This window comes from Notechis scutatus, chromosome 7, assembly GCF_049901735.1.
Source record: "Notechis scutatus isolate UNSWTSFEM ecotype Mainland chromosome 7, rNotScu1.2, whole genome shotgun sequence".
In the NCBI taxonomy this organism is placed as follows: Eukaryota; Metazoa; Chordata; class Lepidosauria; order Squamata; family Elapidae; genus Notechis; species Notechis scutatus.
The window spans coordinates 14,113,601-14,257,779 of NC_142015.1; the positions used below are offsets into that span (position 1 = coordinate 14,113,601).

The 144,179-nt window shown below is 41.2% G+C and overlaps 3 protein-coding genes across 8 annotated transcripts; 1 reads left to right on the top strand and 2 right to left on the bottom strand.

Annotated features, from left to right (window-relative positions):
• Positions 1 to 6,333: 6,333 nt before the first annotated feature.
• On the bottom strand, positions 6,334 to 18,209 carry LOC113414465 (interleukin-36 receptor antagonist protein-like). The gene is made up of 6 exons (XM_087969669.1): positions 17,571 to 18,209; positions 16,571 to 16,666; positions 15,401 to 15,606; positions 11,400 to 11,573; positions 9,274 to 9,407; positions 6,334 to 6,889 (listed from the first exon to the last, which is right to left on the bottom strand). The coding sequence occupies exons 3-6, from the start codon at positions 15,483 to 15,485 to the stop codon at positions 6,635 to 6,637; spliced, it is 648 nt and encodes a 215-aa protein (XP_087825795.1). The 5' UTR covers positions 15,486 to 15,606; positions 16,571 to 16,666; positions 17,571 to 18,209; the 3' UTR covers positions 6,334 to 6,634.
• A 1,511-nt stretch (positions 18,210 to 19,720) lies between these two features.
• On the bottom strand, positions 19,721 to 56,048 carry LOC113414467 (interleukin-36 receptor antagonist protein-like). Of its 2 annotated transcripts, none has more exons than XM_026671369.2 (5): positions 55,919 to 56,048; positions 26,656 to 26,831; positions 25,276 to 25,389; positions 22,596 to 22,729; positions 19,721 to 20,284 (listed from the first exon to the last, which is right to left on the bottom strand). In XM_026671369.2, exons 2-5 carry the CDS (start codon positions 26,714 to 26,716, stop codon positions 20,057 to 20,059), a joined length of 537 nt encoding a protein of 178 aa, XP_026527154.1. In that variant the 5' UTR covers positions 26,717 to 26,831; positions 55,919 to 56,048; the 3' UTR covers positions 19,721 to 20,056. The 2 variants fall into 2 exon arrangements, with proteins under 2 accessions (XP_026527154.1, XP_026527152.1); XM_026671367.2 differs by lacking the exon at positions 55,919 to 56,048 and adding an exon at positions 35,286 to 35,414.
• A 205-nt stretch (positions 56,049 to 56,253) lies between these two features.
• Positions 56,254 to 109,790, top strand: OGDH (oxoglutarate dehydrogenase). Of its 5 annotated transcripts, none has more exons than XM_087969671.1 (24): positions 56,254 to 56,328; positions 63,833 to 64,091; positions 72,645 to 72,833; positions 75,941 to 76,031; positions 80,270 to 80,314; positions 82,800 to 82,915; positions 85,499 to 85,653; positions 86,545 to 86,691; positions 87,005 to 87,095; positions 87,950 to 88,129; positions 88,309 to 88,437; positions 90,413 to 90,592; positions 91,898 to 92,050; positions 92,605 to 92,707; positions 93,105 to 93,233; positions 93,820 to 93,970; positions 96,560 to 96,687; positions 96,804 to 96,982; positions 98,953 to 99,024; positions 99,552 to 99,674; positions 101,866 to 101,938; positions 102,623 to 102,786; positions 103,458 to 103,612; positions 108,526 to 109,790. In XM_087969671.1, exons 2-24 carry the CDS (start codon positions 63,861 to 63,863, stop codon positions 108,644 to 108,646), a joined length of 3,105 nt encoding a protein of 1,034 aa, XP_087825797.1. In that variant the 5' UTR covers positions 56,254 to 56,328; positions 63,833 to 63,860; the 3' UTR covers positions 108,647 to 109,790. The 5 variants fall into 5 exon arrangements, with proteins under 5 accessions (XP_087825797.1, XP_087825796.1, XP_087825801.1 ...); XM_087969670.1 differs by lacking the exon at positions 75,941 to 76,031 and adding an exon at positions 76,161 to 76,263; XM_087969675.1 differs by lacking the exon at positions 80,270 to 80,314.
• Positions 109,791 to 144,179: the final 34,389 nt, after the last annotated feature.

A 144,179-nucleotide genomic window follows, 5' to 3' on the forward strand; every position in this document is an offset into this window, starting at 1 on the left:
AGTAGTATTCAGTCAGTAGGTGGCAGTGTTTACAAGTTTGGATCTATTACACACACACACACACACACACACACACACACACACACAGAGAGAGAGAGAGAGAGAGAGAGAGAGAGAGAGAGAGAGAGAGAGAGTGCTCCTTTGTTCTAAGTAGTTTCCTGTTACAGTTGAACAGTTGAGCATGGTGACTGCTGTATGTACCCTTTGATTACTCTGTGGTGCTATACATAAACAAATCATCTAACAACAAGGATAATTTTCCAAAAGAAACTGTCCTCCTCCCCAATTGAGGCATAAGTGTAATATTCACCATTAACTGGAGCTGGACTTGGCCCTCCTCAGTCTCCACACAGTTTATTACAGTATTTGGTTGGATACCCATAAAGATGGCTTGCTTTCTTACTTCTAGAGCATTATTAGGAAGCACAGCAATCAACTGCTCTGGAAAAGGATCACAGGAAGAAACAGTATAAGAAGACAACAAAAAATGCCATTTTTTTTCCTATTAGTTGGGAAGTTTTGGAGGAGAAGTCATTGATGTTAGGTTAACAATAAGATTTACCAAAACAAGAAAAAATAGAAGAATTACAAATCCTCAACTTGAGATAAGGCCTTTGTAGACATATCTCTCACTCTAGATATTGTGGGAGAACTGTATTAATCAATGGTAACAAAGAATCAGTTTACTAGTACCTTCCTAATGAACAATTTTATTAAAAGGCATAGCAGTTCACTTTATCAGATGCAGAAATGAACAGAAATACATCAGTTTAGCTACTTTATGTACCTGAGTTCATGAAAGCTTATGTGTTTTCATAAGATGTATTAGTTGGAAAAGGTATTCCCAGACTCCTTCTGATTTCTGGTAGGAATATCTGAATCTGAGAGAAATTTGGGACTGGGAGAAATACTATGGTTCTTTTCATGGCAGCATTTCAATGCCAAAAATTTAGTGTAGTGTGTATTTCCATTTTTGACATCGATAAGAATTCAGAATGGCAAGATTACTTTCCAGCACCAATCCCTTGCAGATTTCTCTAGTTATTTAATTATCTGAATTCCAACATCTAAAGTATCTATGGGTACACATGTAAAATGTTGGGGACCCAGATTTAGAGTATGAAACATTCCACAGGAAATCTTTGAACCTAGAATTCAGAATAGCTTTACCAAACTAGTTACCAGTAGACAGTCATTTCTGACATCTCCATTGTCAATTCTGCACATCAGAGATATTTCATTAATCATTTTGGCCAAAGACTGTTCCAGTTGGCTTGTTTGTTTTAAAAAAAAGAGCTCTCCTTTTTTTTAACCTGTTGAATTTGAATCATTTGGACTTGCTACCATGTTTCTCATATAATAAGGCTGGGTCTTATTTTTTTTTGAGCCCCGAAAAAATGGCTAGGCCGTCTTTTCGGGGGTGACTTAATTCCCCCCCCCTTGCATCTTCGGGTGGGCGGCGACGGCTTGGATGTTGACCTCGGAGTCAACGCAGGCAGCACCATATCCGGGTGTGCAACAAAAGTACTTCCTAACGGCAAGCCCCCCCCACCATTCCCCCCATTTCGCATGTTTTAATATAGGCCTTAATTTGGGGGGAGGGGCTTAATTTCATTTCATGCCTATAAAACATGCTGGGACTTCCTATTGGGGGAGGCCATATTGTTGGAGAAACAGGGTACTAGCATGTCATCACCCATCAGGCTGAAAATCTTCTGGCTGATATCCCAAAATCTGAACAAACGTGGCCTTAGTTCACTAGCAATACACATGTCACCGGGTTTAAGTTCTGAGAAGAAAATTTCTGCACTCATATAATGCAAGCAAAAAAATCCATGTTTGGGCAAATAAATGATTAAATCTACAGTGTTCCAGTAAGCTTAAAAGGTGTATCTACCACAGAAGGATACATCTAATACAACATGTGGAAGAGAAGCTTCTTGGTGAGATTCTTGGAGAAGAAACTTTTTACCATGTGGCAAAATCTTATCTCTTCCATTGTACTTTTAATTGTTCTTAGGACTGATTTTAACACCGATTATAATTCTGATCTTACTTGTACAGGTAGTCCTTGACTTATGATCACAATTGAGCCCAAAATTTCTGTTGCTAAGTGAAATATTTGTTTTGACTTTGTCCCATTTTATGATCTTTCTTGCTGCAGTTGTTAAGGGAATCACTGTAGTTATTAAATTAGTCAAAATGTTGTTAAGTGAATCTGGCTTTCCCATTGAGATTGCTCATCAGAGGATCTCGAAAGAGGGTTACGTGACCCCAGGACTTTGCCACCGTCATAAACATGAGTCAATTGTCAAGCGTCTGAATTTTGATCATGTGATCGTGGGGATGCTACAGTCCTAACTGTGAAAATTGTCATAAGTTACTTTTTTCAGTGCAGTTGTAACTTTGAATGGTCACTAAATGATCTGTTGTAAGTCAAGGACTACCCGTATTGGAGATTTTCTTTCAATGTTTTATCATTTGTAATTTTCATTCCTATGAGCTGCTTTGACTATTCTACAATATGGACTGAAAGATGGGATGCCATTTGAATAAAAAATAAAAATTCAGAACAAGAATGCATTAGTTGCAGCTAAATGCTATTTTATGGTTAAAATCCACAATTTGCTGTACTGTAAAAGAAACTTAACTTCATTTTAACTAAGTGTGGTTGATTGGACCAAGATAAACTTTAGTCATGTTCAAATTAATTCTCCTTTTAGCCATTCCTTCCTTCTCTTTGCTTGACCCTCCCTTGCCAACAACAGTTAGTTAATTGATTTGTAGGCCGTTCCAATCTGTTACAACTTTTGGCAGCTTATACAACACAACAATAAAAAGATAATTAAAAACAAAAAAATAATTAAACATCAAGAAAGATGCCAACCATCATTTACAATCAGAATACCAGAGATCCATCACTTACTACCTGGGCATTTATACCTTTAATACTTCTCTTCCTGAAAAGCAACAGGAGTTAAAAGTTACAAGAAGGCAGCATTAGCTAGATTGAGTTTAGAGCTGAGTTTATACCCCTCTTCCTAAGGAAATATAGTGTCTCAAACTACTTTCTTACAAAAATTAGATGAGAAAGCAGAAAATTGTAATAATATATAAACAGGCAGTTGTTTAAAATCTGACCCAAAATTAAACTTTAGTCAGTTATACTTAATGGTAGTAGAATATTGATGACTGTGCATGTATATTTGTCATTTGTAAAGAATAAGAAAAACAATTTTTATTTCTACATTGTCTAAGTTATTTAGAAGATAGACATGCTTTAGAATCTCCAGAGCAATGAAGGACAAAAAAGAGGTGCTTTTTTTAAACCTGGCTCTAATTGTTTGAATAAACTTCTCATTTCTTCATCCCATATCTTCTTTTCAGCTTTTCCTGCCATTTCTGTGACATTTCCCAAATTTTCAGATATTTCTAGAATCCTTAGCAAGAGTTAGTTGGGTGTTTTGCAAAGGCTGTAAAACTTTAAATTTTTATTAATTATTTTTAATGCATAGCATCTTCATTTGAGAAAAAGACTGGGGTAATGATAGAGAGAGAGAGAGATGGTTTGCAATAAATTCATTAACCCAATCAGAACTAGAACTATAATAAATGAAACAGTAATGGAATTTAACTACCTTCTCCAAAAAAAGTCCCTTAGTTTTGTAAATTATTTTCAATACATAGGATCTTTATTTTGGGAATTTTTAATAATGAAATTGCAGAATTAAGGAGGGAGAGAGAGAGAGTGAAAGCAGAAAGAGAGCTTGCAATCAAACTCTTCAAACTAACCAGAATAGACTAAATACTGGATTTTTTGTGTTGATTTTTTAAGAAGTTTGTGAAACAAGGTGCCTGGATCAATGTTGCCAACAGAAATCTCAGGTAAACATATCTGTAGAAGGCCATATCCTCACTAGTTGACATTTAGCATCTTTTTTGCAGAAAGTATAATGCCTTGTGAAACTATGAATATCAGCAAGTCCCAGTTGCCTGGAGAATGACTGCCTTCCCAGAAAGGAAGTGTTTATTCTATAATGAATTCATGTATTCTCTGAAAACAAAAGCAAGGTACAGGTAGTCTTCATCTTATGACCAAAATTGGGACCAGAATTTCTGTTGTTAAGCCTTATGGTCATAAAGCAAGATGTCATGTGACTGTATCACTTAATGACCGCAATCCTGACAGTCTGGGTTACCATCATGAACTGAGAATTGTGATTAATTAATTGTCATTAAGTGAGTACCCACCCACCCCAATCCAAGCCATTCTAAGCTTGATCCCTCCCAGTCTTGAACCTCAATTACATAAGGGATTGCCTCCAACTCCTCCAGTTTACCTATCTACCCCCCCCCCCGATCCCTGCCATTTGGCCAATCTGCCACCCTACTTTGTGAAATTTATTTGATTTGCCAATTGTTTACAAGATAATAAGTATAAATGTATACATAGTTGTGAATACATGAAATGGTTACATATAAGAAAAATAAAAGAATAGGAGAAACAATAGGACAGGGACGGTAGGCACGTTGGTGCGCTTATGCACGCCCCCTACAGACCTCTTAGGAAAGGGGTGAGGTCAATAGTAGACAGTCTAAGGTTAAAGTTTTTGGGGTTTGGGGAAGAAACTACAGAGTCGGGTAGAGTATTCCAGACATTGACCACTCTATTGCTGAAGTCGTATTTCCTGCAATCAAGTTTGGTGCGGTTTATTTGAGCAAACAACCACATGGCTGTGAGACTGCTTGCCATCAGGAAACAAGATCTGCTCCAGCCCAGTTTCAGCAGTGATCCTTCTCACCACCCAGCACTCCCAAGGCTCCTGCCATGGCGCACCAAACCTGTGCCTGATTTTCCCTTTTTCCCCCCACAGCCGAAGCTTTTTTGCAAAAGGGTTTCTGGCATGTTGGAACTCTCTCTCTCTCTCTCTCTCTCTCTCCCTCCCTCCCTCCCTCCCTCTCCCCCCTCTCTCTTTTCTTTTTACAGCTGAAGGCTACTTAAGCCCAGCCCAGCAGCCAGACTGAGCATACCTCATAAGCAGCCGGAGCAACAACAAGCCATTCGGATGGCAAAAGGTATTTCCTCATTACTGATATATTGACACTGTAATGCTTCAATGTTCCTGGAAGGAAATAGCTCAAACAAAGAGATCTGGGGAAATGGGGAAATCCCAGATCTCTTCCCTTACATCTTGTTTAGCTCATGAAGCAGAGGATACAGCACCCAAAGTTCTAAGCAGAGAAATGAGAAATGAATACCTGTGCAAATGTGGAGACTTTGTGAGCCTTGATGGATATCTCTCTTTCTGTGATGTTCTCTGGGCCTGGTGTTACCTGTTATAATAAGGGGGTGTGATTTACATGCCCCCAGATAATATGACTAATACTTGTGTTTTAATGAGCATTGACTGGGCCTTGTGTTTTCAGGGAAATATATCATTGGTTGGTTCAGTGAAAGAAACAACTGCTTTTTTCTTCTCATATCCTGCCCACCAATGCTTTCAACGTGACCAAGAAGCTGCTGGAGATATTGCCCAACCTTTAAGATGGCCAAAATTTTTTTTGGGGGGGGGGGAGGGATGACTCTGCCAAACCTGTTTTTCAAAATTCAGCATTCATTTAAATGCAAAAACACACTCAACCATTGACCTCTTGAGACAAAATACGATCACAGGTTGTTTTTCTTCTGAACATAAGACACTGGAGGTGTTCTCTTTCTCTCTTTCTTCCTTTTAGCTCGGGACTTCAAAATCCAAAATGTCCACTAAAGAGCAAAGAAGGAAAGGTAGGCAGAATGGATTTGGAAGATCTACCTTGGATTTATTTTTTTGAGGACTGAAACTTTAAAATATTTGAGAAAATACAAAGTGGAAAGAAGACACGCTAGGGAGAAAATGTATAAAGATAGCCCTCAATTTATAGCAGTTCACTTAATGACCATTGAAAGTTACATTGGCACTGAAAAAAGTGACAATTTTTCACACTTACAACCATTGTAGCATCCCTGTGATCATGTAATCAAAATTTGGATGCTTGACAGTTTGTTCATATTTCTGATGGTTGCAGTGGGGGGCCATGTGATCAACTTTTGCAACCTTCTAACAAGCAAAGTCGACAGGGAAGCCAGATTCATTTAATAACAGTGTCACCAATTTAACAACTGCAGTGATTCACTTACGAACTTTGGCAAGAAAGATCATAAAATTGGGCAAAATTCACTTAACAAATGTTTCACTTAACAACAGAAATGTTGGGTTCAATTGTGGCTGTAAGTTGAGGACTACCTGTATATGTCATTATTGCAACTCCCTCTTTCTTTCTTTCCTTTCTTCTTCCCTTCGTTCTTCCTTTCATACACACACATACACACACACACAAATTGTTGGGGTGCCCTCAAAGGGGGTTTCTTAACAAATAATAAACATAACCACAGGATATCATTCTATTTTTATTATTTAGCAAAGAATAATGTTGACGATAAATGAAAAAGTAGGCATTACTTAAATGTCTTATGACCTGAGAAATTCCAACATTTTTGCTCAATCTGCTAAAAGCATCCTCAATTGTATAAAACTGAAACTTTTACTTACTAACAAACCTACATTTCCCACAAAACCTGAAGTAGGCATTTGTCTTAAATAATTCTCGTAATGACAAGTTCCACTTTTTCCTTCCTCTCACTTGTTTCAAAATAAAAAAGGGTAATGCCTGTGCCTCCTTTTTGACCGAGATTGATAGGTTTGTTAGGTTCAGAAGAAGTACTTATGAACCAACCAGGGAACTGGGCAGATTCAAAAGAGCATGTTTCTGAGCTGCCATCCATCTTGCTGTAAAAACTGAAGTCCAAAAACTTTTGGTTTTGATTGTATAGCTCCATAATGTTTCTCTCCTAAGAAAACATGAAAAAAGTGTTAAAAGCAATATTAATAAAGGAGAATATTTGTAGCTCGGGGTTAAAATTAAGGGTCCTTGCTGCTCTCTGAGCTTGTTTTCTCGCAGATGTTTCATTACCCAAACTAGGTAACATCATCAGTGCAGTTTGAGTAATGAAACATCTGCAAAATAACAACCCAGCTCAAAGAGCATCAAGGACCCCTCAGAAGTAATATTGCAACAATAGATTGGCTGGAGTTGACTGCAGGGCTTGAGGTCCTGGGGAAAAAAGCCTGAAAGCAGGTCCTTTGCCTATCAACATGTTCTACTTCCTCCTCGTTCCTCTTAGGATGACAAAAGTCCAAGCTAACCTGGCCAATTCAGCAATTGTTTTTCATGTTCCAATGAAAAGCTAAATTAAACCTTATGAGTAATTAGAAGGATGGCCAGATCCAGACTCACAGCAAGGGGAAGACCAGGTGGTCTTCAGATTGTGCATAGCTCATCTTGTCACAAAGAATCGGGCAAAGAGGAAGGAACTAAAATAAAGAACCAGAGTAAGCATCATCTGAAAATCCTACTAGAGGGAACCTTCCCAAGATTACCACAGATTCTTGACCTCAAGAACAAAATAAGTTAGCTTGTGAATGGCCTTTCAGAACCAGCTCTTCACCAATGGAGATTAAATGAGAAGGGAAACGTTCTTCAAGGAAAAACAAAGTTTGAAAAACAGCACCTTTGGGAGAACTAACAACTGTGACCTCTCAAAATGAGAAGCAGGTGTATTCAGGAACTGTTCATAACAAATATCTCAACAAAAGTAATTGAAATTGCACTTTTAAGAATAACGAACATGTAATTAGTGACCTAGTAGCCCATAAACCAGGTTTTATGTTTTAATGTTGGATAACTTAATGCTGTAAGTGGATCCTATTAAAAACAAATCAAAAGCATGGAAGGACAATATAAAGAACATAGTGTGGTTACTATGCAATCAGATATCTCCCATTGTGACATTTCCAGAGCTCTACTTTGCTCTGGAGACCAGCTACAATGTATAACAAACATTTATACCAGGGGTGGGATTCAAAAATCCCAGCAACCAGTTTGTTGCCTGGTTGCTGGGTGGGCGTGGCCATGGTAGGCATGGTCTATCAGAACTTCCTGTTTCCGGCTTCTGGTGGGCCTCCAGAACCTGGGGGAGGCCTCCCTCGAGCCTCTGGGAGGGCGAAAATGGCCTCCCCTGGGCTCTGGAGGCCCACCAGAATCCAGAAACAGGCCCATTTTGTGCCTTCTGGTTTTTCCAAGAGAGCCATTTTTTGCCTTCCCAAGGGTCCGGAGGCCTCCCCTGGGCCTCTGGGGGTGCGAAAACAGCTTTCCCTGAGCTCTGGAGGCCCTCCGGAAGCCGAAAACAGGACTGTTTCCAGACTTCCAGAAGGTCCATTTTTCCGCCTCCCAAAGCCTCCGCGTGGACCCTGCACTTACTTCCATCGAAAATGGGCCACGTGGAGACTCCTTGGGGGTGGGGGGGCCAGCTGGTCAGTTGAAATACCGGTTCGGCAAACCAGATGTAACTTTAATAAAAGCAGAGTGTATAAGCCAGGGTGGGATTCTACCAGTTCGGATGAACCAACATCTGGTTCATCCAAACTGGTAGAATCCCACCCTGGCTTATACACTCTGCTTTTTGGGGGTCTTTTCAATTTAAAGAAAGCCAAATCCACATTTAAGACTCTACAGTTAGCCCTCAAACCTCAATGAACCATTCTGTAAGCATATTTTTTCAAAAATTAAAATCAAAGAAAGCTTTCTCCCTACCCTGGCAAGCTTTAGAAGAGCAAAAGTTTATCCAATTTCAAAATGTAGCAATCAATATTGTGAAAGGGAAGAACAATGTTCCCAAGAAACTCTCAGGTTTGCTATCTTCTCCGTGTCTTGGAATTCAGCATTTCCACTTAGCAGCTTCACTTGGGTGAAGACTCTAGTAGTTGTTTTTGTGCAAGATTTAGAGGAATTAGATTTTGTTGATTTAAGGTTAGATTTTGTTATTGTGTTTGGCAGGGGAAGGACTTAATATGCCAAGTAAGCCCAGCACATTTGATAAGAGTTGTGGTGGCGTGGTGACTGGAATGCAGTATTTGAGACTAATTCTGTCAACTGCCAGCAGTTTAATTATCATTGGCTCAAGGTTGACTCAGCCTTCTATCCTTCCGAGGTTAGTAAAACGAGGACCCAGATTGTTGGAGGCAATATGCTGACTTTGTAAACCTCTATAAAATGGTATATAAATCTAAATGCTATTGCTAGGTGCATGGCTCATTATACTTAGGGAGAACCCTAAAAATGAATTAATAAGCAAATTGTGTATGTTGTATAAAGGCTGCCATTGTTACAACTCACCACTAAGTGTAGCTGAGGTTGACCCTCACTAGACGATGTGCAAGACAGAGTATGCGATCCATCTGTGAGGCTCATAAAGATGGGTTGCTTTCTTGGATCTAAGGCATTATTGGGGAGCACAGCCATCCACACTTCTGGTGAAGAATGGTAGACAAAAGCCAAGATTAACGTCACACACTTCTTTCCCTGGTTCAGAAAATTTGGATTAAAAATCCACTGACATAAGGCTAATTATAGAACAATAATATAGGCTTCAGCTTATGACCACAATTGACCACAAAATTTCTGAAACTGAGACATTTTCTAAGTGAGTTTTCCCCCATTTTATGACCCCTCTGTGTTGTTAAGTGAATCATTGCAGTTATTAAGTTAGTAACATAGTTGTGAAGTGAATCTGGATGCTCATTGACTTTGCTTGTCAGAAAGTCGCAAAAGGGGATCACAAGGCCCCAGGACACTGGAACAGTCATAAATATGAGCCAGTTGCCAAGTGTCTGAATTTTGACCACGTGACCATGGGGATGCTGCAAAGTGTGAAAAACCGTCATAAGTCACTTTTTTCAGTGCCGTTATAACTTTGGTCACTAAATGATATGTTGTAAGTCGAGGATTACCTGTAAACTCGTTAGCATCCAATAGGAACGTATCTGAGACCTCTTTAGAATTGCAGGGGGTAGGTGAATTGAGCATATAGCTAGTTTCATTCTCAGTATGTAGTCCACGACTTACAACAATTCATTTAGTGACAATTCAAAGTTACAACAGCACTGAAAAAAGTGACATGTTTTCACAGCATCCTCTGGTCACATGATGAAAATTCAGAGCTTTGATAACTCAACTTTATGACGGTTGCAGTGTCCTGGGGTCATGTGATCACCTTTTGTGACCTGACAAGCAAGATTCACTTAACAACTGGGTTGCTGACTGAATAATTGCAGTGATTCACTTAATAGCTGTGGCAAGAAAGATCATAAAAAGGGGCAAAATTCACTTGATATGTCTCACTTAGTATCAGAAAATTTTGGCTCTATTGCAGTCATAAGTTAAGGACCACGTATAGTAAGATAATACAGCAGTAACTACACAAAAGTTCCATTACCCACAATTTTAAAATGTGTCCTCTGACCAACGATGCTTGCCATGCTTGTTACTATCCCATCATGTAGCCACCCAGAAACCCAAACAGACATTAAATGAGAAGCAGAAACTGAGACCAGGAACTATTTTCATTTCTGCTGGAAGATTTCCTCATAGGAGAAGGACAAGAATGCTGCTGAGCTGGCACAGGTGTAGCCTTTAAAAAGGGACTTGTGGAAAGACAGGGAGGCTTTTAGAAGGCAAGGTGTAGTGAGCACTGATAATGCTGCCCTATTTTGGGTAATGAAACATCTGCAGCCAAGGTCAGAGAGCACCAGGGATCACACATTTCAACCCTGAGCTACAAATATTTTCCTTTATTGGAAGCGTAATGGCTGGCAACCAAAGCTATGACAGCATTGGAAGACTTTTAGCAAGGAGGAAATGTTCTAAATTGGACTGAGCAGTGACACACTATTGAGAAGTGGGTACTCTCCAGTGGGACAAAACTCTCAGAAGCAGAACAAACATGATAAGATGAGTGCTGGAGGGAGAGATGAAAATTATGTTTTCCAATGAGAGGGAGAAAGAAAGAGAGAGGGAATGTTTTAGACCTTATCTTAATTCCAAATAAGAGTATGTAGAGTCTGTTGAAATAGATGAGTTTACATGCATGTCAAATCAATATTAAAGAGTTCATAAATGAGCAATTAGAGAACATTTAAGGTGCATAATGTTCAATAGAATTCTTTCTACAATTTAATTTTAAAGCCATGCCTTTATTCCTTCCCTTCTGATTATCAGTAAAAAGAAGCAACAGAAGACAGGATAATTCAGACTTGACTCATCTAACTCTAAATAACTTGCTAGCTCTTGCTAATGGATCAAAAGTAAATAATCATCATCATCCTTATCATCCTTATCATCATCATCATCACAGTAGATGTTTTGCACTGTCTCCCATCAAATCCTCAGAACGAATAAACAGCCCAAAATGTTCCATCAATCATACTGGGAGAAGATAATATCTATCTATCAGAGTTTGTTACCTGGTGAATTGAAATCCAGGGGGTTTGCTATCAGCATGCTGTTGACCATGAAGAGGAATTTCTGACTAATATCCCAAATTCGGAACAAGCGGGGTTCCCTTAATCTTAGAGGCTCAAGCACATGAGGTGTTTTAGAGGGTTTCAGATGTGACATGTTCAGATCTGGATAGTATGCTATGGAAAAGATACACATAAGTTTACACATATTCATTCTGCTTGAATCCATGCAAGCAAAGGAAAAGTACGGTCAGTTAGTTTGGTTCAGCACTCCATTCAGCAAATGTATCATTTGTCAACTGCCCCATTTATTTTGGGGGTTGCAGCTCAATGATGAGGGTCAGTAAGGCCCTGGACATTACTGTTTTACATGGTCAAAATATGCAATGGGGAATGACTGATTGGAATGATCTGTTTGTCATATTTATGTGTGCATTATGTATGAATGTATTTTGTTCATTGAAACCTCCTCTTGAAATTCTACTTAAGGTTTATTCTTATTTTGTGCCAAAGAAACCCACCTTCCTTTCAAGAGATGATCAAGAGCCAAAGGAATGCTAGATTTCACAACACTTAATATGGAACTCATGTGTATATTACAAAAACTTAATTGGGTAGTGATATTGCAATATTTATTTTTACTTTTTGCTAACATTTTGGATAGTGGTTAAGGCACCAGCCCAGAAAGCTAGAGACCATGAGTTCTAGCCCTGCCTTAGGCATGAAAGTTGGCTGGGTGATTTTGGGCCAGTCACTCTCTCTCAACCCAACTCATCTTGCAGTGGTGGTGTTGTGTGGATAATAGGAGAAGAAAAGTGTGTTGAATATGTTTGCCACCTTGAGTTATTTGTAAAAATAATAAAGCAGGATGCAAATAAATAAAAAGTATAGTATGGTATAGATTGTATAGTTTAGATGAAAAGCAGGAATTAAAGAGCTATGTCTTTGTCCACATTAATATCGATGTGGCACCTGAAAGATTTCTAATTCTAAATCTGATCCTGAAAGTTGAAACTGTCCCCAACTTTGCTGTCTCCCAGAGTCTTATTTGCTCTCCATTTGCTCGCTCTCTCCCTCTCTCTGTCTCTGTCTCCCTCTCTGTCTCCCCCTCTCCCTCTCTCTCCCTCTCTGCCTCCCCCCCTCTCCTCCTCCCTCCCTCAGACACACTTTCATCCTCTTCTTTTCTTCTGCTTTTTGCTTCCCACAATTTCCTGGCTTTCCCTTGGTAGGGAACCTGGCAAGGCCGAACCACTCCTGAGCTCTATTGCTATTGTATTTGTTTGTTTCAATCAAATTGACCCAGTTTGCAAAACTGGCTTTTCTAGCAGCCATAGTAGGAGGTCACTTCTCTCATTGCCTGCCCTGTAGGGTAAGAGCATCTGTTTTACTTAATAATCCTGCTGATGCATACAGATAAAAATTTGCTTGAGTCAAGCTTGATCCCTGGTGATTTAAGGGCATATTCTTGTAGTTTACTTGGCAATAGTATGGAATTGTTGAAAGAAGAATGGTTCAGTTCCAAGCCGGGAGGAAGACACTGGTACAGATAACAGAAAACAGATAATCAGAGTTGGAAGGGACCTTGTAGGTTATCTAGTCCAACCCTCCACCCAAGCAGGAGACCCTACACCATTTCTGACAAATGGCAGTCCAATCTCTTCTTGAAAGTCTCAAGGGATGGCGCTCCCACAACTTCCTAGGGCAAGCTGTTCCATTGGTTGATTGTTCTCACTGTCAGAAAGTTTCTCCTTATTTCCAGGTTGAATCTCTCCTTGGTCAGTTTTCATCCATTATTCCTTGTCTGACCTACAGGTGCTTTAGAAAATAGCTTGACCCCTTCCTCTCTGTGGCAGCCCCTCAAATATTGGGAGACTGCTATCATGTCTCCTCTGGTCTTCTCTTCACTAGACTAGCCATGCCCAGTTCCTGTAACATGAAGAGTAACTGGAAAGATGGTTTAAAAGATGGTTTAAGCAGAAACATATTGATGGTCTTCGGCAGTTGACCACATGGAGTTGGGAGAGGGGGCGTTTATGCGTTTACTTGAGCTTTGACTTCCGGGAAGGCCATTTTTCACCTTCCCAAGGGTCCAGAGGCTTACCTTGGGCTTCTGGGAGGGTGAAAATGGCCTCCCCCGGGCTCTGGAGGCCCATTTCCAAACTTCTGGTACTTCCAGAAGGCCCATTTTTCCCCCTCCCAGAGCCTCTGCGTGGACCTTGAACTTACTTGCATAAAAAATGGGCTGCCTGGAGACTCCTGGGAGGGGTAGGTGGGGCCAGCTGGTTGGTTCAAATACCAATTTGGCAAACCAGATGCAAATTTAACATCTGGTTCACTTGAACCAGTCCAAACTGGTAGAATCCCACCCCTGGTCATAGCTAAGGTTGTCTGAGCTCCCTGGTTTGGTTGAAGCTTGGCTGATGTAATGTGCTTAGGAGATTGTGCCATGTGGTGAGCTCTGCTGCAAGATGGGTTAATCCTATTATATTGTGTCCTGGAGGGCCATGTCACCCTGGAGCTGGAGGTCTTTTGTCTTGTACAAGGATCTGCCACCTTAAACACTCAAAGAGCCATTTGGACCCATTTCCCACAGAAAACACCAGGAGCCACAAAACCTAGTTTGGCATGGCTAACTCGATGTCACTCCCACCCAGTCACATGACACACACCCCAGCCATGCCTACCAAAGTTTTGTGGCTCCCAGTATTTTCTTTTCTTTAGGAAACAGGTATCTCTCTCTCTCTCTCTCTCTGTGTATCTCTGTTTCTCATCTCTTTCTGTCTCTTTCTCTCTCTCTCATCTCTCTCTTTCTCCCTCTCTCTCTTTCTTTCTCCCTCTCTCTTTCTCTCCCTCTTTCAGAACATTTCCTCCTTACTAAAAGTGTGTGATCACTCTAAGTCAGGGGTGGGCAAACTTTTTGCTCGGGGCCGCATTGACTTTTAAAATTTGACAGACGGGCCGGGTCAGCACAAGATTTTTGGGAATCGCCCCCTTCCTCCCCTCTTCTCCTCTTCCCCTCCCCTCGGAGGCCCCCTAAGTCAGGAGTTGTTACCGCCGGCGCGGCTCGCATGCTCCAGTCCCGCGTTGCCTCGGGAAGAGAAAGGCAAAAAGGAAGAGTGCTTTTGCAACGGAGCAGCGGCACCGGAGGCTCAAGCTCAGCGGCTCCTGGTTTTGCCTTTTCCTTCCCAAGGCAACGCGGGACTGGAGCCGCGGAGCTGCGCCGCAGTAGCAACTCCTGACAGCCCCAGCCGGACACCTGAGCGGAGCCGGGTGGAACTGCCTGTTGCTGCTGCCGGAGCACCGCCGGTCGCCTCCTCCAAGCAGCCCGCCCGCCCGCCGGTCTTCCCCTCTGCCGCGCGGCTCGGGCCAGGCGCGAGTGCCCGCGAGTTAAAAGGAACTGGGAAGTTGCTCGAGTGCTGGGAGCAGGCTTTTAAAGCCGCCCGACAAAGTTTAAGCAGCCCGCCCGCCTGGGCGGAACCTTCCCTCCTTGGCGGGAAGACGCCCAGCCTGCAAACTTTGCCTTTGCAAAGTTTAAGCCTCGAAGCCCGGAAAAAAAGGGGATCGGCGGGGACTCACCTTCGGAGAGGTCGCACTCGAAGGTGATTTCGAACTCCCAGCCAAGCCCTTTGCAAAGTTCTTTTCTTTTCACTCCCGAGAGAGTGCTCGCACTGTTTTGCAGCTTTGGGGCCACGCAGCACAGGGCAATATGCCACGCCCAGCAATTTTTTCAGGGGCGGGCGGATTGGACAGACCCACGTGGCGTGGATGTGGCCCACGGCCGTAGTTTGCCCACCCCTGCTCTAAGTTGTTAAAGCTCAAGATCAGTACATCTACTCTCTTAATCTTATGGTGATGGGTAGATTTTAGATTCATAAATTCATTCTCTTTTAGTTTTTAGTTTATGGATCATAATTCCCTAAGTATTTTATGATAAATATATTTTACATTATTAAATTGGGAATATCTTTAAAAAAACAAGGAGAAAAATAATAAATAATTTGCACCCTGCTGTTGTCTCAACTGTTGGAATAATTCCTTCATTTCCTCATCCCAGCTCTTCTTATAGCGTTTATTCTTCTGGATCTCCATTTCTATTTGTCCCAGTTATTCCAGGTTGGTTGTTGCTTCAGGTTTTGGAGAAATTTTCAACACTTAATATTACTGTCCTAAGAGAATGTGTTAAAAGGAGTTGGCATCATAAAGTGTGATTCTAGAGAGAAAGAGAATAGAGATACCACTCAGCATATTCCGAACACTCACCAAATGGAAATGTCTATGGGGATTTTCAATCAGCCAGGACATGGTTATCCCAAAGGTGCTTTTTCAAAAGGCAACTGGATTTTCTTTGTTTTTCTGGAAGACATTTCGCTTCTCATCCAAGAAGCTTCTTCAGTTCTGGAGCTTTTTGGATGTGAAGGGAAACATCTTCAAGGAAAAACAAAGAAAGCCCAGTTGTTTCTTGAGAAAAGCACCTTTGGGACACCAAATGGAGAGATTTCTTCTGCTGGAAAGAGATCTGTTGGTGTTTCTGGACACTAATTTTTTTTTTTTTTTTGACATTTGTGTATCATGGATTTTTCCCACTTCCCATAAAATCTCTGCTGCTGAGTATCATGAAAACCTTGGCTTCCTTCATATCATCTTTACTCTTTTTGAATCTCTTAAACATATTTTTTTCTATCCTTATCATTCATATTATAGTACTTCTAAATCTTCTATTATCTATTCTATTATAGATTATACTCTCCACAGATTCATCCCCATCTCATCTCATGTTTCTTCCTAATGCTTAAATAACAGCTCCTTTCCTGATGAAATGTATTATTTTACTAAACAAATGTATTGTTTAACAAATGTATTTCTCTCAGAGAACCTTATTTAATTAATCTATAAATATATTTGATTCATTTGTTAGAAGGATTTGTTAGATAAAAATTTGGATGCCTTATTTCCTACTTGTCACACCCTGAATTACCTATACCAGTATCTCTGTTATGTTCTAAAATAGGGAAAACTTTAAAGGTGGATTCAAGAGCCACTGTTAGGTGAAGCAACAATGCAGAATGATTGAGTTAGTATCATGCACCATCAGTTGGTGGGATCTCCAACCAAAGGCGGTGGGGGGCAGGAAGTCATTTTGGAATTTAGTTATTTAAACATGACAAATCTCTTACACAGCTTTTAATGTTGCTTCTGGATTTTTCCTGCTTCCAAGGAAGATAAAGTTCAGCAACATAGAGAGATGCACCCTATATCGAGTTAGGCTTGTTCTAAAAAGGAATTGAAGATCAAAAACTAGCTAAGAAAGCAAATGGTAAAAAGCAAAGTAGAGTAAAGTTGTATTACTCAATTCTTGAAAAGGTAAAACATCTGAGGTTGCAGTCTTATTTTGTTCAGAGGGAGAGAAAATATTTAACTCTTTCAAGTCTAAATGCAATCAACGTCTTCTCCTCCTCTTCCTCCTTTTCCTTCCCTCTTTCTATTTCCCCTTCTCCTTCCTTCTCCTTCTCCTTCTTCTTCTTCATTCAGGAGATGTATAAGAATTTCCATATCATTTCCAAAGCCAGTTTGGTCTAGTGCTGAAGGCACCAGGCTAGAAACTGTGAGACTGTGAGTTCAAATCCCACCTTAGGCTGATGACTTTGGGAGAGTGTAAAGACTTTATATTGCAAAAAGGGTTTAGTCCATTTCTCCCAAATCTTCCTATCACCCATTCAAGGTTTACATGTCTATTTTCTAATGAAAGATTGGAAAAGTGAAAATTATTTACAGAATAAAACAACAAATAGTCCTGTAGCATATCATGGCATCAGGGTTTGTCAAATCTACTTAATAAATTGATTAGTTTTCTCTGCAAAGAACAGAGAGACAGAGAAACCTACACACAAAGAGGTTTAATAGCAAATTCAGCAATAGCACCCTCAAGATCAAACTGATTAAAATCAAACAGCAGGGTGATGATTTCTTAAAAAGAGAAGACAATAGCAATTCATAAAAGTCACAGGAACCCGGTTATTAAAAACTCCAGAAAATTAATTCATATTCTAATCTGGTCCTCAGATGACCACAACAATAGATGGAAAAATTGGCCAAGAAAGAATTTAACACTATGGAATTTTTTAGCCCTGGAAACAGACATGGACAGAACATCGAAAAGTATAATTAAGATTGTACCTGTCGTGGTGTAACAATCTTTCTTTGGCCTTCTGTGTCCACCTCTGAAATTTTACACCCTTTATAGTCACTCAACGACACTGGTGGGTGTGCCTTCTAAGTGAAATTGTCCCATAAATGGTTTGGTATTAAGCTTTTTCTTCTTTAAGGAATTATCTAGACAATGCAAAACATTTGTTTTGCAAAAATTTCCTCAAGTGAAAACATTAAAGAATACTTAGTTCAATTTCCCCCTTCCGCAGGGGGAAATATTGTTTTGGAGAAGAATTCTCATTAGAAGCATTTCAAGCAAAAAATGACTGTGTTTGTGTGTGTGTGCATGCATTTAAACTATGTGGACTCCTAGTTGAGGAGGAACCGGTCTTACAATGGTCAGATTTCACAAATTGTGTGGTTTCTGATATACAGGTGAAACTCAAAAAATTAGAATATTGTGCAAAAGTTCATTTATTTCAGTAATGCACCTTAAAAGGTGAAACTACTATATGAGATAGACTCATTACATATAAAGCAAGATAGTTCAAGCCGTGATTTGTCATAATTGTGATGATTATGGCTTACAGCTCATGAAAACCCGAAATCCACAATCTCAGAAAATTAGAATATTACATGCAATCAATAAAACAAGGATTGTACATAGAACAATATCGGACCTCTGAAAAATAGAAGCATGCATATGTACTCAGTACTTGCTTTGGGCCTCTTTTGCAGCAATTACTGCCTCAATGCAGTGTGGTATATAAGCTATCAGCCTGTGGCACTGCTGAGGTGTTATGGAAGACCAGGATGCTTCAATAGCGGCCTTCAGCTCTATGGGGTTCAGGTCAGGCGAGTTTGCTGGCCAATCAAGCACAGTAATCCCACGGTCATTGAACCAGGTTTTGGTGCTTTTGGCAGTGTGGGCAGGTGCCAAGTCCTGCTGGAAAATGAAGTCAGCATCCCCATAAAGCTCATCTGTGGAAGGAAGCATGAAGTGCTCCAAAATCTCCTGGTAGACGGCTGCGTTGATCCTGGACTTAATGAAGCACAGTGGACCAACACCAGCAGATGACATGGCTCCCCAAATCAACACAGACTGTGGAAACTTCACGCTGCACTTCAAGCATCTTGCAGTGTGTGCCTCTCCATTCTTCCTCCAGACTCTGGGTCCTTGGTTTCCAAATGAGATACAAAAGTTGCTCTCATCAGAAAAGAGGACTTTGGACCACTGAGCAACAGACCAGTTCTGTTTTTCTTTGGCCCAGGTAAGACACTTCTGATGTTGTTTGTTGTTCAGGAGCGGCTTGACAAGAGGAATATGACATTTGAAGCCCATGTCCAGGATCCGTCTCTGTGTGGTGGCTCTTGATGCACTGACTCCAGCCTCAGTCCACTCCTTGTGAAAGTCCCCAACACTTTTGAATGGCCTTTTCCTGACAATCGTCTCCAGGCTGCGGTCATCCCTGCTGCTTGTGCACCTTTTTCTTCAACACTTTCCCCTTCCACATAACTTTCTATTAATGTACTTTGATACAGCACTTTGGGAACATCCAACTTCTTTTGCAATTACCTTTTGAGGCTTTCCCTCCTTATGGAGGGTGTCAATGATGGTTTTCTGCACAACTGTCAGGTCAGCAGTCTTTCCCATGATTGTGATTCCTACTGAACCTGACTGAGAGACCATTTAAAGGCTCAGGAACCCCTTGCAGGTGTTATGGCTTAATTAGCTGATTAGAATTAGATACTTTGAGCCTAGCATATTGAACCTTTTCACAATATTCTAATTTTCTGAGATTGTGGATTTGGGGTTTTCATGAGCTGTAAGCCATAATCATCTCAATTATGACAAATCATGGCTTGAACTATCTTGCTTTGCATGTAATGAGTCTATCTCATATATTAGTTTCACCTTTTAAGTTGCATTACTGAAATAAATGAATTTTTGCACGATATTCTAATTTTTCGAGTTTCACAAGGGTATTCCATACCTTATTGTCTTGCTCAAAACATTTCCTTCCTACCAGGTGCCAATTAACTATGAGGAGAACAGCCTCCATGCAGCCTTCTGCTCCTTACACGTTCTCTACCTGAATCTAAAAGAAGACCTAAGGATAGATCCCAACCCCTGGAGTTTCCTCCAAGTGACATTATTGAAACTTTGCAACAAAATGTTGGTTTTTCTTTCAGGTTTTTATTTTTGTTTCTGTTTTTATTGAATCAAAACTAAATGTATTCAGGTTGTGTTACAGACAAGAAATCAACTTCAGCTTCACCTCTTGCATCAGCAATGCCATGTTACATCTTCCATGCTCCTTGGAAGCCAGAAATAAAACAACACTAAGAGGGCAATCCTGAATTTACTCACAATTAGATATTTCATTTTTAATCAAATCATTATTATTGCTTATTTTATCATGACTAAAAGCTTCATTCTACTACAAACAAAATATGCTGGCAACATAGCCCTGCGTTTCTGCTTTCCTCTGTATTCCTTTTTCTTCAAAATTTTACTTTGGAGTGGAAGCAACTTTTTCAAAATGAAATAACATGATGTCAGTACCTCCTCCTTTACAAAGACCAACAGGCATGTTTGGGTGAATCGAGGTACTTATGAACCAACCAGGGAATGCTGCAGATTCAAACCAGCAATTTGATTTGTTGGGTGCAGTGACAACATAGAAAGAAAAATCCTTCAATTCCTCAGTGTCTCTATAAAAATCCATGATGTTTTTTTCCTGAAAAAAATACAAGGTTTGGTTTGGAGAGCTGCAGGATTAACTACTTCTGTTTTAATCCATACATTACTTGTTAAAAATAACACCAATAAACAAAGAAATAACAACAAAGGAAAAATTTAAGGCATGATAAAATAAGCAAACAAAAGACAGCTACATTTTACTTTTAAAACAGCACTGTAAAAAAGAACAGGTACAGTTTTAGTGATATATCCCACCTATTCTTATTATTATGATAATTGATTGCACGGTCAGCCAGAAGTTTAGATTGGATTTATCTTTTTTGTCCACCTATCAAGTCTTTCCTAAGGTCTTGGGATAAGCAGATGCTGTTCTTTAATGATGTCAAAGGTATCATCACAGGATGTAAGTTGTTCCAAGTAAAATTGCTTTTTGTAATTGACTGATGGTTATTTTATCAATTCCGATGGTGTTCAGGCTATTGCTCTAATTGTTTTGGGATTGCGCCCAAGATACCCCTTACTATTGGTACTGCCTTCGCTTTATTTTTCCACAGTCACTCTACTTCTATTTGCAGGTCTTTGCTTGCTTGTTTGTTTAATTTATATGCCACCCATCTTATCAATAAGGAAGGCAATGAATACAATTCCACTTGTATTACAACTGCTGAGCACAGTTTACATAGTTGAACTTGGCATCAAACATTAGTAGTTGTTGTTAGTTTCTATTTGAGTCTCAATGCCAGATGTCTAATTCTGCTTTGCTGTGTGATATAGTATATTTAAGGGAGTCATTCTTACTTCAATTTAAGTTCAAGTTAAAATTCTATCCTGAAAATTTCCCAGTGATATCTTCACCACAAACCATTTTTTCATCAGTAAAATAAGGCTACAATTTCATTTTAGAGTAGAGTAGAGTAGGAATAGAGTAGAGTAGGGTAGGAATAGAATAGAATAGAATGGAATGGAATGGAATGGAATGGAATAGATTAGATTAGAATAGAATAGAATAGAATAGAATAGAATAGAATAGAATAGAATAGAATAGAATAGAATAGAATAGAATAGAATAGAATAGAATAGAATAGAATAGAATAGCTTTATTGCCCAAAGTGTGATTGGACACACAAGGAATTTTTCTTTGTGATCTTATTGTCTTTGTGATCTTATTGTGATAAAGTATATCACCATAAACAAGGGGGGGGAGGCATTGATTTGACAATTACAGTGTCTGTGTTTTCTCTAGAAAATCAATCAGAATAGAATAGAGCTGGAAGGGACCTTCAAAATCTTCTAGTCCAACCATCTGCTCAAGCAGGAGATTGGGATTCAACTGGTGATTGGGATTCAGATGGGTAGGATTCAACTGGTGTAACAACCAGTTCGGTGTGCATGCACAAATGAGGTGCGGCAATTTGCTGTGCTGCGCAAATCAGCTGAGCTGCAAAACATGGAAATAAAGGACAGGCTAGGGCAGGGGTCTCCAACCTTGGCAACTTTAAGACTTGTGAACTTGTGAATTCTGGGAGTTGACGCCCACAAGTCTTAAAGTTGCCAAGGTTGGAGATCCCTGGACTAGGGCAGGGGCAGGTGGGTGGGGGTCAAATGATTGCCGGAACTACTGGTTTGCCCAAACCAGTCTGAACTGATAGAATCCCACACCTGAGGAGACCCTATACAATTTGAGAGAAGTGGCTGTCCAGTCTCTTTTTAAAAACCTCCAGTGATGAAGCACCCACAAATTCTGAAGGCAAGCTGTTCTAATGGTTAATTGTTCTCACTGTTAGGAAGTTTCTCCTTAATTCCAACTTGTTTCTCTCCTTGATTAGTTTCTATCCATTGTTGCCTTCTGATGCTTTGGAAAATAAGTTGACCCTTCCCCCCTTTCTTCTTTGTGGTTGTTCCTCAAATACTGGGAAACTGCTATCACTTCAGTCCTTCTTTTCTTCAGACTGGCCATACCCAGTTCCTGCAACCATTCTTCATATATTTTAGTCTCCAGGCCTTTAATCATCTTACTTGCTCTTCTCTGCACTTTTTCCAAAGTCTCAATATTTTTTTTGTGATGAGGATGCTGTATTCCAGGTGTGGTCTTACTAAGATTTTATAAAGCAATACTAATATTTCACGTGATTTTGAATCTATGCCTCTATTTATACAACCAAGGATTGTATTCACTTTTTTGACTCTATTAGCTTTTTTGGCTGATTGGAATGGGCTTATTCTTCCAATGAAGGGGGTTTCTGAAGGCACCATATACTGTGGTAGTTTTTAATGCAGTATGTAAGTAATGCTAATTACAATAGGAGAGAATATATGCAAATCTTCAGGAATTAAAATATGAAACTCACCAATATCACTAGCTGAGGCTCACCAGTAACTGACTTCAGACAACACAAGGCCTTGGTTTTACCAGTGAGTCCCATAAAGATGGGTCGGTTTCTAAAATCTAAGTTGTCATTGGGGACCACAGCCATCAACTGCTCTGCAGAACAAGAACAATATAGCTGAGTCAACAAAAATAGAGAAAAGCATCTTTATTTGGAAGTGGAGTTTTGAATGAGAAGCTGTTGGTGGAAAAATGTCAATAAAACTTTTTAAGCTATCAAATAAATCATAAAGCAAGTATTAGTTTTAAGATATTCATTAGATCCTAAATTATTCTATGTCCACACTGATAAATTTTCAGATCATATGATACTTACAGCTTGCACCCATTGCCACATCTACATTACTAATAACATGTAAATAACAAGATCTTTATTGATCATAAGAAGAATTGATCCTTCTGCACTGGGATCTTTCTCTTTTGATCATCCATCTGGACTATATAATTCCTCTCCCACAAGAAATGTGGGTTATAGTGACAAGGAAGATGAAGTAACATGTTTCAACCCACCAGTCATTTGGTGTAATGGCTATTTCCCTAGACAATCAATCAAGAGGTTCTGGGGGGGTTTTGTTTTGTTTTGTTTGTTTTTTTGCACACACAAAAAAGCAAGACTATTTGGATTAAATTTAAAAATCTAATCTCTAATGTTGGAATACTTGTCTGTATTTTAATTGCAAGATTGCTCCCTATAGTTCTGGACTCAGAATTTCCTGCAATATATACCAGAAATATTATTTTAGACTTTGGTTAGTTAGCTGACTATTTCGGCAATAAGTCTTCCATAAAACCAGGAAGATAAATCTTAAGTTCTTTATGTTATCCCCTGGGTTTGGAAAAAGTCACTGGAAAACAATTTGAAATATCACCCTTCTTGTCCACTGTTGTATTAGCCCTTAGCATTTAGCAATAGTGATGTAGGAGATGCATCATGTCATGAGTCCCTGCACACCCAAAAGAGATCTACCCTGTTTCTCCAACAATATGGCCTCCCCCAATAGGAAGTCCCAGCATGTTTTATAGGCATGAATGAAATTAAGCCCCTCCCCCAAATTAAGGCCTATATTAAAACATGCGAAATGGGGGTGGGGGGGCTTGCTGTTAGGAAGTACTTTTGTTGCACACCCAGATATGATGCTGCCTGCGTTGACCCCGATATGAAGTGCCCCATCAACGCCGAGGTCAACATCCAAGCTGTTGCTGCCCACCCACCCGAAGATGCAGGGGGGATTAAGTCACCCTGAAAAGACGACCTAGCCATTTTTTCGGGCTCAAAAAAATAAGACCCGGCCTTATTATATGAGAAACACGGTAAGTCCAGCCCACCTTGAATGCTTTCTTACACTCATTTATTTCCCTTGACCATTACCTGTAGTAGATCAGATTCTTGTAGAGAGCTTAAGCTTTCAATAAATCTTTATACTCATTTGAACTGGCTGAATTCCCTGGCACTTGATAAGCAATAGCATTTAGGCTTATATACCCACCCACAGTGCTTTACAGCAGTGATCCCCAACCTTTTTGACGCCGCGCCCGGTACCGGCATCAGCTGGGCACCGCGCCCGGTACCGGCATCAACTGGGCGCCGCCATCTTTTTGACGAAAAGATGGCGCCAGCGCTCCGGTGAGCTTTTTCGGTAGAAATGGCTTTACCTGGAAAAGCTCACCGAAGCTGGCGCCGCCATCTTTTGATGAAAACGTGCTTCCGGTGAGCTTTCTACCCGGAAAAGCTCACCGAAGCACTTTTTTACCAAAAAGATGGCGGCGCCCAGCAAGCCAGCGGCCCGGTAAGACTTGTTCCGCAGGACGGTGCCGTCCGCGGACCGGCGGTTGGGGACCCCTGCTTTACAGCACTCTCTGGGTAGTTTACAAGGTAGAAACATTATCTGCATATTGCTCCCAATGCTCTGAGTCCTCAATTTATCAACCTTGGAAGGATGAAAGACAGAGTCAGCCTTGAGACCCATCAAGATCAAACTCTATGCTGTGGGCAATTTGCCTGCAATACTGCACTTTAACCACTGTGCCACTAGGGCTCTTTTCAAGCCTTATCAAAATTTCAAGTTGATTTACATTTATTTGGCTTATCATGCCAACACCATACCAACACTTCCATTTCCCCCATTTTTTCCTTGTTGGGGAATGCATGGACCCAAACAACTTCTAAAGCTGATGCAACTTTATATGGCAATGTTAGGAGAGGAATAAACAGAAGCATCTAGATGACAAATCTGGGCAAATCTCCTTCTGAGACAAGAATGTGATGCAGAAGCAACTGAAAGAATCACCAGCTCCATGGTTCTTCATAACAAGAGCAAGTCATAAGCCCTTGGTTATGCAACTCCAGAATTTACATGTCTATAGAGGTTCTTAATCATCCAGGTCATGGTGGTCCCAAAAGTGCTTTTCCAAAAGGTAGCTGGACCATCCTGTTTTTCCTTTGAAACTGAACTGAAGAAGCTTCTTGATTGAGAAGCAAAAATGTTTTTCAAAGGAAAAAAACTAAGGAAGATCAGTTGGAAAAAGGGACTTTTGGAATATCCAGAAATTATTATTTGATCAGATTTGGCCGATTATCTTTTTGCCAACAGCATAAAGAAAAGTCTGAGGATTACTAAAGTACTAATGTTCCTCCTTAATACCTGGTAACATAGAATACAGCGGGGCTGCTATCAGAACATTGTTGTCAAAGAAGAAATATTTCTGATCGAAATCCCACATTCTGAAACTCCAGGGGTCATTCATAGCTTCTTTATCTGGAAGACATGGCTATGAGTGAATAGAAATATTTAAAATGGTGAAAATACATTAGCATAGAAAGCAGGTGTCAGTAGAAGAAAATGCAAGTAGTCCTTGACATATAACAGTTCATTTTGGTGACTGCTTGAAGTTACAACAGCACAGAAAAAAGTGGCTTATGATCGCTTTTCACACTTATGACCATTGCAGTATCCCTACCTTCATCTGATCAAAGTATTAAACGCTTAGCAACTGACTCATATTTATGACAGTTGCTGTGTCCTGGAGTCATGTGATCACCTTTTGTGACCTTCTGACAAGCAAAGTCAATGGGGAAGCCCCATTCATTTAACAACCGTGTTACTAATTCAACAGCTGCAGCAATTCACTTAACAACCGTGGCAAGAAAAGTCATAAAATGGAGCAAAACTCACTTAAAACTGTCTCACTTAGCAACATAAATTTTGGACTCAATTGTGGTCATAAGTTGAGGTCTACCTGTGTATAATGTAATAAGTTTTCCCCTTTCTGCTTCTGCATGTTGACCACTCTACTGTTGTATAAAAGAGCCAGGAAAACCTGCTCTTCATCCAGGCCTTTGATGAGAAGAGAGACTCCGCATGTCATCATGCTTGCCATCCTTTATCTTTATTTTTTATGTTTTATTGAAGTGAACGTACAGTAATGGATTGGATTGTTGTGAGCCACCCAGTCATTGGGATGCAAGCCTGCAAGTTTAATAAATTATGGTTGATCACACAGTCAACCAGATGTTTAGGCTGGATTTGGCATTGTTTACCTGTCAAGTTCTTTCCAAGGACCATTATTATTATTATGGTCAGTCGCATAGTCAGTCAGATGTTTAGACTGGGTTTGGCATTTTTATCTACCTGTCAAGTCCCTCCCAAGGACCTGGGATAAACAGATGTTATTGTCTGATGGTGTTAAAGATATTGTTGCAGGATATATCCTGTTCCAAGAAAAGCTTTCTTTTGCAATTGACTGGTGGTGATTTTGTCAATTCTGATGGCTATTATTATGTACCACCTTGCAAACATTTTTCACATTCATGGCTCAAATCAAGGTTGCAAATTGCAAAGACACTGAATATAATTACAAACATGCATATCGCTATTTCCCTTGACCCATTTCGTTCAATTCTTGAGATGAGTCTAAATGCCTCCATTGTTAAGAAACTGCAATGTAACAATTTATCAAGTTCCCAGTTCTAATATACACAGCCAAAGAAAGTTTTAGATTGCAACCCTAAAGTTGCTATTTACCTTTAAATTCATGGAATAAATCTTTTAATTCCTCATCAACAGTTCTCTTCTGCAGTTCCATTTCAGTAGTTACTGAGTAACTTATGATAGCAATTACTGCTGTCTGTCTCTTTGATTACCTTTCAGGCGATTAGATGCCTCTTTTGAAGTTATAGTTACAATTCTAGAAGAAGCAACTGAAAGAGATTTGCATTACATTTAGGATGAGAAGAGAATTAAAGTCAATAATTATTCTAAGCAAAAAATGAAAAGAGATCAAGAGCTTTGTTACATATGGATAGAAACCAGAGCCAAGAAAACTGGTTTTTAACAAGAGAATGAAGGCAATGCACTGTTTTTTAAAAAATAGTTTTTATTGCAGTTTTCAAAAATACAAATCTCAATCATAGTCTTAATGTTTTGGCATCGACAAATACATATATCCTATATACATTTATTTATAATCATATTGATAATCGACTAAGGTCTCCTGCTTTATTTGCCATAATCCTTCTTCCTAATCTTAGTATCTGTTTTTTAACCACTCATACCATTTATCCCTTATTGCGTAATATTCCGAATCCTCCTTGTCTTTCAATGTGAGCTTATCCATTTGGCACATTGCAGTACCTTTTGTATGATCAAGTCTTCTGAGGAGGTATTGGCTCCTTTCCATAATTGTGGGAAAGTTATTCTGGCTGCCATCAAAATATGTAATATAATATACTTAATCTTTTTACTATATTGGCCTGTAATTATTCCAATAAAAAGAATTCCAGTTTGAGTTCAGTTTGGTGTTTGGTAATCTCTTGTAGCCAGTTTTTTATTTTAACCCAATATTTCCTGGTCTCGGGACATAGCCACCATATGTGATAGAAGGTACCATACTTTTGTCAACATTTCCAACATTTTGGACTTATGTTGGGGTACATCTTAGCCAATCTCGCTGGGGCCAAGTGCCAACAATAGAACATTTTTTACAAATTTTCTTTGTAAGTTGTGGAGGTTGTTAATTTATCATTTCTAGTCCATGGTTTCTCCCATTCATCTAATTCAATACTGTATCCAAAGTTCTGTGCCCATGCTATCATTGAACCTTTTGCAATTTCTTCTTCCATATTGAATTCCAATAAATAGTTATACACTTTAGTTATAAATTTTTCCTCTGCTCCAACTAAAATTTTATCTAATTGTTGTTGTTCTTTGTCAAATCCAAATTCCTCTAAATCCTTTTTATATCTATCCTGTAGTTGTAAATATGGCCACCAGTCAATTATAATTCCTTGTTCTCTCAGCTCTTGGTTCATTTTAAGATTCCCTTGATTATCTAATAAACCGTTATAGCTTACCATTTCTTTTAATATCCAATGTATTTTGGTAGATCGTGGCCTCCATAGTTGACAGCCAGCAGGGTATCTTGATGTAATGTTTCTTTTTAATTTTCATCCAAATCTGAATAAGTGAGCCTCTTATTTGATGTCTATAGAAGTAAGAGTGTACCTTACTCCTTTTTCCCCATAAAAATGCATGCCAGCCTATCTGGAGGACATAACCTTCTAATGTTAAAATTATTTTATTTTTTAAATTTACCCAATCCTTTATCCAGGTTAGTGTCATGGCCTGATAATAGAGTTCCCACTCTGGTACTCCAAAACCACCTCTGCTCCTTCTATCCTGTAGCATTTTCAATTTAATGCACAGTTTCTTGCCTAACCAGATGAACTTCATTGTTGTTTTGTTTAGCTCTTCAAAAAAAAAATTATCTAGTTTTATAGGAATTGTTTGAAATAGGTATAATAGTTGGGACAAAAATGCACTGCTTTATTGTTGTCATAGGATTGCTTAGGTTTGTATTTCTTACTATGGCTTTGCAGCATTTTTGCTGAAATAGGACTAGGGAAATAAAATGCTTTAGATAAAGAAGGAAAGGGAAAAGCAAAAGGAAAGAGAAAGGGAAGAGAAAAGGAAAGGAAGGAAGGGAGGGGGGAAAAGGAGGAAAAAGGAGGGAAGGGGAAAAGAGAGGGAAAGCTTTAAAAAACTACAGGACAAAAAAGCAGCTTAGTATCTAAATTTGTGGACATGCCCACAGTCAACTGAAATCGTCTTGCATTTTGTAAAACTAGAAAAACTAATTTCTGGCCTATCTAAATTACTTTTGACCTTCATATTTCCAAGAGAAGGATTCATGCTTGAAAATGATTCTGCTAACTTAAGTTCCCCTTTTACATAACATGAATAGATTTGTCTTCTTGGCTATATAGGCAAACAATGGTTCTATTCTGGAATTTCTCTCCAAACAAATCTGCCTACTATCATCTTGAACCCTGTTAAATCCATCGTCGGAAAGGAGACTCGGGAGCCAGTGACCAGTTTCAGCTCTTTATTAGGTCCCGAGATCGGCTCGGGCTACAGAAGAAAAGCGGCGGCTTTTATTCTCTGGCCACGGCGGCCGCGGCCAATGGCACCGCTTTGAATCTCCCGCGATTAGTTTCCACCAATCAGTGCGGCTCGCTCAGCCAATCAGGTTGCTGTGTGTTCTGACCAATCACAGCGCGGCGCTTGCAAGTATGTTAATGGATCATACAGAACACCCCTCCCCTCTTGGTATGGTCCTACGTAACGTAGTCCCGTAAGTAGGCAGGGCTCCGTACTTGCCTACTTGACCTGCGCAGGTTAGTTGCTGGTTGGCCTTCGGCCGGTTCGGTCGGGTTCTGTGTCGCTCTCTGCCTCGTCGATGGAACCGCCTGGAAGTGTGAGCCGGGCCTTTCGTTGCAGCTCCCTCCCGGTCTACCCGGCTGGTCGAGCTGCTGTTGTCGCTGCTCCCGCCGGTCTTTCCAGGCTGGTTGAGCTGGCCTGGCTGCTTCTCCCTGGTGAGGCTTCGAGCTGGGTGTCTGTTTCTGTCTCGGTTGGTAAGTATTCCTGGTTTCTTTCTGGTTGGGGTTGGTTCCCGGGGCCTTCCCTCCCCTCTTGGTTTGTGCTGGGGAGGTTCCCTTCTCTTTCTGGGTGTCTGTCTGTGCTTGTTTGCGTGTCGGTTGTGTTTCCCGTGGTTGTTCTTGATCTTATTTGATCGATGTGTCGCTTTCCATTCTCGTCCATCGGTTGTTTGTAGCCGGTACGAGCGGGACCTGTTGCTTGGGTTATCGTCGCCGGTATCCAGAGGGGGTCCCCTCTCAGGTTTTTTGCGTATACCGCATCGCCTGGTGTAAATGTTCGGTACCTGCTTGATGAATCGGTGGGTTTTTCGGAGCTGTATGTGGGGTGCAGCCTATCCAGGGGGGACCTTAGTTTCCTCCCCATTAGGAGTTCTGCGGGGCTTTTGTTGGTCGTTGTATTTGGTGTTATGTGTTGGATAAAAAGTAGTTTATTTAATTTTTCCTGCATGTTCCCCGTCTCGGTTTTTTGAATTGTTTTCTTTGTGAATTGGACCATCCGTTCCGCCCTACCGTTCGCCGCCGGATGAGCCGGCGCTGTCAGGGCGTGCCGTATTCCCCGTTCCGCTAGGAATTTTTCAAATTCCAGTGCGGTGAACTGTGGTCCGTTATTCTGACACAATTACATCCGGGAGGCCGTGGGTCGAGAACAGTCTGTTGAGTTCTCAGATGACGGCTTCGGTGGTGGTAGTTTTCATGTCGCTTACCTCCAGCCAATTGGAATAAGCGTCTACCGTTATGAGGAATGTATGTCCTTTTGTGGGTCTGGCGAACTCTATGTGTATCCTGGACCATGGTCCCCTGGGGGTTTCCCACTCCCGGATTGGGGCGGCGGGTGGGCATGGTCTGGATTCCTGGCATTGCTTACAGCTAGCCACCCAGGCTTCAATTTGCTTGTCCATCCCTGGCCACCAAGCATAGCTTCTTGCCAAGGCTTTTGACCTGACGATTCCCGGGTGCCCCTCATGTAACAAGTCCAAGAACCGTTTTTGTAATTTTTCTGGGATTACCACCCTGTCCCCCCATAATATACAAACCTTCTGCGTGGAAAGTTCCAATTGTTTGTTTTTAAAAGTCCTGAATGTCTAGTCGACGTCCTTTTCCGGCCAGCCCTTCTCCGCCCATTGTAATACCCGCGCCAGACGTTTGTCTTTATTGGTTTCGTGGGCAATGTCTGATGCGGTTAGGGGGAGGTTGGGTATGGCCTCAATGCTCAAGGTGGATGTTGTGGGTGCTGGGTCGGCGTCCAGGTCGGGTAACGGTGTGTGGCTCAAGGCGTCTGCGTGCGTGATCGTTTTGCCGGGTCGGTGGATCAGCCGGTAATTGTAGGCGGCGAGGAACTCAGACCACCTTGTCATTCTTGGGGATAGAATGTTCCCTGCCAGGATGCCCAACAACGGCTTGTGGTCCATGATGATGGTGAATGTCCTGCCGTAGAGGTACTCGTGGAACCTTTTGACGGCGGCGATGATTGCCAGGGCTTCCTTGTCGAGTTGGCTATAGTTCCTTTCTGGCTTCAACAAGGTTCTTGAGTAAAAGGCGATGGGTGCTTCGTTTCCGTTTGGGAGTGTGTGGCTGAGGATCGCCCCGATCCCGAACGGTGATGCGTCGCACGTGACTGTCAGCGGGAGGGTCTCGTTGTATTGGATGAGGACGGCATCCGATGTGAGTAGGTCCTTGGTTTGGTTGAAAGCAGTTTCCTCTCATTTCCCCCAGGTCCAGGTGGCTGTTTTATCGAGCAGCCTATGCAATGGTTCCGCCGTGGTCGCCTTTTGGGGTAGGAAAACATTGTAGAAATTAATCAGCCCAAGAAATGCCTGCAGTTCTGTTTTGTTCCTTGGTCTGGGGGCTTCTTTGATGGCTCTGATTTTTTTCTCGGTTGGGTGAATGCCGTGCCGGTCTAGGAGATATCCTAGGAACTCGACCCTCTCTGTATGCAGCTGGCATTTTTCTTTTTTGACTTTAAGCCCGGCCTCTTTGAATTTTGTTAGTACCTCCCTCAGGCGACCCTCCAGTTCTCTTTGGTTGGCTGCTGACACCAGTACATCGTTGAAGTAGGGCACCACTCCCTTGATTCCTTGTAGGAGTCTTTCCATGAGGCTCTGGAAAATTCCTGGGGCTACGCTGACTCCAAACTGGAGTCTCTTACAGCGAAAGGCCCCCCGGTGGGTTACTATGGTCTGCGCCTCGGCGGTTTCTGCGTCGACCGGTAACTGTTGGTAAGCTTGTGCCAGGTCGAGCTTCACAAAAACCTTGCCTCCCCCGTGAGTGTAGGAGGTGCTGCACTACTGAGACGGGGTAGGCGCTTTGTTGTAAGGCGCAATTTAGGGTGGCCTTATAGTCCCCACAGATTCTCACCGACCCGTCGGGCTTGACTGGGGTGACTATGGGGGTCTCCCACCGGGCGTGATCAGTTGGCTCTAGGACCCCCTGTTTGATGAGCTTGTCTATCTGCTCATCGATCTTCGGCCGGAGTGTGAAAGGTACCCGCCGTGGTTTTAAACGTATCGGGGGAACGCTGGGGTCTAGACTGAAGGAAATAGGGGGCCCTCGGTACTTGCCTAGGGTGCCGTCGAACACTTCCTGGAAGTCCCTTGCGAGTTGCTCTTCCCAGTCTGCCTCTGTGATGTGGTCGATGCCGGTTACTTCGATCCCGAGCGGCGCGAACCACTGTAGTCCCAAAAGGCTGGGTCTGTCTCTATCCACGACCGTCAAGGGAAGCCTTGCTGTGCGCCCTTTGAAGGTTACTTCGAAGAGTCCTGTTCCGACTACGGGGATGCGGTTCCCTTGGTAGTCTTTAAGGACTAACTTCTGGCTTTCCAGCCCCCTCTTGTGGATTGTGGGCACCAGGAGCTTGATTTCCCGCCATGCAACCATGGAGAGGTAGGACCCGGAGTCCACCTCCATTTTGCATGGCTTGCCCTCGATGCCCACTTTCACGATACCTTCCGGGCGTCTGAGCTCGATGAATGGCCGATGACGACCGTCTGGTGGGTTTCCTCTCTCTGCCGGTTCTCGCCGTTCCGTCGGCCCTGTCTGTCCCGGTTCCAGCGGCTCTCAGCTTGGCGGTCCCTGGGCCTGGGGGGGGTGCCGTCTCGTCTCCGGTCGCTGTTGTCTCGTCGACGGGGGCTGTAGGCTTTCTTGAGTTGGCAGACTCGGGCGATGTGGCCTCTCTTGTCGCAATGCCGGCAGATCGCGTCGAAAAACCGGCACTCTGATCGAGGGTGGTCGCCTCCGCACCCGGCACAGTGGGGTCCCGACTTACGACTTCGCCGATCACGCCGGTCCCGTTCTGTTTGGAGTTGATGGATGTCCTCCTCGTCGTCCGTGGTGTTGGAGGCGGAATCGAGGTCACCATGGTGGGTGGTGGTGGTTGCTCGGCGGCTTGCTCCTGGGTGCGCCTCAGTCGTCGTGGCCGCCTCGGAGGTTGTGGCTCAATCCCCGGTATCAGACCTCCGCATTCGGGCCGCTGATTTCCGGGTTGCTTCGGCTGCTGTGGCCTCGGCAAGGGCATCTGCGAGGGAGATATCACCCTTGGCCATCAGTCTGCTTTGTAGGACTGGGTCCCTGAGCCCGAGGATGACGCGGTCTCGTAGCGCCTCATCCATATCCGTGAAACCGCACATGCCTCCTAGGTTTCGCAGATCAGCCATGAAATCACTGATGCTCTCACCCGGCTTCTGGTCCCGCCGGTAGAAATCGTGCCGTCTGATGAGGGTCGGCACGGCGGGAGCATAGTGGCCTCGGAGCAGTGGCTCGAGGTCGGTCCAGTCCATCGCCTTCATGTCCTCAGGCTTCGCAAGGGCTTTTGCCATCTTAAACACTGCGGGCCCGCAGTACGTCAGGAAAACAGCCCTTTTCTTCTGCCCGTTTGCGTCCTTGAGGTTGCTACTCTCCAGGAACATCAGGAACCGATCAATGTACGATTCCCAGTCCTCAGTAGCTTGGTTAAAGGGTGCGGGCGGTGCGAGGCTGGCCATCTCGTCGATCTCGTTCCCTCGGGACCACGTGCTCGGTGGGTATCAGTTTTGGGATCCCACCTTCGTCGCCAGTGTTAAATCCGTCATCGGAAAGGAGACTCAGGAGCCAGTGACCAGTTTCAGCTCTTTATTAGGTCCCGAGATCGGCTCGGGCTACAGAAGAAAAGCGGTGGCTTTTATTCTCTGGCCGCGGCGGCCGCGGCCAATGGCACCGCTTTGAATCTCCCGCGATTAGTTTCCACCAATCGCGGGGGATTCGCGGCGGGCCAATCAGTGCAGCTCGCTCAGCCAATCAGGTTGCTGTGCGTTCTGACCAATCACAGCACGGGGCTTGCAAGTATGTTAATGGATCGTACAGAACAAACCCAACATTGCCTGTAGCAAAAGTGAGAAATTAGAACTGTGCATCTTGAAACTGAACAGCAAATATCAAAATTTGGCAGGCATTTGAGGGTTTTTTTCTTTTTACTGAAAAAAGAAACAAAATGGGCAAACCCAATCTTAATGTCCTTGATTGTTTTGTTTAAAAAAATCCATTTAAACATTCCTCAAACTAAGAGGTCAAACAAAATTGCTATTTTTCCTGGGGGGTTTAGAAGCTGTGGGGATGGGAACATTTGCCTGGTTTACAACTGAATCTCTTGTAATACTCAGAATCAAGAAGTTAACTTTTCTAGTATCTCCTCTTGAATTTTTTCTTCATCTTTTAAAAGAAAGATGAAGCATTAGGCTACATTTGGTGGCCTTATGCTTATGCATAGTTTTGCGGGGGACCCCAGAAAAAGTTACTCTTTAGTGGCATTTTTTTTTTTAGTAGAGTTCTGAAACTCTTAACAAAAGTCTCTAAAACCTTACACCTTCTGCTTAATCAGAAGTGACTATGTAAATATCTAACAAAATACAATGAGATCACTGTATCTTCATTGCTATCAGTGTGAAGTTATGAAGCTATGAAGATGTTGTACATTCCTAACGGGGATCATCCTTTATTAAGAAATCCATTCCCACAACCTTATTGGTTCCAGAATAAAAATCCAAAGACATCTTCAAATAAGGAACTGCATAGATAGTCAAGCTTCCATTTTGCCTTTCAAATGTTTCCCAATCTTTACAAAATATAGTTCACCCAATTTGTCCCGCATGAGATGCTTTGGAGCATCAAGGTGAGCCGGAGAGAGATTGATTGGAAAGTGGTGCCTGTCAGGAGGGAGAGTTAGAAAGTTCTTGCTGTTCTTTTTCTTTCTTTTTCTTTTTCAGTTCTATGACATCCTTTTAAAAGAGAGCCAGGGGTTAAGGCATTAGATTAGAAACCAGGAGACCATGACTTCATGTCCCGCTTTAGGCACAGAAGTTAAATTGGGTGACCAGTCTCACTTTCTCATAGCCTTAGGAAGAAGGCAGTTGCAAACCCCTTCTGAAATCTTGTCTAGAAAATTCCAAGGGCTTGTCCAAGAGTTACCAGGAGTGTAAATTGATTCAAAAGCACACTCACAGCATCCTTTAACGTTGCTTGAGATATTTGCTCCATAGGACAGGGTGATGAATCCTCTCTCAGACCTTCCATCTAAAACCCTCTGCATTTGCTATTAAAGTAGAGATTTAGACTGGGGGAAAATTAGAGGATTCTTGATTTTCTGTCTCACAACCAAAATGATTGCATAAATGGAAGAGAAAGATCATTCTGAACATTTAAAAAAAGAAAGAAAATAAAGAAAGATAATAGGAACTAAAAAAATAGTACCTGAAATGATTGAATAAGTCCTGTTCCACTCTGTGCTTTCTTTCACTCTGGGTTTTGCCATGGTTTTGCATAAAGTTTTAACAACTTCCCAGTAGTTAAACTTCATTAATGATTTGCAGTTTCAAGATTAGGCACAGTATAAACTTAGCAGGAAGTTGCCTTCCTATAAAACAAGAAGTTCATTGTACTTTCGGCAAACTTTTACTGTAACTTACCAGGGCTTTATATAAACAAATGTATATAGATAGGGCTATTTACCATGGTGTGCTTGTAAACCTTGCCTGAGGTTCCCCAATGGATATATGCCTCAAGTTATAATGTATAGAACATGAAACTTCACACAATGACTACATTCTTGTAAAATGGCTATGACGCACCAAATAAATTAAACTTGTTTATTCATCTACACTCATGTACCATTACAAAAAGATGAAAACAATGCTATGAAATTCCTGGCCAATTACACATTGATTGACTGATTGATCTCCAACTTTATTTGGAGTTAGCTTCAAACAAAACTCTTCAGTATAGTAAGCTAGTAGTAGTGGTAGGCGATAGGGATATCAAGAGTATTAACAGAATAACAGAGTTGGAAGGGACCTTGGAGGTCTTCTAGTCCAACCCCCAGCTTAGGGAGGAAACTCTGTAGCATTTCAGACAAATGGCTGTCCAGTCTCTTCTTAAAAGCCTCCAGTGTTGGAGCAGTCAAAACTTCCAGAGACAAGTTGTTCCACTGAGTAATTGTTCTGTCAGGAAACTTCTCCTATGTTACTTCTCTCCTCGATTGGTTTCCATTGATTGCCTCTTGTCTTTCCTTCAGGTGCTTTGGTGATTGGTTGACACCCTCTTCTTTGTAGGATCCATAGTAGGCTGTGATCCCAATGAACTCTCCCCAACAACCCTTTCAGGTTCTACTGGTATGAAATAAATAAAATGATGTAGGAGATGACCAGGCTGAACCTGAGGGGAAAGGGTCGAGCGCGTTACCAATCTTGAGTCTCTTCATGCTCATAAGAGATCTAAGTCCAGGCCATCTTGAATTCTGTTGACACTTATGTGCCGCCAATTTGCTTTGACAGTTAGTAGTTCAGATTCTTGTAGAGAGCATTAGCATACAATATAGGTAATCCCCTGGGTTAAGAGTGTTCATTTAGTGCCCATTCGAAGTTACGAAATAAGTGTCCCCAAGTGTTTACGAGCAAGTTCTGAAATCACAAATGTTGCAGCACCATGGCAGTTGTTCTCTCTTATGAACAATTGTAGAGGTCTGCAAAATTTACCCTATTTCCCCGTCTCCACTCCCCACAATTCTTTCCCCCTCTCATCTTGGATTTGTGGTGCATTTCTCCTGCTCCCCCATTTCCAACTCTTTTCTACTGGAACACTTTTCACCCAGAAAAGTGAAAAGCCATCTGCTCCATTTTTAAGCACCCCTTTTGCAAGGTAATGAAGCTTCTAGCCCATGTCAGTTCTCTGTTCGAGTGAAAAGTGTTTGGGCGCCCATGGGATGCTTAGAAACGGATCCATCTAGAAACAGGAGAAAGGCACCACAAACACTTTTCCCACCCAGAATGAAAGTTTCTGGGGTCCATGATCTCATGAGAGTTCAGGCACCCAGTCTCTGCAAAAGAGGATAATTGCCTGAATTCGTACAATATTGCGGCACCCAGGTGCTTCCATCGACTCTTCCTCTCCCTCAAAGGTACAGAAACACAGAGGTGACAGATCTTGTAAGGTGAGTCCAGCGCACAGAAAGGGAGGTAGAAGCATGAGGTATCTTAGTGGGTTGGGTGGCCTTGGGGAGTCTGTTCTATCATTAGACCCCCCCATGGCCTTCTCCACCCTGAAATATCTCATTTCCACTTAACAAACTAAGCATTTGATTAGTGAATGTGTGGGCAGAAAGCAGGGACCGATCTCGTTCAAGGTACGAGATTCACTCCTACGAATTCTTGAGGTACAAATGGAATGGGCAGGCTCCATTATATTTGTAACTTGAGGACTACCTGTAAGCCTATATTTGTTTGAACTGCCTGGACTCCTGATTTCCCATACTGACAAGTTCATCTTAATAATGACCTTCGCTGTTTTCTTTTTTAGTCAGAGGTCTACTTGAAACTAAAGACAGAACACCAGATACTTCTCCAGAAGAGGTTTTTTTAAAAAAAGAAAATATTTTTTTTATTGAAAAGTTTAACAATACTAAAATAATATAAACTAAATGTCATGGTTCTGAGTAATGCTCCCAATCAATTCAAGATTCAGGCCTTGGCTTCCTCAAAAATCCTGTTTATTGGGAACATCATATCAGCACGGTCAGAGATGAAACCAACAATCAATAATTCCCATATTTTTTGTATAATTAAAGAATATATACTGTCCAGCCCGCTTGTGTCATAGGTCAGGTTAGCCATCCAAGCAGGCGATGGACTTCTCAGCACTCCCTCGTGCCATTGCTAGGGCACATTGATTCAGCCTTGGTTCTCAGGAGCCTTATTATTGTTATGTCTGGCACATTGGAGGAAAATTCACAACCAGATCAGATTAACAGAGTTGGATGGGACCTTGTAGATCATCTAGTCCAACCCCCTGCCCAAGCAGGAGACCCTACCATTTCTGACAAATGGCAGTCCAATCTCTTCTTGAAAGCCTCCAGTGATGAAGCTCCCACAACTTCCGAAGGAAGCTGTTCCATTGGTTGATTGTTCTCACTGTCAGAAAATTTCTCCTTATTTCCAGGTTGAACATCTCCTTGTTCGGCTTGCATCCATTATTCATTGTCCAACCTACAGATGCTTTAGAAAATAGCTTGACCCCCTCCTCTCTGTAGCATCCCCTCAAATATTGGAAGGCTGCTATCATGTCTCCCCTGGTCCTTCTCTTCAGTAGACTAGCCATGCCCAGTTCCTGCAATCGTTCATTGTATGGTCATATGTTCATCATATCTTCTCCGCACATTTTTTTTTGAATCTCAACATCTTTTTTATGGTGTGGTGACCAAAACTGGATGTAGGTGTGGTCTTACTGTGAAGAGTTGCACCATCTGTGCCACGATGAATAAACAACTAGGAACCACCACCCCCGGACTTATACAGACAGTAGCAGAACCAACATGGCCATGGGAGGAGATTGCAATGGATTTCATAGTGGAGTTGCCAAAAAGTGGAGGAAACATGGTGATCTGGACTGTAATAGACTTATTTTCCAAACAGGCGTAATTCATACCATGCAGTGGACTACTGTCAGCCCACCAGTTAGCCAAGCTGTTTTTGAAACACATCTACCACCTGCATGGAGTGCCATGGAGAATTATCTCAGACAGAGGAGTCCAGTTTACGGCCAAATTTTGGAGGGAGTTCCTGCAGATTATTGGGTCCTCCCAGGGACTTAGCTCAGCTTTTAATCCAAGTACCAACGGGTGGCAGAGAGATTGAACACCATGATAGAGCAGTACCTGAGGTGCTATGTGAATTATCAGCAATCCAATTGGGTGGACCTCCTGCCTTTTGCGGAGGTTGCGTACAATAATGCTGTTCACAGTAGCATGAGACTAACTCCCTTCAAAGTGTAGCAGCAAATCATATATCGAAGACAGGACTCAAGACCACGAAAAAGGTGGAGGAAATCAGGTTTATTGCACAATACGTTCAGAGTATTAGCATGACAAATTCTGAACACCCAGCTGCATCTGGGGTGGTTTCTTTATACCCAGAATGACCTCATCATATGTCTGGGCGTTTACCTTTAACACTTTCACAAATTACGGTCAACTGATTATACACGCATCTTAGGACAGATAAATGCAATATCCTGTGTTACGGCAGGAACACAAAAGAGGATATGATAATTTTGTTTTCTTGCTTATTCTATTATCTTACACCAACAGTAATTTTCCATTCCCATCCTTAGTTGCAAGAGAAGCATAGCTTTACTTCCTTAAAATATAAGTTCCTTAATTTCGCAACAAACAAAATACAGAAGTAAATGTGACCTGTAAGTTAGTTCTAACCTATGACCTAGTTTACTATAATGTCCATATTTTATATGCCTTAATTGGTCCTGCTTCATTCCCCCCTTTGAAACTACACCCACATCAAGAGATTTAGTGTGCAGTTTCATATTCATCCAAATTTTGAGTAGTGGGATAAAGAGGAAGAAGTTCTTCATATGTTCCCGAGGGGTCGTGGGCCCATAAGGCCATTACCTTTTCAGTTGTTTTCTTTTCGACAAGAAGTGAGAGGCTGCTGGAAATGGTACGCACGAAGATAGGAAGAATACAAGGCAAGATTACACATCCAGCAGCAATCATCCCAACCAGTGCCACAATGGCCTGTAGGCCAGGTAACTTAGGGAACCAAGAACCAAAAACTTCACCAAAATCAAAACCCTTCCATTTTTGAACAGGGACATGAGCAAGAGTCATAATGCGTTTAGCGCGCTGTTCAATGATTTCTCCTATATCATCAAATTCCAAACAGCAGTTGGTAAAATTGAATTTCCCACAGACCCCACCTTCAGCAGCCAAAAGATAGTCTAAGGCCAAGCGATTCTGATAGATAGCATCCCTGAACTTTCTTTGTTGCTCCGCCAAGGTAACCAGAGACTGCGCAGTTTCATTAGCTATTAACTCAAGCACCGCCTGGAGCCTAATAATGCGGTTGAGCATATAGATAGGGGTACGGTATCCCCAAGACCCGTCTGCTGCCCACATACTTGGGTTGTAATACTGGACAATTCTCTCTAGGGGCCAGTCTCCGTCACTCCAGTCCCCAATTTTGTAAGGCCTATCAGCTTGCAATTTTCTGCCCTGCCATAGATTAGCATTCAATGCCTGGGGTATGTTTAGTGGCATCATAAAGAAAGAAGGATTAATAATTCCTAAGGTGCAAGTCCCTCTCCAGTCAGTGGGTAGAGAGCTATAGGCCACATCCCCGCATATCCAATGTACACCCGGAGGGGCTTCAGAAGCGTTTTCAAAGGAATACTTATCTGCCCAGTAGGTGTTGGTCCTGTTAGGCCAATAATGCCAGACCTTTGTGGACAAATAGAGTACCAGGTTCCATTGAAACAACAGGGGGTGGGAGTCAATGTGCAGGTGTAGTGGGTATGGTATATCAAGGTAGTGCGAATCTCCCTTCCCCGTAATACTGTTTTGAGGCATGCAGTGCAATTGTTGGGACATAAGGGGTCCCGACCACTGAGGGCCTGATCTAATGTAGGAGGGATCTTGTTAGCCTCGTTTTCACCCTGGGGCTTAGGAAATTTGGGCTTTTGTGCGGGGGTGTGGTATCTAGGATTTCTCCAATAAGGAGTGGGTACGATTCCACTTTCCCTATAACACACAAGTCCCTGGTTTCCCATACATCGCTTTAAAGGGGCTTCCACTCGGAAGATGCCTGTGCATTTTTTTCCGTTACAACCTGTAGGGGGGCTCCAGGTATCATAGATGCATTGGGGTAGACTAAAGTCTGTGCAGGTTGCCGGTGTTCCTATAGTATATCTGAGGCCACCCCTTCCATCCTTACATTCAGGGTGCATCTCACATTTCTGCCCCTCAGAGAGAGCGGTGGAGCTATCCCTAGGGGCCGCTGTGTAGCACTTCTCCCCATAATTTCCAGCACATCTTAACACTAATGTGTTCTGCATCTGGCCGTTTTCCATGGGCAACATATAAAAACAATTGGAGGTAATGTTGAAAATTGTGCAAGTAGGCGGAGTCCCAACATACGCTGTCAATATCCCCTGTTTATCAACACAGCCATCACACGCCGGGTCATGTTTGTACGATGCTAACTGATAAGCAGAATTACGGGGTAGTCGGGTATGTTTCACCGAGACCCATGGGGATCGTAGATAGTAGCACCGTATCGTGTTATTTTTCATACATTGCCAATACTTAGTCCCTTGATATTCGCACTGGGGAAGATTTGTAATACGACAGTTAGGGGGTCTATATTCAGTATAAGTGAAATGTTTACCTGTAGGTCTTACCAAGTAGCAATCCAGACATGTTTCAATTTCCCTAGCATTAACCATTGGTGGGGGTTCATCCTCGAAAGGATCTGGTGAGTACCACTCCTCCATTATGTCATCGTCTAGGAGCAACGGCTCCTCTGACACCACCTTTTTCTGCTTCAGTGTTGAATATAGGTATAGTGAATTGATTGCAACACTTAGCACTAGCAGAATGGTCACAATCCAGACAGACGGCATGAGCCCTCTGCGGATGCACGCGGTTTCCCTTAACCTCTGACTAGCTTCCATTTCCCTTTATTCCCCCCTTTTTCCACAGCCTAGAACTAGGTACGGGAAACTCTAGACCTCAGGCGCCAAGGGAGACCCGTGCGGTGGGCGTCAGCTTCCGGAGTAACGCCAGCAGGGGTGCGACGGTCTTCGCCTCCCGTAGGTAGAGGGACAGCTTCCGGTGTGTCACCACTAGGGGAGAGCAAATCCTCTTCGTCTCCCGTAGGTAGAGGGACAGCTTCCCATACTTCATCTAGAGTGACCACAGCATACCCTGCCTTTCTAATCCCCTCGTGCAAGTAACTAGTCCCATCTGTGAATAAGGTGTAGTCAGGAGCAGGGAGGGGCACATCCTTCATGTCAGGGCGACTAGCATAGGTTTCCTCAATTGTGTGGATGCAGTCATGAACTAATTCTGTGTCAGGCTCGGGTAAAAGTGTGGCAGGGTTCAAGGAGGTGGATTGGGTAATGGTGACCATGGGGTTATGAGTGAGGAGCGCTTGGTACTTGAGCATGCGGGGGTTGGTCAACCACAAGTGTCCCTTCATTTCCAAAACAGACCTAAGGGCATGGGGGGTTCGAATATCCAATCGCTGACCAAAGGTCAATTTACTGGCCTCTTGGGTCAGTAGGGCTGTCCCAGCCACAGCCTTAAGACAAGTGGGCCACCCCTTGGCAACATTGTCAAGTTGTTTAGACAGGTATGCCACAGGGCGGTGCCAAGTGCCAATGACCTGGGTGAGGAAGCCTACTGCAACATTCCGTTTAGTGTCCACAAATAGCTGGAATGGCTTTTCTAAATCTGGGAGGCCTAAACTAGGAGCTTGCAATAGGGCCTGTTTGAGTGAGAGGAAGCTGGCTTCCTCCTCACCGGCCCACTGGAGTGGGTCTTTATTGGCCCCTTTTGTGGCCTCATAGAGAGATTGTGCAATGAGGCTAAAGTTGGGAATCCATATACGACAGAACCCTGCCTCTCCCAGAAATCCCCTCAAGTCTTTTCTGCTAGTTGGCCTAGGAAGTTGACAAATAGCCTCCTTGCGCTCATGGCCTAGTGTTCTCTTCCCTTGTTCAATATCATAACCCAAATACCTGACCTTCTGTAAAACTAATTGTGCTTTGTTCCTAGAGGCTTTATATCCTAAACTCTGCAAGAGGGAAAGTAAGTCTCTGGTATTGTCCCAGCAGAGTTCCTCATTGAGTCCTGTCACCAGGAGATCATCTACATATTGCAACACCACGTCAGGGGCTGGTGTGTGCAACGCTTCTAGATCCTTGGCCAGAGCTGCCCCAAAGAGAGTTGGTGAATTTTTAAACCCCTGAGGCAGCCTTGTCCAAGTGTACTGCTGTTTCCGTCCTGTGACGGGGTTCTCCCATTCAAAAGCAAACAAGTATTGGCTATGTTCATGGATGGGTATGGTGAAAAAGGCATCCTTCAAATCTATGACCGAGAACCACTGAGCGGCCTGAGGAATTAGGCCTAGTATCACATATGGGTTGGGGACCACCGGATGGATGGTCACTGTGGCCAAATTAACAGACCTGAGATCCTGTACCGGCCTAAAGCGGCCATCCCCCTTCGGGATGGGCAATATTGGGGTATTCCAAGGAGACTCAGTTGGCACTAGAATATTATGTTCCAAGTATATATCAATAATGTCCTGAATAGCCTGCATAATGTGGCGTGGATATGCCCTCTGGCGAATCCTCACGGGGGTTTTCATCGGCACTTCCTCTACCAGGATGGGTGGATGATGAGCTGCAAAGCCGGGGGGGTTATCTTCTGCCCACAAATGAGGAACCTGGAACTGTCTCCATGTTTCCTCTTTCCTGTTGCTGAGATCTCTAGCGACCATAAGCCGCCAGGATTCCTCTAGGGGTACAGACAAATTCAACTTGCCATAACCCAGGTGCATGGAGCCGTCTTCTTTGAAGGATATTTGTGCTCGTAATTTACAAAGTAAGTCTCTTCCTAATAATGGGATAGGGCAATCGGGCATGTAGACAAACTGATGAGTAATAGCTTGGCCCTTTACTGTACACTCAAGGGGTTCTAAGAAGGGGCGTTGGGATGTACTCCCCGTTTCCCCTTGGATATTAATAGTCTGCCGAGAGGCTTGGGCCAAAGGCTGAGTTAGGACGGATCGGGTAGCTCCAGTATCTACCAAAAATGTGACAGGCTTGCCTCCCACTTTCAGGCTGACCATGGGTTCTGGGAGGCTCTCTGAACCCGGTCGGTTTCATTCCCAATCCTCAACCTGGGCCAAGCCCACAAGGGGAGGTCTTCCTAAACCCCTTCTCCCCTCCTGTCTTCCCCGGCCTCTCTCCACTGGCCTCCTATGGCCATCTTCCACCACAAAGGAGAGATTCCGTGGGGGGCCCATTCTGTCTCCAGGCCTGTCCCTATTATTCTTTTCAGGGCACTCCCCTTTCCAGTGGCCTTGCCTTTTACAGAAGGCACACTGATTAGGGCCTATTTCCCATCTTCCCCCCCTTTGCAGACTGTTGCCCCTAGCCTGTAGGCCTGGCCCTGCACCTCGTGGGACATGGGCCTTCCCTCTTGTAGGGCCTGCAATGGCTGCCGCGAGTAACTCGGCCTTCCGTTGCAATTTTTGGTCTTTCTTTTGTCTTCCTCCATGTCCCTATTGGCAAATACCTTGCGGGCCACTTCCATCAGCTCGCTCATGGGCTTTCCCAGGGCACCCTCAAGACATTGCAATTTACGTCGTATGTCCAGGGCACTCTGGGAAATGAATGCCATAGTCATCATACGTGCGTTCTCAGGGGCTGAGGGGTCTATAGGGGTGTACATATGGTATGCCTCTACCAGCCGGGTGTAAAATGCTTCTGGGCTCTCGGTGGGTTCCTGCAATATTAAAGCAGGCTTTGACATATTAATCACATATTAATCCTGCAAGGCGAATGGCTCGGACTACAAGGGACTGGTAATCCCTCAATCGTGTTTTCCCTTCATCAGTGTAAAGATCCCAGTCTGGGTTACTAGATGGGTATTTCTCATCCATGAGGTCAATTAAAGAATGATTCAGTGTAACATCAGGTTTTAATATTTCACTGATTGCATTCCTAATTTTCTCCCTTTCCTCGGGGCTGAACAATGTCCCCATGAGTTGTTGGACATCTAGCCAATTGGGATTATGGGCATCCATTATTGTCTTCACTAAGTCTGCCACTTCCATGGGTTTTTCGCTGAATGGGCCGTAATGTAACTTCCAATTTAACAGGTCTGAGGAAGTGAAAGGTACATGCTGGAATAATGAGAGTGTGACTGACTCAGAGGGGTTCCTAAGGTTAATGGCCAGTTGATCTACCTGCCTCAGAGGAGCTGTTAGAGACTGAAATTGCATTCCATAAATGTTTTCAAAGATAGTAACTAGATGACTGAAGTTTCTGCCACGTAAAATTCTAACTGGAGAGTATGATTACTATAAGCATGTGTACTCTTGGCTATGGATGTATCCCATTGGAGACTATGAATTACAATACACCCAGTGGTTGGGGGAAAACCAGGGTCAAGGGGGACAATACATGGTGTGTCTCAGAGTCGGCTACACCCAGGCAATGGCGGACCTTTTAACTCCCAATAAATCCTTTTGAAGTTTTTTGAAGTTTGGCTCGAGACTCATGATTTAAATGGGGTTAAGTGCCGGAATCCTGATACTTGGTTTTCAAACAATTTGTCTGACAGATCCAGATGGTATCAGATTCGGAAAGCTATCTTAGGACATTCTAAAAAATAGGCTTTAAAGAATCTTGACATGTAAAAGAACATAAGGTCACAGAACTAAGCAAATGAGCTATCTTCTCATTCCTAACCTAGGCAGACTTGGGGTAAGCCAGGAATCGTTTTGAAATAAAAGCACAAAGCCTGATGCCAACTAAAATCTCTCTTGGTTTTCATATTATGAAGAAATAGTGTTCTTTAAACTATTTGGAATGGGGAAGTTGAGTCATTGTGATTTGTGAACAGATTGTTATCCTTCAACTGTTTAAAAAGGCCTAAAGAATTTCCTCTTTCTATATTGGAACACACCTATTATTACCAGAAAGACTAGGGGGAAGTTTATTTAGAGATTTTGACTGCACAGCAGTGATGGGATTCAATTTTTTTTACTACTGGTTCTGTGAGTGTGGCTTGGTAGGCGTGGCAGGGAAAGGATACTGTAAAATCTCCACTCAGACATCTCGTATTTGCCGATTCTCCGAACTACTCAAAATTTCTGCTACCGGTTCTCCAGAACTGGTCAGAACCTGCTGAATACCACCTCTGCTGCACAGAGTATGTTTAATCTTTTTCCTACTGGTAAAAGTAGCGATTTAAAGGTTAATATTTCAACTGCAAATATACGTAATACATATATTTACATAGCCGATATCTCTAAGAATATCCGTACACAAGAGCCGTTAAATTTTCACGAGTTCTTTCCGTTTCTTGGAAATTAAGTCAAATAAATAAGTGCCCAATGCTGAGCCAAATTCGGCTATGCTTAGTCCCGGTGCATCTCTAGCGCCGCCTAAGACGGAAAAGCGGCTCGCTCTGCAATGTGGAACCAGGGCCCCTAACCTGGCGCACAGCCTTGGAGCAAACAAGACCAGGCTAGGCTTGCCAAGGGAGCGGACAGGCATTTTTTACTCCGAAACCGGACGACCCTTCTGGGCAAAGACTTCGATCGCCGTTGCCCTGGGCAAGGCAAGTGAGGAAACGCCAAGCCCTGCAAACTGGCTGGAGGGAGCCCCTGAGCTCTGGGCTTCTTCTCCGAAGTCTGCAGAATTTAGCTTGGCCAAGCCTGGTTGGTTTGTGGCTTCTGAAGCGTCACCTGCCCTGCAAACTGTGGAGCCACCCCGGTTGGTTTATTGCAGTAATAAATCAGCTTCGGTACATACCAGGCCTAAAGGCCTCAAGGCCTCACGTAGGCTGAAAGCGTACCAGGAACAGAGAACATCAATCAACAAAACGTCATCATGGGCTAATAACTGGACTGCAAACGCTGATTTGCTACTTTGTACCTTTCAAACTGACCATGTAACTGTGATTGGATGTTACTATGTGTGCACTAATATTTCTACTCATTTAACATAATGATTGGATAGAATTCACCGCTTGTGACGTATCACTATGTGTTTTTAATAAAAGAGCTTCCCGAACTTGTGATCGGGGCAGCTCACCCAAGATAGAACCTGCGTTGGTGCCTTTCTTGATGCATTCGACCACCCAGTGAGAAGCCTTCCTAATGCGGAGCAAAGCCGCATTTGGTGACCCCGACGTGATCCGTTAAAATAAACGGGTGCGTCTGTCTTCGACTGTTTATCTCACTCGGTCGGACGAGCCAGTTGCAACCCAGGGACGCCGTTTCGTGTCACGGATCCCTCCCCAGGAATCTTCTGCAAAGAAGACATCCTCCCTTCAGGTGAGTATGGGCGGAAAGTTCTCCAAAGCGCAGATAGCACATTTGCAGGAATTAGGAGAATTAACGAAGAGCTCAATTCTTATTCTTAGGAATCAGGGCAAAACGCTCCCGGTTCCAACTAAGAAGGACCTTATTACCCTTTTGACTTACATTTACACACAATGCCCGGCTTATCCGGAGAAAGGGTCCTTGAAAGTCTCCACATGGCAACGTTTGGGTGACTGTTTTCATGATAACCCCAGGGCTCCGCCAAAGATTCTGACCACATGGAGAATAGTCATGGAATGTTTAAAAATCCATGGTTTAGCACTGACCAAAGCCCCCTCCCCTAAGGAGGGTCCTCCTCCCTATACAGCTGAAACCAAAACAAAGGACGCTCTCCCGTTAGAAGCTTCCTCCCCCACTGCTCCTAAACCCATAAATCCTCCTAACTCAAACTCAGCGGAGGATCAAACACCCATGGGAGCGATCGCACAAGCCATGGCGCAGGGACGCAGGGAGGGCTCTCTTACCCTGGAGGAGCTCTCTCTCTGTCCTGTTGAACATATAGGGGATGGAACCGGAAATACGGTGCCTAGACTTGAACCTTTACCCATGAAATTAATCAGAGATTTAAAACAAGCCGTGGCCATGTACGGCATCCAGGCACCATATGTCAGAGGCTTCATTAACACCATCAGCACCTCCTTTTTCATGTTACCCCAAGATTGGAAAGATCTTTTCCGTATGATACTGACGGGACCGCAGTATGTTGTTTGGGAGTCAGACTTTCGCGCCAAAGCTGAAAGATTTGCCCGCGATCGTGGCACGGCCGTGAGAGCGGATCAAATCTTCGGTGCGGGGCGATATATGGACTTAGCAGCTCAGATGGCACTCCCACAACGTATTCTTGCCTTTATCAGTATCATAGCGGTCAAAGCCCTTGACAAAGTCGATGATCCTACCTCTGGCATCGTAGGATCCTTTTCAAAAATCACTCAAGGCTCACATCAGCCTTATGCTGAGTTTGTAGAGGAACTTCAGAAAGCCATTCAGAGACAAATCTCAAATGAAGAAGCCCGTAAAGAGCTTCTGTTAAAACTGGCTGTTGAAAATGCAAATGAGGATTGCAAGAGGATTCTGCAGCCTCTATCTGCCCGAGGGGGGGCTTCCCTCTCGGACTATCTAAAGGCTTGCAGAATCGTGGGAACTGTCTCTTACAATATGGAGCATCTGGCCATGGCCTTGCAGCAAGCAAATTCTCAAAACAGGCCAGCCGGAAATTGCTTCAATTGTGGGAAGCCAGGCCATTTCAAAGCACAATGCAGAGCCAGAGACAATACACAAAACAACACCAAGCCTAAAACAATATGCCCAAGGTGCAAGAAAGGGTACCACTGGGCAAATCAGTGTCGCAGCAGCACTCCTCAGCCACAGGGAAACTAGAGGGGGGGCGATCAGCCAGCCCCGTTCCAAAGGCTGACTCCATATCTTTCCAACTAATTGCCTCAGAAGATATGGAGATTGACATTCCAGGCACTGTTTACTTTCTCCCCACATGCCTGAAAACGATCCCTCCTGCCATGACGCCCCTCATAATTTATCCCATCCGAGACCTCATGGCAAGGGGAATCATTGCTTCTCCGTTTCTGAGAGATTCTGATGACTTTTCATCAGTGGCCATGGCAGTAATTGGAAATACTCCCACAAAATTTAGCAAGGGAGAATTAGTAGCAACCGCTGTTCCGGTGCCTGTTAAAACGGCTGATGCGTGGGCATTTACTGTCCATCAAACAGTGGAACAAGCCAGGCCTGTGTTACAATTCACAATCTGTAACAAAGTCTTTTCGGGTCTCTTAGATACTGGAGCTGACGTAAGTGTCATCCGAACGGCTGAGTGGCTGGACGATTGGCCTTTGGAAACTGCCCCAGCCGTTCGGGGGAGTGGGAGGAGTTCAGCACGCCCACCGTAGCAAACACTGGCTACCGGTGAGTTCCTCTGATATTTCTCACACTGCCTACCTCCAACCCTTGGTTCTTCCATTACATACTAACCTGTGGGGCCGTGATCTTATGTCTCAACTTAACACAAAACTCATTATTGATTAATGGAATCTTTTGCTAGAACTCCACTGCGGCTACAATTAAAAACCACAGAACCTGTTTGGGTAGACCAATGGCCCCTCACAATAGACAAACTAGAGGCCCTGCAATCACTTGTCCAGGACCAAATTGTCAAAGGGCACGTTGAACCATCTGTCAGCCCATATAACACCCCCATTTTTGTCATAAAGAAAAAGTCAGGAAAATGGAGGCTCTTACAGGATCTAAGAGCCATGAACACAATAATAAAACCAATGGGGGCACTACAATGTGGTCTTCCAAATCCCAACATCATCCCTGAGAAATTTGATCTCATGGTCATTGATTTAAAGGACTGCTTTTTTTCTATCCCCTTGCATGAACAAGATCGTGCCTTATTCGCTTTTACACTGCCTCGCTTAAACAACTCCTCTCCCTCCTCCCGCTTTCAGTGGAAAGTATTACCTCAAGGTATGCTCAATAGCCCCACCATGTGTCAACACTATGTCAATAATGTCTTGCTACCCTATCGTTCTGCCTTTCCAAACTTTCTGGTATATCACTACATGGATGATATCCTTGTTGCCGCTCCCGGGCCACCGGGTACAGTGTTCACTTCATTTTCCTTCCTGAAAGCCGTTCTTGCAAAAGGAGGTTTGCATATAGCACCTGAAAAAGTACAAGTACTAACTCCGTACGCATATCTGGGCTATAAAATGCTTTCAACTACTGCCTATCCTTCACTTCCCTCTCTGTCTCTACCTTCTCAACCCACTCTGGTTCAACTTCAGCAATATCTGGGTACCGTAAACTGGGCCCGACCTTTCCTGTCTTTAACCACTGATATTCTTTCTCCATTGTTTGAAGCCCTTACTTGGGGGAAAAAGCCTGCTGACATAATATCCTTGCAGCAACCTCAGCTTCAAGCAATAAATCAAATAGAAGAAAATATTCGAAAAATATGGGTAGATAGAGCTGCTGCCAATACTCCTCTAGATGTGGTCATTTTAGCCACCCCAAGGCTTATGACCGCAGCGGTAACTCAAAAAGACCAAAAACTCCACATCATAGAGTGGATCCATCTTTCCCATACGCCACGATGCTCCATCACTTCCAAATCAGCTCAATTGGCTCAATTGATCATAAAAGGCAGGAGCCGTGCAAAATTACTTATGGGAATAGATGTCTCCACACTTTTTATCCCTTTTTCGCTACAAATATGGGAATCTCTATTCCAAAACTCCCAGGAAATTCAGTTTGCCTTAGCCGACTGGCCTGGACTAGTTTCCTGCCACCCGCCCGCTGATCCACGTTTTCAAATCATTCGGACAATACCCATCTCTTTCTCCTCTCCCATCAGCAAAGGACCTTTGGTCAATGCCTTGACTATATTTGCTGATGGCAGTAGAGAACGAGGGGCATGCGCTTGGCAAAGGAATGGGGTGTGGCACACTAAAACCACCCCTGTGCAGACATCACCACAAAGGGCTGAACTTGCTGCAACCATATTAGTCCTCCAGAATTTTAACAAACCCCTCAATTTAATCTTAGACAGCCTATATGTTACCCAAATAGTCTCTACTATTCACGACTCTTACCTCTCTCCCGCTATTGATAAAAATCTTCTCTCTCTTTTTGTTACATTGCAACACCTTGTTGCACAGCGCCAGCACCCACTCTTTGTAGCACACATTCGCAGCCACCAACCCTTCCCAGGAATCCTCCAGGAAGGAAATGATGTGGCTGATCAAGCAGCTGCAGGTATCATGACCTCACACACATTAACTCCTTGGGAGAGCCATTCATACTTCCATCAAAATACTAAAGCTCTCATGAAACATTTCAACCTCACTATGGCCGAAGCCTCAGCCATTAGACAGCAGTGCCACACCTGCAGTCAACAAGCCCATTCCATTCCCTTGGGGTAAATCCCCGCGGGTTGAAAGCCTGTGAAATATGGCAGATGGACATTACTCAGTTTCCTCCGTTTGCCCCCTGGAAGTATCTGCATGTCACAATTGATACTTATTCAGGGTTCATAATGGCGACCCCGCAAAGAGGAGAAGCCTCCAAACATGTCATCAATCATTGCATTCGCACTTTTGCATCATTGGGACGCCCAAATGAAATAAAAACAGATAATGGTCCTGCATACACTAGCACAGCTATGTCAGAATTTTGTGCTGTGGCAAATTACCCACAAATTTGGGATTCCTTATAATAGTCAAGGACAAGCCCTGGTAGAGAGAACTAACCTAACGCTAAAAACAGCGTTAGAACGACATTTATCAAAGGGGAAAAAAACCTTGGCCTCCCGGCGATGCGAGACACCCTTAATCTCTGTCTTTATACCCTCAACTTCCTCAATCTCTCCGGCACCCCTGCTGTGACGGCAACGGAGCGACATTTTTCCTCCCCCCTTCCCCTGATTCTCCCAAACCACAGGTATACTACCGCCAACTGCCAGACCCTACTTGGAAGGGCTCTGCTGGTCTCCTCACCTGGGGTCATGGCTACGCAGCTATCCAGCTTCTAGATCGTGTCCTGTGGGTTCCTGGACGACACGTCAGACCATACCACCCCAAGGTAGAAAAATCACCACCCGCAGACATACCAACATGATTCATCTCGTTGCCTTGCTGACCCTCTTCCTCCTTCTTGCTGCACATGCCTCCAAGGTATCCATTCCATCTCGAGTGACGTACTTTACGCCAGGTACTCCCCTTCTGCTGACCTGCACCGCATCTGGGGACATTTTTCCCCCCTATCTCAGATGGTCGACACTCCCTCAACCATGGCTCCGTTAGAGATCGCAGAATCCCACCAGCGTGTCAGATGGCTGCGCCCCCTGCCTGATCAAAACCACACAAGCAGGCTTCATTCAACTAACTCTCATCTACCATACCCAACAACCGCAGAAGTGCCTTCCTACCAGAAAAACTTGCCAAAACAACGGAACCATGTACCATCTATGTAAGATGAACTCAAAAACCATTTGCTACGATCCCAAGACGGCTGTACGTCTCAACATTACCTTATGGGCGGGACTTCCAAGAGCCTCTGGCAGATCTGATCCTGAGGGGGAGGGAAAACTTTATTACCTAAACCACACCACCGTGCTCAAGGATGGTACTAACCCAATTGTTTTAACCCTTGATGTTTGTGTTGCTTGTTCTAAACCAGGGGGGTATTCATGCGGGTCGGATGACTGGAAAACAACATACGCTCACAATCATAAATATTTGTGTCCTACACCCACTAATTGGGCCATAGGGAACCCCAATCAATGGATCCCTTGTGGAGGTTCCGTCGAGTGCTTAGGTTGGTCTTGTGTCTGTGATTATACCAGGGGAGGGTACTCAGGCTGCAATCATCTGTCACATTTCAAACGAATATCAGGGTCTACCACAGACAATAAGGTAGAAATCACCGTCTCCAGACAACACCCTGCTTTGGATACTTATGGTATAGGGACTGATGGCACCGGATCGGATCCAAACACTTACATTACCATAACAACCGAAATAATTTATGAAGGTAAGGAAACATCATTAGGTTGGTCGGTATACTATAATTTGAGGAAATTAGATAAAGCCCCTGATACCAGTGTTATTGCAAAAAACTTGTTAATGGATATAGCAGAAAAAATTGCAAAAGGTACATGGGATAACTCCTACCAGACTTGGACAGCACCTGACAATGCTACCACCACACCTGCCAAATTCAACACCTCCCTCCTCCCTTATCTCAATGACACAACATCTTCCCAAATTTGGACAGCCCCAAATAACATGTATTGGATTTGTGGTAACCTAACCTATCCGTCCCTTCCTGCAGATTGGCAAGGGTCATGTGCATTGGGGTGGATAAGACCTTCCTTTTTCCTCCTCCCGATCTCTATTAAGCAAGAGCTAGGCATCCCTGTGTATGATACATTATCCCGCAGGAAAAGAAACACCGATAATGCCTTTGCAGGCTTCCCCTGTCAATCAGAATATACAGGGGATACCTGGAGCTCAGAAAGAATCGTCTGCACCTACGACATGGCTACTTGGGCCCAAGACGGGTCCTATGGGTATAGAACCCCCATATATATGATTAATAGAATTATTCGTTTACAAGCTGTTTTAGATTTAGCTGGCCAACGAATAGACAAGGCTCTAAACACTCTAGCAACTGCTACAGACAAATTATGCACAGCTGTCTACCAAAATCGTTTAGCTTTAGATTACATGAGATGCAACAATTAACCTATAATCCTAATCAAGTATGGCAAGGTATTGATTTTAAAAATATTTTTAGTTCCTGGTTTCCAAAACTACCAGGATTACAAGCTATAGTAGCTCTCATAGGTATGATTGCTGCAGGATGCGTTATTCTTCCATGTGTATTGCCAATTTTTATTCGCACTATCTCCAATAGTCTATCCTTGTTAGCTGAAAAGCGCGCCATTGCACAGGTTAATGCCCTCTGGGAAAAGGAACCTCTGTACAAAGTCATACCCTCAGAAGACCCTGATGCGTACGCTCGCACAGATTTTTGCATGGGCAATGACGAAGATCCAGAAGAATTTTCTCCATATAAAACTAAAACAGAGGAGATGCAGTAATAAATCAGCTTCGGTACATACCAGGCCTCAAGGCCTCAAGGCCTCACATAGGCTGAAAGCGTACCAGGAACAGAGAACATCAATCGACAAAACGTCATCATGGGCTAATAACGACTGCAAACGCTGATTTGCTACTTTGTACCTTTCAAACTGACCATGTAACTGTGATTGGATGTTACTATGTGTGCACTAATATTTCTACTCATGTAACATAATGATTGGATAGAATTCACCGCTTGTGACGTATCACTATGTGTTTTTAATAAAAGAGCTTCCCGAACTTGTGATCGGGGCAGCTCACCCAAGATAGAACCTGCGTTGGTGTCTTTCTTGATGCATTCGACCACCCAGTGAGAAGCCTTCCTAATGCGGAGCAAAGCCGCAGTTTATGATTCAGCGTGCGGGGTAAACCGAGATAATGGCTGCGTTGGATTGAATCCAAAGGCTGAATTTCACCGCTTTTTGTGTTTGCACGAAACAATAAGCCATAAAATAAGGGCGTGAGTTCACCCTTATTGTACACCAAACCACCACCACCCCAAAATAATCAAAATTAGATCTACCGAAGCACTGCAATGGGTGCCCGCAGCCACTAGGTTTCTAAATGACCCGATTAAGGTATTGTGTGAACTCAGCTCCCAGGGTAAGTCGATGCACCATCTGTTGCATCGTACTATAAGCATGTGTGCTCTGTTGTAATGTACAGCGTATTTCAGCCTTTCCCAATTGGATTCCAGAGTTCCCATTCATAAATTGGGGATTGTGATAGTTGGAAGTCCAGTCATCCGGATTTGGGACCCCAACATCCACTATAAACCCCTGAATTCATGAAAGCACCCAGTTCCCCTACTGGCCTACTCAAATGCCCCCACTTTAGGGAGATCCATATGCTACCTGTTTTAAACTCCAGCCATCACTTGCCCCTGCGAGAAAAATTAAGACGCACAATATATGCAAATATCTCTCCACTTGTTTTACTGAGGCCTACCTCGATAAACCTGACCTACCTCGAAGGGACATTGTTGGGATTATAAAATGCTCCTTGCGTTGCACACAGAAGTGGAGTAAAACCTGCCAGGAATATATTTTCAGAGGAGTTTGCTCACTGATGTGCAGTGGGACTTCCTGGATAAGTCAACATAAACATGGTTTTCCTCTGTGAATTAGAGAAAAGATTTGTTCTTTCAAACTGCCTCCACCTCTACAGCTGTGGAATTTAGCAAAGCTGGAAACTGCAAGTGTATTTTTCCCCCTCCCCACGTGAGAGAGAGAGGGGGAGACAGATTGATTTCTATACATTATTGATTTCTATACATTATGGAATATAATTCTGACTGTGAGAAGCCCTCTAGAAGAATGAAGTGTGTTGGGAAACATTAAAAAAGGCAGGATATAATATTTCCCCTAAATAAGAAATGGGAAAAATCTTAAGGGGGGCAGGAACCAGTTTCCTTGCCCTAGGCAGAAACTAAAGAGGCCAGCTTTTAGAAATGCAGATTTGGTAATCCATTCAGAAAGACTGGGTCAAGACAGAAACTGAAATAAGCAACCAACAAAAGGTTGACAAAATTAGCTCAAACACCTAGGATTTGCATTTCCCCTTTTGTCTATAGAGCCAGCCATGACCTCTACATAGCCCCATAGGAATCCAGAAAGTATAAAAACCCACCCACCCTCAACTCTGTTTTGGCATCTGTCCCAGAATCACATGCAGTTGGTGGTTCTCCTTCAATAAACGGACCCTCTTTCCAATCAGCCTCCATTTTATTTCCAGCGCCTTTCTCCAGCTTAGAACTGGACCTGGAATTTTTCTTCCAACATGACAATGCAGGTTTTCATATGATCTCTCATCCATATCAGAGGTGGTATTCAGCAGGTTCTGACCTGGCTGAGGAATTCTGGGAGTTGAAGTCCACAAGTCTTAAAGTTGCCAATGTTGGAGACCCCCGGTTTGGAGAACCAGCAAATACCACCTCTGACTGGCCCCGTCCCCATCTATTCTCTGCCTCCCGAGTCCCAATTGATTGGCTGGGTCTTCTTTGGTTGCCCTGAATAGAGAACGGAGCTGGGATGCAGGTTAGTGGGGTGGGGAGGGAATGGGATTTTGCAATAACCTTCCCCCTGGAGTGGGGAGGGAATTTGAATCCTACCACTGATCCATATACTGTGGAAGAGCATTGAATTGCTTACCTTACCACATCTCTGCAAAAAAAAAGAAGCCAGGAGTCTGGCAGCACCTTTCCCAGCTCATCAATTTTATTAAAAGGTATGTTTTCATGAGCAATAGTTGACTTTACCTGATGCACAAAGGTGAGCTACAGCTTACAAAAGCTGATAACTAATAAATTTGACCATCACTTTGGGGATTTCCTATCGGTGTCCTATCCACGTCCAACCGATTCTGACTTCCCTTTGTGAAAATCTTCCAGCTGAGTTGAGCTCCAGATGCCTTCGTGGAGACGCCTCTTCAGCCACAGCGCAGCTGCCCGGAAAAGTTTCTTCTGACTTTTCGGGCGACCCTCCCTCGCCAAGGTTGTCTCCCTCCACCCACCCTTGCAAGATCAGGCGAGGAGGCCTCTCCCTCCCTTTCTAACTCTAGGGTTGGCCTGCGTGCGTGATGACGTACAGCGGCAGAGGCGGGGTCTGCTGTTGGCGCTGTCAAGCGAGCGTGCGGGGGCGGCATAGAACACCGAAGAGGCGTTGGCAGGTAACGGGCCGTGAGGGGGGTGCTGGGGGCTGAGGCGCTAAGCGGGTCCCCCGAAAGCTACCGGCACAGAGGAACTATCGGGGCGGGGACGGCCGACACCGCCCTTCCCGGAGGCCGGGGCGGTCCTACAGGCCGGCGTGTCCTTGAGGCGACGTCGCTCGGGATGGAACAGCGGATGGGCGGGCGGGCGGGCGAGCGGACAGCAGACCCCGCGCGCCTTCTCGCTTTCCCGCGCATGCGCTGCTTCTCCCCCCCTCCTCTCTCTCTCTTTCTCTCTCTCTCACCTCCCCACCATCCTCCTCCCTCCCTCGCCTCTTATTTGGGTGTAATGCCGGCTGGTTGGCTGAGTCGGCTTCTTCCGTCTTTGCCAGAACCGGGCCGGCCTTCTTTCTCCGAGGCCTCAGGTGGGCCAGTTTCCGGGCGGCGGACTCGCTTAGCCCCCCCCCAATCCTTCTTTTCCTTTCTTATGAATGAAAGTCACAATGAAGGAAGGAAGCGGCCAAGCCAGTAATTAGACCTCTTTGAAGTCCCACTTTGATGAAACAGCAATACTGACAGTGATTTTTGATAGATAGAGAAAAGCTGTGTGGACTGCAAAATGTGTAGCAGACACCATGAGTGGCGTTTCTCAAACTTAGCAACTTTTAAAGAGTAGACTTCAATTCCCAGAATTCCCCAGCTGGAAGTTGAAAGCCCACACTTCTTAGAGTTGCCAGGTTTGAGAAGTGCTGAGCTACATGAAGGTCTTGTTTAACACTTTGCTGCAGAGATCCGAATATATGCAGTATAAATCTAGGTATTCCTATGTATTTTTAAGCGCAAACCATAGGAGCCATCTATGTTTGTGATTAGTCCTTGATGTGAACTGGATTGACAGGCCTGGTCTTTGATTTAGGATGTTGTGGTGATACAGCAAACTGATTTACTCAATAAATTGTGGCTAGGTGAATCAAAGTGTAAATCAAACCCACACTTCAAAGCCTAATGGATTGAGATAGGTCTGAAATATTGTAAAATAAAATATTTGTCCTTCTCGTAAGGACACTGTCTCCCCCTTCCTCCTTATTTTTAATGTACATATTGGTCAGACAAGTGGAGAAACATAAAATGAAGACTTTTTGAGGGACAATAACAATGAAATACCATAAATAGTTGTTTTAAAAGTTTTGCTTGGCACCCAAAGACCAGTAAAATTGGCACCACATATAACTTCCTATGAAAAATATTCTACAATGAATAGCAACATATACAGGGTGAGGCTCTCTTCTCTTTAATTAATTTCAATTTTGAAGAGCTTTTTTAAAAAAAGGTACCAGCCAAGGTTTTAATTTAGGCAAACAATTAGGAGAGGATATACCACCATACATGTTTGGGTCTCAAACTTTTAAATGTGAAGAGCAGCATGTTGACTAGGTTAGCAAGAATCAGTGAATTCTTTAAACAAAATAAGTTAATTAGAGCCTAGCCAAATATTACTACTGATGATTACTGATGGATATAAGAGAATCACATTGGTGTAAGGGTAAAAGCACCAGAACGGGAAATTGTGTGTGACTTTGGGCCAGCCACTTTCTTTCAGGTCTAGGAAGGAGGTAATAGTAAGCCTCTTCTGAAAATCTTTGCCAAGAAAACTGCAGGAAGTCACCAAGTGCCAGCATTGACTCGAAGGCACTCTACAATATGACTGTAAATTGACTCTCCTCTGTTTGTGTTGGAACTTCACCACTGTACCATATAGAATTTATCATTTTGTGCATAGCACATTGTGCTCAACTAAAATTAAGTTGGCAGAACCTGTACTTCAGCCTCTTGTGGGAATTTATCCATTGTCTTTGCCTGTTGTGTGAATCAGGCCATCGCATTAAAACTATAATATGGCTTGTGATATTATGTTAAATGAAAATAGCAATTGTGTTTCATAAACTTAGTTTTACAGTGTTTCATGAACTCAGTCAAAGTGTTGTAAGGGGCCCTCTAACATAAGAAATGAGTTAAAGACAATAAAAGTATTATTTTGCTTGCTGAGGTAATAGAACATATACTATTAATGTTTTCAGGAACTTAGGCACTTACTATTTGGTACGTGTTGCAGGAGGAAGATAAAAAGGTAATCACTGGACATTTGATTCAGTTACAAGGAGAAATGACAGAAATAGCCAGTGTGGTTACTATACCTCATGGAAAAACAAAGCTACCACCATATACAGTATTCTTCTCCAAGGTGACTGTGTTCAGTTGAGATGCCCTTCCTTACGTAGTTACAAGGAAGGAAATCTCAACTAATGAGATTTTCTCTCACTTAAAACGTAGGTCTGTGTACGATAAATTGTAAGTGTCTGTTGTTCCTGGGTATAAGATCCTAGTTATTAAACCAGCATAGATTCTTATCAGGCTGGATGAAGTCTTGTAAATTGTATTTCTTGTTTTATATCCAGAGCTACTTTAAAATGTTGCTGCTTCTCTTGTCCTTGTGTTGTTAGGTGATCTCTTTACAACAATGATGAAGCTTGCAGTGCCTTTTTATGAGAAGTTGGTTCTGGAACCACCAAACCATATGACTGGCTGAGCTGCATATTTCTTGTGTAGTTTTTTAAAAAATAGTCCTATGTAAATTGTACTGTATGCTTTGTGCTGAGGTAGTTTTTCCAAGTCTTACCATTCTTCCTTTTGTGTATACCTGGCAAATACATGATTGTCTACCATTGAGCCAGATCATTTTATTAGTAAAATAATTCAGATTATTCTGGATTATATCTGAATTCAGATTATTCAGGGATGTATCCTGTTCACTTTATCAGTTGAATATAATGAGATATTGAATATCACAGAGGCAGTACAGTATGCTATATCTTTAACTTTATTCATGACATTTAAACCAGGGCAAAATGAATATTGATGTTTGTGTATTATAACTAAGTAGATATCTTTGATACAAGAGGCTTAAGGAAGTATTGTTTGTGTCTTCCAAACATATATTTTAATACTAAAATAACATACTACTGCATAAATTGTCTTATCTTAGGATTCTCTGTAGTATATAGTATTCAACAGAAAGGACTGTGATTCCCACTCAACCACAAAAATTCTGAATGGGATGGAAGTCAGCAGAATGTTCCCTTTCTTTGTAAAGGGTCAACTGAGTTGGTGAATGAAAGTTGGTTCCCTGCACCCAGCTTTCTGTCACATGTGTAAGAGTAACATCAAGATCTTCAAGAGTATATTATTGTCTATTGAAGACCTCCATCCCAATCGGTATCTTATTACCTATACTGTGTTTGTATTTCCTCCATGGAATTAGAAAGATTCATTTTCTTCAGACAAATTATAGAGCAAAATAGTGGTATCAGGATAGAGCAGATATGCAAAAATAGCAATCGTGTTTTGTATGAATTGCATCCATTCAGATAAATTAGTCAACAAAATTGTCTCATTAATGGGTTATGGCAGGGTAAATTAATTTGACAATTTAATTTGCCAAGAAACCCTCTTTTTTTCTTTTTGAAATAGTGCTTTTTTTTTTAAACAAATTTTATTAATTTTAAAGACAAACAAACCATCATTAACCATTAAATATATAAACCTCTTTCCATTACAAATTTTACAAGTCAAATAAAACACTATTTTATACAACATAATTCCACCTTAGACCATTTCCATATGAACATATTCAATTTCACTATTATTATTTTTCTCTATATTTATCCAATTTATAATTATCATCTATTTCTCTCTGACTTGGTTACCATCACTCTCATCCTATATTCCTGCAAGGTTTTATTAATTCTCCCACATACATAAACACACAAAACACAAAAATATAAGAGATCTTTTAGGAAAGTAACTTGGCCCCAGATACCTCTCTCTACATGGACCTCAATTATGTTCATGCTCATCTTACATGCCACTACCCAACTTATTTACCATTCTATATCTTTTACACTAGCTTCTCCACACATTTCACTCCTCTTGATTCTATCTTATTTAATTCATTTTAATTTAAGTCATTATATTTGTATCTTTTGTCCATTCTTTATTATCCATTTGTCTCATTCCCCATAGTAAAAAGGAAAAAGAATTTCTCCTGAAATCACTAATCAGAGTATGATGCCTTTCTATCATCCCCCTAAATTAACATTTAAAATAACACCTAATACCCAATCTGATTCTGCTTGGTACATTCTATCTACTAATTTTTAAAAAGAAAAATAATAAATCCAAAATGATTAAATACATAGTTAAATAATAAATCTAAATATTGAATCTTATAACATTCCAATTATCTTTTCCAAAAACAAATGCTACAATAATAAGTTTATAATAGCATCAACACCATAGTCAGTTAGACTCTTTAATTAAAACTCAATATTCTAAACATTCCCTTTAATATTTTATTAGGTTTTAAAATCAATCATTACTAAACATTTCAATATTTTAATCTCTTATTAATTCTTATAACATTCTAATTTTCTATTTCTAATACAAATGCTACAGTACCATCTTATGTACCTTGCAGAATCTTTTTTAAAGAAATTATACATTACCCTTTGTCCCTTAAAAAAAATTCCTCTTTTCCCATCTTGTTTCAAAGCTTTGTGGCTTTTTTCCACCTTTTCCCTTCCTTTCTTCTCCCACCAGGCCTTCTTACCGCCCCCCCTCTCCTAGCCTCTGCCTTGTTAGCTTCCCTTCTCTGTTGTATTCCTTTTTTCTTTTGTTTTCTAACATTATATTGATTTTGCATCTTATTTTTCTCTTTCTTGGGTGTTTTTTTAAGTCTTAAGTCCTTCATTTTCCTTCCTCTCTTTCTCCTTTCTTTCTTAATTAGATTTTGAGATTCATTAAATATGGCTTCTTCTTCTTCTGCTGCTGCTGCCTCCATCTGTTGTTGTGTTTGTTGATAGATAGCAAGCGCCATTTCTAAAAAGAGAAAAGCTTCTTTCACAGCGTCCTTGCCTTCTTTTTTTATTTGTTCATATTCTTTTCTCAGTTCATCAACAGATAAAGCCATTATAAATCTTTTCTTTTCTTTTTTTCCTCTTTCTTCTTAAAACAACCAAGATGTTTCAAAAGTTAGAACAGTCCCAAAGTCATCAATCAGTCCAAGCCAAAACAAAGTTCTCACTTTCTCTTCCTGGGGTAATATCAATTAAGAAAAAAAGAAAGACCCAATCTGTATTTTAAAGCCTTATTGCAATAAATTTCAGTCTTCAAATCCTTAAGGCATCTCCTCCAACAAGATCTTATATATATATATATATATATATATATATATATATATATATATTATATATATATATATATATATTTAGTCCTCTCCCTTCCCACTTATCACAAAAAGCAAGTTTTTACCTTCTATAAAAAGACAGGTTTCTCAATATCCATTTGTTGATTCCATAGGGAAGGAGAGTAAACTTTCCTTTTCAGCACCTCAAAATTGCCGCTTATAATTCTCTTCTGGAAAGTATCATTCAAAAAGCCATAGTTTTCAGGATGTTAAATGTATCTTAAAGTCCTGGGTCAGCCAAGAAAAACTTTCACTTCAAAAACTTTCTCCTCTTCCTCCTGCACATTCTTACCCAGCTGCCGGCTTCTTTGTGGTGGCCATTACGGACCGCCGCTGCACCGTCTTGAGAAAAGGGGGTTTTGCCGGCCGGGAAGGGGGTCTGCAACACCCCCAAACCCCTCTCTGGATCCCCCCTATCTTCAGCCGCCCCTGCAGGGCAGCCTTAGCCTCCAAACCCATCCGGATCGGAGGCACCCAAAACGGCTAGCGCCGCAGGGATCGCGCAATATCGCAAATCCCTGCCGCTAGCGAAGCCGACAAACCGGAAATCGAAATAGTGCTTTAAATAAAGGTTCCATTTGCTAATTTCCAGAACAATCATGCTTGCTTTTGGTTGCAAAACTAGCAAAATTAGGATTCCATATAATTATTAAAATAGGCATATGATCTAAAACTTGATAATCATGAGCCCAGAACAGTAGCTTACCTATTAAGAAGTAAGATAATTGGAAAGCAACTTGTATTGTTTGGATATAGCTGTAATTATCAATGGAATTTAAGGAAGTTAAATATTTAAAATAAATGTAAAACCATTATCTCAAGGGAAGCTAAAGCATTGCAGTATTCTATAGTTTAATAATTTAAATAGCAGACCTAATTAGTTTAATATTCATGAGATACTTAACAAATAGATGATTAAGAAATAGATTTTAAAATTGATTTAGCTAAAGCAACGATAATGATATTTCAAATAATAAAAATATTTTTATAATGAACTTCATTTTAAACTTTTAAAAGTCGTTAAAATCTTTCATAAACTATGAACTATTTTAAGTCTAATAAATACTGTATAGTAACTACTTTTTTGGTAGTTGTATGTTTATTAGTAGTGACCAGAGTTTTGAATTCAGTTTCAAAATGAGTTCTTTGGAGAATGCAGGAGCACAAATATAATACCTATCTGTAGCTCTTTAAAATAGTTGCAACTTTTTCCAGCATAATGTAGAACTTCAAAATTATTCAAGTGTTTTAAATATTTTTAAACAGGTACTATGTTCATAGACCTAGATGCACTGAAGCATCATTTTTTGATTAAATCCACATTACTGAAATCAGGATGTTGTAATTACTGACCCTCCTTCCTAGCATAATCAGTACAAGGCTGAATGAATAATATATAATAACTGATATTTCCTCTAATGAAATGGACTTTGAGCCATTAAAATATAGACAATAATAAACTGAGTTATCATTATGGAGTCTTAAGACTGTTACTGCTTTAGATGAAGAACTGTCAACACTACTATTCCTTTGGACATAATTTCATGTTGGAATTCTTCAAGCTGCCTTGTATTGTGTGACAGCCATCTCTTAGGATATTTAGAGACTAGTACAAAGGCATTTTTAAGGAAATTCATTTTAAACCTAATTGTAAGCAACTGCTTTTTAAAGTATTGTACTAGTGAAAATTCAGGTGTTCAAATTGTCACATTCTCATGACTTTGTTGATGTGCAAAATCTATGTATGAAGGAAAAGTTAGCATTGAAACATTTATTTAGCATATGGCAGCATTGAAACAGTGAATGGTTTCATAGAGAGTTCATGGGGAAAACTTGGACAAGTATGAATAAATGGTAGATAGTGACTGCTATCTGGAAAATATTGTTCATGTTCTGCAAGTGGAAGCTTTTGGGATAAGAGCTTGCATCATCAGCTAAATTATAAGCTAGATGGAAGGTAATTGTGCCATTAAGAGTAGACAGTACAAGCTATATAATTCACTACCACATATTTTTTAGTTCTTTGGTTTCTAAATCTGTAAGGGAAACAGCATGAACTAGAGGGATTCTTAATCAGATCCACCATATCTCTTTTATTCTCCATATGAGTAGTGAAAGACTCTAAATATAAATCGCCATAGTCTGTGTTGACTGCTTGATTAATTTAATAGTCTATGTACTTTTGTTTAATTGCTGACTCTGTTTTTATTTTTCTCCCAACAGGAACCTGTCTGTTGCTGCAGGACAAAAAATGTTTCACTTAAGGACTTGTGCTAGTAAACTAAGGCCATTGACTACCTCACAGACTGTTAAGACAGTTTCTCAAAACAAACCAGCAGCAGCAGCAGCACTAAGGACGTTTCAACAGATCAGGTGTTACAGTGCACCTGTTGCTGCTGAGCCATTTTTGAGTGGAACTAGTTCAAATTATGTGGAGGAAATGTACTATGCTTGGTTGGAAAATCCAAAAAGTGTACATAAGGTAAGGAGTAGCCTCCCTAGAATAAAGCTTTTTCTTCTGCACTTTTGGTACTCATGGTTTAAAGCTAAACATTTTCAGGTAAGTATAGCTGGTCATAGTAGAAGTTCCATCTTGAAGATGATGCTGGAACCTTTCAATTCATTCCAATTCTACAGAAACGTGGTCAACACAGCACAACACTGATGAGAAAGGCAACATTGGAACAAATTTATGAAATTTGTGATCATCTTCCTCTGAAGAATTATTCTTCTGATTTTGCCAAGAACACAAAAAATATTGATTTCCCTTGATTATTATGAGGAATCACAAAACATCTGTGGATCTTTGCTTTTGAAGTAATAGAGATGGATCATGGATTGGAGAAAAGCACTTGTACTGTTTATATGTTTATATTCTAAACTGTTTGTACTGTTGTATAATGGCTATTTTATTATTTCAAATTGAAATCAAATTCAAGAACTAGTGCAAGGTACAGTTTTCAAGGGCTGAGATTATTTAGCTGTAGTTTGTACTAACATTATTTCTAGATGTCGCAACATACCAGAAGATAAAATTATATTATGAGATGTATAGCTGGTCCTATTTTTCTGTTGCTCTGTTTGAAAACTATATACTATATTGAAAACTATATAATAGAGGACTCATTAATGCTGGTTACTGCTTTGAGAAAGAAATCCTTTGAATTGGACAGCTAAATGTAGCCATGAGAAAGAATTGGGCTGGAACAGGATATGAAGTCCATAATGCTCAATTAGATTTAATTGGTGATCATTACATATTTGAACTTTGAGTTTCTGTTCACAGCTTAAGGTAGTTGCAACACCAATAGATTTTTTAATCTTTTCTTAGAGAAAGTAGTCCCTGCCTCGTGAGATAAGACTAAATAAAAACCTGGTGACTTGTTTGAAGGTCAGATTTATGGCATAGTAATAAGGTTTATTGACCTATTGTAAAACTGGCTAATTCAGCATGTAATTTCCAAGGTAATGACAGAGCAAAAGGGAGATAGAGATAGAATTCATTTTAGGGATAGTTCATGGATAAGCACTATACTAACTTAAATACCATAGACCAGGGGTGGGCAAACTACGGCCCACGGGCCACATCCGGCCCGTTGGTCTGTCCAGTCCGGCCCACCCCTGAAAAAAAATCGCTGGGCGTGGTGTATTGCCCTGCGCCACGTGGCCCCCAAAGCTGCAAAACAGTGCGGAGCGCTCTCGGAGTAGGAAAGAAAAGAAGAACTTTGCAAAGGCCTCAGCTGGGAGTTCGAAATCACCTTCGAGTGCGACCTCTCCGAAGGTGAGTCCCCGCTGATCCCCCTTTTTTTTTCCGGGGCTTCCAGGCTTAAACTTTGCAAAGGCAAAGTTTGCAGGCGGGAGCGTCTTCCGTCCGAGGAGCGGGAAGGGTTCCGCCCAGTGGGCGGGCGGGCTGCTTGGAGCGGGCTGCTTGGAGCCACCTAAAGCTAGGCCGCTGCTGGTGGAGCCTTGCCCTGCCTTGGTGCCCCGTTTCCCGGCTCGGCGGTCCTGCTCGGCACTTTAAAAGCCTGCTCCCAGCACCCGAGCAACTTCCCAGCAACTTGCGGCTTCCTTTTTCCTCGCAGGCGTTCGCGCCTGGCCCCGAGCCGCGTGGCGGAGGGGAAACCCGGAGCACCGCCGGGTCGCCTCCTCCAAGCAGCCCGCCCACCCACCCACCGGGCAGAACCCTTCCGCTCTCGGCGGGAAGATGCTCCGCCTGCAAACTTTGCCTGTGCAAAGTTTAAGCCTGAAGCCCAAAAGTTTAACCCTGGAAGCCTCGGAAACCCGAGCAACTTCCCAGCAACTTTCGGCTTCCTTTTAACTCGCGGGCGCTTGCACCTGGCCCCGAGCCGCGCGACGGAGGGGAAGCCCGGAGCGCCACCGGGTCGCCTCCTCCAAGCAGCCTGCCCGCCCGCCCGCCGGGCTTCCCCTCAGTCACACGGCTCGGGGCCAGGCGCGAGCGCCCGCGAGTTAAAAGGAAGCCGAAAGTTGCTGGGAAATTGCTCGGGTGCTGGGAGCAGGCTTTTAAAGTGCCGTCCGAGCAGGACCACCGAGCTGGGAAACGGGGCACCAAGGCAGGGCAAGGCTCCACCAGCAGCGGCCTAGCTTTAGGTGGCTCTAAGCAGCCCGCTCCAAGCAGCCCGCCCACCCGCAGGGCGGAACCCTTCCTGCTCCTTGGCGGGAAGACGCTCCCGCCTGCAAACTTTGCCTGTGCAAAGTTTAAGCCTGGAAGCCCCGGAAACCCGAGCAACTTCCCAGCAACTTTCGGCTTCCTTTTAACTCTGCGTTCATGCCTGGCCCCGAGCCGCACGGCGGAGGGGAAGCCCGGCGGGCGGGCGGGCGGGCTGCTTGGAGGAGGCGACCCGGTGGTGCTCCGGCAGCAGCAACAGGCAGTTCCGCCCGGGCTCCGCTCAGGTGTCCGGCTGGGGCTGTTAGGAGTTTCCCAAAAAATCTTGTGCTGACCCAGCCCGTCTGTCAAATTTTAAAAGTCAATGCGGCCCCCGAGCCAAAAAGTTTGCCCACCCCTGCCATAGACAATGAAGCACTTAAATACCATAGACAATTTAGGAGAACTGCGGAACAACACAAACTTAGTTGACTGATTGCATTGATGATATTGGTCTATTGAAATATATTTTTTCACTGATTCCATACTTCACCAACTGCCACTGAAAAATGAAGCACTGTAAAGCAATATTGCTACTTACTGGGCATCATAATTTGTATTGCTTTTTTTCAGAATATAGACCATTTATGACAAAACATACACCGATAAAGTGCTGTAGAAATTAAGATCTCTATTTGGTAGGGAAATATTCTAAAAGTACAACTTGGTTTCTCTATTTTTTGGAGTTTCATATTTAAATATAAAAGTGCAGGTCCAAATATTCTCTTTTGGACTCTTATTTTCTGTACAGTGAAAAATTCTTTTAAAATGGGGTGGTTTGTAAATAAACTCTGATATACACATTTCTATGCTATCTAAATTATAGTTTCTAGATTACTTAAAATCAAACCAGGATAAAAAGTGCCACTGTGCAATGCTATCCACTCAACTAACTATGGTTCTCATCAAAGAACAGACCAACTTCCCTTCCCCCCATATGTGGATGCTTTAAATCAGAATTGGGAAACTTATTGCAATAAGACATGACTGAGTATGATTGATTCAGTATGCCTCAAGCAGCATGACCAATAGTGAGGAATGCTGGGATACTTTAAAAAAAATTATTCTGTAACTCCTTTCTAAATGTTCCCTCTCACTTTTTTCCAGTAATTGAATTTACTCCATAATTTCCATTGAATCTTTCCTCCAATATCTCTTTTACAATAAAATATTCTTTTATATTTTACCCCTTCCCATCCTCCTGTTACTCTTTTGAAAACATTTCCATCTACTTACTTTCTATGCTGTATATAATGTATTCCTTGTTCAGTATTATATTTGGATAATCATTTTGTTCAGTATAGTATCCATTTTATATCTATACATTCCTGTAATTATCCTTCCTATCTGGATTTTTCTTTTATTTTTTTTTAGATCTTTTCCATCTTTACATTTCCCTATTACAGTCTCTAAAATTATTAGTGAAAAATATTGTCTCTTTCTGTCAGCCCCACTAGGTAGACCAGACCACTATTCAATACCACAGGCAGACTAAAGCTATTTTTATTGCGATTGGCCATAATAAAAAAATCTTGCAAGTCTGATTATTCTATTCCACCTCATCCTTGTAGTTCAGCAAATTAAGGGCCTGTCTGCCTAAACTGCTTCCAAATGTTACCTTGTTCTGAACTTTACAAATTGTTCACCTTTTGTTTAGGCAACAGATCCTGCATACATTCATTAAAATCACCTTCCTTCCTTCTATTCTTCCCTACTCAACTTAATGATCTCTAGGTAAGGAGATGGAAATTTATTCCTAGGAAAGACCTTGAACCCATTGCAGAATCCCAATCAGCTGCTGCAATTGATAGAATCAAAGGGCAGTGGTTGTAATATTTCAGACTTGGGTAGGCAGATAGTTACATGTAGCTTCCCCTGCTCTCTTCTTTTACATAAGATTCTGCTTACATCATTCAGGCCATGTGATACTGCTCTTCAAAATCTTTAACAAGCTCTCCAACTCAAATGAAATGCCAGTCTATGTTCTGCTCTGTGTTTTCACTTACAGAAGTTCTCCCTACTCTCAAGATAGTTTGGCCAATTTTCATTACCATCTAAGGGATTTAATACAGGCTATCCCCCATTCTGTGTCACCTAACTCAAAACCCATGTTTTCTTTGTAACATTTGCAAATGCTTTGTTTCCTATCCTTAAAAATGGGTAAAACGAAAACTAGAATGGCTGAAGAATTTCAACAAATCTTAAGAGTACTGTTTGCTATAAAACAGCAGGTTTACTAATGCTGTTTCCCCACCCCTTAAGGACAGAGGGAAGCTGTTAGAGAGTTGCTCTGATTGTTTAAATGTGAATATTTGGATTCTTAGCAAAAAATTTGCTGAAGATCCACGTAATAGTTTTTTTAGCCTTGCCCTAGCCCACCGCATGTCTGTTTTTGAGGGAGAGGCCAGATATTCTAATCTCAGAACAGTTGTTTGCAGAGATCAAGGGGAGGATGGTGTTGAGGAAATAAGACCTACTTTATCATTGAAAGGGAACTTTCCTACTATCCTCTCAATCTTTGAATTGAACTATGTAATTGCACCCTTACCTAAAGTAAAAAAAAATAATGTAACATCTACATGGGGAGGAATCATATCACTTGACCACTGGTTTAACTAATCACTCCTTTGCTAAGCTTGTCAACAGCAAAATGTGACCCAATGCTAATTCCTGAAATTGCTTTATAATTGGTGTTCCACAGATTTCTAGAGTTATCATCATTGAATATTATAGGAGGATGCAAAAACTAGCCTGACCAGGGAAATGACTTAGTAGTCCTAAAGAGTTTTATAATTCAGCTGCAATTGTGGGTTTTTTGTAGGTTTAATTTGTTTCAAATGGCCAGGAAATGTCTATAGAAACAGTTTATTATTCTCTGTTCGGTTTCTATTAATAGTTGCACTATGCTGCTATCCTCCACAGAATGAGAGGCAAGTGGGATGGTGCTGTTGAACAAATGCAAAATATATATATTTTTGTGTTCGACTAAAGCAGTCACAAGATTAACAGTAAAAATCTAGTATAGTTTGAATGGCTTGAGATGTACTTTGGAATAGTGATCAGGTAATCATTGTCTGAACTATGAATTATACATTATATTGTAGGTTTTGTGTTGTTTTCATTTCCTCTACTCTATTAATATGCACAAGTGTGGCATTTAGAATCAACAGTATTCCTACAATCACCTCATTTAACAATTTAGAACTGTTTGAGCTATTGAAGAGAAATAAAGAATTTAGTATGTTCCTTTATAGAAAAAAAACTGTATCTGTGCTTGCAACTTATACATTTTTTCCTCCTAAATATTTCATGTTAATTTTCCCTCATATTTTGAATACTTAATAGCAACATCAGGTATTCAAGGCTCAAAAAAGATTTTGGTTTTCTTTAATCTGTGATGCTGAACATTATGGATTTCATCATGTCATATCTTGCATCATTTTAGGTACCAACAGTTGAAGCATTTACATGTTGCAATGTAAACATGGTTTATAGTAGCTGAATATTAATAATATATTAAAAAAATATAATTAAGCATTTTGTGCGCTTCTCTCCTTTCCCCTGTTTATACCCACTAGTCTTAGTATTGTAAGAATAATTATAAGCTTTCATATTGCTTCATTTTATCTGTTTCCTAAAGCTTTTCTTTTAAATTAAATTGTTAATAAAGTAGTGATGAAATAGAGACCATATTGGAGAGGCTATGAAGAAATAGTATTTTTTGTCCTAACCAATGTTTCTTATCATATGTTGTCACATTTTATGATGGCCAATTGAGTAATTTATTGCAATAGAGGTCAAAGTTTTACATCAGGACTTGTGAGTTCATTTAACCCTTGAATGCTTTGAATCTGGCAAAGCAATAAGATACAACCTTATAAAAAAAAAGTACTGAGACCTGTTTTGTCTGGGGTTTTGAAAAGAGAATTATTTTATGTCGTGACAAAGCATGGACCAATTATTTATTAGTTTTTTTTTAATCTCGCTTTATAATTTTAATAAAATTGGCAAACATATCTAATATTACTCCTTTTTCCTATTTTTCCCACAACAATAATGCTGGGAGGTAAATTGGGCTGAGAGCTTGACTGGTCCAAAATCACCTATTAACTTTCTTGCCTAAGGCAGGACTAGAACTCACAGTCTCCTGGTTTCTATATAACAGATACAGACAATCAGAGTTGGAAGGGACCTTGTAGGTCATCTAGTCCAACCCGCCCGCACAAGCGGGAGACCCTACACCATTTCTGACAAATGGCAGTCCAATCTCTTTTTGAAAGTCTCAAGTGAGCCTGGAACCTTAACCACTATACCAAACAAATCGTCAAGAAATACATCAACTGCGTCCAAAGCTATGCAGCCCTTTGGAAATCATTTGGAAGAGAAGTTTGATTCCAATAAAAATTGTAGTTGCTTTAACCAGTGCTTCCCAAACCTTGGTAAATTACACAAAATTGGATAGAGGTGGGTTTTGGGGGGGGTAAAAACAGACAAACTGACAGTGGTTTAGCAGAGTAGATGATCCAAACTAGGGCAAACAGTCAGCACAAAATGTTATTTGAAAAAAAGGACTATTCAGAGTTCTTTTTGTTAACAGTTCACAATTTATATCCTGTGGTGTGGTAGCTAAGGAGATCCTATGTACTTATCCTGATGCATTTTGAAGCATCTACATGCATGAAATAGAGCTTTCCACTCTTACCTTCATAAAGGCCATAAAATGAAACTTTGCTGAATCCTGAAAATGTTTTTGGTAATGAAGGAAAGGTTTGGGAAGCATTCCTTTAAAAATTGCAGATTGTTGCCACCTTTGTATTTGTGAATCAAATCTGAAGCATTATTTTGCACAGTCATAGCCGGAGTCTGTTTTTTCCTCAAGATCCATGTTCTGATTTTGTCTTGTTGGGTGATACACAGTTTACATTAAAAATGAAGCTGAAAATAGCGTCAGTAGGAGATGGTGGGGACTGATACTACTGCACTATGAAATTAGCAGGAGTTCATGAGATGCTTTTTTCTCTTGACATCCAAGGAACCTTTTTTAACAATAGTGTATATGTCTATGGAGTTTCTCAATCATCCAGGTCATGGTTGTCATGAAGGTGTTTTTTTCAAAGGTGCTGAAGAAGCTTCTTGGATGAGAAGCGAAATGTTTTCAAAGAAAAACCAGAAAGTCCACTTGCCTCTTGAAAAAAGCACTTTTGGGACAATAGTGTGTATGATTATCAGATTCCTGTATTTATTTATTTCCTATTTTACATGGATATGTCCTTGTAATAGCCAAAGGTAAAAGTTTAATAGAACTTGGCAATATTTAAATTTGAGAAGCAAAATAAACTTTTTGATTACCTAAATTCCATTTGAGAATCTATGAATAAACTATATTTCTTAATATAAAGAAGTGAGATTATTAAAATAATCTGTCTATAAGTTGTTACCATTGTTTCTTAACCATCACTAATCAGGGCAAAGTCATATATCATAGAATGAAAAATATATTTCTTATATGTACATAATTAGCAACGTTTGGTAACTGCTTTGTGTTTGGTTATTTGTTGATTTCCAAGAACATAATGCTAAGCATTGCTTTTTCATTTAACTTTTACTGAAAGGACCAATTGTTATTTTACATTTTGATCAGTGCAACAATGCTAGAGGTGCGTTGAACTGTTTTGGTGAATTGTGGTAAACTCCTGCCCTTCAAATTGGACTAAACAGAGAATGTGCTGTAACTCTTCTGATTTTGATCTTTGTCTATTTCAATCTGTTTATTTTTATTTTCCAGGTATCTTTTTTTTTCTTCTACAGGTGGTCCTGGACTTAACAACCACTATTAGGACCAGAATTTCTGTGGCAAGGCGGTTGTTAAGAAACTTGGACCTGATTTTATGACCTTTTTTCATGATTGTTAATGGAATAATTGCAGTAGTTAAGTGAATCTGGATTCCCCCATTGACTTGTTGGAATCTGGGTGGGATGGCCACAGATGGCAATCATATGACAGCAGGATACTGTAACCAACACGCCAATTGCCAAGGGCCCAAATTTTGCTCACATGACTGGGGATGTTGCAGTAGTTGTGAGTGGGAGGATCAGTTATAAGTCATTTTTTTCAATACTGTTGTAATGTCAACCAATCACTAAAGGAATAGTTGTAAGTCAAGGACTATCGTTGATATATTCTACAAATCTTATCATATGAAATGAATTAATGAATTAGTATCCTAACTACATTTTGGGTATTTCTAATAATGTGTCTAGTAATGTATGTACTCTATAGAAGTTATAGAAATTTGACTTTGTTGAAATAGATTTAAGTTGTTTGGAGAAGTAATTCCCTATAAAATGGACTTTTATTTTTATTTGCTTTAGTCATGGGACATATTCTTTCGCAATGCCAATGCTGGAGCTGCTCCAGGTACTGCTTACCAAAGCCCCCCTCCGTTAAATACCAGCCTATCAACCCTGGCCCATGCACAATCTCTGGTTCAAGCACAGCCAAATGTAGATAAGCTGGTGGAAGATCATCTTGCAGTCCAGTCACTTATCAGGGCATATCAGGTAAGGGTGTGTGGTTTTTTTAATGGTTTATATTTTTAATTTGTATATGGTAAGTAATTATTGTTTTCAGCTGTAAGACTTGGTGCTTAAATAGAATGGAGCATTTTCGGTCAACTTGCTTTACTTTTTATTCCAATCACTGAATCAGAGGAGTAACAGATGAAACAAACCAAAACATTAGAGTTTATAGCAAGATAACTGATGCTTGGTTGTATGTCTTGTTTTACAAACAGAGCAAAATTTGCACACTCATAGAAATTGAATCACACTGACCTGATAACAGCATCTGTACATAGAATAATCTGAATTGCTTAACTATTTTGTAAAATAGAGAATAATGAGGGCTTTTGCGTCCTTATAGAAATGCAGTATAGCAGGATCTATTGTTAGTTCATATTCTAGTGGCTTTTTAAAAAGTAGCATTAGCAGTAGCACTTAGACTTCTATATTGCTTCACAGTTCTTTACAGCTCTAAGTGGTTTACAGAATCAGCATATTGCCCCCAACAATCTGGGTTCTTGGAAGGATGGAAGTCTGAGTCAAATATGATCATTAGACTAATTCTTAGTCTTATTGACAAAAAATACATTTCTTACTTCATTACAGATATTTTTAGTATGGTTATTCAAATAAAATTCCTAAGCTTCTAGAAGATTCCTACAATATTTTTAAAAATTGAACAGGATTCCAAGATTTGAAAAGTTATATAAATTGTATATTATTGTATTCAAAGCCTTTTTTCTCCCTTGATTAAAACAGTGGCTTTTGTTACTTCATTTTTCCCAATCTATATTCTTGAGATGGATCATAAAGCACTATCTGAAAATTTTTAACATAGCTTCATATTTCAGAAAATTGCCTGCTTAAGAATATGATTTCTGTTGTTATATTGTTCACATTTTAAAATCAAATAGCTGCTGTGGTAAATTGCTTTCTTCACACATGTGTTTTATTTTATATAGTAATTCTCTTCATTAAAAGATTCATTGAGTAGAAGAACCAACCTCAACTTTTTAGACTTATCATTTACAATGCTTCAGAAAAAATAAGTCAGAAAAAGCAGCTTTTTCAATATGCAGTTTTATGCAGTACCTTCATACAGTATTTAATATATGTAATTAATCTAATGTCTTGTTATGATGGGCAGGAGCAAAAAAAAACTTAATAGAGTGGTGATATTCTCCTTAGAGCTGCTCGGATCATCCAGAGAGTGGGAGGTGCTTCAGTCTGCGTCGTTGTAGGCTGAGCTTAATTACTGAATTAAGTATATGGATCCCAGTTCTATAAGCATTTTTAGAAACAATTTTTCCTTAACAAAATTAAGTTTTGCTTTGAGATAGCACAGCTTAAAAGAAACACCTTTAATGAAATTCTATAAAAATATATGAATAATAAGAACATCATTCTTAGAAGAAAAATAATAATTTTACTGTAGTTAAAATTGTTCATTGTAGATAGGGTAAGATAGGTACATACATACCACACTTAGTCATATTTCTAGACATAACTTTGATTTTTGAATCTGCATACTGGTCTTGCCATTCAAATCTCATAACCCAAGTTGTTTTTTTTATGAGAACTGTTACATGACACCTTTTGTTATTACAAAGAGAGAGGTGACAGGATTTTCTTGAAGTTTAGCCTATACAGAAGATTTCTAGTCAAAATATTGTACATAAATATAGGGAAATTGGGGGGGGATGCCTTAACAGAATCAGTTCCAGAGAAATCATTATGTCTTAATAAGATATGTTTTAGCCTTACTAGACTGAGAAGTGTGTACACAAATGAAGAAATTACAATACATCACCCAAGATTTTATCAATACATATTCTTCAAATTTCCATCAGAAACAGACAGTATAAACATCCAGTCACCTGTGGCTTCATCTATGTTGTTTTCCAAGCATTAGAATCAATACAACCCAGTAAACAGGAGAATTAGAATTAAATTGGGCTAATGTAAATTACATGCTCTGTATGTCTTTCTCAGAATAAACTTGTAAACATTGGCTATAGAAATTGTGTTTTTGTTTCTGTTTTCCAAATGAGTATTGTTATAATGACCCATAAAAGTAAATTATTGTGAGGAGCTTTTATTAGTCTATTTCCTATGTTTAAAAAAATATTTCTTTTTTCAGCCTAATATTGATAACATTGTGGTATATTTATTAGGATTGACAGCATTTCACCAGATATGATGGTGAAAGACCCTATAATTAACATTTAAATACTTGTTGCGGACAAATCGATGTGATACTCAATTAGAAGATTGAATGAAATAAGGAGCAAAGATCTCCATTTTGCAATACTCTCTTAACATCTTATTTCAACAGATCTTAGACTAAGGCTTATTCAATAAAGAATATTTTGGATTTATTGGACTTAATTGCATTTGTATTAAAATGGAAATTATTGTATTGCAGGCAATACAATGAGAATGTTTCTCAAACACATTTTCTCTTGTGTTTCTTAAAATAGTTATATTCTATGAAGAAATCTATCTCTCTTTCTCTTTGTGTATGTGTATGTCTGTATTCAGATGTACACATCTGTTTGGCCTATGTATCTATATATACAAATTAGCCACTGGACAAAGAAAATTGATTTTCCAAGTCTTTCCTATTGCTAAGAGAATTGGGCTTCAACACTGGAAAGATAATTTTATGTCCCCAATTACTCAGTGGTCTGAAAACATGATGCTATCTGCAACTTACAAATGTGTTGCATGTAGCAATAAACTCTATGTCAATTATTCTAATAAAATACAGTTATTATTTCATGAAACTTTTGTGTAAAATTGTATAGGTATGTGCATAGTTATGTATCCTTTTATATGTTATTTTTGTTTTTTGTTTTTTGTTTTTTTCCGATTTAATTAAACAAATGGAAATTTTAAAGTACTAGGTCACAAGAATGTAAATCAAACTAAATACATCAAACTTTCATACTTCAAGGAAAATACTTTTGTATATAAACGTCAGCTAATTTTTCATAAATTCATAACTGTTGAAATACAACAGTGTGGATTTGGATAAATTCAATATTCCTGCAATGGGAAGAATGATTGTTACCAAATTTCATGACTAATTTTGTTATTGTTTCTAGGTCAGGGGTCACCACATTGCCAAGCTTGATCCTCTCGGCATTAGTTGTGTAAATTTTGATGATTCGACAGTAACTGATTCGCCAAACATTGGTGAGAATTATTCTGCAAGTTAAATTGAATACAACATTTAACTTTTATACCCCTTTCCTTTCCATCCCTCTTCCCCTCCATTTCCCTTTTGGTTTCCACTATCCTTTTCATTTCTGGCCCATTTCATAGATTCGAGGGCATCATGTAGCCCAGCTCGACCCATTGGGCATCTTGGATGCTGATCTGGACTCTTCCGTTCCAGCTGATATTATCAGTTCCGCAGACAAACTGGGTGAGGGCTCCAAAAAGCAGCTAGTGCCGCATTGCTTGGGCTCCTCTCTCACTTTCACAGCTTCTAGATAGATTGCTTCACTAAATTTGAAGGGAAAGATCTTAAGTTTCCTTTCTAATGATCACTTTAAAAAAAAAAGGAATGGTGGCAGCGTTGATCTGTCCCTAGTCACTTGTCACTGTAGCCTCAAATAATCGCATCCCCGGTTCGAGACAGCTTGCAGTCTTGTCCTTACAGTCCTTGTGATTTGGAGTCCAGCTATAAGGTGTGACTAGCAACTGTGAACACTCTGCCACTCCAAGAAAATGAGTACATTAGAGTGATGGACACATAAGCATCCCTTAAACTGAAAATATTCTAAAGGTCAGCAGAGCTCTTGTTTAGAGCTCTGGTGACTTCTTGGAGCTCAGTACTGTTGGGTATTATAGGAAGGAGTGGGGAAAGAGACAAATTTTTCTGATGTCTTCCTCACTCACTTCAGGTCAATGCATGATTTAGGGCAAGCTGCACAGCTAAGAAAACACATAGACACAGTTTCAACTTTGACTAATGACTCCATCAGTGATCATGATAAGGAAGCTTTGGAATGCATTCCCACATCTAATCAAAAGACTGAAATGAAACAGAGCCTTCGTTGGAGAGGTGCATGCATGATTTTCAGATGAGGGTGCACTTGTTGAGCAATACTTGGAATTTGGTTTTCCGGTAGAGCTCACTGTTAATTTTGGCCACTATTTTTTCCTTCAGTATAGGGCAAGTTGTGGTGGCTGAGCTCTACTGATCGCTGGTGCTTTCCACAGGTTAATCAATCTGGCTCTGCAAATGCTTCTAAGTAGCATGCTTCTAACTTAGAATACAGTAACAATAATGACAACTAACCCTTTTCAAGACTAAACTTTGATTAGAGTATTTGTGCATGGAAAATAAATGATGTGACTCATTCAGAATTGACAGTGTGTACTGATTAGATGATGTATGTGTGTATCAGTGAAATGGAAAGAATCTGAGAAAACCAGAGGTGGTAGAAAGATGAGCAACTATACAAATATTTTAAATTAATACAATTAAATAAAACAGCAATATAACTTTGGTGAATATCTAAGAACACACTGAGCACAGTTCGCTTTACTAAATCTCCACTCTGAAGTTATTTTCCCCTGTATATTAAGCAGGACTCCAAAACTCAGAAGGTTGTACTAGGCCTTAACAGAGCCCCAATATTGAGGGTGGGTGGGTGGGGGAGATATACTGTAGAATTCCTTCCACATTTCACAAAGATTAAAGATTCACCTTAGGCAGGCATAACTATTTTAGGTTAATGGAGTGCACTGGAATGATGGTGGCTTCTGAATTGTGTGTGCATGTGTGTGTAATGGACATTTCAGGTGGTTTCATCTGTGCATTATCTTTGTCTTCTGTCAAATCTATTGAATGATTGAAATTGTCACATGAATATTTTATTAGAATGTAGAAATTATGATAATATTTTTCTGAATAAAAATTAAACAATATACGAGATGATTTAAGAAATGCAAATATTGTATTTTGTTTATTTTACCAGTGTACTATATAAATACATTGTATAAAATATAAATAACTAGCATGCATAGTAGTTATTGTCAGCCTACAAGGCAGACCAAACAAAGAAAGCAACACCAGTACTGCTTTTGTTGTAACACCTATAATAACAGAATCTTGTAAACCTGAATATAGTTCCGCCTCTCTCTCTTTATCCCCATGTGACCTAGGGAAGGGCTTCTCTTAGTTGTTTTCTTGACCAGGCTCAGGCCCCTTTCACTTAATTGTTGCCTTAAGTAATTCTTCATCCTGTCCTTCAAGGCCATTCTCTCTGTCCTTTACAACATTCCACTGCCACATATTTATGAATTAAGGTAAATTATTTGCTTGAATCCATCTGCGCATGTTCAGAACAGGAAAACTGCATGAATGGTGGATGCCATTCATAATTGGTAGGTAGGTAGGTAGTTGATAGATATATACTGCATTTCAGGAAGGTTCCGAAGAGGATTACTCTTGTTTCTGTAACTCTCAAACAGCTAATATTGTTTATTGAAGAGATGTGCAACTTCTTTGTAACTAGTATCTCTGTCAACATTTTTAGAATGAAGCTAAATTTGTATTATCTAAAAACAATAGACAAAATCAAATTCATATTAAGTGTTTCACCTTTGACCCTTTTCCACACTTTATTTTCATTTTAATCCGAAAGAGCATTGTCTAGTCAGAACACCCTCCAAATATATGGATTTCTACTCCCAGAATTCCCCAGGCAGCGCAATGATTGTGCGGGATTCTAGGAATCAAATTCCAACATATCTGAAGAATGCCAAATTGAGAATAAAATGTTCTGTAACTTCAGAAGAAATCAGAATCTCTTAAAACAAGGTCGATGTAATTGTCCCTTCTCTTACCATATGTAATGGATTGAGAGTTGAAGTGATACTTGGGAGAATGTGAGAAAGACATCTCATAGCCAAGTAAGCAGGAAGATCCAGAGAGCTCTAAAATTCTCTGCTTCTAAATGTGGGATTTAAGACTTTGGGATCAAAGTTTCACAAAAACTAAGATTCCAAATGTGACATATCATTTTGATGAATCATAATTTAAGCTCCTTTCACCATTCTATAAAGATTATTCTATTCCCATGGTATATGCTTTGGAGAGTTATTCTTAGAAAACTCCTTAATTGCCCCATCTTTTAAAATCTCAATAATTTTTAATTTAAAAGGGGTTTCAGGACCTCAAGCCTTTTTGCTTGTTCTGTTAGGCAATGCAAAACGCATACTACTGCAGTTATCCAGAATATCTAGGATTCCATATACATTTATTCAAAAACCACATAATTAGCTGAATCATTTGGAACAGAAGTGTCATTATCTCCAGCATAGTGACAGGATGAGAGATGTATTGAACAAAAAGCAAATTCTGTGAATCACCATATCCTTTTCTAAAAAATGTAATATGATCTTTGCCCTAATCTCAAGACCAGTTAGACATCAAGAGAAAAATAAAAAGCCCATCCTAATAACTTATATACACTATATCGGATATTGAAGGTTACAACCCTAGTAGCTGTTGAATCTTTTCATCTATTCCTGTGTCCAGCACTTTTTACATGCTGATTTGCAGAATTCAAAACATCTTGAGGAAAAAAGAATTCTACAGTTTTACCTCTGTGTTATTATGAAAATATCCAAGTAGAAAGTAATTTATTATATTTGCGGGCTACATTGCTGAAGTTCTTGTCTGACAGAATTGCATTCTCTCTTGTACAGAGAAGAGTAATAATTCTATGTATTTATAATCAAAGATATAAACTTGTTTTCAGTTGAACTGTGTTTCTCACTTATATAAATAAATTATAGATAAGAATAGGAAAACTAGAATTGTTCTTAAGGTTCAGGTGTATAAGGAAAACTGTAATTTTTCCTAATCTTTGTTACTTTTCAGTTCAATTCTATAGGACAGGATATAGTAGCATAAAGTGTGTGAATCCTATGCTGTCTTATTCTTTGCCAGTGCAGTGATTTAAAAATCTTAAATCACAACAGTCTCATGTAGAATGGGTACAAGATTCTGTTATGCATGTTCACTTGTGATTTTTGACCAGAAACTTGTCCTAAGGACATTTTACAACTTTAATGTTTAGGATTTTTTTCTATTTGCATAAGCAATGAAGTCCAAAACATGTACGGTAACGTAACTGCCATTATCTGTCAGGTGTAACTGCTGTATTTATTTTATTCTCTTTGCGGTCAATATGGCTGGTTCTAAAAGATTCTTCAGATTTTCTCCTTGGCATACAGTCATCTAACCCCCTTTTCTTTGGTGATTTTTTTTTACTCTATATGTGCGGATACTGTTTTTAAAAACTTTCTCTTTTTGCAACTACTTTCTCAGTTCTTTGGAATTTAAAAAGAAACTAACTTTGACTCAGTTTCTCTGTCTTCTCCTTTCTGCACCCGACCTTTCCCTCCTTCCCCAGATCTTGCTGTATTCAAGGAGCGGCTGAGAGTGCTAACAGTAGGAGGTATGCAAATAATGAGCATTTAACTCTTCTGGAGTTTAGGACTCTCTGAATAGTTGACTCTGAGCATGTACAGTGTAGGTAAAGTTACAACTTGCCCGATTTTATAACAGTGTTTTTGGTCTTTTGTCTTTTCCCGTCAGAATCGCTTTCAGTGTTAACAGTCAGAGAGATGTGTGTGATCAAAGTGCTTCATCAGTCAGGCTCCTCAATTATGTTCTCTTTCATTGGATTCCATGTGGTAGCTATTTTCTCTGTTTGCTTTCTGTTTGCTTGTTTTGGAATAGTTCAGAAAGCTTTGTTGTGCTTTAACACATTGGTCTCTGTTGAAATTTATTTTTATTTTATTTTTATTTTATCTTTATGTACACTGAGAGTATTTACATCAAGACAAATTCCTTGTGTGTCCAATCACACTTGGCCAATAAAGTATTCTATTCTATTCTATTCTATTCTAAATGAAATTGTTAACTGGATGTTCATCAGAACACATATCAAATTTGTTGAAGTATATTAGCTAAGTTTTGTGTTGTTGTGTTGCGCGGTATTTATTTTTATTGTGCAGAAAGGTCTTTGTGGATAGTGAAATTTAGGATGTTGGTGTTCATAACTGCATCCGCATTGCTAACAGAAAAATGAATTGCTATCTTTTTGTAAACTCATTTTTTGCAGAATAGTTGAGCACTTTAATTGCAAACTTCTAGCTGAAAATGTGTACTTTTTAATCTAATGATTGAAAAGACCAATGTTGATTTATAATGTAAATGCAGTTTAGCAGTTTATCTTAGTGTCTTATTGTAATGGCTATATGCCTAACACTGAAAGATGTTGAGAAAATTCTCTTATTGTTTGTGCATACTTGATGCCTTTCACAATAAAAATAATTGTATTTTGGCCTAAGAATGAGAATTACTTTTGGCTTTTTCAGGCCAAGTATCTACAATACAATTATTACAGTAGATGTCTATCTCATCTTTTATTCAGGGGTCCTAAGTAGCTCAATATAGATTTGGACCCAAAATATCTATTTAAAAAACAAGCCATTCTCTATTTAAGATATTGAATTAACCAGCCAAACATTGCTTCTCTACAGTATACCTATTACATTGGTCTCCTATTTTCTTTGCCATCATTCTCCATCATTGATGGCCACTGATTTTTATAACTGAATAAACATTGTGTGGCAAATAATATTAAAACAAGAATGGAGTGTCTTTTGTTCGTGATAGCCCTGTATCATATAAATTTATTTTTCCTGTTGATCTGTTTCAAAGAGTTTGTAATCTTGTTAAAGTGAGAAGAATGGAATTGCCTCCTACACAATATTATCTCAAGCATTATGGTTCATTGTGTCCTGGATCTGATGCATGGTTGGTAGAAATCTAGGGGGAAAAGTCCTCTTGATATAACAATCAAGTTATGGGATTTGCTGTCCAGGAGTCCCACATAACTTCCAGCAATCCAGTAGCTTTACCAATCTTCTGGTTGTTAATTTTCCCCTGTCAGGAATTTGGCCTTTATATGATTTTGGCCTTTTATATAACTGGGGATCTTCTTTCTAGTGTCTTTTGTATTTTGTGATAATTTAGTTACTCTGTCAGATTTGTCCTTTATAGTTTTGGGTTTAGCATTTAGTTGACGTGAAGGTGAGGGATAATTTCAAATTTGTCTATGGTAGTTGCCTGTTCTTACTAGATTGCAGTACAGAATTGGCACTTCTGAAGGTTTCCATTTCTGTCATCTTTCCAGCTTTCAAAGCTATCTGATCATCAATTGCAGAACAATTTTTAATTATTCTAGCAAAAATATGCTAATGTTAGTCCTGTTATAGTCTAGCTACACCATCATATATAGCAAGTGTGGGAAGGAATGTTTGGTAATAGCTCTTTAATACTTTTGAGATTTCCAGAAGTCAAAGTGTTTGTGAGGCTTGTAGAAAGAGTTTTGCTTACATAGAGACCATTTTGTTATAAAATCCTTGTTCCTTGTAGTGAGCTATTCAGGAGAGTCCTCTGCAGAACCCTGTATCATCCTGCGGCTTTTCATACTTTTGGTTCTGGGAAATTGGTCCTTTAACTCTTCATTTCCTCTTTCAGTTTATTTTAATTTTGAATATGTGGTGGAATGTGGTGGCACTATGTGTTTTCTGTACTTGTACCCCTTATGTTCTACAAATGTATGTGTGGAAGTCTAAATTTTGTGTTAATCACTTCCCTGGGTTTAATTACCAATTTTTCGTGGCAAGTATATTTCTTACGTTCATATGCTGTGTGACTTTTATACTTCTTTTGTTCTTACTTTACCTGTCCAATATTTTAATTCCTGCTTGTGTTTTGTTCAAACAAACCTCCTTCATGCTTACTTTGTGCTGCTTTTCTTGTCCCTCCCTATCTCTACCAAAAACCTGGTTCCTGTGTAACGACTGTCTTGAACCGAACACCTTCCCCAATCCTCCTTTGCCTTCTGCTACCCATGCAAAATTCTGCAGGGTTTTATGGTCTAGATGAATCGGATCTTGACAAAGTCTTTCACTTGCCAACTACAACTTTCATTGGAGGAAATGAGTCTGCTCTTCCACTCCGGGAAATCATCCGTCGTTTGGAGGTAAGAAAGAAAGCTTAGCATTTTTTAAATCGGGGAATAATAATAAGGAATACTTTTTTAGTAACTAGGGGAAAACATCAAAAGAATATTGCCAGTACTTGCAATCTTACATAATATAGGAGGAAGATTATTCTGTAGGTTGGACATCATCAGACCTGCCACAGAGAAGACCTGCAAGCTTTGATATGAATAAAAGAATATTTTAGCTTATGGAAACACGTATAATCATGTCAGGTATAATCTTATGAATCTTTTTAGGGAAATAAATTATGAGGCTACTAGATATTCATTATCAAATTAGGTAGCCATGTTTGTACAACATTCTGCTGCATAATTAACCATGGTTTACCAAATGAGCCCAATTACCTGAATTCCTAAACACTGAACTATAAATGGATAAACTTTCCTACTACTGTGAAATACAAATAGCTGTTGTGGTTAGCCAGCAGCAGGTGCGGACGGTGGAGGAGAGTGAGGACTCGGATGAGGGGCCGGGACCATCAGGGAGTGGACTGCTGCCTTCAGGGATTGTGGGGGCTGGCAGCAGTGATGAGGAGGTTCCCAAGGAGCCTGTGCCAAGTGCGCGTGAGCGCAGGATGATTCATAGAAGAGAACAGCTGGAGCAGTACAGGCAACTCAGGAGTAGGATGCAACATAATGGCCCCTCCCTCCAGGGAATATAAGCCTGGTTTCAAAAGGTTTTTGCCTTTGTAGAAAGCAAAAACGCTCTAAGGACCCAGCATTGTGTGTAGAGACTCCGGCTTATCTGAAGAATTCTGTCAAGGCTTTTCTGGTTGGACTAATTGGCTGCAAGCCATCTTTTATCTACAAAGTAGTTTATTTGTAGATTAAAGCTGTGAAGGTTTGAGTTGCTGCATTTGTTTGAGATTTTCTTGCTGGTAACAGGGTTGGGTCAGAACAATAGCTAAGACCCATTTCAGCCCTCATGTTATGCAAGCCCAGCCACTATTTTAGAAATCTGTAAAATAAAAACTATAACATGGTTTCCCCATACCCTCAAAAACAATCAGGAAAGAGCAAAGCTGTTCTAGGGAGTTCTCCATTCTAAAAAAGGATGCGTTGTGGAAAAATGCTCACATATAAAAGTTTTAAATGGACATTTCCAAGGGAAGCACTTTTCTTCCTTTGTTTCCTGGCAGTCACATAATTTCCTTTAACAATAATGGGTGACTCTGCTAAAAAAAAAAATAGAAAAAAAGCTGTTGCTGACTCTCAAAAAAATGAAAAGAGGAAGGAAATGGAATTGGAAAGCAAAAACAAAACCCAGTATCTCAAGGTCATTTTAATCATTTAGGACTCTGCTGTAATTGCCTTCTGTAGAAAACAAAACATCAGCTACCTCATTAGCAGTGTTTTTTCCGTGGCCCAGCTTCCCATTCTGGGTTTTGGAGTTATTCTCCCCTTCCCGATAAGCCAGCTTCTAATTTCTATCTTTTATTAATAGCAGTACTTTCTGATGAAGGGAATAATTCTCTGCCCCTGCTCATATTCTCGGTGTCACGACTCTGGCTAAAAATAATTTCCAGCAAAGTTGTTTAAATGCCATTTCTTGCCAAACATTCTCTGTTTCTCTGTTTGTAGTCCCTCTACTCCACCCCTCCCTGGCACAGTATTTATCAGTTACCTGGAGTGTAAATTCAGTCATTTTCAAATTTCTGACTTCAAGAAGCACTTTGCACCTAAGTTTATCTTCCTTTGATTTTAGCAAGTATTCAAATTATAGAGTGCACTGAACAACAGAACTGTGCTTGCTTTGAAAATGATTAAAAAGAGGTTCTTTGGAAAATATGGAAATATGCGTTTTTAAAGCAACTACAGCTTTTTTCCAGATTCCTCTGGAAAAACTTTGAAAACAGAGCAGGCCATTCTCATTAAAGTGCAGCTTCTTTAATAAGTCTGTCCCTTAAAGCAGCCAAGTTCTTTTCAGGCAATTTTTTGCTAGAAGACTAAAGAAAAAGAAACACACAGAGCTCTTTTTAAAGAAATGCCACAGCCATGCTCCTGCAAATTTTAAACCATCCCTTTTTGTCAATGTCTCATGTAAACCAGACCCCTTCCAAAGCATATCAACGTTTCTGTGCAGCAGCTTGTTGTATATGTAAATCCATAACTATGTTTTCCTAGGAAAAATTGGGTGCTATATCTGAAATTTCCACTTAGTGGTCCCCTGATGTCCACTGATAATTGAAGATCTTGGAAATAACTAACTTTTTATTTTATAATTAAATGTAACTTTTTGTCTTATAATTAAATAGAATTGCGCAGTCTTCAGTTGCCAAATCTTGACTATTTACATTTTTCAAGAATAATATAATGACTAACTAGTAGGTAATTTGTTGGATTTGATGTGTCAGCACTTGAACTAAAATGCTGGTTTATCTGAACCTTCATTAACTGGCTTAGACTATATTGACTTAATCATCACAGTATTAACTTGGTTTTCAGAAAGAGAAAAACTTATGAATAAAATTAAGACATAGCTCAAATAAAGTAAGATTTTAATTTGTGCTTGGAAATGACTGAATCTTCTGCTCCAACTTGCATCTTTCCTTTCTTTAACAGATGGCTTACTGTCAGCACATTGGAGTAGAATTCATGTTTATTAATGATCTTGAGCAATGTCAATGGATAAGGCAGAAGTTTGAAACGCCTGGTATCATGCAGTTCTCCAGTGAGGAGAAGCGCACCCTGCTGGCCAGGCTAGTGCGTTCAACCAGGTATTTCTTTTTTGTTAACTTGCATAACTGCCATTGGTTGAAGTTACAGGTAGTAGAAGAATTAGGTTCAGTTTTAAGCTTTCCTAGTTTCATATTTCATAGACACGAGGACATAACACCTTCAGTAAATTGAGATGTAAACGTTCCACCCTAGCCATATTTATAATCCCACAAAGTGTCCGTAATGACATTCATGAAAGCTCGTATCTCATGGAAAATTTCTCCATATATGTTTAGACTGTAGTTCCCATCACTCTTGATCACTGTTGAAACAGTGGCTAATCTTTCAATTGGCAGTATAGAACTGTTCTTGGATAATGAGTAAAGATGGGAAACTGTTGGAAAACTGCCATCTAGGCTGGAAGGAGGGGTCAAGCAAGAACCTAGCTTGGAGTAATTGTACAGCCACAAGTCCCATAAGATCCATGAAGCCTATCTGGTCATTTCAGAGTAAGGCAAACAGTCTAATTACATTACAAGATTTTTGTAACACACAATAAAGCTTCTGACTTTGGCTATTCATGAGAGACTATGGAGTAGCAGGATTTGTTGAAGTAGTCACCCAGGCTACCATTCATTCAGGAGAGCAAATGGTGATTAGTTTTTCTCCTGATAGGTAACACTTGGGGCAGGGGCAGGAGGAAGAAAAGCAGACAATCCACTAATCAGTGTCTCCAAGTTATTCCACATTTCATTCTGTAAGGGCAGCAACACTTCCCAGGCTCACTCCTGAGATGCAGTAAGAAAGATCATAAGAGCAGTACAATTTATATCCACATCCCCTCCTCACAAGGACAGGAGGGATGCATATTAGTATGGGTTTGCCGAAGAGCCCGGACACTCATACAGATTACATGACAGGTACCTTTAAACAGCATGTCTGTTTTCCAGGTTTGAGGAGTTCCTGCACAGAAAGTGGTCTTCTGAGAAACGGTTTGGTTTGGAAGGCTGTGAGGTTCTGATTCCTGCTTTAAAGACAATAATTGACAAGTCAAGTGAAAAAGGAGTGGATTATGTTATCATGGGAATGCCTCACAGGTAAAGTTGTCCTTGGAGGAAACTGAAGAGAGTGAAGCTGTCAAGAGAGTGTACCCCAAATTTCAACCTGCCTTTCAGTCAAAACATTCTGAACTGTATTCTTGTGATTCATTTTTATGATTTTGCTCTTTTTTCAGTCCAAAGGCCCACTTTTTTCAAATGTTGATAGGATATAGGGTTGCCATAAAGAGTAGTAATTGAAACCTTATTTAAGTCACATTTGATTTAATTTATTAATCAAAATGATTATTTCTCCTACAGTAGACAATGAATTCCATGTAGTATCTGACTAAATATGGTTTTGATTTTCTAGAGGGCGTCTCAATGTTCTTGCCAATGTTATCAGAAAGGAGTTGGAGCAAATTTTCTGCCAGTTTGATTCTAAGCTAGAAGCTGCAGATGAAGTGAGTTTAACTTTTACTGGGATTATACACTTTATTTGACAGGAACTTTCTTCATATTAGTTAATAACAACTGTACAGTGGAACCTCAGTACCCATCGTTAATTGGTTCCAGGGGTGCAGCAAGTAGCAAAAATGATGAGTACCAAACAATTTTTTCCCATAAGGAATAATACAATGAGTCACAAGGCAGCTGACACCGACAAATTCTAGCTTCTGCATTGAGTACCAAACAAATAATGAGTACCAGGACAAAATGTTCACGTCAAAATGCATTGAGTACCAAATTTGATGAGTTTCAAAGCAGTTGAGTACCAAGGGACACTGTATTTAGTTTTGAACACAGTGACAACATTTGTGTCTGTCACTAAAACAAGTTGAGTATGACCTCAACATTGTGCCTTAACATTTTTCCAGTTGTTTTCAAGATTGCTCTTGCATGTCAGGAATGAGGTTTCATGGCATTAAAGTGCTTTCATATCAGCTTGAATTTAAGGGGTGAATCCTGAAACTATCTCAGATGACCTCAAGAAACAGCAAAAATAATGAAAATGTGTGATTCCTGACAGTAAACACTATGCCATTCATAGACTGAGTAACAATTCTTCTACTGTGCAACTTAAACCAGCTAGATTTAGTCTGATAAATCCTATCAATATTATACAAAGTGAACACCAGTATCAGGAATTCAAGTAGCAACCCCACTACTATCTTAATTCTGATTCAAATTTCAGACTCTGTTGTGAATGTATTTTGAATATGTGTTCATTTTCTTTTAATTTGCAAAGTAGCATTTTGAAGTTCTAAAAATTCACTGAAAAAGAATGTATCCTCCTAATAATACTATCTTTTCTCAGGGCTCAGGGGATGTAAAGTACCATTTGGGAATGTATCACCGAAGGATTAACCGTGTCACTGACAGGACCATCACTCTTTCACTGGTTGCAAATCCTTCTCATTTGGAGGCTGCTGATCCTGTTGTTCAGGGAAAAACAAAGGCAGAACAATTTTACTGTGGGGACACTGAAGGAAAGAAAGTAAGCTGGCACATATGAGATAGCCTTTCCTTTGTGCTTTTCTTTGCTGTTTTGTACATGCGTTCTTTTTCCTTTTGTTTTTACAGTGACAATGTTGTGGGTGCTTCATTTTTCAGCCACTTTGACACCTAATTCTCCAAAGTTATTAATATGTCTTTAATTTGTTCTGGTCTAAAAAGGTTATGTCAATCCTTTTGCATGGAGATGCTGCTTTTGCTGGGCAAGGGATCGTTTACGAGACTTTCCATTTGAGTGACCTGCCTTCCTATACAACACATGGGACAGTTCATGTGGTAGTGAACAATCAGGTAAAATACATGTTCTTTTGTTACCATATCAGATTCTCTAACCTAATTTTTTACCAAGAACAAGCAACAGATTAGGAGCTATGTTATTTTTTGCATTCTTAATTGAACTTTAAAGGTAGTGTTTTAGTTAAGTTTATTTATGGTATTTTTCAGAGTAAAAGACGCTCCGAAGTATAAGGTGCACCTAGCTTTTGGGGAGGAAAACAAGGGGGAAAAAATCTGCCTCCCAGCAATTTGCCTCCTTGCAGCAAACAGCCTGTTTCAGTTTCAGCTTTCAGCACAGACTGATTAGCATAAGCAGCTGATCATTGGTTGGATTGGCCTCCCAACAATCAGCTGTTTCAGGCTGCAGGGATTGCCATTGCCTATTGCCACCTCCGTGCGCCCCATTTTCGGCCTCCGCATCCTGTTTTCAGCCTCTGCACGCCCTGTTTTCGGCCTCTGCGGCCCATTTTCTGCCCATTCTGGGCAGTGGGGATTGGAATGGGCAGAAAATTGGGCACACAAAGGCCAAAAAATGGGGCCCACGGAGGCAGCAATAGGCAGTGGCAATTCCTGCAGCCTGAAACAGCTGATAGTTGGGAGGCCGATCCAACCAACAGTCAGCGGCTTGTGCTAATCAGGTGGTGCTGAAGCTGAAGCTGCAGCTGAAACAGGCTGTTTGCAAGGAGGCAAATTGCTGGGAGGCAGAGGCCAAAGAGTGGGGGCCAGTGGGTGGGCAGGCTTTGGCAACATTTGCTGTATAAGATGCACTGACATTTCCACCCTCTTTTGGGGATGGAAAAAGTGTGTCTTATACTCCTTATACAGTACTTTGAAGTGATCAAAGAGTTGATCGAGAAAAAAACTGAAGTAAATTTAACTCAGTGTTAAACTTGTCAGATGAAGACAGTTAGCCACGAATTTGGAATGTCCCACGCATGTTTCTTGCTTTCTTATTTGACAGGAAAACTTAATACCAATGATTATGAAACTAAGGGATTGATCTGTACATTATGCTGCATTCATGATTATATTAATATAATGATATTAATGAGTAACAAAAACCTCTTTAAGGAGGCAGTTTAGTTTGTTGTCAGAGCAATTTGAGGGGATGGAACCTATGGAATAGAGATACTATTGCTGTGTGTATCAATTAACACCCACCCTATCTGAAACTTATGTATAAACTTATGCGTCATGCACTGGCCACGCCCATGCACATTTTAGTGAAGGGGGGAGTCCCGATATGTCACGTGACGGTGATGTGATGACGTGAGTTTGACACGCCTACTCTAGGTGAAAAGACTTTTGGAATAGGAAAGCAGTGGTCTTGGGCTTCTCTCTTTTAACCTATGGCCTTTGGGAAGATTGTAGGAAAGAACAGCTTTAGGGTTCTAGGACATTCAGTACTGTTTGAATCAGAAAGAAGTGCCCAAACAAAAGTGAAAATGCCAAATGCAAGTCTTACAAGACTGCAAGTATAGAACTAGCAATAAATGAAACAAAAGATGGAACACTGCTGAAGTAGCTTTGAGTCACCAAACAGCAAAGAATCCTAACCCTATCTTGAGGAAAGAAATTATTAATGTTAATTACGGAATTAAGGCTAGTTTAATTTTTTCCCTTTTCCAGAAAAAATAGAATGGTTTTTAGAATTGTCAACAAAATTAGATTTTTCACAGTATATGTCTCTTAACTCCTCTGATTCACCCTGAGTGCTATTTTCATCTTTTGACTATTCTTGACAGAACTAGGAATGGGGACATTACCTTTTAAAATCCATGCTTCATGCTAAAGTCTCAGTATTTTTATACATACATATCATTCTCAGGAAGGAATGTTCCACAAAAGACGTTCCTTCAACATTTAACTAACTTTTCCATTTATCACCTAAAAAACTGAGAGTTAGTGATGATGTATTAATTAAATCCTCATACAATTTGTAATTACCTTTATGGTTATTTTTTTAAAATGGCTTCTGTTGTCATCTCAGATTGGATTCACTACCGATCCTCGTATGGCCCGTTCCTCCCCATATCCAACAGATGTGGCTCGTGTGGTTAATGCACCCATTTTCCATGTCAATGTTGATGATCCAGAGGCTGTAGTATATGTGTGCAATGTGGCAGCTGAATGGAGAAGTACTTTCCACAAAGATGTAGTTGTGGATCTGGTAGGTAGTACTGATTTGTCTGACAAACTGATACTTTTAGTTGGGGTTATATAATAAGTTATTTAATAAGTATTTTTAAAAATGATTTAGATGTGGAATGATAGTAGAAAGATGGTGGGTACTATTTTCCTAAAAGCAGGAAAAAATACAGGTACTCAACTTACAACAATTCATTTAGTGACCATTCAAAGTTACAATGGCACTGAAAAAAGGGACATGATCGTTTTTCACACTTATACAACCGTTGTAGCATTCCCATGGTCGTGATCAAAATTCAGGGGATTGGCAACTGACTCATTTGTGATGGTTGCAATGTCCCTGGGTCATATGATTCCCTTTGGAGACTTTCTGACAAGCAAAAGAGATGGGGAAGCCAGATTTAACAACCATATTACTAACTTAATATATGCAGCCATTCACTTAACGACTGTGGCAAGAAAGGTCATAGAATGGGGCAAAACTCACTTAACAAATGTTTCACTTAGCAACAGAACTTTTGGGCTCAATTATGGTCATAATTGAGGACTATTTGTAACTATGTGTGGGCTTTGATGGACTTTATTATATAGAAATGTGGGGTGTCAAGAGGCATGTCAAGAGAAAATTGAAAGTGAGTTGAGAAGAATGGAAATGTAGGACCTGAGAAATGTCTGTGGCAAAACCAGAAGAGAGGGACTCTAGAATAAATTACCTCTAAATGAATGCTAAGTGACTGATCAGTTAAAAAGAAATATGCTATACCAGGTTGGTTACATAGAGAGAATTCATGAGGGTTGAACTGCAGAACAAATATAGATGGAAGAAATAATGGGTTGAGAGGAATACTAAGAAAGTTGTGACTGGATGCAGTTCATTAGATCCTCAAGAGGAAGAGATGAAGTTAAAAAAATAAAAATCAGAATCTGAAATGGTATATAGACATGTTGAAAACAAGGACAGTTTATAGCTGGAAGTCTGCATAAGTCAATGGTATTTGTATTAGTAAATAAATAATAGCTTGCCTTACTTGGCCATATCCCCCTCTCTGAGGATCATTTTCAAAGGGTTTTGTGGAATGGTGGAAAGATAAGTTTTAAGTAGAATGTAAAATTTTCCAAAGCTGGAATGTTTTCTTTTCTGATAACATTCCAGGGAATGTTGCTGTCTAGTTCTGCTCATTTGCCATCACTTTACACCTATGCTTGGTCTCAATCAAGCATTACCGTTTAATTACTGAATTTGAAAACTTTCTTTTTAATTTGGGAAGATGAATTGTTTAGGTCAAGAATAAATATTTGGGAATTTTCTTCCTTTCAAACATGCTAGGTGTGCTACAGGCGAAATGGGCATAATGAGATGGACGAGCCAATGTTCACTCAGCCATTAATGTATAAGCAGATCCGAAAACAGAAACCTGTGCTACAGAAGTATGCTGAGACTCTGATTTCACAAGGAGTAGTAAATCAACCAGAATATGAGGTACTTTCATTTATGGCTTAACAATCATTCTGTAGCCCAGCCATGCTTAGATATCTTGATATTCCTCATCCCATTGTGGTATCAAACATTTCATAATTTCAGAGACTTTTTACATTTTTTAAATATTACAGTAGATGACACTATACAGAAACATTCAATACGCAGCCAGGATTAGTAAAATAATTTTATTTTTCTGTGGCAACTGATAAAATTTCTCTGATATCGTGTAGCTTATTGAAACTTGTTTAACTTGATATATGCTATTGTGTATATTAACTGGCTTGTTATAGGAACACACACACACACACACACACACACTTTGGAAACAACTTTTCATAAATAGGGACATCTTTGCCCCAGCAGAATCTCTGACTTTATTATAGACAAAATAGAAACAGATATTCCCAGCCCAGTAGATAAATTACAGTGATTGCTACTACTAGTTTTGGTTGAGAAATGTGTTATAATTCTAAGAAGGCATTTTGTTTAGAGTAAAGTGTTGATAGTATTTGTCCTTGGGGTCATCTCTACATTATGCTCCTTTTGTATTCCAGGAGGAAATTTCCAAGTATGACAAAATCTGTGAAGAGGCTCATGCCAGGTCCAAGGATGAAAAAATCCTTCACATCAAGCATTGGTTAGACTCTCCATGGCCTGGTAAGTTACTGTCTGCTTGCTAATGGCCATTGAGAAAAAAAATAGTTCTTGGCCAAAAGATTGCACTTGCCGTTTCTGGCACAAACATGAGTTGTCCTTGCCTAGTACTCTGAGTTCTGAAAATTCTGTACAAGGATCATAAGAGGTAATCAGCATTATTAATAAACAAAATGTGCTTGCATTAAACTAAGAGGCACTTGATAAAGAATTTTTGTTCTTCTCCCAGATGCTCTGGCAGGATGATCCAGTAGTTTAATTGGACAGTTTATTTGCCAAATACCTTCTCAAAAGAAATTTGGCAATGAGGAACATCTTTAAGGAATTGTTCTAACTAGAGCTTGTTCCTCCTGTGAATGTCTTCCTTGCATCTTTTTATGTCATCTTCTGAAATGTCCAGGTTTCTTCACCCTGGATGGCCAACCTCGGAGCATGACTTGTCCTTCTACCGGCTTGACTGAAGAAGATTTGGTCCATATAGGAAAGGTGGCCAGTTCAGTTCCTGTTGAAAATTTTACCATTCATGGGGGTATGGTTTTCTATATTTTTAACCGTTGAGTTTTACTTTTTAAATTATTTCATTAGAAAATGCAGTATCTTACTTGCATGGACGGGTCTTTTGCAAAGTTTCCTTGAAGCCTGTCTTAGATAGATGTTCAGAATTGAGGGAACAATCAGTATTTTGCTTGTGTTTTGCATGTTTTAATGATAGCTAACAGGATTCCATGTATTATATCCTAGTGCATTTGGGCCTACCTCATAGCCAATCCAAGCTGTCAACAAATTAAGATGAAAATAGATTCTACTTTGGAACTTAATCTTTCAGTCTTGGTCTTTGTTCTTTTTTTACAGTTTATATTTGTGCTTTGATTTATAGCATCCTTACCAGGCATGTGAATTTCAGCTCCTAAAATTCCACAGCCAGCATGTTGAGGACTCTGGAATTGTAGTACATACATCTGAAGGGTACTCAGTTACTGAAGTGATGTATGATGCAATATTCTTCACTGTTTGCTACCCAAAGCAACAGACTTGCTTCATCTGAAAAGGCATCTATACATTTTGGAAAATACTACCTTAAAGTTTTCAATCAGATTATTATTTTTTCTCTAAAGGCTTAAGCAGGATTCTAAAAACACGAGGAGAGATGGTTTCCAATAGGACTGTAGACTGGGCCTTAGCAGAGTATATGGCGTTTGGCTCTCTTCTTAAAGAAGGAATCCATATTCGGCTGAGTGGACAAGATGTTGAAAGAGGAACATTCAGGTAAAGTGTGTTGACTATACATGGGCAGTCTTTCTTTAACCAATACAGGATTTTAGTGAAAATCCATAACATTTGGGGGCAAATGCAAAATGTTGTTAGCATTATCCTCAGCTTAGGCTAGGTGGATATCAGTATACAAATGTACAAAGTTGGATTAATGAAAATCCAGAAGCACCATTTTTTCCTATTGCTTTAGGAAAGACAATAGGTTGTCAGTAAAGATCCAAGATATCAGACCAGGAAGGGCAAAGTATACTTTGACCCAATACCTGAAGGTGTGTAACTGAGTAGTAATCTCAATCCCTACTGCAGACAAATGTGTTTGAGACTCAGCAAGGAACTTGAAATAGGTTCCTAAGAAATTGGAGTATAACTCTAGCGGATCAATGGCATTTCATATTTAACTGAGTATACTTGGCATGCAGCTGGGATGAATCAGTCCCCTTTAGTATAGAAAATGATTGCAAAGTGGCTGTGGCTGACTGGGCATTTTGTAGTACATATTCTCTGTATGTTGCGCTTAAGATTGTGGCATGGAAAACATATTTAGCCCGCTCGATAGAATGATTATTTGGAGTCCAAATAGGATGGCATTTCACAAAGACTATCACTTTGGTCTTTTTGTAGTTCATTTCCAGAGCCAAAACTAGAAATAATTGGCCAAAACTTTGGGCACCTGTTATAAGCCTGTCAGGGAAGTTAATGTGACTATCTCCATATAATGAAATTGAAATATGGTTCTTGGCTAGTTTTGGTGAGAAGTAATTTATCATGGCAACTAGTGCATTAATATAATAATTAAATAATTAATGGGGTAGGAATACTGCTGTCAGCCTTGGAAGCCATTTTTCTCTTTGGAGCTTCGAGGCTGCCACAGTCAGTGCCTGGGTATTTGGGAGGGGGGATTTCATAGTGAGGTAGAAATTTAGACATAACAACATTCTTTCTCAGAGAATCAAGGGCATGTTGCTCTGCACCTGGAGGGGATTGACTGGAGGGATGTCTCCAGTTGGGAGGAAGATTGGATTGGGCCATGTGATGGATTGATGGATGCAGGGGGATGGATCTTTGATTCTCTTTTGGGAAAGGAAAACCTGGAACTCTCAAATTCGGGTTTTCCCAGATTTGCCAATATGACAACTCTAATAAAATGGAACTTTGAGGAATTGCTTGTCTTGGAGTTTACTGGTTTGGAGTTGGTTAGTTGGAACACTGACAACTGCCTTGTCTGTGTCCTCTATCTCACTGGTCTGATATCTTGGATCCTTATTGACAACCTTTTGTCTTTCCTAAAGCAATAGGAAAAAATGATGTATTTATTTATTTATTTATTTATTTGATTTGCCAATTGTTTACAAGATAATAAGTATAAGTGTATACATGGTTGTGAATACATGAAATGGGTACATATAAGAAAAAATAAAAGAATAAGAGAAACAATAGGACAGGGACGGTAGGCACGTTGGTGCGCTTATGCACGCCCCCTACAGACCTCTTAGGAAAGGGTGAGGTCAGTAGTAGACAGTCTAAGGTTAAAGTTTTTGGGGTTTGGGGAAGAGACTACAGAGTCGGGTAGAGTATTCCAGACATTGACCACTCTATTGCTGAAGTCGTATTTCCTGCAATCAAGTTTGGTGCGGTTTACTTTGAGTTTGTATCTATTGTGTGCTCTTGTGTTGTTATGGTTGAAGCTGAAGTATTCATTGACAGGTAGGACATTGCAATGTATGATTTTATATACCATGCTTAAGTCAGACCGAAGACGGCGTAATTCAAGGTTTTCTAGTTCTAGAATTTCAAGTCTGGTGGCATAAGGTATTCTACAACGAGTAGAAGAGTGGAGAACTCTTCTTGTGAAATATTTCTGGACTTTCTCAATTGTGCTAATATCAGATACGTAATGAGGGTTCCAGACTGATGAACTGTATTCGAGTATTGGTCTAGCAAATGTTTTGTATGCTCTGGTTAGTAGTGTGATATTACCAGAGAAAAAGCTACGTAGGATTAGGTTAACAACTCTTAATGCCTTTTTGGCTATGTAGTTGCAGTGGGCTCTAGCACTTACATCATTAGAGGTGAGTATTCCAAGGTCCTTTACAGAGCTTGGGTCATCAACAAGATCTTGACTATTCAGCTTGTATTTTATTTTCTGATTTTTTTTGCCAATATGTAAGACAGAGCATTTATTTGTTGAGATTTGAAGTTGCCATTTGTTTGACCATTCAGATACATAGTCAAGATCTTTTTGTAGGGTAGCAGTATTGTCTGTGGTATTGAACAGCTTTACATCATCAGCGAAGAGAACGCAATTGCTCTTAATATGATCACAGAGGATACATGATCACATGTATTCTTTGGAGCTTTATTTAACTTTTATGGGGATTTGATTACAGAGATTGCAGTATAGATTAGTAGTTGCAGCCTTCTGTCTATAGAAGAGTTTTGCAATTTGCACAACAGGTTGGGCCTAGAAATCAGATTCAAAGCTGCTTTGAAGTCTGTGACAGCTGTATAGTATAAGGCCCATGATTTAGAGGAGTAGTTTTCTGCCAGGAATTTAAATAAAATTTTCACTTTTATCTTCTCCAGCCATCGGCACCATGTCTTGCATGATCAGAATGTTGACAAGAGAACCTGTATTCCCATGAATCATCTGTGGCCAAATCAAGCTCCTTACACTGTCTGCAATAGTTCTCTCTCAGAATATGGAGTCCTAGGTATGTCCTTTCCCTACTAAAACTTAAAGGAGTTATATAAACTGTTGATTTTTAAGTCTATCCCTCCCTGATAATCTTCCTACACCCAAAAGAGCTTTCCATTTCTATCAATGCAGGATTTGAGCTTGGCTTTGCTATGGCCAGTCCCAATGCTTTGGTGGTTTGGGAAGCTCAATTTGGCGACTTCCACAATACAGCTCAGTGTATCATCGACCAGTTCATCTGCTCTGGGCAGGCCAAATGGGTGAGGCAGAATGGCATTGTACTTCTTCTTCCCCATGGCATGGAGGGCATGGTAAGGAAACATTTGTGTTGTTTTCTAATAAGTCTCCTTTTACCTGCCTGATAGGTGGATTTAGACAATATCTATGTTTAGACTGTGTTAAATTAGATCCTACATATATGTATTTGCCCTGCATTGAAAATTGTTGCATATGTTGAGGTAATTAAAAACATTAAAGCCTGTGTCAGCATAACAAAATTGAAAATGAGAAATAATATTAACTTTTGTTCTGATATTAGAACATGGAAAAGTGCCTAATAGTGCATATTAAATTGGGGGTTTGAATTTAGATTTATTTCTTTATTGCTTTGTTTATTATTTTTTACATCATTTGTTCAGCATTTCAGAGCCATTGGCTGATTTCTCATTTACCTCTATCAAGATAGAAAAAGCTAAGGGAAAAAATAACTGGCTTAACGTCGTCCAGCTAATTCCATTATTAAGAGAGGACTTGAACATGGTTCTCCCTGCTTCCTATCCAGTTACTTTAACCATTGCTCTATAGCAGGGGTGGGCAAACTACGGCCCGCGGGCCACATCCAGCCCGTTGGTCTGTCCAATGCAGCCCGCCCCTGAAAAAAAATCGCTGTGCCGCATGGCCCCCAAAGCTGCAAAACAGTGCGGAGCGATCTAGGGGTAGGAAAGAAAAGAAATTTGCAAAGGCCTCGGCTGGGAGTTTGAAATCACCTTCGAGTGCGACCTCTCAGAAGGTGAGTCCCCGCCGATCCCCTTTTTTTCCGGGGCTTCCAGGCTTAAACTTTGCAAAGGCAAAGCTTGCAGGCTGGAGCGTCTTCCCGCCGAGGAGCGGGAAGGGTTCCACCTGGCGGGCGGGGCGGGCTGCTTGGAGCCACCTAAAGCTAGGCCGCTGCTGGTGGAGCCTTGCCCTGCCTTGGTGCCCCGTTTCCCGGCTCGGCGGTCCTGCTCGGGCGGCACTTTAAAAGCCTGCTCCCAGCACCTGAGCAACTTCCCAGCAACTTTCTGCTTCGTTTTAACTCGCGGGCGCTCGCGCCTGGCCCCGAGCCGCGTGGCGGAGGGGAAGCCCGGCGGGCGGGTGGGCAGGCGGGCTGCTTGGAGGAGGCGACCTGGCAGCGCTCCGGGCTTCCCCTCCGCCGTGCGACTCGGGGCGAGGCGCGAGCGCCCGTGAGTTAAAACGAAGCCGAAAGTTGCTGGGAAGTTGCTCGGTTTTCCGGGGCTTCCAGGGCTTTGCAAAGGCAAAGTTTGCAGGCTGGAGCGTCTTCCCGCCGAGGAGCGGGAAGGGTTCCGCCCAGCGGGCGGGCGGGCTGCTTAAACTTTGCTCGGGTGGCACTTTAAAAGCCTGCTCCCAGCACCCGAGCAACTTCCCAGCAACTTTCGGCTTCCTTTTAACTCGCGGGCGCTCGCGCCTGGCCCCGAGCCGCGTGGCAGAGGGGAAGCCCGGCGGGCGGGCAGGCTGCTTGGAGGAGGTGACCCGGCAGTGCTCCGGCAGCAGCAACAGGCAGTTTCGCCCGGGCTTCGCTCAGGTGTCCGGCTGGGGCTGTCAGGAGTTGCTACCGCCGGCGCAGCTCCGTGCGGCTCAGTCCGCGTTGCCTTGGGAAGGAAAAGGCAAAACCAGGAGCCGCTGAGCCTGAGCCTCCGGTGCCGCTGCTCCCGTTGCAAAGCACCGCCGCGGCTCTTCCTTTTTGCCTTTCCCTTCCCGAGGCAACGCGGGACTGGAGCCGCACGGAGCTGCGCCGGCGGTAGCAACTTCTGACTCAGGGGGCCTCCGAGGGGAGGGGAAGGAGGAGAAGAGGGGGGGAAAGGGTGGGGGGGCGATTCCCAAAAAATCTTGTGCTGACCCGGCCCGTCTGTCAAATTTTAAAAGTCAATGCGGCCCCCGAGCCAAAAAGTTTGCCCACCCCTGCTCTATAGCAACTCTCTTTCTGGAAGAAATGCTCAGTTTTGCCTCAATGTTCTCTTTAGCCAAGGAAAAGCCATTACTCAAGGAAGTCCCATATCTGTTGCAGGGCCCTGAGCATTCTTCTGCTCGACCAGAACGATTCTTACAAATGTGCAATGATGATCCAGATGTCTTCCCGGTGAGTTGGCTGTGAGTGCTTGTTGGCCATACTTTCCTTCTGTCCACACGTCTCTTAGCCACATTTCTAAGAATGCCGAGAAGAGTTGGGGGGCGGGGGGGATAAGTCTTGTTGTAGACTGAAGGACTCCTCCATGTGTCCCTAAACACTCCGTAATCACCTCAGTGCTTTACTTCAGGGTAGGCAACCTGAGATTACAAGGATGCAGATTAGAGCCCCCAATTCAACATCTAACCAATATCCATCAAATAAAAAGTGTCACAGATTGCTAGCAGTTTGAGATGGGCAATGCAAGAATTGTAAAACAAAATACTTACAAAGAAAAAAAATCCTCAAAACATCTGGCCTACTATAATTTGGCTCTCATCCCGCCCTGTTTAGCTGTCTTGCTTCCTCTCACCTTTTAAGGGGAACCCCCTTCCCTAGTTCCAGAGATATATTTCACAGTTGATTTTCAGGTTCTTCGATCACTTTGGCAATGCACGCAATTCTTCTCCTTTCTGAACTCCATCATTGTTTTCCTACAGAAACTAGACGACTTTGATGTGCGCCAGCTGTACGACTGCAATTGGATTGTTGTAAACTGCTCCACTCCAGCAAACTTTTTCCATGTTATGCGGCGGCAGATACTTCTCCCCTTCCGGAAACCAGTCAGTATGAAGAATGACTTCCTTAGTACAAAGAGGGACATGGGTTCTCCCTTCCCCCCCATGTTAGCTTTCGAGCTTTAATTAGACCCTGAAGTCAAGTAGAAAGTGGCACATGATAACTTGTGAAACAATTCTGAACTTATCACTAGTCAAAGAAAAACACTGCTGGATGGGGGAACTATAAACAAGGTTAATTTGCAAAGAGCCTGTTTTTCTTGGTGGATTCTGACTATCCGGCCAGTTCTGTTCCTTGGCATTTTTTACAGCACCCTGTTCACTACCTAGGAGTTCTCTTTCCAATAAAAGACAGTGGTCAAATGTTTTCACTTCCTTGTTGAACTTTATGCCACATACATATTCATGCCTTAAAAGTTAATTAGCTAGTCATAGCTGATACACTCTACTGAGTATTAATACCTTAGTTTTCAGGCAAATTATTTTAAATTGTATCTTACAAAATATTATAACCCAATGATCCTGGAGCTCTTGTTTTTCTGACTGATGAAAAGAACTTTTTTCAGAGCAGTTGAACTGAGTGGCAGATAATGAGGGAAGTATCAAATACAGGTAATCCTCGCTTAACAACCCTAACTGGGATCAGAATTTCTGCCATTAAGAGATGCAGTCCTTTAGTGAAACATCAAGACTTCCCTACTTAGAGGTGACAATTTTAATAGTTCCAGTTGCAGTTGTTAGGCCAGGAGCTTATACTTCTGTCCTGTCCTGCTGTTCTCATTGCCGCTTCAACTCTCCCCATTCACTTATCTATCCCCCATTCCTGCCATCTTGTCCCCTCTGCCACTCTGCATCTACCACTCCATTGCCCCTGCTGCTCCTGTTCCCTCTGCTGCTCTTGCCAGCCTGACTTGCATTTCCCTTGCACAGCTAATTTTCACCATTTTCTTCTTCCTGCTGCTGCTGAGGCATGCCAGCAGCTGCCTACAGCTGCTTCAAGAAGGTTCAAACTGGGTGTATCTTGTTGAGGAAGAAGATGCAAAAATCAGCTTTGGGCAATAAGGGCAGTAGAGTGCAGGGCCTTGGGGGTGCAAGGTAGCAAGGGTGGCAGAGTGCAGGCAGTCAAAAGGGCAGATCTGGGGGAGAGATAAGCAAGTGAGTGGAGCTGAAGTGTACCTTGTCATTGTGGACAAACTGCCCAGGGTCCGAATTTTGATTACATGACTGCAGGGGCACCACAGGCATAATGTTGAGAACTATCATAACTTTGAAAGGTCACTGAATGAATAGTCGGTAAACAAGGACTGCCTATATAGTGCTAGCAGAATGGATCCAATCCAGTATCCTGATTCCAGTAGCCTTTAACTCGGTGCTTTTGGAAAGCCAAGAAACCCAGAGTTAAGATTGTGGCTCTTCCTCATAGCTACCCCCCTCCTGGCATCCAGGTTTACTGCTTCTGAGATGGGAAGCCTGCAGAGCCACCAGAATCCTCCATGACTGTATTTTAAAGCCATCTCAGCCTGATTCCTTTTCTCACTGAATCCATGAAATCTGCTGGCATACTTTCTATTCTTACCTTCTTGAGGCTTTCTTACTTCAGAGCATTGTCTGTACTTTGCCGAATGCAGATATATTACTATTCCAAAAGCTAAACTACAGATCCAAATACTTTAGGATCTCTACAGCATCCCAGCAAGTGCACATTTTGGATTTCACCACCATTTGAGTCTTATTCAAGAAATGATTGAAATCAAACATTTCAGAGTATTTAAAACAGTCCCTTTTAATAATTTAAACAATACAATCAAAAGACGAACAGAGGTAGATGCAAGCATTTCGTATTGACTCATCAGTACCTACATTACAATAACTAAAATCAGCCTCAAATCTATCAAATCAAATTTAGCAAGAGCATTAATTAAGCCTGTAATTTCGACTATCACTAAAGATATTGTTACCGAAAAGAGCACTTTTATTGTTTTGCATTCCTGCTAAATATCTTACTGATAAGTATGAAAAATTACTTTATCCTGGTTGTGTGCCTCTTTGGTCAGTGTTCCCCTAATAACATTGAGTACAGTTCTGATGATGTTAAAAATAGAACCTTTGAATAATTAACTTTGGATTATTGTTCTTTCATTAAATTCTGAACATTTCTGTTCTTACACCTCAGTATTGATTTGGGTCGTGTTCCCCTGGTCCTATCTCTCCCTCCCTCCCACTCTCTTTTGTTTAGCTGATAGTCTTCACTCCAAAGTCCTTGTTGCGTCACCCTGAAGCTCGGTCCAGCTTTGATGAAATGCTGGCAGGTACAGTAGATTTGGGATCAGGGCTAGGGAGGAATGTCTTCTTTGGTAGGAGGGAAGATATGACTGAACAATTAGGCAAGGAAACTCTTGAAACACAAGGTCACAAAGACAACTCTGCATGCCAGCCTTCCTAAAGTTCTGTTAACCTTCATAGGAACAGAGTCAGTTTTGGATGTCTGGGTCTTCTGTGCTAGGAAAAATTATCACCATCACTAAATGATACCCAGGGAAAGAGTTCATATGTAGCAAAATAGTTGGAGCTGTCATTTTTCTCTGACTCAGTCCTCAAGACCTTGGTTTAAGGTCATGAATTTTGTTATGATGTTCCTCCAACAGGCAGCGTAACACTTTGCTTTTACTTGGAGTTTCCTGTGAAGAAATACATGAACAGGGATTAGTGCTCCGTTGCTACTTGCATTTGACAAAAGCTTTAAAGTTGGAGCCATAGTACACCAACAATTATCATTAATCTTGATATTTTAAACAAATCCTGTGGCTTCAAAGAATAGTGTGGTTTCTGTCAACAAAATCAGGCCTTTATGGAAAAGATACCCTGCTATTAATTCTGCCTTTTGTTAACTTCCTCATATTTGTCCCGTTCCTCTTTTTTATAAACTCCTTGGAGCGGATTTTACTATGTATACTGATGTATAACAAAAAATAATAACCTCCACTGTTTTCCAGGCACTCATTTCCAGCGTGTCATCTCAGACACTAGTCTGGCAGCACAGAATCCAGAACAAGTCAAACGAGTTCTCTTCTGCACTGGTAAACTTTATTATGAACTTATTCGAGAGCGGAAGACACGGAATAGGGAAGCAGATGTGGCCATTACAAGGGTAGAGCAGGTAGGGCTTTTGTGGGAATGATATTGCTGACTTAACAAAAGTAGGATCCCGGAATGTTTTTTTAGCTCTAAACAATAAGTATTTTGAAACTCACTAGAATTTTATAAACAAGAAGCTAAAGAATTCTATACTTGTACGCCAAATGACTAAGTCTTCCACTGGCAAAAGTAAAATTTAAGTATCAGGCATATTCTGGTCCTCTAGCTTTGTTTCGTGGACTACAGTTCTGAAGTAGAGTCAGGTTTTCTGCAATATTTTGCAGGTTTCTGACAGACGTCTGGTTCTGAAAAGAATCCTAAAAGGTTTGTGCAGCAAATATCTGAACAGGCTTATGAATTTTCTCTTCATTCCTCCTAGCAAATGAGCCAAGATGGAGGTTAAAGTATGCATGATCTGACTTTGCCTGCAGAATATTTGGATTAGGCCCAACATATTGCTAAATGAAAGTCCTTCTTGGCCTTAACAACTTTTTAAATTTCTGATACATTACTCAGTCCTTTTTTTCTTTTTTAATTGTATAAGTATCTTATGGATTGAATGCTTGTTTTTCCATTTCCCCATGGAGCTTGTAAACCAGACTGACCTTTTTTAAAATTTTCCTATTACAATTTGTTTATAAAGGTAGAAGGCTGAAAATCATTCATAATCAACCCAAGGCCTTTTCTTTCTAGCTGTCGCCATTCCCTTTTGACCTCCTGCTGAAGGAATTCCATAAATACCCCAATGCAGACCTAGTTTGGTGTCAAGAAGAGCACAAAAACCAAGGATATTATGATTATGTGAAACCTAGACTCCGCACAACCATTGACCGTGCAAAGCCAGTGTGGTAAGGGGCTTCTTCGGCTACTCTGATAGAGGGATAGGTGTCAGCTGGTGCTCCATTCAAAATCCAAGAAATAAATACATAGACTCCATTAATTAGAGAAAAGATATATTTTACTGGCAATCAAGCAGTAGCATCAAAGTAATTCTGAATCTGAGAAAATGAGTGCGTAAATCACATACACAAAGTGATGGCAATGTTCCCACCCATAATAGTTTAAACTGTCCATCCGATAAAAAGTTGTATATAATGTCATGTGGGCACCTCCAGGTGATGATGAGGCCTCTGTCGACCTTGACATATTTTGATAAAGAGCAGCGCTTGCGCATAGTATAGGAAAGAAACATAAGCAAGAAACTCCCCCCCCCCCCAAACTTATACAGTTCTTTTTTGTAAAACCTCCAGCTTGCTTCCCATAACTATGTCCCTCCTCCTTCCCCCATTACTTATGACAGCCGAAAGATGCAAAGCAAAGGAAGGAAATCTTGAAGGCTGACATTCGGCCCTCCTGCAAAAGAGGCGTTAGCCCTATAAAAGAAAAAAGAATACAAGATAAAAGAATAATGTACATGTAATACCACAGTACTATAATTTAGGGTTTGTCAGGATATTTAGTATGAAATGCTTTGATAAGCGTAGGAGCTCGAACATTCTTCTCATTCACCCATTTGGACTGGGAAGGAGGAAAATGTTTCCAGACAACCAAATATTGGAGTCGACCTCTTTGTTTCCTAGAATCCAAAATTTCTTTAACTTCAAAATGTTGTTCACCTTCAATTAACAAACGCATGGGGGGATCGACCTGAGCTGGTCTCAGGTCGGAGGTATGTTCAGGTTTTAATAAACTAACATGAAAGACAGGGTGGATTCGTCGGAGAGTTTTTGGTAATTTCAGTTGGACAGCCACAGGATTCACAATTTGTTCAATTGGAAAAGGTCCGACATACTTAGATCCAAGCTTTTTTGACTTTTGTGTGGTCTGCAATTATCTGGTGGATAAGAAGACCTTATCTCCAACCTGATATTGTTTTTCTGGAGCTCTCTTTTTGTCTGCAATTTTTTTATGAGCTTGATGAGCATCATCTAATGCTTTACGGGTAACCGGCCAAGAAAGCTGGAGTTGGGTTATCCACTCACTTAATGACTAAATGCTAGATTTTTCCTGTCGAAGCTTGGGTATGGGTACAAAGTCTTGTCCCGAAGCCACTTTAAATGGAGTAAACCCAGTACTACTATGAACCGAATTGTTATACGCTACCTCAGCGAATGGCAATAGGTCTGCCCAATTATCTTGCTGATAATTTATATAGCATCTAAGATACTTTTCCAATATCGAGTTAGTTCTCTCACAAGCCCATTGGTTTGTGGGTGGTGGGCAGAGCTTAAGCCCTGGGCGGAGCCCAACAATTTCAGGAACTCCTTCCAAAAAATTGAGGTAAACTGGACACCCCTATCTGAGATTATGTGTTCAGGAACACCATGTAACCTGGATGTATGTAAAATAAACAGTTTAGCCAAAGTTTTCACAGGTGGGATTTTTGCGCAAGGTATGAAGTGTACCTGTTTGGAAAACAAGTCTGTTACTACCCAAATAACTATTTCCCCCACTCTCAGGTAATTCCACTATAAAATCCATAGAAATTTCTTTCCATGGAGCAGTTGGTCTAGCTACATTTTGTAGCAAGCCTGCTGGTTTAACAGGAGGCTGTTTGGCTGAGGCACAGATAGGACAACTAGCCACATAAGTTTCAATGTCCTTTTTCAAAGTAGGCCACCAAAATTGCCTTTTAACCAAGTGTAAGGTTTTTACAAATCCAAAATGTCCAGCAGCTTTAGAGTCATCAGCTTGCTGTAATATTTGGTTTCTCAACTTTGCTGGTACTTATAATTTGGCCCCCACTCATGCCAATCCATCTCTAACCATACAGTTATTTGAGTGAGCCAGGAACCAATCATCAAGTTTCAGAGCTTCTTTTAACTGTACAGATAAATTATTTGATAAATCAATTTCCCTCTTTTTCTGGGCTCTGGTAACCACTGGAGCCACCAACTGTTTGGTTGGGACAATAGGCCGGACCACTTCTGGGCAGGCACTATTATATTGAGGTAATCTAGATAAAGCATCCGCCATGAAGTTCTTCCCCCCTGGAATGTACTTCAATTAAAAATTAAAGCGTTTGAAGTACTGCGCCCAGCAAACATGTTTGGGAGACAGCTTCCGAGGTGTTTTCAGAGCCTTTAAATTTTTATGATCTGTCCACACCTCAAAGGGGTGTTTTTCCCCTTCTAGAAAATGCCTCCAGGTTAACAGAGCCCAGCAAACTGCAAAAGCTTCTTTTTCCCAGATGCCCATCTTCTTTCAGTCTCAGTTAGTTTACGGGAGGTATATGCACACGGCTGCAGAGTCCCCGTCTCGTTTGCTTGAAGTAACACCGCCCCCACTGCTACATCACTCACATCGGCTTGGATCTTCTAGCTCCCGCGGTGTCATCAAGTACAGTTTCGGTTTTGGGAGTTTCACTCCTGGCAAAATTTCAACACTACAATCTGTTGAGCGATTGGGGGCTCATCCGAGGCCTTCTCACTGAATACCTTAAGTCCCAATATTCTTCAGGAATTTTCTCCTCTCCCCTCAGATTCTCGGTGCCAGTGGAGGCCAGCTCTGTGGGATTCGGGGGTTTCTGTTGAGATTGCCCCTCCCCTTCTGGAGGTTGGTCAGTATGTATATGCAGTGATCCTCTCCTCCAGTCAACTTGGGGGTTCCATTTCCGGAGCCAGGGCAAACCCAGTAGTAGGGGGCACTCCATCCCAGGGGCAACAATAAAACACAAAGTCTCTCTATGCTTCCCCATTGTCATTTCTACTGGTTCTGTTATGAAATGTGTAGGGCCACCCCCGGCTACCAATCCATCCAGTTGGCAAAAGGCTATGGGCATTTTAGAAGTCTTTAGCCTTAAACCCATTTTCTCTACAACTTCTGAGCTGATTACGCACCTTGTGCACCCTGAGTCTAACAAGGCCAACGTTTCCTCTTGGGCTCCCAACGTGGGTAGCCTTAATCTCACTGGGATGGTCATAGGGCCCTTGTTTGGACTTACCAGCGAGTCGTCTTCCGATTTGGATTCACTCTCTTCAGAAGAGATTGGAGTTCCCAGCTCCTCTCTTTTCGGAGGGGCGATCTCTACAACCTCTTCGGCTTTAAGAGCTGTTTCGCAAGGTTTGACTGGAGTTTTTTCAGGTTTTCTTCCTCCTTCTAGCACCCGCTTTTTCTCCATCTTGGTAGACAGTCTACAGCCCGGTGACCTTCCTTCCCACATCGAAAGCATGCAGTAGTCTTGGGCTTTGCCGCCGGCCCTCCCTTTTGAGGCTTTGAGGCTTCTCGAGGAGTGAGGGGGGGGGATGATTTTCTCCAACCAAGGCCACCCCTGTGTCTGTTTTGGGTCAGATCAATTTCCATTTCTGCTGCCAGCACGTACCACAGCTGCAGCTCACTGGGGTCCCTTCTGGCGATGCAGCTCTGATAAACATTTTTGTTTAACCCATCTTTAAAAGCTTCTATCAGGGCTCCCTGGGACCAGCCTCAAATATGACACGCCAGCTCTCTAAATTCCTGGGTGTAATGGGCCACTGATCTCCGCCCCAATTTATGGTTTTCATCCTAATCCTAGCCTTATGTTCAGCTAGTGGGTCTTCAAATCTGGCACACAATGCTGTCATGAACAGATCATAATTCATCAGCTGGGGAGCATTATCATTATGCAAAGTCACCATCCATTTTGCAGCTATCCCTTCCAGAACCAATCAAGTGGTAGCATCAAAGGATTCTGAATCTGAGAAAATGAATGTGTAAATGAATGTGTGTACAAAGTGATGGCAACGTTCCCACCCATAATAGTTTAAACTGTCCATTCGATAAAAAGTTGTATATAACGTCATGTGGGCATCTCCAGGTGGTGATGAGGCCTCTGTCCGTTGACCTGGACATATTTTGATAAAGAGCAGCGCTTGCGCATAGCATAGGAAAGAAACATAAGAAACTCCCCCCCCCAACTTATACAGTTCTTTTTTGTAAAACCTTCAGCTCGCTTCCCATAACTATGTCCCCCCTCCTCCCCCTGTTACTTATGACAGCCGAAAGATGCAAAGCAAAGGAAGGAAATCTTGAAGGCTGACAATAGGTTTATATAATTGCTCTGGCACAATCAGTCTGATTCCAGTGAGAGCACAGGAGTGGTCTGTTCTAGGAAAAGAAGAAAAGAACATGCTGACACAGAAAGTCTCAATAGCCCAGGCTTTATTTTTGGGCACAAACATTCCCTTAAAATCTGTACATACCAGTCAAATTTAACAATTTAAGCACGATTTAACATTGATTCCCAATGGAAAGCCAAATGGGTCACTGAACACCCAGACTTTGGAAGATGATCCCACACAAAAAAGGATGCCAGGCTTTGAACTACCACGTCACCAATGGATAGTTTTCAATAGGATTCTCATCTCACGTGGCATCTGCCAGGACTCTCTGTATAAATGAGGCCTAGCATCTTCCCCTCAGTGTGACTGGAGTCAAATTGTAGATCATATTGTGATTAGCTGTAAGTTGAAGTTATATATAGTCCACGATTTTTTTTTAATATAAATGATGCTACACTTCAATGGTTAGATGGGCTAGACATTGGTATTTGAACCCAGATCTTTTAACATGTAGATTTTATTGTGTTTTACTAATCTAGGTGAAATGTTAATATATTTCTAGTCCATTATTATATGCCATATACAGGAAGTAAGTAGGTAGGAGGTAGGTAGGTAGGTAGGTAAATAAATAAATAAATAAATAAATAAATAAATTTAAAAAAAAAAATAGCACAAGCAGCAATTACAAGTAAGCAATTGTCTGTCTGCTTTTCTCCCTCTAGGTATGCTGGCCGAGAACCTGCTGCTGCCCCAGCAACAGGAAACAAAAAGAATCACTTAACCGAACTGCAACGCTTGCTGGACACGGCCTTCAACCTCGACTCTTTCAAGGGCTTGTCTTAGATGCATCTGGACCTTAGTTCTGTCCCAACACCCTGTGTTTATGGTGTTTCTATCTATCATTTCTTTTCTGTGTCTTTAACTATAGACTTGTAAGCTAACTTAAGGAGCTTGTTATTAACCTCTTCCTGCTGTTAAAAGAAGTGCCCCATCAAAACAATCCCTGTCTGAATATTTGTGTTAAGGTTTCTGAGGGTTGCTGCATCTTCTGGATTCACTCCTGCACAAACCCCTGGGCTTACCTTGCTCCATTGCTCCAGGATGAGAGCTTCGAAGGGACTAATATTGGCCTTCCAAATAACCCTTGGTAGTGGGTGGTATGGTGGATTCTAGTTAATGCCTGATTCTTGACTTTAATCCCAAAATTAATCTGGAGCTCGCACTGCTTTGTGACAAATTATGATTTTCATCCCCCATTGCACTATTCAAGGTGCGTGTGAGCTGGTATTGAACTTGATTTTGGTGACAATATTACCTTTCCACAATATTCCATATCTCTGACATTGAAAATCCTGGGCTCACACTGTTTTACTGCTGTTATTTAACAATTAGTATTGTCTTCACTAGATGTACCTCTTTGAGGATATTTTATGGAAATCTTGTTTCTTTTAATGAAGGAAGCAGGATAATCTGCAAGGCACAGACCTAGGTGTTTGTTTTATCAAACTGTAACTCTTACTAATTCAAATCACATCCTGGATGAGGGCCTGTTTGAATCTTGGCATCTAATATATCTTTTTTTAACATGGTCACCATAACCATAACTATATGGGCCTTCAATTTCATCTAGCTTTTGGCTCTGACTCAGTATCTAGAAAAGAACATACCTAAAAAATCTGAAAATTCATTGGGTTCCAATGTCCCTGCTAAGAAATTTAGCTCTCTCTTTGTTTTGTCATTTTATACACCAGTAAAAATTACTTCATTAGAGATTCTGTTCTGTCTCTTGAATAGAATTTTTTCCCCCACTCTATATTCATTATCCCATTTCCCCCTGAATTTTAGGCAAAAGTGTGTAACTTTTATTTTACACTAATTTAATTTAGAAGATATAATTCTTTCACAGGATTTAACTTATGGATATAACAATATTTTAAGAAGTACTTGTGTATATGGGAGTGACAAATTTTAAAAGTCTGAAAATCCATTTTTGGCCTGTATAATTCTTTAGTTTGAAGAAAGTTGGATCATAACTTGTGTCATGCCACTGACATAGTCACAAATAATTTTTCAGCCATGGTTTCTATTATGCACAAGGGTTTCTCTACATATGGATACATGGGTCAATACACATACATACACATGTTATTTGCTGAAATATTTATACGTAAGGTACTTTAAGTATTATGGGCATAAACTGTAAGCAGAGGTTAGATTGTGTGCTCTTCTGATTGGGGAAATAACTCATATTGTCTTACATTTTTGATGGGTGAAATCAGTTACACTTGAGAGATTAAAAAGGTTGGGAAGTAGTTCCCAACATCCATTCTGTGAGTGTTCCCAGTTTGGTTTGTCCCTATCTTGTATCTTTTGGAGGCTTCCCAGGCGCCGAGTTTCCTTGGCTTTTCAGCACATACTTTTCTATCTAAAACAAGATTCTTAAGGTAGAAGCCTTCTAAGAGCACTGAAGAGATTCCACCTAAATCTGAAAATTTCTACTTAATTAAAGCACACAATGGAAAATGTAGATTGGCTTTACTTGTGCTGGTGTTCCCTCTCATCCACCTAAAATCCAGAGCTCAAGAAACATCACTGGGCAATGGAAGCACATTTATCCTTTGTGGCAGGGACTGCTAATGAGCTCCTTTTACTCGTTCAGGAACTGATGGTGGCTTCCAAGTAACTGCTGTTGTCTGCCTACAATAAAATGTACCTCACTGCTTTGGCAGAGGACAACAGCAGAAGACATTCTTGGCCAAAGATCTTCTCTTGCATCCAGTAGTTCCCATTCTGGACTTGACATGTAGTTTTGCTTTTTCATTCTGTGTTCTGCTTTGACTTCCTGAACCTCTAAATGATATGATCCTCTGCTATATCAGCATTCCATACCTCCAACAGTACACGCATACACAAAGACTGTGCATGTCTTGAAAATCATTTACAAGAAATGGTTCAGATCTTGCACAAGCCCAGTATGTTGCTACGGTTTGTTAAAGCCTCCTATCTTTTTCAAGCTTTCACATACAAGCTTGAGACAAAGATGTGACTTCTTTAAGAGGAGGATTATCCTCAGTGAGTTGAGTGCTCTTTTTTCAATCTGGCATAGATCCTTGAAAAAAAAAAAGATAGGCGAGGTTAAGGAATAGCAGAGAAGAGCTGTGTTCTTGCCAGCTCCAGAGTACTTCTGAATCATGTTCAGACCATACACAGACCATACCCAGAAAAAAACAGGAGATTCCTGGTTGCTGCCTTCAGTGTTATATATCCAACATGGGTTCCATCTAGTTAATAGGGCAGCTTCTGTCATGCCACCTCTTGTGTGGGCTGTCAGCCGCACAGCCCACACAAGAGGTGAGCTACCTAATGAAGACTTTATATGTATCTGTGTTGCTTTGCTAACGCAAGCAGCACATTCCAAGCAATTTCTACCATTGAGACACTTAGGCTTTCAAGGGTGTGGTTGTATGATTACTTCAAGTGACGTTATGGTGAGAAAAGAAATAAAAATGCTGGTGTGCCTAACTTTTGCCAAAACTTAGAGACTGGTGAGAGAGGAGTTTGTCTGTTCTGGCCCAGTTCCGTTCTGGATCTTCATATTACCTCCCAGCCTGATTTATTTATTTTGATTTTAAAACAAAATCAAACTGAGATGTGTTTGGCTTATATAATAAAGCCTGATCTTCTGGCTTAGAATGTGTCCAGCTGGCTTAGTTGTCTGATTTACTCAGATCAGGACAGCCTGATCTACCTTTCTGGCCATATGGAATGAACTTGGGTAAGGGGCTGTTCAGACCATAACTTTGCAGACTCAGAGCTGCGAGCAGGGAAGGCAGTATTGTAGGCTAGTGACATGTCCTAGATGGTGTTTAAAGAGCCCTCTTGATTCTATATTGGAAACAGCTCATCTCCAAACAATCTAGCTGAAAGCACTTGCAGCATTCTGAAGGTGTCCTTGTACATAAGGGCTGTATTGCTCACAGAAGCAGAATTGTTACCCATTCAGTATGGATGTTGAATTGTACTTCTTTTAAAGCTAGTGTGCCTCTTTTAAAGTCCAGAAATGTCACAGTCTGTAATCCTTAATCAGAACTGTAAAATCTGGCCAAAGCAAAAGCAAGTGTACAACCAATTGTCCTATAAATTGTCATTAAAAGAATTTTAGTTGGCTATAACCATAAAGTAAAGGAACTGTGTCTCAAGGCAGCTATTTCATCAATGGAAGACTTGAATTGCAAAAAAGGCTCAGTAGGTCTGCAACCTACTGTGCTTAATAGAGTCAGAATCTTTAATGGGATGAGTTTCAGTTTTCTGCCATGGAACTGCAAATCCAATGTTCTGCCTTTCTGTAATGCTGTATAGCTATCAAGCACAGAAATTTGCTTATTTTAAGAAAAATCATAGGCAGAATTTCATCTATACTTGTGTAAATTGGCACTAATACATTATGACTCAATTTGATGCAAATTAAACTACAATTGATGCTATTGTTGATAACTTGCCCTCAGTACTGAGAAATAGTTTTAACACAAGCTTATAAATATGCTAGTTTTGACAACAAAACTGATTTCATTGGCATTTTCTCCCTTTCCCATGTCAGGAAATTTAAGGTGGTGCTTCTTGTGATCATATGCAAATATCAGCAAATAGATAGTAATCTCCAGCTTCTGAAAACCAGAAGCTTTAATCTTTTGGCAAAACATACTACTGTAATCTGTTAAGACGAAATTGCTGGAGAAAAGATTTCTGCAACTGTTTAGGCAAAAGGCTTGAATAGTTCCAGCAAGATTATTTTTGTTTGGACTGCAGCATAGGAAGAAGATGCATGCTTTATCTGTGCTTTGATATCTTCCCCCACCCGTCAGGAGACAGCACAGGTGCTAACTAAAACAAAAACGTGTAACCAAACGTGTGGGCTGGCCTTCCAGTGGGGTTTGCAGATTGAAAAAAAATTGAAAATGTGTTCCCTTTGCAAATAGTGAATGGTTCAGTTTGTCCTTGGTAGAGATGCAGGAGCAGTGGTAAGTTGTTTATTGATCTTCAAAGACTTTTCCTTTTATTTGTTTGAAGGTACTTTTCATTATATGGTGTTTGACATGATTGAGGATAAGCCCAAAACACTTTGCATTTCTTCTTCATATGATCACCTTAATCATTCCAATGTATTCATGTTAAGTCCAGTCCAGATTTAATGCTGCATATACACTACTTTCTCTGAAAGTGTGAGTTTGGAAAACCTGCACTTTTAAGTCTTGTCTCACTTGGGGATTTCCTATATGGGTCACTTTCTTAGCATATTTTTTCCTTCTCCATTTTAAGGCATCTCTAACAATTTGCCAAGTGAGTTTGCGAAGATTAGAAATGCATTTTTAAATCTTGTTAATCCAGCAAGAACAGAGAACAATGCAACAATGTCAAACTGAGCTGTGTGCATGCAGGATAGTTTATGAGAACAGAATTTGAGAAGTGCCATGGTTATCACACCATGAAATAGTATATGCACCTTGTAAGTGACCCTGAAATGACACCTCAGTAGGTTCTCTTATGTAACTGTTAGAATAAAGCACTGCATTCAGTTCCCTGTGGATTTTATCATTGTTCCCTTGTCTAGAACAACTGTTTTGAAGATGCAGATCTGGAACAACTTACTGTTGCAGAAGGAGAATGATGGTACCCCAAAATCATAAGTCTGGTAGCATGTTTTCAGACTTAACAAAATAGTCTGCTATCTGCCGAAGTAAGCTACAATTCAGGAAAACCCACACCTTTATTCTGGAAAGATGCTACCAAATGATTTCTGATTTTTCCTCTATCAGTGGCCTTCAAGGAAATATAAGGAATAACAGCCAGCATGGTCAGTAACTAAGAATTCTGGAAGCTTGTAGATTAACAACTGGAGAACTCAGACTAAAGAAGACTAACTTAGTTATAATATGTAATCTAATGTACCCAGATTTTTGTATTTCATATCTGTCAGTTGCATCAAAGCAGTATAATGGTCGTCTAATTCTGGAGAAATATTTTATTGCAAGGATGTCCTTGTGGACATGTTCCGTTCATCTTACAGTTTCCATGAGTTTGACCTTTCCCAAAATGGTGGCCTTTGGATGATTTGGTCTATATCAGGATTTCCAAAGTCCTGGGCTGCAGCCTATTAGGAACTGAACCATGCAAGCGATGGGCGAGCATGTACACACGTAGCTCCATTTGTTTGAGTGGCAGGCACTCCCACGTGTGCAAAACTCCATTCTGCCGTTCACACAAATGGAGCTGCATGCATCTGCCACTCACAGAGAACCATTTCTTGTCGTTGCCCCCCTACCTCAGCCTGCAAAGTTGGAAAGGTTAGGGATCACTGGTATATATTCCCTCCCATCCTCAAGTTTTCCAAAAGCTGGAACTAATAGAAGTCTGCCTCAAATATTCTGAAGGCACCTGGTTTAAGGAAAACTTGGTTCTCACCTTGCAGGAATAAATACATTAATTTGGGCTGCAGTACAGAGTGGGTACTTAACTTTTTGAAAATGTCTAGACCTGGAAGATACTTTCTGTGTCAAGTTGTTAGCTCCAAATCCTCTTTAAAGTGCTAATGTATTTTATTGAAGCAGACCAGATTCTCACATACTTGCATATATTAATGATGCACTAGATGGCAGCAGATTCTTAGCACAAGAGGAAAGACAATATCTTTTATCAGACCAAACATTACTTTAGAATGTATTGCAGCAAATACTTAGTTCTATAGGGGATTTCAACTGAAACAAATCCTCAGAGCATAGCAAGTGGTGTTCCCATCATAGAAAAAATCAAAATGTTCTAGTATAGAAAAAGCTGCAGCTAATTCTGACATTTTTCTCATTAATTTGCTATGGGAGAAATTACATAAGTTTTCTATTTATTATGAACAGGGGGACAATATAACTACCCAATTGTAACTACTGAAAAAATTAGGATTTTTATAAACAGTAGTGGGATTCAAAAATTTTTACTACCAGTTCTATGGGTGTGGCAGGGGAAGGATGCTGTAAAATCTCCAGTCAGAGGTGGTATTTGCCGGTTCTCCGAACTACTCAAAATTTCCGCTACCAGTTCTCTAGAACTGGTCAGAACCTGCTGAATACTACCTCTGTTTGTAAAGTATAACTGCTGGCTATTAACTACCTATAAGAAACCAAATATTGTTTTTTGATGAAGAAACTTTAAAAATGACAGTTAGATAATATAAGAAACAAGTCTAGTCTTTGAAAATATTTGTTCTCTATGTTCTAAAAGGTAACACAAGTTATCTGAGTTAAGTAGGTATGAAGAATTACACTCTTAAAAAAGGACAATCCCAGGACTTCCAAGACACATGGAGGGAACTGTTTATAATTTTAGAATTGGGGTTAAATACATGAGCAAGCATTACAGATAGCTAATTACTGATGGCACATCTGCACAAATGACTCAATGTATCGACAATCTGATTTTAACTGATGCTTATACATAAAGCCAGAAGAAAAGTGTTCTTTCAGGATGACATACATTTGGAGTTTGACCAGCCTCTGCACCTTCAGATAATGCTCACAAAGTAGCAATTATACAATACAGGATGTAGACTAAATTGAGTAGATGGAGTTTTCCCTGGCTGCAGTAGAGTATTAAATTCTTTCAGTCTAGTCATTCACTGGAAAGCTGGAACATGACCACTGAAGTAAAAACAAGGATAGAGAAAGCTTGAACAGCATTCTTCAAAATGAAAAAGGTCTTCTGCAGTCACGACATAAGCCTAAGATTGAAAATCAGGCTTGTCAGATATTACATCTCCTCCATGCTGCTTCGAGAGTCCAGAATTGAGATATGATTCCACCCTCTGATGTCATAGAGCCGAATCTGCCACTATAAAAAGCCAGCCTCTGCTGAGACCCCTAGCTTTTTGACTCAGCTCTTTTGACATTAAGAGCTAATGTCTCTGGAGCTAATAGTATAGTGATCTCCTTCTTAGCTACAAAAAAAGCAAAAAGCAAACAAGATAACATCAGTGCAGCTCCCGGGGACCCGGTAGAGCTACGCTCACAGGAGAGCAGGGACTTGCTCTCCTGCGCCAGTCAGCTGTCCCAGCAGGGCATTGACCATTAACAGCAAGTGTGGCCTGGGAGAGAGCCATGGAGGCTCCCATGCCACTTCTACGAGGCGCCCCGCTTGAAAATCAGGCTTGTCAGATGTTACATCTTTTCTATCCTGCTCTACAGAGTGGAGAGTTGGTCTCTGACAGAAAACCAGTTGAAGAGACTAGAAGCGTTTGAAATGTGGATTTATAGGCGGCTATTACATATAAGCTGGGTTGACAAAATCAGAAATGAGGTGATAAGCCACCTGGGAAGCCAAGGGAAATAATCAAAACCATAAAAAAGCAAAAGTTAGAATATTTTGGACATGTGGTGAGACACCCGAAAAAATACGGCATTCTTCACTTAATCCTCCAGGGAAAGATTGAAGGCAAACAAGATCCAGGTAGAAGAAGAACATCGTGGCTTCAAAATCTAAGGGACTGATTTGGACAAAACTCAGCAGCACTTTTCATATGGCTGTTGATAAAAATAGGGCTGCCAACGTGATCAGCAATGTCTGATGACAGATATGGCACAAGAAGAAGAAGACATCATTCTGGGCAATAGGTAAAGGATCACGGGCAGTAATCCCAACTCTCTGGTGGGATTGACCCAGGCGTTGTCGAACGCCCCTCTTCCAGGGACATCTGTGAGAGTTTGCTCCTTCCTCTGGTGATAGCATTAGTGACAAAGCAGGAAGCTTTCAGAGGTCATAGGAAAGGCCTGGCTCTTCCCTTGATGGACTGTTCTCGCTCCTTTTCTCTTGAAATAACTTTATTAGATATTCCAAATAGAAACAAAAACTAATAATTCAGATAGAAAAGAGGGCGGGAGTGAAGAATGAAAAAAAGAAAAACTCAAAGTCCAGAAAGCAAAAGGAACGACTTCAATCTTTCTTTTAGAATAGATATAAGTATTTGTTAAGGGACGTGGTGGCTCAATGGCTAAGATGTTGAGCTTGTCGATCAGAAAGGTCAGCAGTTCAGCAGTTCGAATCCCTAGCGCCACATAACGGAGTGAGCTCCCATTACTTGTCCCAGCTTCTGCCAACCTAGCAGTTCAAAAGCATGTAAAAATGCAAGTAGAAATATAGGGACCACTTTGGTGAGAAGATAATGTTCTGTGCGCCTTCGGTGTTTAGTAATGCCAGCTGTCAGGGTTCCAGCGATTGCCCTAATTAAATCACATGACCATGGAGACATCTTCGGACAGCACTGGCTCTTTGGCTTTGTAACGAAGATGAGCACTGCCCCCTAGAGCCGAAAACTACTAGCATGTATGTGCGAGGGGAACCTTTACCTTTAAGTATTTGTACTAAGCTCTCACCCTATGTTTACATCATTACTTTGATTTTGTTTCCCTATTACCTACTATTTTTCCTAGTCATCAAATCTGTATGCTACCATTTTCCCTTTTTTCTGTTTCAGATACAAAGACCTTCCAGAAAGGGCTTACAATCAACATTAAAATTAGTTGATGTTGTCAGTCAAAGCTGCCAATTTCACCATCTTGCTGATGTCATCAACTTTACTATCCATTCTTTTTCTGTAATGTCAGATGGGTTGCTTCCTCAATTGAGGATTCAGAAGCACTCAAGATCATTTCATTGCAGTTTTCCTGACTATCTGGGTGAAACTTCCAAAGCACCCATGAGACTCCAGCCAACCTTGGTGCCTAGAAACTTTCCATCTTCATTACATCCTGGGGAATGTTTTAAGGTGACACCAGGACTCTTGTCTTTCCCAGATTTGAACAAGGGCCTTTTATGAGTTGTGGTGGTGCAATGGTTAGAATGCTTTATTCCAAGCTAATTGTGCTGACTGCTGACTGCCAGCATTTTGTCAATTTGATTCTCACCAACTAAAGATTGACTCAGCCTTCCATCCTTCTGAAATCAGTTAATTCGAGGACCTGGATAGTTGGGGGCAATAGGTTGATTCTGTAAACTGCTTAGGGCTGTAAATCACTGTGAAACAGTATATAAGTTTAAGTGCTATTGCTATTATATTATTCTGGTCCTCTGTAACAGTATCTCCAGTACAAAAACTGAAGGTGACTCCTGTACTATCACTCTTCCAGTGTTAACCAACAAAAATCATTGTAATTAATATAATGTAACATAAGTTCAATGAAGCCAAGTGGAGGCAGATTGAAAAGCTGGAGGTCAATTTGAGGAGCAACTCAAAGACAATGATGGCAGTGTCGCAGAGCCAAAGAAACCCCAGAACCAGGATGCCCTCTGAGAGAAGCCATGATCTTTGATGATCCTTCGAGTTGCCTCTGAAGGCATTGGGAAGGCTGACACACGCACATGTCTCAACTCTTGACAACACATCAGCTGCTTCTTTTATCACTGACTATCTGGAACTGTCCCCTCAAGTTTATTGTCCATGAACACTGTGGGCAATGTGACAGCTGGGATATGATTCTGGGGTGCAAAAGGGCAACAGACAGCTTCCAGGTAGAGAAGGACAGTGTGTAAGATCCTTCCCTGAAATATTATTTCACAGCCATTGAGATCTTCGCCAGCTGCACCAGGTGGAGAATCTGGTTGGATTGGGGCAGGGGGACCAGCCAGGGATTCAACATGCTTAAAAAGCTGTCAGTTTGGGAACCTGGCACATCCAAAGATAAAGAAAGGTGGTGCAGTAACCCTGTGGTTGCCACGGCAACAGCTCTCCAGCCTGCCTGCCAGAAAGGAAGCAGCAGAGTTGTGGTCCAAGGACAGCATTCCTCTCTTTTCTAACACTAAAAAGAGACCAGGTTCCTCTGTTGTTTCTGGGGACAAAGGGTTTGCTATCATTACTCCAGTGACCATAATCCACCTCCTCTAGGCCTGCTCAAGCTCATGAGAATTGCAGATTTTGACCCATAGGCAGAAGTACCTGCCTGGTCTCCAGAGCCTCCAGCAGAGCTGGAAAACCATCATGTCAACCTCTCTGGAGATTTACCAACTGGTTAAATTAAACTGCAAAAACGGTCTGGGCTTGGTTGGAGTCAGGTATTGCCCTGGTTCAGTGAAGGGGTTGTGCAAAGCAGTCAAGGGTGATTTACTCCGACTTAACCTACTTAAGGTTACTTAGGAGTCATGGTGGCGCAGTGATTAGAATGCAGTATTGCAGGCTGACTTTGCATTCCCTTTGCCAGGAGTTCGATACTTACAGATACAGATTAACAGAGTTGGAAGGGATCTTGTAGGTCATCTAGTCCAACTCCCCACCCAAGCAGGAGAGCCTACACCATTTGTGACAAATGGCAGTCCAATCTCTTCTTGAAAGATTCCAGTGATGAAGCTCCCCCAACTTCCGAAGGCAAGCTGTTCCATTGGTTGATTGTTCTCACTGTCAGAAAATTTCTCCTTATTTCTAGGTTGAATCTCTTCTTGATCAGTTTCCATCCATTATTCCTTCTCTGGCCTTTGGGTGCCTTGGAAAATAGCTTGACCTCTTTCTCTCTGTGGCAGCCCCTCAAATATTGGAAGACTGCTATCATGTCTCCCCTGGTCCTTCTCTTCACTAGACTAGCTAAGCCCAGTTCCTGTAATTCTTCACATGTTTTAGTCTCCAGTCCTCTAATCATCCTGGTTGCTCTTCTCTGCACTTTTTCTAGAGTCTCAACATCTTTTTTATAGTGTGATGACCAAAACTGGAGGCAGTATTCTAGGTGTGGTTTTAAGGCTTTATAGAGTAGTAGTAGTACCTCACTTGATCTTGATTGTATCCCTCTGTTAATGCAATTTAGGATTACATTGGCTTTTTTGGCTGCCGCTGCACACTGCTGCCTCATATTTAGCTGATTGTCCACTGAGACTCCAAGATCCCTCTCACAATTGCTGCTATTAAGCCTGGTTTCAACTAGTCTATATGTGTACTTTTGGTTTTCCTTGCCTAAGTGTAAGACTACTTTTCTCTACATTGAATTTCATTTTGTTAGATAGGGCCCAGTGTTCAAGTCTGTCAAGATCCATCTGGGTCTTGAGCCTATCTTCTAGGGTGTTAGCTATTCCTGCCAACTTAGTATCATCTGCAAATTTGGTAAGTTCCCCTTCTATTCACTCATCTAAGTCATTTTTGAAGATATTGAAGAGTACTGGGCCTAACACAGAACCTTGTGGTACCCCACTGCTTACTTCCCTCCATGTAGATGTAGACTACTCGTTGAGTACGGTTTGTATTCATCAAGATCATTTAGTCACTATGTTGAATAATGAAATAAGATTGGTTTGGCATGATCTGTTTTCAACAAACCCATGCTAACTGCTAGTTATTACTTTACTCATTTCTAGATGCTGGCTGATCTGTTTTTTTATTATCTTTTCCAGTATCTTCCTGGGTATTGATGTTAGGCTGATTGGTTTGTAGTTTCCTGGCTTTGTTTTTTTCTTTTTTGAAGATGGGAACCACATTCAGCTCTTTGCCAGTCCTCTGGTAGTTCCCTCTCAGTCCTCTGGTGCTCCAGGATTTTTGAAAGATGTGGTAGAGTGGTTCTGAGATGATATCCGCCAGCTCCTTTAGAACTCTGGGATGTAATCCGTCAGGTTCCAGTGATTTGTATTCATCAAGATCAGAAAGGTGTTCTCTTACTATTTTTTTTATCTTATTTTAAATTTTATTTCTATTCCATCTTTTACAACTATGTTTTTGGTAAGTTGGGCTATAATTTCTTTTTGCATGAAGACCGATGCAAGACCACACCTAGAGTACTGCATCCAGTTTTGGTCTGCAAAGAATGAGTTAAGCAGCCCTGCTTTCTCTCTGTTTCCTGTTTTTTTGTACTTGTCCTTTTTGTCTTTCAATTTGTCAGAGAAATCTTTTTGCAGCCATGCTGGTTTCTTCCTGGATTTCTTGTTTTTCTTTCTCAGTGGTATTGTGCTGGTCTGGGCTTTTATGATCATATTTTTCAGAGTTTCCCAAGATTCTTGAGTTGTTTTCCCTTTAGGATATTCATCCAAGGAATCTTTCCCAAGTTCTTTCTGAGTTTATTTAAATCAGCTGTTTTAAAATATAAGATTCTGCTATCATTATGTTCTATTGCTTGTGCTTTCATTACTTTGAATTCTAGTATGACATGGTTACTCTCACCCAAAGTTCCTGTGGTTTTAACTGCCTCTATAACTTATTCTCTGTTTGTAAAAATTAAGTCCAGTATGGTTGTCCTTCTAGTTTCCTCCTGTACCTTTTGGACAACAAAGTTGTCAGCTAGGTTGGTTAGGAACTTATTGTTGTGGCCTGTCATCTGCCAGTGGAGCTGGCGGTAGATTCGGACAGTGAGGAGGTTGGGGAGGAACTTGGTCAGTCCTGGAGTCTGGGGAAAGCTCTGATGAATGCTCTGCTTCGGAAGCAGAGATAGGGCCAGGGCCGTCTGACATTTCCCAGCCGCCTACGGAAAGGGAGATAAGTGGGGAAGAAGAAGAGCTGGAGCCTGTTCCAGATGCGCATATGCGCAGAGCTGTCAGAGGAGGAGAACAATTAAGGAACAGGGGCCAACTTGGAAGGAAAGGCACACGTGGACACTGAATGGCCCCTCCCTGGAAAATAAATAGAAGCAAAAGGAGAGTGATGGTTGCAGGATACAATTAGTTCATATTTCTTTTGGAAGATTTGCTTATCAGAATTTATGCCTCACAGAGACTCCTTGCCAGTTATTTAATTTACAGCTTTGCTACTGGAAGCTATCAGGCTGGCACTATCCAAGGACTGATAAGATCTGTTCTTGCAATTAATCCTTGGGAGGGTTATTGCCGGGACTTTTCTGTGTGAATACCATGAATTCACAGTAACTAAATAAAGAGGGTTTTTTCAGGACAAGGAGTATGTTCCTTGGTTCTCCTAAGCCTGAGTCAGAACCAGTGGTGGGATTCAATTATTTTTACTACCAGTTCTGTAGGCGTGGCTTGTTTGATGGGCATGTCTTGGTGGTCATGTGACTGGGTGGGCGTGGCCAACTTGGCAAGGTGGTGCGGCACCTTGCTGTGAGTGACATCGAGTTGGCCTTGCCCAGTCACATGGCCGATGCTGCAGACGGTGATTTCCTATGTACCTCCCCCCCCTGCCCTTGGGCTGACAAAAAAAAAAGCCCAACTAAAGATCACGACTACCTGCCTAGTCTGCCTGCTGAATGAGTTTTGTTTTGGGGTGGTTTTTGTTTTGTTTTTTGCCAGAAGCCCTTCGGAGATAAATTTGCACCACCAAATCTTACTGTACCTCATTGTTGCCGCACTGTTGCTGCTGCGGTCACTGCTGTGGCCATCTGGCTGCCCAAGAAAAGAACCGCACTGGCTTAGGATGACTCTGAGGAGCAAGAGGGGAAGCCAAGGCACTCACCTCATAGCAGTCAACTTCGCTCTATCTTGCTCTGGTTTAGCGCTCCTGGCGTGCACAAGGAGCGTGAAGGGAGGCAGACACCGCACGGATGCATTTTAAAAGTCAGAGAACTTTGCCCAAGAATTCTTGTGAATTCAGGGGCTATACCTGGCAGCAATCTAACAAAATGTCTTCCAGCTCTTAAAGATCGACTTTAAGAGTGCCCCATGAAAGAAGCCGAGAACGAGAGCAAAAGTAGCAGCAGCAGGGGCAACAGGCTTGTGATGGGTCCCTCCGCGGTCCCCTCCTGGGTGACAGCTAGGGCTTCAGCACCTCCTCTTTTCCTCAGAGGTGCGGTGTCTGTGTTCTGTACATTCATTTACATACTCGCAAGCCCCGCGCTGCGATTGGCTAAAGCGCGCAGCGACCGGATTGGTCGAGCGAGCCGCACTGATTGGTCCGTTGCGAATCCCCCGCGATTGGTGGAAACTAATCGCGGGAGATTCGAAGCGGTGCCATTGGCCGCGGCTTGGGAATAAAAGCCGCAGTTTTTCTTTCCTAAGCTAAGCCGGAGCACAATAAAGAGCTGAAACCAGTCACTGACTCCGAGCTTCCTTCCTGCGCCGGACACGACACTGGCGACGAGGGTGGGATCCAGAGAATAACCACCGAGCACGTGTCCCGAGGAAGACAAAGACCAACTAGATGGCCACAATGACCCCGCCAGCACCGTTCAACCCGGCTACCGAGGACTGGGAATCGTACACGGACCGATTCCTAATGTTCCTCGAAAGTAGCAACTTGAAGGATGCGAACGGGCAGAAGAAGAGGGCCGTCTTCCTCACACACTGCGGGCCCGCAGTGTTCAAGAGGGCCAAAGCCCTCGCGAAGCCTGCGGATGTGAAGGCGATGGACTGGGGCGATCTCGAGCCGTTACTACGGAACCACTATGCCCCCGCCGTGCCCATTCTCATCCGGCGGGACGAATTCTACCGGCGGAACCAGTGGCAGGACGAGAGCGTCAGCGACTTCATAGCTGCCCTGCGGGACCTAAGGGGGATGTGTGAGTTCCGGGATTTGGACGATGCCCTCCGAGGACCGCGTGGTCCTAGGCCTCAGGGACCAGGCACTGAAGAGCCGGCTGATGGCAAAGGGCGACATCGATCTCGCCGATGCCCTGGCCGAAGCCTCCGCGGCCGAAGCCACCAGAAAGTCAGCAGCCAGGTTTCGGAGGGCAGAAAATGGGGACCGCACAGAAACCCCCGAAGCAAGCCAACGAGAGACCACCACACACCACGGGGACCTGGACTCCGCCTCAGATACCACGGAAGAGGAGGAAGACGTCCATCGGCTCCAAGCAGGACGGGACCGACGGGATTAACGAGGTCGTAAGTCGGGACTCCAGTGCGCCGGGTGTGGGGGCAACCACCTTCGATCAGAATGCCGGTTCATCGACGCGATCTGCCGGCATTGCAACAAGAAGGGCCACATTGCCCGAGTCTGCCGACTCAGAAAAACACACAGCCCCCGCCGCCGAGACCCGAGCAACCGGGGGCGAGAAGACACCCCCCCCAGAACCAGAGACCACCAAGCCGAAAATCGCTGGAGCCGGGGGCGACGAAACGGAGAAGGCCGCCAGCGAGAGGAAATCCACCAGACGGTCACCATCGGCCATGCCGAAACCACCGATGCCCGGAAAGTCTACGTGGAGGTGGACATCGAGGGCGAACCATGCCGGATGGAGGTGGACTCCGGGTCCTACCTCTCCATGGTCGCCTGGAAAGAAATCAAGCGGCTGGTGCCAACCATCCAGAAAGGAGGACTGGAGAACCAGAAGCTGGTGATCAAGGACAACCAGGGGAACCGCATCCCCGTCATCGGGACCGGACAGTTCGAGGTGACCTTCAAGGACCGCACCGCGAAGCTTCCCCTGACGATCGTGGACCGAAACCGACCCAGCCTCTTAGGACTCCAATGGTTCGCCACTCGGCATCGAGGTTACGGGCATAAACCACATCACAGAGGCCGACTGGGAGCAGCAACTGGCAAAGGACTTCCAAGAAGTATTCGACGGCACCCTAGGCAAGTACCGAGGGCCCCCTATCTCTTTCAGCCTAGACCCCAATGTCGCCCCCATACGCCTAAAACCAAGGCGGGTGCCTTTTGCACTCCGGAAAAAAATCGACGAGCAGATTGACAAGCTCGTCAAACAGGGGGTCTTGCAACCAATCGACCACGCCCGATGGGAGACCCCAATAGTCACCCCAGTTAAGCCAGATGGGTCAGTAAGGATCTGCGGGGACTATAAGGCCACCCTCAATTGCGCCCTGCAACAAAGCGCCTACCCCGTCCCAGTAGTGCAACACCTACTACACTCGCTGGGGGGCAAGGTCTTTGCGGCTCGACCTGGCGCAAGCCTATCAGCAGCTGCCGGTCGATGAAGAAACCGCCGAGGCGCAAACAATAGTCACCCACCGGGGAGCGTTCCGTTGTAACCGACTCCAGTTTGGAGTCAGCGTGGCCCCGGGAATTTTCCAGAGCCTCATGGAGAGACTGCTGCGAGGAATAAAAGGGGTGGTCCCTTATTTTGACGACGTACTAGTGTCGGCAGCCAACCGGGAAGAATTAGAGGGTCGCCTAAGGAGGTACTGAAAAATTCAAAGGGGCCGGGCTAAAAGTGAAGAGAGAGAAATGCCAGCTATGCACAGAGCAAGTCGAGTTCCTAGGGTACCTCCTAGACCGACATGGCATCCACCCAACCGGAAGCAAAATCAAAGCCATCAAGGAAGCCCCCACACCCAAGAACAAAACAGAGCTGCAGGCATTTCTGGGACTGCTAAATTTTTACAATGTGTTCTTGCCCCAAAAGGCGACCGCGGCGGAGCCATTGCATAGGCTCCTGGACAAGACGGCCAAATGGACCTGGGGAAACAGGAGGACACCGCATTCAAGAACACCAAAGACCTGCTCACCTCGGATGCCGTCCTCATACAATATAATGAGACCCTACCCCTCGCCGTCACATGTGACGCCTCACCCTTTGGCGTCGGCGCCGTCCTCAGCCATACACTTCCGGACGGAAAAGAAGCACCCATCGCTTTCTTTTTGAGAACACTCAGCAAACCAGAAAGGAACTACAGCCAGTTAGACAAGGAGGCCCTGGCCATCGTCGCAGCAGTAAAGAAGTTCCACGAGTACCTCTACGGCCACCGATTCACCATTATCACAGACCACAAGCCATTGCTGGGCATCCTGGCGGGGAACAAGGCCACCCCGAACATCCTATCCCCAAGGATGACAAGGTGGTCCGAGTTCCTCGCCACATACGACTACCGGCTCACACACAGACTGGGTAAGACAATCACCCATGCAGACGCGCTGAGCCGCTCGCCGCTCCCCGACCTAGACGATGACCCAGCTCCCACGACGACCACCCTCAGCATAGAGACATTGCCCAACCTACCCATAACCACGTCAGACATTGCCCGAGAGACTAATAAGGACAAACGTCTGGCGCGGGTATTACATTGGGTAGAAAAAGGGTGGCCGGAAAAAGACAACGATGAAGCATTCAGGACATTCCGAAACCGGCAAACAGAACTGTCACTACAGAAGGGCTGTTTGCTATGGGGGGACAGGGTGGTTATACCGGAAAAATTGCAAAGGAAAGTGTTCAAATTGTTGCACGAAGGACACCCGGGCATCGTGAGGACAAAAGCCTTGGCCAGAAGTTACGCTTGGTGGCCAGGCATGGACAAAGAGATCGAGGCTTGGGTAGCCAAGTGCTCACGCTGCCAAGAAACCAGACCAAATCCCCCCGCAGCACCAATATTAGAATGGGAAACACCCAGGGGGCCATGGTCGAGAATCCATATAGACTTTGCCGGGCCCACAAAAGGGAACACATTCCTCATCATGGTGGATGCTTACTCCAATTGGCTGGAGGTAAGCAACATGAAAACCACCACAACAGAAGCGGTCACCAAGGTACTCAACAAGCTCTTCGCAACCCATGGCCTCCCAGATGTCATCGTGTCAGACAACGGGCCCCAGTTCACCTCGCTAGAATTCGAAAAATTCCTAGCGGAACGGGGCATACGACACGCACTGACAGCGACGGCACATCCGGCAGCCAATGGTAGGGCGGAACGGATGGTTCAATTTACAAAGAGAACCCTCCAAAAAATCGAACACGGGGACATACAAGAAAAAATAAATAAAATGCTCCTAATACAACATATAACCCCAAGCACAACGACGAACAAAAGCCTGGCAGAGTTACTGATGGGGAGAAAACTAAGGTCCCCACTTGACAGACTACACCCCACATACAACCCGGAAAAACCCCCAGACTCATCAAGCAAGCACCGGGTTTTTGCACCAGGCGACGCAGTCTATGCAAAAAACCTTACCGGAGACCCACTATGGGTACCGGCGACTATAACCCAACTGACAGGACCACACTCCTACCGGCTGCAGACAACAGACGGACAAACATGGAAACGCCACATCGATCAATTAAGATCAAGAATAAGAAACACAACCGACACGCAAGCAAACACAGACGACCCCATTAACACAAACCAAGAGGGGAGGGAATATACAGGGGAGCAAGAAGAAATAGAAAATAACCAGCAATACTCACCGGTAAACAGTCAGCTCGAAGCCTCACCAGGAAGAAACAGCCAGGCCAGCTCAACCAGCCCGGAAAGACCAGGCGGGAGCAGCGAGAGTCGCGGCTCGACCAACCCGGGTAGACCGGGAGGGAGCTGCAACAAGAGGCCCGGCAACACCTTCCAGGCGGTTCCATCGACGAGACCAAGAGAAACAGAGGTCCCGACCGAACCGGCCGAGAGCCAAACAACAACTAACCTGCGCAGGTCCAGTAGGCAAGTACGAAGCCCCGCCTACCTACAGGACTATGTTACGTAGGACCGAACCAAGAGGGGAGGGGTGTTCTGTACAGTCATTTACATACTCGCAAGCCCCACGCTGCGATTGGCTAAAGCGCGCAGCGACCGGATTGGTCGAGCGAGCCGCACTGATTGGTCCGTTGCGAATCCCCCGCGATTGGTGGAAACTAATCGCGGGAGATTCGAAGCGGTGCCATTGGCCGCGGCCGCCGCAGCTTGGGAATAAAAGCCGCAGTTTTTCTCTCCTAAGCTAAGCTGTAACCGGAGCACAATAAAGAGCTGAAACCAGTCACTGACTCCGAGCTTCCTTCCTGCGCCGGACACGACAGTCTGCCTCCCTTCATACTCATTGTGGAGGGACACACATGCCCATCACCCCTGCCACCACTACATTTGCTCTTGGTTCTCGGCCTTTAAGTGGTCCTGGGACATCTGCCTACTTGCCCACGCGTCTGCCAGGAGAAGGAAGAAAACGTGCTCTGGGAGGGTGGGGAGGTGGGCGGGTGGATGTCCCGGGCAGCTGCACATGCACACTGCATGTGTAGCAGCTGTACACGCAGTGTGTATGTACAGCAGCCCTGGGACATCCATCCGAGCTGTGCCACGGCCGCCACATGGTAGGAAAAGCTAGGAGAGTGACTGGGGCAACTGAGCAACTGAGAGACCAGATGACCGAATTGAGGGTGTGGCCAGCCAGGAGTCACAACCGGTTCGGTGACCTATGCCAAATCACCACTACCGGTTCGCCTGAATACCACTTCTGGTCAGAACACTTGATTTCTCACTTGGTGCAGAATTAGTCTTCCAATTGATGTCAGGGTAATTGAAGTCCCCCTTTACTATTGTAGTCCTACATATATTTGTTAGTTGGTTAGCAAAAAGGACATCTATTTTTTTCTGCTGATTGGGTAGTCTATAGTATACACTTATGGCCATGTCATTCTGTTTTTGTTTTATATTGACCCATATGTATTCTAGGAGGTTTTTGTCTTTGGTTTCATGCATTTCTGTAGCAATATAGTGGTAGGACACCCTGGCTTAGAGGACTTCACCTGTTGAATCTCCCACCAGTTCCATATTGTCAAGCCCTTACCTGTCTTTTGAGGAAAAAGTTTTTCCTAACTTGGTGCCAGGTATGGTGGACTTCAGATCCCATTATCCCCAGTCAGCCCAGGCAGATGGTGTTCCTCACTTGCTTTTAGCACCAGCATGGTGTTCGGTGTTGTACTTCACTCTAGAAGACCAAGGTGAAGTCTTTAGTAGACCATACAGATGATTAGGTCATCTGGAGTCAGCCTCTCTCAGTCAAACCCAATTCCCAATGTTTCCTCTCTGGAACTACACCTTCCCTTCAGCTCCCCAGAGCTCTGAGAATGTGTATGTTTGTGTGTCACACATACACCATGAATAAAAAATAAAGTCAGGGTAAAGACCCTGTGGATCTCTGCATGTAACTGGCATCTCTCAGCATTTTTCATCACTTGTCCCACACATTGAGCTACTGCAGATTGTAATCCAACCACTTCTAGAAGGCAATACGCTCACCTTTCCTGCTTGAATACCCAGCCAGAATTCAGAAGGAGTCTGAAATCATCTTTTTGGATTAACAAATATTTTTACAAAGGATATGCTTGTGCTTTTCATGGAGACAAATTAGTCAGAAAAGACTGGATTTTGTTTACCATAGACTACTGATTGTCCTCCTACAGTAATAGTAAGCTGCTGTTCTTAGTTCAACTGCACTAAGAGTTGGAGTATCTGCACACTATTAAATGGGATTCTCTGGGGAATTTAGGTTTCTGTGAAAAAGGACCAGTTCAGCATCCTCTTTCTGATGGTGGCAAGCAGATACCCATCAGAAGCTCCAAAGCAAAGCAGGGAACTTCCATTTCAGAGAAATTGGTATTTAGAAGCTCCTGGAGATCCTACATGGCTATTACAATTGCAACTCACTACGAGATTCCTGCTCCTTCTCTTCCTTCCTTAAGTTGTCTCCTTCCTCTCATTTCTTGTGGGCTAGTATGACTTGACACCAGATGGCCCCAGCTGAGTTCTTGCTGTCACTGCTGGGGGCAGCTAGAGCAGCTATCAGCATATGGGGGAAGAAGCTTTGGAAGGCTGTTCCTTCAGAAGGTAGCTTCAAGATGACTAAGAGTCCTCGCCTCTGTTTACACGTGGGCTAAACTTTGATTCAGCCCTTCTGAGTAGATAATGTTTTGCTTTCTCAAGTGGAACAAGTTAAGCAGAGCTGTAGGAGGTGAGAAGAATCAGTGGTGGCAATTAAGACTCATTGCTTGTGTAACCAATGGTTTCTCTTGCTTCCCTGAGGCATGGGAATAGCTTTCACTGGATTCCTAGTATCCAACCACAAGAGCAGCCGTGTTCACAAGTGGCGTATTGTCCAGGTTACAGGTCAATCTACTATGGAAAAGGTGGCTTGATAAGCATGGGAAACTGAGATTTTAAATCAGCCAAGAATTCCTGTATCACCACAGTAAAGGAACTGAGGATCCCATCTGCATCACTTAATAACAAACCAGTAAATAATATTGGGACACTTGAGATACTGTCTTATGAGCAGGAAGAACCACATCCAAGTCCACCCTCAGCCATGGGCATTCAGGGGGCAATCTTGAGCCAGCACTCTCACTCCAACCTGTCCCACAAGTTGCCAACATCAGGATAACAAGTAGAGAAGGCAAAGCAAGTTTTGGGGACTCAGTCCAATCTGTTTACTAGCAGTGGTATCTATATCTTCTTCAGAGTAGTATATATAGTAGCAATGGCATCTATATTTTCTTTAAAGTAGCATATGTAGCAGATAACATGTTATTTTCAGGATAACAAATAGTATATCTAGGCATCTATATTTTCTTCAGAGTAACAAACATTATCACTACCTAAGCATCTTTCTGCTTTCCATATTGTCTCCATGTATGCTCGTTTGGGTTTGTCTACATCCTGGGATATAGGACTGAGGGTAGGAGGGATCTAATTGGACAATTGGCAAACTCTGAGTGGCTATCCAGCTGCCTCTTCCAGCTGGGATAATACATTGGGGAAATTGAGGGAGATTTATTTTCCTCCACAACCCTCAGCCAGATCTGGTCTATTTTCAAACTTAACTTTCTTTTTCTTCCTCACCATTGATTTAAACTAGTCTTGTTTAGTTCATATGTATAGGGTTATTATGCTGATAGATAGATTCCTGACCCTTTCATATAATTTATATTTATCATTCCATTAGGCTGGAAAAAATAAAAATGAAGGGTAATTCCACCCTGATAAACTCCCTTGAATTCCTGGAGGACAGGCAATAAATAAGCCTATCAAAGCAGTGAGAAATATCTAGAGAATGTCAGGTAGGGGCTCAAATGTGCTTTTTCAAAAGGCAACTGGATTTTCTTTATTTTTCCTTGAAGATGTTCCACTTTTCATCCAAGAAGCTTATTCTGAAGAACTAAAAAAGCTTCTTGGATGAGAAGTGAATCTTCAAGCAAAAACAAAGAAAGTCCAGTTTTCTCTTGATTTTTAAAAGCATCTTTGGGACAACCATGATTTGGATGACTGAGAAACTCTATAAACATTCAGGTTTGGACTGTTTCAAATAGTGGCAGATAGTAATTTTGAAACACTCTAATAGAGATTATTGTTTTATTTACCACATTAAAAAATATTCTCTATTTTTAGAGAAAAATAGAAGTCTCAGAAGAGCAGTTGTGTTTGTACAACATACCTACCCATGCTTAGCTTAATTATGTTTTACTCAGTTAATATAATTATCAGAGTTTCACCTAAGATAGTGATATAATCCCATCCTGCATGTGAGATCTGCACAATATACTAATCTAAAATGAGGTTCAATAAAAGCCAGTTTGGTATAGTGGATAAAGTGCTGGATTAGAAATTGGGAGATTTGTTGGTCCTGCCGTAGGCATGGAAGCTGGCTGGATGACTTTGGGGCAGTTACTCTCTCTCATTCCTTGGAATAAGGCAGTGGGAAGCCATTTCTAAAAATGTTGCTAAGAAAACTGCACCGACTTGTCCCTGTAATCTCCTGGAATCAGGGTTGACTTGATGGGCTGTAGCAACAACAAGGAGTTGTGTTAAGTACATTCAGCCAGTAATATGTAGGTGTACTCAGAACTAATCCTACTGAGTCCAACAGCATATATTAGCATGCACAGCTAATGTATAAGCATAAAGGTATAATAGTTTTAGATTCCTCTTCCAGTTGTGAATTTCATAGCAGGAAAACCTTAAAGAGATTTTAACATGGGTATTATCACCTGTGGCATTTGTCCATTTTTTCTCACCTCACTATTTACAGTTCTTAAATCTTAACTGTGGATGTAATTCAGGATTTATATTTTATCAATTAACAAAGTTGGCTGTAATCTATACATTGGTTAATCTTTAAAATTCTTTTTTTTAAATACATTTTTTATTTTTGTTTCAGCAAACATATTGTGTGAACAGAGTGTTACATTTGAGAACAAATGACAATAATTTCATATTTAATACTGTTGACATTCTTATATGGTTTGATATTAATATACATATTTTGTTAAATTATCAATCTTAATTATTCAATATTACCATGTGTTATTTTTATGTTAATCTTTGTGCTCTTAACATTACTTCTTTTATTAGATGATAGATAGATAGATAGATAGATAGATAGATAGATAGATAGATAGATAGATAGATAGATAGATATTAATAGTTGTATTTGCAATGTTTAACAAATTATATAATTCTAATAACCATTCATAAATTCATATTAATTTCTATTTTCCATTATTTATCCCCTTTTTGATTCTTGGTTGTGCCACTACATATATATTTAAGGCAAAATCCCTTTCTAGTCTCTTTTTAATACAAACAACATAATATCAATCCTATTTACATTTAGCAAGTTATACAATTCTAATAATAATATGATTACTATTATGCTATATTTCACTATATTATTTTTATTACCATCAGATTCCACATGTCATTTTTTCCTACAATAAAACATTAATTTTAATGTTTATTACAATTAGCAATTATATATCTTAAGTAATAATACACACATTTATGTGAAATCATAATATTTCTTCCCTTTTAGCCATCATCTCTCACAATAAAGCTTTAATTAATCGCTTCCTAGCTTGTCTCCCATTATCTATCATTTTTTGACCATTCCTCTTAATCATTCTTCCCTTCTCTGTTATGTTCCATTGTCTCCTTTTCAAATTATCTACTCTTACCCCTATCTTTCTCCCAAGACATTCTCCCTGAACTTCCATTCCTGGTTGCATTTCCCTCAAAGTACTCTTCCCTTGGTTTATTACGTCAATCATTGTCATTTTTAATTTTATTTCCTTTTTGCCATTTCTTTCTATTTGTTGTTCCATCTGTTCTGTTTTTCTGGTTACTCTTCCAATTGGCTCCTCCTCTTCCTGGGTCTCCTGTTTTCTTTCTGTTATTTGCGTCTCCATTTCCAAATCTTCTGCCATGCTCTGTATTTTATTTAAAATGTCCTCAAATCTTCTATTCATAATATCTTTTATATCCTGAAGTTCCAATGTGATTTCGCTGCAAATTCCACTCATCTTTGTTTTGTTTATTATATTTCTTTCTGTCCAATTGTCCAACAGTCTTTTGTTCAAACCAAAATCACTTTTCAGACTAAAAATCTAACGTCCAGGAGTCTTTACGTCCCAAAATTAGTCAACCTATTCTTTTAAATAACCCAAGAGTGAAACTTTCACAAATTTCTCCAGTTAAATTTTATATTGTAACTTTCCAGGATCTTTTGATCATACAATTCCTTTCGATTCTCCTTAAGTCAGGTCTTATCAAAACTTTAGGGATCTGTAGTAGCTTCTTTTTTTTTTTAAACAAATTTTATTAATTTTTAAAAACAGTACACAAACAAAACATAGAATATAATAACATAAGACATCTTTTCTGAAAAACAAATAAAACATCTTATTTAAAGACAGGATAATTCCAAATTATCACATTTCCATACAAGCACAGTTTAATATGTATATTTATCTTATCTGTTCAACTTCATATCTTTTCCCAACTTCTCTTTATTTCTCCCTTTCCTTCTATTCAATTATATTTCTTTTGCCTTGAATTGTATATATTCATTATATCCATCTGTCTTATACAATTTCGTTATTCTCTTCCAACATTCTTCTAATGTTTTATTAATTCAAACATAGACAAACAAAACACAAAACATAAATACATAAAACTTCTTTTTGGAAAGCGGCTTACCCGGTTACATCTTTTGTACAGACATAAATCAAATTCATGCTCAGTTAATATACTATTTCATATCTTATTTAACATTCTATATTTTCTATATATTTTCTCTCTTCATTCACTCTCTTAATTCTATTTTATTTATTTCATCTCAATTTAGATAACTATACTTGCATCTTTTGTCCGTTCTCTTTCAATTATCTATTTATCTTTTCTTTCTAATACAATATTTCTCTTGTAATCACTGGTTGAAGTATGACAACTTTTTATCTTTCCCCTAAATTTAACACTTAAAATAATACATACTTTCCATACTGATTCTGCTTAGTACATTCTAAATATTACATTTTAGAATAATAAAACAAAAAGAGAGAGAATTAAGTTTATAAGATAGTAAAAACAATATTCCATAGAAAGTTAAACTCTATTATTAAATCTTAAACAGTTTTATACATTCCCTTTAATGCATTAACTCATATAATATTTCAGTTTTCTAACTCAATTTCAAATACTAAAATCTACAATACAATCTTATGTACTTTTGCAGAATCATTTTTTAAATTATAATTTATCCTTCGTCTCTGAAAAAAACCTGTTTTTTAACATCTTGTTTTAAACCTTTATGACTTCTCTTTCCTTTTCCCCTTTCTTTCTTATCAATTCTAGCCTTTTTGCCCCCCCATCTCTCAAACTCCCCTCTCTTAATCTTCCCTCTCTGTTGTATTTCCCTTTTCTGTTGCTTTCTGACATTGTATCGATTTTTCATCTTATTTTTCCCTTTCTTGGTTGCTTTTTTAAGTTCTGAATTCTCCATTTTCTTTCCCCCCCCTTTCTCTTTTCTTCCTCAAGTAAGATTGTCTGTCCATTAAAGATTTCTGGTTTGCAAGGCTTCGGCGGCGGCAGGAATCCGCGATCGTGCGCGGTTCCTGCTGCGCTCGCTGCCGAAGTGCCTCCGATCCAGCCGGATCTGGAGGATATGGTTGCCCCGTAGAGGCAACCGAAGATAGAGGAGATCCAGATAGGGGTTTGGGGGTATCGCAAACCCCCTCCTCAGCCGGCTAAACTCCTTTTTCCAAGGCGGTGGATCGGTGGTCAGCAATGGACGCCACAAAGAAGCCTGCAGCCGGGTAAGATTGTGCAGGAGGAAGTTGGAGAAAGTGAAAGTTTTTTGGCTGAACCAGGACAACAAGGAACTTTTAAATACCCTGGAATCTTAATTGTTTGAATGATACATTGTTCCCTAAGAAGACTGGAAAGCGGCAGAAGAAAATTGAAAGGGAAAGTTATTTTCTCTCACTCTCCCTCCCCATGGAAATAGCTGATGGAAATCGGAAAAACCTGCTTGGGCACAGAAGGTAACTAAACTTGAAATTTAAAGCCAAGGGGATAAAAGATTTCTGAACATTGGAATTAAAAACTAAAATCTTTTCTGCTATAAGTGGGAGGGAAGAGGTAAAGAACTTACTTTAAGACTGTATTGAAGGAGACTGCTTGGAGTTTATAAGACCAGAAATAAAAGGCAATAAGGCTTCTAAAAAATTACTTTGGAACTGTGTAATTGAACTCTACCCCAGGAAGAGAAAATATAAAAAGAAGAAAGTGCTAAATGAAACAATTTATTTTGATTTGGATTGCTTTGTGACTTTGGGATTTTTGGGAACTATTTCTTGAAAGATTAAAAACATTTGGGTTGTTCTTAAGGGAAAAAAATGGCATTATCTGTTGAGGAATTGCAAATGGAATTTCAAAAGCTAAAAGAAGAGGAACAAGAAGGCAAGGGCTCTTCTGGATCTATTTTTCACTTTTTAGAAATGGCGATTTCTACCTACCAAGAAATACAACAACAAGAAGACTGGGATGAAGGAGAAGAAGCCATCTTTAATGGACAGACAATCTTACTTGAGGATGTAGTAGCTTCTTTTAACAGCAGGTGGTGACTTTAGATCAGTTTTCACTTTTCACTTTTTTTCTTTTCTTTTTGTCTCATCAAACTTTACCAATATTTATATATAATTTATATATTTATGTGTGTGTGTGTGTGTATTCCTTTTTTGTAAATAGATTACAGCATTTTAAAAATGCCTATCCAAAGCCAACATCTGTCCAATCACAAAGTCCAATTTTCAATTAATTTTTAAGAAATTTACTATATTCTTCCATTTTACTTTACTTCTGTCTTTCAGTTTTTAAAATTAGGTTTTTAGTGCTTTAAAAATTCTACTCCAGTATTAGGTTGCTGCCAGTCTAAAAATCTTTCTGAGTTCTCTTTTTTGAATATCTTTATTGGGGTTGTACTTAGAAGTTCAAAGGTGCGCACACCATTCTCACCTGGTTTGCACACCATTCACTGTCTCCTTGTTCCTGCACAGTCTTGGGTATTCAGAGAGTCTCCGTCTTCATGGCAGCCATTTTGGTTGCCACTGCATGTCGTCTTCAGATGAGGGGACTTTCCATGTCAGGGAGGAGATACAGCTCTCCTCTACCTGCCAGGTGGTCCCCCTTTACTTCACCACCCCTCCAGGGTGGCTATGGCTCCAATTGGGCCCTGGGGCCCCTCCAATGAGGTGAGTTTGGAACAGGGCTGCGGAACTCGTGGTCCTCACTTCAGAAGGCAACGAAGTACAGCTGGAAGTCCCTTTAAAATTCTTTATATTGCCTAAAGTTAATCTATGCATTTCTTCAAAAATATAAATTTTACTTTTTCAGGAATGAAGGAAAATATACACGTCCCAGGATAATGATGCACAATCTAATCTGGATCGGTAACTGGGACCAGAGGTTTAGTCTTCTGAGCTTTCGGACTCATGCTGGTGTCCATCCTCAGGGAACTTCTCTCTGCTGGAATGTGTAGAGAGAAATTCTCTGAGGATGTGCTTCAGCACGAGTCTGAAAGCTCAGAAGACTAAACCTCTGGTCCAAGTGACTGACCCAGATTAGATTCATTTCTTTATTGAAACAATTTTCATATATCATTGTTTTATAACACTAAGCCTTCTTTTTAGATACACTTATTGTTACTTGAATATATTTTCATTTAGTTACCTCTAGCTTTACTTTCTGCGAAAGGTTAGCAGAAGTAATAATAGCAAGAAATGCCAAATCAAGGAGCAAGAAGGGTCAAATCTGAACAAGTGTTTGTTTTTGCTTAGATATATGGTAATACTAGTCTTTTTTCTTTCTAACAGAGCCTTTTATATCTTAACAACTGCCAGACAGGCAGAAAACAAGCAGGTTTCCATATTTTTTCTCGGCTGGCTTTTAAAAACCCATTTTTGGGGAAAGCTAATCTCTATCAAATTTTTGAAGGTTGTTAAAAATTTAAACTCATGGTTATTTAGTTTCAGAGAGTGTATACTGTATTTGGGTGCAGCAGTTTAGAGCAGATGGGCTATATGTGTGGGTCAAAAGGATAGTTGATAGTAATCCAGTTAAAACTACCAGTAGTTTTTACCATAAATATATGTGATCTCTTATCTTCATAACAAACCTGTGAAAGTGGTGCAACACATCCTTTGTGTGTTAAGAGAGTATGACTTTTTTACCTTGGGGACTTGCAGCATCATTCAGGCACAGTTACTATTTTCAAATAAATGCCAATTATTTTGGCACAACAATACAAAACCCTAGAAATACTGGACATGTGGTTGGAAAAAATGACAAAAAAACATATAGATTTGAAACCAGAGATATTTTTATTGGGAATTTTACCTGATACATATAGCAAATATTTGAAATATTTGATTGTAAATGTATTAACAGCGGCTAGGATTGTATTTGCTAAAAACTGGAAAAATGAGAAAATACCGTTGCAGGAGGAAATCATTAAGAAAATATTGGAATGTGCTGAAATTAGTAGATTGATATTTGAAATTAGAGAACAAGAGGATAAACAATTTTACAAAATTTGGGACCTTTTCTATCAATGGTTAGATAATAAAATATAATAATGGAATATGTAGAATATTAGAAAATAATGAATATATAAAGATGTATTTTTTTTTCTTTTTCGATTATATCTATATATCTATATCTATCTATCTATCTATCTATCTATCTATCTATCTATCTATCTATCTATCTATCTATCTATCTATCTATCCATCTATCATCTACAAAATGTTTTTAGGATAGATTTGGGAGGATTATATGAATTGTTATAAAATAAACTAAGTAAATTATAGTTACCTCGCAAAATATGAATGAATAAAATTATTGTCAAATGATTGATTAATAATGATACCAGGGTATTCAATTTTCGATTGATAATATGAGCTATTATGCAATGTAACTGTAATGGAAGACTATGAAATGGATGCACAAAAATTTTTTGTAAACCAACCGACACACTGCTTGTATACTTATGGAAGAAAGTTTGATGTTTTTATGTTTTGTTTGTTTATGTTTGTCTTTAAAAACCAATAAAATTTACAAAAAAAAATTACAAAACCCTTTAAGTGCTTAGTGGGGAAACCAAGGGTAGATTCAAATTTCTTAACATCCAGTTCTGTGGGCATGGCCTAATTTGTGGGTGTGGCTTGGTGGTCATGTGACTGGCTGGGTGTGGCTTGCTGACTGGGCATGGCTTGGTGGTTATGTGACTGGCTGGGTATGTAAATATTGTAAATATTTATGTCACTATTGAATTTTTTTTAAAAAGGAGCAACTTTTACCCAAAAGCAGGCAAAGCAGGCAGGCAGATTGAGTTGCTTGCAGAATCACATATTCACTCACAGATCTACCTTTCTGCAATCTGCTGCCTGAGTTTGCACTGAAAAATAGAAGCTTCAGTCCTAAGGAAGGTTCAGCTCTGGTCTCAGACCACTTCTCCCCTCCCAAGCCCCTGAATACCACCACTGACTGGGCCTCAGGAAAGCCTCCTGGGCGAAAGCGAAGCAGTACACCAGCAATTTAGACTAGTTAGAAAACAGGAAATCCATCGATTTCCTGCTTTCTAGTTAAGTTAAATCATGTGGCACAGCTGATAGTTGGAATAGCTGATACTCGGGGGAGGGGGGGAGAATGAAAAATAGCAACTTACCTGCTGCTGCTACAAGAGTGAGAGGCCAGCGAACCAGAGAGCTTCTTCCCTCTCTTCCCAGGAGCCTGGGACTTCTTGCAATCAGGCCCTGAGCTCCCTTGCAGTTTGTTCTGCTGCTGGAGGATGGGCTGCAGCAGTCCCACCTTGGCTCATGCCAGCTCCTTGCAGTTGCCCATGCTGAGATTGCTTCAGGGTCTTTTTGTGCGGATCGAAGGGAGGCGGAAATTCTGTCTTGGGGTCTGCTTCAGCTTCCTGGTGCAGGGCTTTGAGCGAAGGCTGGAGGGAAACGCCACTGGTGGTGAAGAGCCGGAGGGCGTTGTTCAAGTGGGACTGCATCATGGCCTGGAACTGGCTGACCATCTCAGCCCACCTAGCTTCCAGGCACCAACACCTGGCCTTGCACTCCCACAAATCTTCCCTCTGCTTGGAAAGCCTATGCTCGTAGTCCTCAATGAGATGCTTCTGCTGAGCCTCCTTCTTGGCCAGATCCAATTTGAACTGAGTCAGCTGTTTTGCCAACACTTTCTCGTGGTGGCTGCTTAGTTCCAACAACTGCTTCCTGTTTGGGCCATAAGGAGCCCAGGCGGGGAGGAAAGGAGTGACTGGGAGGGGAGGGGGAAGGAAGCACCCCTCAAGGTGAGTGACTTCGAGTTGGCCATGACCACACAGTCACATGACTACCCAGTCATGGCCATCCAGCTGGTCATTAGGGCAGAGAACTGGTTGTTAAATTATTTGAATCCCACCACTGAGATAGCAGCCCTCAATCATGCAATTGAACATTTCTCTCTCTCTCTCTTTTTAATATGCATTGCATAGTAGACCTGATGGTAAAGACTGCAATGACGACACCATTAAATCCAACATCTTTAACACATTCTTCGGCTCAGTATTTGTAAACAGCAATGGATCATGCCCAGTATTTCCTAGCCGTACCACAGATAACAACAATGATCTAATACATATCGATTTTACAGAAGACAATGTTGAAAAATCACTCACGCAATCTAAAACCATCTCTATCTATTGGACCGGATGGAATATGTGCCTACTTCTTAAGAAAGCTATCCACTGCCATAGCCAAACCTCTAAGCATAATCTTTGAAAAATCTTTCAGAACCAGCTCCTTGCCTAACCTATGGTCACAAGCCACAGTCATCCCCATCTTCAAAAAGGGAGACCCAAGCCTAGTTGAAAATTACAGGCCAATCTCCTTATGCTGCGTCACCTGTAAAGTCATGGAATCAATTATTAACCAATCCATTATCCTCCACTTAGAGACAAACAACCTACTCTCCAATAAACAATTTGGTTTCAGAAAAACTATCCTGTAATCTGCAACTCTTACACTGCAAAAACATATGGACGACACAACTCGACCAGGGCAAAGCAATAGACGCAATCTACATAGACTTCTGTAAAGCCTTTGATTCAGTGGTACACGACAAACTACTCCTAAAAATAAAATCCTATGGTATCTCTGGACAACTGAATAACTGGATAGAAGCATTCCAGTCAAACAGACAACAAATGGTCAAAATCGGGAGCGTCCTATCAAATCCAGTACCTGTCAATAGTGGTGTCCCCCAAGGCAGTGTTCTAGGACCAACTCTCTTCATACTCTACATAAATGACCTCTGCGATCATATTAAGAGCAATTGCGTTCTTTTCGCTGATGATGTAAAGCTGTTCAATACCACAGACAATACTGCTACCCTTCAAAAAGATCTGGACTATGTATCTGAATGGTCAAACAAATGGCAACTTCAAATCTCAACAAATAAATGCTCTGTCTTACATATTGGCAAAAAAAATCAGAAAATAAAATACAAGCTGAATAGTCAAGAACTTGTTGATGACCCAAGCTCTGTAAAGGACCTTGGAATACTCATTTCTAATGATCTAAGTGCTAGAGCCCACTGCAACTACATAGCCAAAAAGGCATTAAGAGTTGTTAACCTAATCCTCGTAGCTTTTTCTCTGGTAATATCACACTACTAACCAGAGCATACAAAACATTTGCTAGACCAATACTCGAATACAGTTCATCAGTCTGGAACCCTCATTACGTATCTGATATTAGCACAATTGAGAAAGTCCAGAAATATTTCACAAGGAGAGTTCTCCACTCTTCTACTCGTTGTAGAATACCTTATGCCACCAGACTTGAAATTCTAGAACTAGAAAACCTTGAATTACGCCGTCTTCGGTCTGACTTAAGCATGGTATATAAAATCATACATTGCAATGTCCTACCTGTCAATGAATACTTCAGCTTCAACCATAACAACACAAGAGCACACAATAGATACAAACTCAAAGTAAACCGCACCAAACTTGATTGCAGGAAATACGACTTCAGCAATAGAGTGGTCAATGTCTGGAATACTCTACCCGACTCTGTAGTCTCTTCCCCAAACCCCAAAAACTTTAACCTTAGACTGTCTACTATTGACCTCACCCCTTTCCTAAGAGGTCTGTAGGGGCGTGCATAAAGCGCACCAACGTGCCTACCGTCCCTGTCCTATTGTTTCTCTTATTCTTTTATTTTTCTTATATGTACCCATTTCATGTATTCACAACTATGTATACGCTTATACTTATTATCTTGTAAACAATTGGCAAATCAAATAAATAAATAAAAATAGTCAAATTTTAGTTCTGACAGGGAAACTATTAGCCAGGGGGCAACTCAGCCCACACCAGGAAAATGCAAATGGCAAACAGTGGCAAACATTTCAGAAGGGACCCCCTCCCCTAGTTTTGTGCACTGTAAAGGAGATAGGGGAGAAATGTACTTTCAGACTTGCAACATTCTGTTAACCTTACAATAAAATAGCATTTGTTCATTTGCACCAGGCTAGAAGCCAGGGGTTTGTGAGTTATAGTTTTGCCTTAGGCATGAAAGGCTAAGTGGCTTTGGGCCAAATCACCCGGAGCCTGTGAGTTTTAGTTTCACCTTAAGCATGAAGGCCAGCTGAGAGACTTTGGGCAAGTTTCTCTCTCTCGCTTTCAGACCAGCCCACCTCACAGGGTTGTTGTTGAGAGGAAAATAGGAGGAGGAGGGGATAGTACGTATGTTCGCTGCCTTGAATTATTTATAAAAATAATAAAGGCAGGATAAAAGTAAATCAATAAAGCTGGGTGTGCTTTTTTGCAAGGTTGACAGAGAAAGAGGTAAAACCTCTTGTGGCTGTCCAAGGCGGCTGAAATGAAGAAATGCAGGTGACAAAGTAATCACACAAATGCCAACATTTGCATATTGTCTGAACACATAGGGTTCTGTGTTGTCATCAGGCATCTATTATCATTTGATCTTCATTATGCCCTGCTGTGGATGCTGCTAAGTTTCTCCTCTATATTTCCTTAACACAATGAATCATTTTAGAAACCTCTATCAATTTTCCTTTGTATTGTCCAAGTTGTTAACATGAGATTGGAAATGGCTGAATTTAGGATTCACTCTTTGGAATACTACAGGGTAGGAAAGGCTGCTTGCTATCTTTAAGTGTTACAATGCGTAGCCAGACTGGTATAGCGATTAAGATGCTGGACTAGAAACAGGAGGCCATGAATTCAAATCCTCCCTTAGGCATGAAAGCAAGTTGGTGTACTAACCTCTCAGAGAAAAGAATAGGAATAGAATAACACAGTTGGAAGGGACCTTGGAGATCTTCTAGTCCAACCCTCTGCTCGGGCAGGAAACCTTTTCAGACAAACGGTTGTCCAATCTCTTCTTAAAACCTCCAGTGATAGAGCACCCACAACTTCTGGAGGCAAATTGTTCCACTGATTAATTGTTCTAACTTTCAGAAAATTTCTCAAAGTTTCTAAACTCCCAGAATTTTACCATCCAGCAAGATGATGGTTTTTATTTGATATGTTGTGGGGAGAGCAGGAGGGCAGCAATGCCAAGAAAACTCATTGAGTAATTTTTGGCCAGTTTTGAGATCTCTCTCTGCTACCTCATAAGGTTGTTTGGATGAAAAAAAAAACATCAAAAGACTATGCATGCTGCCTTGAATGCCAGAAGGAAAGGCAGAATATAAATGTAACACATGCATACAAAAATTGCAGCACTCAGATGCCCAATGACTATCCTTGGTTTATACTTAGCAATGACTTCTTCAGCAAAGGAGAGAAAAGACCAACCAGCTGTAGTGCAACATTTGACTTCACCTAGCATTTGTGGGTTTGATTAGGCTGCTCATCTGCATTTTTGACTAGAGATGTTTTGATCAGTTACTGGTTTTAAAAAACTTGGAAGGATGCTGTGACCCTTCTCCCAGAAATTATAATTTGATTTTTACCCCCCTAGGGAGTCTGATTGTGGATTATGGGAATTGCAATTGAAGTCCTTGCGAGACCCTGGGCACAGAGTTGAATACTTTTTATTTATTTATTTATTTATTTATTTATTTGATTTGCCAATTGTTTACAAGATAATAAGTATAAGTGTATACATAGTTGTGAATACATGAAATGGGTACATATAAGAAAAATAAAAGAATAAGAGAAACAATAGGACAGGGACGGTAGGCACGTTGGTGCGCGTATGCATGCCCCCTAGGGTCTCCAAAGGCTTGCTGGAGGCTACCTGTGAGCATTCATTCCTCTCTCTCATCCCACCCATGTGAGCTGCCATGATGTTCTGACTGAAGAAACCAAGTCAAGGAGAATTGCTGCTGCTAACATTTCTCTGACATATGGGGAGAGAAAAGTCAGCCAAGGTGACAGCTGATTGCTATGCCTTCCCTTTGAATGCCTGAGAAGTCTGCCATAGAAGAGGACATCTCCAGTGGTTCATCTCTTCCTTCGCAAAGCTGCAGATTTTCCCACTCTTAGCCCAAAAGGAGAGGGACAGACTCAGGGACTGGAAATACATGTAGTCCTCGACTTACAGCAGTTCATTTAATGACAACAGCGCTGAAAAAAGTGACATGACCAGTTTTCACACTTAGAATTGTTGCAGCATCCCCATTGTTCCTATGATCAAAATATGGATGCTCGGCAACTGGCATGCATTTATGATGGTTGCTGTGTCCCACAGTCATGGGATCCCCTTTTGCAATTTTCTGACGAGCAAAACCAATGGGGAAGCCAGATTCACTTAACAACCAGGTTATTAACTTAGCAACTGCAGTGATTCACTTAACAACTGAGGCAAGAAAGGTCATAAAATGGGGCAAAATTCACTTAATGTCTCATTAAATAACAGACATTTTGGGCTCCATTGTGGGTCATAAGTTGAGGACTACCTGTACAACAGTGATGTTTCTCACACCTAAGCAGTAACTGGTTTGGCCCTCCTCCCAAAACAGGGATGTTTTCAGCTTAAAGCCGCGTGTGAATCTAGCTGTGGCTTGTAAATCACCATATTGCTCAAGAGTGGCTGATCTAAGAAGCCGTTTTTAAGAACAGCTTCCTTGCAGCGTGTGAACCAGGTCAGTGTGGTACAATTGATTTCTCAGTCACAACAAATTTCTCCCAAGGCCATGCAGATGCCAAATTACTTGCTTTCTCTCTGGCCACTCTCCACTTTCAGGTTCTTTCTCCACCCTCACTCGCTCACTAGATCAAGCAGTTTAAATGCCATCTTTCCTTTCCTTTCCTTAGTTCTGTTCTTACCTCCAGTATCTTGGATCATCACAAGAGCTGGGGGGATGTCAATAAATCTAAGTCTATCAACAGTATCTTGGTTGCATTGACCTTCTCTACTGGCCCTCTCTTGGTTTTATTGGACCTCTATAGAACAATCCTTGATGGCTGTTG

Coding starts and splice junctions, on each gene's coding strand:
- LOC113414465 (XM_087969669.1), bottom strand. CDS start 15,485: ATGGAGATCCAGAAGAATAAACGCTATAAGAAGAGCTGGGATGAGGAA. Junction 11,574..15,400: donor ACAGTTGAGACAACAGCAGG/GTGCAAATTATT, acceptor TCTTTTCCATAG/CATACTATCCAGATCTGAAC. Junction 9,408..11,399: donor CCTGGATTTCAATTCACCAG/GTAACAAACTCT, acceptor ATTCTTCACCAG/AAGTGTGGATGGCTGTGCTC.
- LOC113414467 (XM_026671369.2), bottom strand. CDS start 26,716: ATGGAACTGCAGAAGAGAACTGTTGATGAGGAATTAAAAGATTTATTC. Junction 22,730..25,275: donor GCTGTATTCTATGTTACCAG/GTATTAAGGAGG, acceptor CTTGTTCTGCAG/AGCAGTTGATGGCTGTGGTC. Junction 20,285..22,595: donor AGCCTCAGCTAGTGATATTG/GTGAGTTTCATA, acceptor TATTTTTTTCAG/GAAAAAAACATCATGGATTT.
- OGDH (XM_087969670.1), top strand. CDS start 63,861: ATGTTTCACTTAAGGACTTGTGCTAGTAAACTAAGGCCATTGACTACC. Junction 86,692..87,004: donor ATCATGGGAATGCCTCACAG/GTAAAGTTGTCC, acceptor TTGATTTTCTAG/AGGGCGTCTCAATGTTCTTG. Junction 93,971..96,559: donor GTTGAAAGAGGAACATTCAG/GTAAAGTGTGTT, acceptor TATCTTCTCCAG/CCATCGGCACCATGTCTTGC.